The sequence below is a fragment of the Coenobita brevimanus genome, chromosome 57 (genome assembly GCF_032717465.1).
Source record: "Coenobita brevimanus isolate Jiangsu-jjx chromosome 57, ASM3271746v2, whole genome shotgun sequence".
Classification (NCBI taxonomy): domain Eukaryota; kingdom Metazoa; phylum Arthropoda; class Malacostraca; order Decapoda; family Coenobitidae; genus Coenobita; species Coenobita brevimanus.
Window position 1 is genome coordinate 58,722,279 of NC_137010.1, and position 144,179 is coordinate 58,866,457.

General features: G+C 43.4%; 1 protein-coding gene across 1 annotated transcript; it reads left to right on the plus strand.

Annotated features, from left to right (window-relative positions):
* Positions 1–10,629: 10,629 nt before the first annotated feature.
* Positions 10,630–95,861, plus strand: LOC145402049 (DBH-like monooxygenase protein 1 homolog). The gene is made up of 12 exons (XM_080274146.1): positions 10,630–10,751; positions 34,072–34,363; positions 35,071–35,159; positions 36,468–36,630; positions 41,234–41,384; positions 51,731–51,783; positions 54,862–55,016; positions 58,415–58,590; positions 59,473–59,616; positions 81,986–82,160; positions 92,571–92,745; positions 95,649–95,861. The coding sequence occupies exons 1-12, from the start codon at positions 10,630–10,632 to the stop codon at positions 95,859–95,861; spliced, it is 1,908 nt and encodes a 635-aa protein (XP_080130272.1).
* The last annotated feature ends 48,318 nt before the right edge of the window (positions 95,862–144,179 follow it).

The window sequence follows — 144,179 nt, forward strand, 5'->3', positions numbered from 1 at the left end:
TAATATATTTTGGATGTCTCCCAGTTGGTAACTGTTGCTTCTCCGAGTAAGCAGTAGATCATTCTAGTATATAGGAAGCTTATATAATGATGGGGAAGGGACTAGAGGAGTTTTAGTTCAGTTTGAGTTTAGTTCGGCGTCAGATCAATGTCAGTGCAGTTAGTGACAATTGTAGGCTATAGCTCCGGTACTTGTGAAAACAGTGAAATGTAACTGGCAAGCATTAAGTGTAATTATTTGGAAAATAAAGACAGCAAAGTTGAGAAGCCAGCATTTATTTACAAAGCCTGAGCTGATCTTGTTGTTGAACACCGAAAGGCTGACCATAAGAAGAACAACTCACTGGGCAACGTCCTTTCTACACTGAACTACTGTTGAAGCCTGTGGCAGTGTAGGACGGGGATGCAACAGTATTTTACATCTTGTATAGTACATTAACGAGGGAAACGATGACAATAGACATGTACAGATAAAGTAGGAGAATATCAAGGTGTAAAATTTATAATGATATAGTTTTTAAAATCAGTATACATCGGTTAAAAACGGAAAAATAGAAGAAAATCGGAAAATCAAATATCGGTAAAAAAAAAAGATTGGTAAAAAGTGTTACGAACACTGGCATGCCACATAAAATACGGCTGTCTGACCCTTATGTACGACAGGTGGCCAGATTCACAAATGTCTTACCACTATTTCCCTCTCGTAAATCAGAATTGTTTCTGTAGTAGAAAAAATAGACAGGAAGTATCTGAACTCTCTAGGTTTTTCCTGCAAAAAAACAAATAATTGTAAGCCAGTCATTCTTTATTAAGACTTATTTTGCAGACACGACGAAAAAAGGAGAGACCTGAAACTCCCATGCCTCTTCTTAATCCTGCAAATCAACATCCTAGTAACGAAATGTTTTTGACTGGAAGCTTCTTAGGGAGACCTACTTCTGACTTAAATAACATGCAATAGGTGTTATTTTGCTTTACACTCTCACTGGATTCTTAGGACAATAATAGTTGGAACTAGGAAGTGCTCAGAGAGCGCATGCAGATCTCCGCCAATCCCATTGCCATTTAAAAGGATCCAGATCAGGATCAGTGGATATAGGTTCTGGATCAGCCCCAAAATGTAATCAATTCTTTCTTGGTCCATGGCCCACTTTTCCACAAATTTCAATGAAAATCGTTAAGAACTTTTGGAGATATTGTGCGAGATACTCCGGATCCGGAGTATCCCTAAAGCCTGTCTTTCTTCTCGCCTTTGTTATTACAAGAAGCAAATACCATCTTCACGATTTTGAACTTAACATAGACACATCTCGTGTACATGTTTATAACCCTTTCATTACTCTCTCTCATTCGTGTTTCATCAATTGAGCAGCTCACTAACATCTTACCCGTGTACACACACTGACCTTACGTACTTCACACCTTAACACTCATCCACGTCACTCCCATCTTTGTTTCACACAGTACCACGCCGTATGCTTTGCATCCTTGAACACAGTCACTGCTTCCACTCATATTCATTTTTTACGCCTCCCATACCCCATACAGACATATGAACCTCCATGTTTACTGGGCCATGGGCAGGCACAGCACTCAGGTCCTAAGTTTCCTATAACTTTCCCAGAGGTAAAAATAGTTCGTGGGGAAACCCTAATCCCCACCACTCTCCCATTTTGCCTTCAGGTTCATAAGGATTACAGGGACAATATTTTCCTCCCTACCCCGGGGAAAGGGTGTAATGTTACCATCCAACGTAGTTAAAGAATTCCTGGATTAAGGAAAACAGTTAAGTCTGATACTCATGTAGAGTCACCTGATGGTTGCATTACAACAAATGACTGAATGAAAGACAGGCACTAAATATGCTTGTCTGAAGTTAACGTGAATGAAAACTTCGTTAATAGATTGAAGAATTTAATGATCCTCGTGTGGTCGATAGGTGTTGATCAGATTTCTTGTCCCTCCCCAGTGCGCAGGTATGGGTCTGACGGGGCTGTTGTGGTGGGTGGTGGCGGTGGCGACTGTTATGACTGGCATTAGTGAGGCGGACAGACTCGACAGACCCAAACTTGATGTGGCGGCCGAAGTGCAGCTGTCTGCCCTGCCCGCCCACCACCACGCCGCCCACACACACCAGGCCGTGCTGGATCCTGACGGCGTTTTCACAGTGTTCTGGACACCGGACCTTATCAAGCAGGTGTGTGGGCCATAAGGTCATTGTTTGAATTACATAGGAGGCTTAGTAGCATCTTTTTCTCAGTGATTTATTTTGGATATTATACCTCCCCCAGGCAGCTTTGTGGGACAAATTCGCTCAGTGATGCTGGCTGGATACGCAGCTTACCCTAAAAAAGTTAGATATAGTCCTGATATATAATGTCTGTTTCCCGACCCAATTTACTAGGTATGCAGTTAACAGTTCTTTCACTTTCCTACTTTCCCTTGCCTTCTCTTCTGCATCCTACCTCACCCCATCCTTAGGTGGAAAAAATAGGTCAGGATGACGACAGTGATGGCTGCGTCGTTTGTTACATATGTAATGCCTTTTTTTTTTTTTTAAATTCATTAGTATTACTGCAGTGAGACTTGCTTTCCTGTTACACTGCACCAGCACAACATGATGACAGTAACAATGACGTTGTGTCAAGATCATTAACACATATACCTGTCTCCAAATACACCCCCTAAGGGGCAGTCCCCGTCTGGTTTTCCTTAGGGATCTGTTCTCTCATTGACCAGTTTTCCCCATGGACTTATTTTTTGCCATGAACGTATTTTCCCTTATGACCCTGTTTTCCCTATTGACCTATTTATCTTCATAAACACATTATTTCCCCCATGGACCTAGTTTCACCATGGGCCTATTTTCCCTCTGAACCTATTTCCCCATGGACCTATTTTCCTTCTTAACCTATTTTCCCCATGGACCTGTTTTCACCATGGACCAATTTTCATCATGGACCTATTTTCCCTCTGAACCTACAGTACTTTCCCCATGGGCCTATTTACACCATGGACCTATTGTCTCCATGAACATATGTATTTTCTCCATGGACCAGTTTTCCACTGATGGACCTATTTCCTTCTTTGGGGCTATTTTCCCTCATCCGCCTATTTTTTTTAATCCATGGAAAAAAGCCAAATCTCCATATGGACCTATTTTTTTTAATCCATGGAAAAAAGCCAAATCTCCATATGGACCTATTTTTTTTAATCCATGGAAAAAAGCCAAATCTCCATATGGACCTATTTTTTTCCATGGACAAATGTCCTCCATAGATATACTTTTACCCTTTGGGCCTCTGTCTCCATTTGAGCCCATTTCCCTGAAGGACTGATTCACTCATGGACCTGTCTTCTCACATGGACCTATTCCAACCATGGACCTGTTTATCCCATGGACCTCAATGGACCTTTCCCCCTCTCCACCCACCAACCCACCTACCAACCCATCCACTCACCCAGTGCATTTTGTCTCAGTTGTAACATGATGACTCATCAAGTTCTCTCTCTCTCTCTCTCTCTCTCTCTCTCTCTCTCTCTCTCTCTCTCTCTCACACACACACACACACACACACACACACACACACACACACACACACACACACACTCAGACACACACAAGACTTCACAGTATGGCAGTATAGGTGACAAACATATTTTCACTATCAGTCAATATTAAAGAATAAAACAGTCACAGTAACCACCGTAAAGAAGAAGCGAGTTGCAGCATTGTTACTGTGAGCTAGTTATTGTCTTCCTAATTAGCGAATACATTTTATGCATGAAACATTTCTTTGATCATTTTGTGGATATTTATCCCACTTTCATTACTTTCTCTCTTGTTCCGGAATCCTTCCTACTCCGTTAGTTAGTGGGAATCATGGTTGGTATGGTCCTGGAGAGAGGCGGTTTCACGTAGTGGCACTGATATAACTGGGCGTTGAAGCTGTCCGGTTATACAAACAACCCCCAACTCCCTCCTTATCCCCTGAGAGTGTGATGGTGGTCTGCACTTGAGCCTGTAGTCCACTGGGTTCACATTCAGACGAACCTAATCTAAAACCAGTATTATTATTAGGGATAAGATAATGCTGGTGCTACTGTATCTGTGTTATGTGTTTCCTGTTACTTTGGAAATGATATGTTTTTCTTGGCACTGGTTAAGCCCACATTATGTTAATCCTTTCAACTAAACGACGTCATATATATTATACTATTGCTGTCTCCAGACGATTTCATTCAGCTTATGAAGGATCTCTAATAATGACGGGGATAATTTAAGACTACATGTAACCTCTACAGTTCGATAAGTCTCTGGTAAGTTGCATAGCCTGTTAAAAAATAATATAATATGAAAGAGGTCATCGGACTGAAAGAATTAAATGTTATCCTCATCTGTAGTAAAGACGGCTTCGGTTAATGCCAATCGACTACATGATGATCATTGAGTTAGACAATCCGTGTTTGCTAACTTTGGACTGACAACCATTTGCTTGGTAGACAAGTACATGTTAAATTGCATGACAAGTCATCACGAACTCGAAATTTCCCTAACAGAGTTCCACAGGGCTCTATTTTCACATCGACACTCTTCAACCCAGACATATAGTGCATGATATTCCTACACTCCAGTGTCCAACAAACATTGCCTCATGTGCAGGTGACATCACCATCACAACCTCACACCACACTGCAGGCAGCCTGCGCACTGCAACATTGTCACGAATCAATTCGCGACATTTCCTTTTTGTGAGAAGCCACGAACTATTAGTGGAAAACTCACTGTGTATCGCTCAGCTAACCGTTTCTCCCTCCATTACGGAGTATACTTTCAAATCATTCGTCACCGTTTTCAAAAAGGTGACCGATTTAATGCACGTCACTAAGTGCTGTACTGAGCGATACTATTGTTTTTATTGTTCGCCTCTGCTCATTCGACCGTTAAAAAAATGCGGCCGAGTGCTCCGCTTTCCCACGACTTACTCAGTCTTGTGTTTGTTGTGACGGAGGAAGGTCCTGTGCCGCAGTGTGAGAGGTCAGCTAGTACCCAAACTCCACTTCACAGTTAGTCCAGTCTTCCCACCCATCTGGTGATACGCAGCATTCATCGACTATAGTATTTCTTTTGTGTATTTACTAGTTATAAGAGTTTAATTAAGGTGTTTTTTTTTTCTAGACGTAAGTATTTAGCTCGTGTGAGAGTGAGTGCGTCTCATTGATTTGAAATGTAACGTTAAATTTATTTTTTGTAATTAATAAATTTAACTTCCTTTCTCGAGCTTAATGTAAAGTAAAAATCTTGTTTCATTTTTCCATAATTAAGCTTATTTTCCATATAGCTCCTAGCTTGCATAAACGTTTGCTTTCATAACTGGTACTTAGACCAGTCTTGTTGTTTTAACTTAATATCCGTTGTGCCATCTGGGAGTTAAGCATCGGCAAGAACCTGATGTTAGTATTAGTTATTTATTGTCAGGGGTGATGTAACTTTCTCCAGAGGCTAACAGTACAGTAATTCAGCAATTGTGAGTAATTAGTCTCTGCTGTGTACTGTTGAGAAAGTTTATAAATTCTCGTTCTTGAGAATCTTAGCAAGTCAGCGTAAAGTAATCGTTGCTTGATGTAGCAAGACAATCATTGTCTCTGCTCTTCAATATTATTGAATATTATTATCAAATTAAATAATATTTAACCATTTATTCCAAAATTACCGTGATATTATAAAAACCCCGTGACAATTGGCGACCTCGCCAGGATATTAACTCCTAGTTCTAAAGCTATTCACGAGATAGTGCTCACTCATTCATATTTAGGTATTTATCATTAAAGTTTATAGGCACAAGTTTACTGGTGTTTACCGTTAATTTAGCAAGTGAGTTTTTGCTTTATTAATCAATAGAGTACTTAACTCTAGTTTATTCTTGGTAACGCCAGACGATTTTATTCGCTTCTGGGAAGTCAGCGTACCCATTGTGTTTATTATTGAATCTTCCCAATCATTTGCATTTTTGCTTTAATTTTTGCCAGTTAACTAGATAAGACTGGTCACCACTAGCTTGTGTCTGTATTCTTTATTTGTTTATTAGCATTCGTTTTGCGAAGCAGCAATCAGTACTGAGTCGCTAGTTACTTAGTAAATTGAGCTAGCATCATGGCAGCCAGTGCTTATGTACAGGAAGCCAAAGATATTGGTCTCACAGACCCAGAGAAAATACAGAGTTACGTTCTCTCACGGTTCAATTACGAGCAAGAACGTGAGAAAGATGCTCGTGAAGAGCGTAGGATTCAGCGCGAGTACGAGCGAGAACAGCGCGAATACGAGCGAGAACAGCGTGAGGAACGCGAAAAACAGCGTGAACATGAACAAAAACAACGCGAGCTCGAGTTAGAAAAAGAGCGACAACAGCGCGAACACGAGCTAGTACAAGAGCGAGAACAGCGCGAATACGAGCGTGAACAACGAGACAAAGAACGAGAACATGAACTTGAAGTGCTGAAGCTCAAGCGAGATTCCTTGGGTTCAGACACATCTGGTGCAGTTGGTTCAAGCTCCACGAGCGCTCTCCCTGCACATGTTATGGCGACCCCACACATCAAGCTTCCCCCATACAAAGATGGCGAGCGAATCGAGCCATACATAGCTCGATTTGAAGACATGGCTCAGCTTTACCAGCTCGATGATGCAGCTAAGCGGCTTCAGTTTCTTAGCCTGTTTGAGGGCCCTGCCCTCGATATTCTCCACAGAATTCGTGGAGACAATCTCACGTATGAAGTGATGAAAGCTGCACTCATTAAGGCGTATGGTCTCACAGTAGACGACGCCAAAGCTCAGTTCATGCGAGCTCGTCTCCAAGACAAGGAGACAGCTGTTCAGTTCCTTGACCGTCTCACTGCTTACTTAGGTGAGTGGATGGAGAAAGATGAAACTCCTTCCACGCGTGAGGGGATAATTGACCTTATGCTGCGTACACAGCTAGAGAGGTCGTGGCCTGCTGAGCTCATAGCACAGCTTAAGATCTGCCAGGTGAAAGATGCCAGCCAAATGGTAGAGAAGGCTGATGCATTCTTTACTGCATACGGGTATCAAGCTCGTAAGCAAAATACCTGGAGCAGGAAAGATACTGCCAAGTCTGGGAAGCCGTCTCAGACTGAACCCCAGCAACAAGGCCATTCTCAGAATAATGGCCAAGGTCCAAAACCGCAGTGGAAGGACCAGGGGCAAAACACTCAGAAACCTGAGTGGAAGAGGTACAACAAGTACCCTAACCAACAGCAGTATCAGCCACGCAACCGACCTGTGGGACAAACTTTTTCACCACCAGCTCAAAAGAGGCAGGAAGCGAATGCAGCCTTCATTCCTCAGCAGCAGCCTGGTGGTCACGTCCCTACCAGTGTGGGTACTTCCCCACAGTTCACTAGTCCCACAGTGACAGTGAACCCCCCCTCACAGATGGCCAATGTTCCATCTTCCCAATATGACCCTCAAGGCACAGTGTTTGCCACATCAATTCAGCAGCCTCATGAGTGGCTAGCTGCATCCTCCACAGGCCCTCCCACAGGTGACAGTACCTTCCTTGTACAGCCAGGGTTTGTGGGAGGCATTCCTGTGAAGGTCCTGAGAGACAATGGTTCCTCAGGTTGCTCTGTTAAGCAGAGTTTAGTTCGGCCTGAGCAGTATACAGGTCGACAGATCCATGCAAAGCTTATTGATGGATCAGTGAGATTGTTCTCTGAGGCATGTATCCAGGTGGCATCTCCATTTTATACTGGTACGACACTTGCGGTTGTCATGCCAGAGCCTTTATTTGAACTCATCATTGGAAATATTCAAGGAGTCAAGGATAGTTGCTCCAATGATGATGCTACTCAGACTTCGGCTGCTGCGGTAACACGAGCCATGACTGAGGCTCTAGACTGTGTCACCCCAGTGATCATTGAATCGCCGCAAGATCTGATGTGCAGTCAACTTGTTGTGCAAGAACAACATTCTGACCCGACACTTGCTACCGTGCGGAACAAACAAAAGGGTCGAGTGATTAAGTATTCACGGGGAGGTCGAGCCAAGTTCCTTCGTAAACAAGGACGGCTCTACCGTGAGTCACGAACACCCGAGGGCGAGGTTCGACTGCAGTTTGTCGTTCCCGCCAAGTACCGCCTAGCAGTGTTACAATGGGGTCATTGTTCAGCCTCAGGAGGTCACATGGGCAAAAGGAAGACCCAGGGCCGTATCCGAGCTGACTTTTTCTGGCCAGGGATGGGACGAGACATAGATAGTTTTGTCCGTTCCTGCAGTGTGTGTCAAAGTAACACCACTAATCAGGGACATGCCCTTCCTGTGCCGTTTCTAACCACACCTGTAATCTCTGAGTCAGTTGAGAGACAGGATAGTGGTAATGTGGGTGTAGACCTGATGTCTCACCTACTAGCTGCTTACTAACTAGCAACTGTTGTATGTTGGGTTCCGTAATAGGCATCCTAAGCGATTTGAGTAATCCAAGGACCAGCCTGGTTCCCAGTTAAAAGTGTAGACCAGACGTCTCACTCGTTGGCCCTACAGGACACAGTATATCCAGGGCTTGTACATACATGTATACCATAAGTTAAGGGGGAAGTTTGAGAACCTTGCAGAGACAGTCCGAGGCTGTGTATGAATTACCTTGTGGAATGTCTCGAGCTGTGGGCCTCTCTGAGGATTCCCGGAGAATGCACATTACCCACATGAGTGTTCACACCCACGGTGGGTGTTAAAACGTGACCTGCCCGAGATTGCGTAGCGATTTTCAGCTTCCTGTATTACTCGTAAGTGTAGAGTTAGGTTAACCAGTAAACTGCCCGTTCTAAGCAATTTGTGAATTCAAGAACTGGCACGTTTCCTGGTTAATAATGAAAGCGTTAACCAGTAAGCTATAAGGGTTCTAAGCAATTTGTGAATTCAAGAATTACGTTTCCTGGTTAATAATGACAAGTACTGATTGCTAGGCAGAGAGAGAGAGAGAGAGAGAGAAATAACAGTTTTGATGCTCCACCTTAATTCTTTTCGCAGGTGTAGCTGGTGGGTGCAGCATTGCCGTGCAGATCAGCTGGCCGTTCCTGTTGCATGCTGCCGCCCCTTCTCTTCTGCCTCATCATCATTATTTTACTATAAATTTGTATTACTGTGTCATTTTACACGTAGGTACAGTTACACTACAACTGTCACACCTACACCGTGTATTACATACACTACACTACATAACAATTAGTTGTTAATGTAAATGTAGCGAACTTTCGCTCAGTTTGACCTGAGTACAGGATTTTCACAGTCGTCACGGAGTTTTTCCCTCAAGCTTGTTTCTATTAACGTAAATACGAGGTTTTTTCGCTCACTGGCGACTGCGACTTTCTCCTGTAGCAGGATAGCACACACACCACAGTGTGAATCTCGTGCGAATGACTTAGGATGTGTACACATATATATATATATCCACAAATTTTTTCCCATAAGGAAAAAATTTAACATTCTAAGGGCGTAATGTCACGAATCAATTCGCGACATTTCCTTTTTGTGAGAAGCCACGAACTATTAGTGGAAAACTCACTGTGTATCGCTCAGCTAACCGTTTCTCCCTCCATTACGGAGTATACTTTCAAATCATTCGTCACCGTTTTCAAAAAGGTGACCGATTTAATGCACGTCACTAAGTGCTGTACTGAGCGATACTATTGTTTTTATTGTTCGCCTCTGCTCATTCGACCGTTAAAAAAATGCGGCCGAGTGCTCCGCTTTCCCACGACTTACTCAGTCTTGTGTTTGTTGTGACGGAGGAAGGTCCTGTGCCGCAGTGTGAGAGGTCAGCTAGTACCCAAACTCCACTTCACAGTTAGTCCAGTCTTCCCACCCATCTGGTGATACGCAGCATTCATCGACTATAGTATTTCTTTTGTGTATTTACTAGTTATAAGAGTTTAATTAAGGTGTTTTTTTTTCTAGACGTAAGTATTTAGCTCGTGTGAGAGTGAGTGAGTGCGTCTCATTGATTTGAAATGTAACGTTAAATTTATTTTTTGTAATTAATAAATTTAACTTCCTTTCTCGAGCTTAATGTAAAGTAAAAATCTTGTTTCATTTTTCCATAATTAAGCTTATTTTCCATATAGCTCCTAGCTTGCATAAACGTTTGCTTTCATAACTGGTACTTAGACCAGTCTTGTTGTTTTAACTTAATATCCGTTGTGCCATCTGGGAGTTAAGCATCGGCAAGAACCTGATGTTAGTATTAGTTATTTATTGTCAGGGGTGATGTAACTTTCTCCAGAGGCTAACAGTACAGTAATTCAGCAATTGTGAGTAATTAGTCTCTGCTGTGTACTGTTGAGAAAGTTTATAAATTCTCGTTCTTGAGAATCTTAGCAAGTCAGCGTAAAGTAATCGTTGCTTGATGTAGCAAGACAATCATTGTCTCTGCTCTTCAATATTATTGAATATTATTATCAAATTAAATAATATTTAACCATTTATTCCAAAATTACCGTGATATTATAAAAACCCCGTGACAAACATCTCACACACGGCAGACTTGGGTCGATAATTGCAGGCTGACGATCACCCCAGCGAAATCCACCACCACACTCATCACAAGCAGTAAACATGAACATGAACAGTGTACGTGTGCCACACACCCACTTGAGTAAGATCCTTGTAGCGACATGTGACACCGGACTCTTCCAAGACATCAAGAAGCGATGCACCCCAAATTCAGTGCACCAAGGGTAATTACAGGATCAAACACTGAGCAACATAAGGAAACGCTCGCTTTACTCTGCAGGAGTAGACTAGTACCAGTCGAGCAGGTCAGTACTCTCAAGGTGGATGGAAAGCTGATGACAGGGAGAGCTGGAGCTCCCTTTTCATCAGCCCTTGGAACAAGTTCCTGACCATCCCCCTTTGCTGAACTTTTTCAGTGTCTCAGTAACACAGAGAGTAGGCCAGCATGCTCTCTAATACAAGTGTCTCTATCAACACCAAGCTACATGAACAGTACACACTACACTTCCTTTTCCAAAATTCAAAACAAATCATGGCAACTCTATACATAGCCTCGGAGTCCCCAGGGGGGGGAGGGCGGAACCATAAATGCCCCCACCATCCTCCTTTCTCCCAGTCACGACTCGAGCTGCTTGGAACCACTGTCTGACTCACTTCATTTCTGCAACATTCGCGGCCTTTCCTCTAACTTTCGCTCTGTTGAGCACCACCTCTCCTCCTCTAAATCTCACCTTCTTTTCCTAACTGAGAGCTGTCTGAGGCAACTGACAGCAAACCCTTTTCTGTATCCTCCTACTTTCTCTATATTCATTTCAAAGCCAAAGGTGGTTGTTTTGTATATATACAGAACGACTTATCTTGCTCTCGTGTTCCTGAACTCGATTTTTTTTTTAATTCGCTACACTCTAGCTTCGGCTTTCCCGTCATTCTCTGAAAAATATATCTGCACTGTTTACTTATCCCCTAGTTCTACTGACTATGAAAAATTCTTCGACTACCGTACTTCTACGATGGAACACATTCTATCCATTTCTCCTTTCTCTGAAATCTCCATTCTAGGGGATTTCAGTGTTCACCACCACCTTTGCTCTCCTCTCCTTTCACTGATCCGCCTGATGAACAAGCCTACATTTTTTCTATCCCTAATGACCTAGAGCAGCTTGTACACTACCCTACCCGTACCCCTGACCGCCTTGGAGAGCGCTCCCACATATTCCTTACAACTAATCGTTCTGCTTACACTGTTAATCTTTCCTCTCCGTTGGGCTCCTCTGATCACAACCGTATTACCTTAACCTGTCCAATCGCTCCGGTACGGCCTGTGAACCCTCCGAAGAAACGTTGTCTGTGGCACTTTGGAGCTGCAGACTGGGAGGCCCTCAGGCAGTAATTCTTTGATTTTCCATGGAATGATTATTGCTTCCATGGCCGGGAGCCATCTGAGTGTGCCTTGCGCATTACGAGGGTTATTTTCTCGGACATGGAAGCATACTGTACATTCCCTTCTCATTTCCTTTGACTAATGCTAGAAAGCCTTGGTTTAATCGCACTTGTTCTTATGCTGTCTGCAACAAAGAGAGGGCCTATAAAAGGTACCAGAGCCAATCCACCCCTGAATCACATCTTTTATATGTTTCTGGCCGGAATCGTGCTAAGTTCGTTCTACGCTCTGCTAAAAATAATTTCATCTGTACTAAATGCTCTCAACTCTCCAACTTGAATACTTCCCACTCCTTCTGGCACCTTGCCAAAAACCTTTCTAACAACTTTATCTCATCATCCTTCCCTCCTCTTTTCTACTCTGATGGTTCTGTTGCTATTTCTACTGCTGATCAAGCAGATCTTTCGCTCAGACTTTCTCCTCCAGTTCCACCTTAGACGATTCCAGTGCTGTTCCTCCATCACTTCCCTCCTCAGACTTCCTCATGGCTGACATTAAAATTTCTTTAGCTGATGTATTTTCTGCCATCACAGGCTTCAATACTAACAAGACATATGGGCCAGAGGAAGTCCCTCCTGTTGACCTCAAGAACTGTGCTTCTGTGCTTACACCCTGCCTAGGTTAACTCTTTCGCCTTTGTCTATCATCCTTCTTGCTGGAAGTTTGTTCTCATTCAGCCAGTCCCAAAGAAGGGTGACCATTCCCAACCCCCTAACTATCGTCCAATTGATTTAACATCCTGTGTCTCAAAAGTTTTCGAGTCAATTCTTAATAGAAAAATTTTAAAGCATGTTTCCTATGACAACATTCTTTCTGATCGTCAGTAGAGGTTCCGTCAGGGATGCTCCACTGGCGATCTTCATACCTACCTTTCAGACTCCTGGTCATCCTCCTTTCGGGACTTTGGCAAAAGCTTTGCCATTGCAGTTGACATCTCAAAGGCTTTCGATCGAGTCTAGCATAAATCTTTAATTTCCAAACTGCCCTTTTATAGCTTCCTTTCTGGTCGTTCTATAGCCGCTGTTGTAGACGGCCATCATTCTTCTCCAAGATCTATCAACAGTGGTGTTCCTCAGGGCTCTGTCCTATCACCAACTCTCTTCCTTTTATTCATCAATGACCTTCTAAGCTGTACATCTACCCTATCCACTCATATGCAGACATGGGCATCATCTGTTCTCTAAAAGTGGGGGGGACAGGAGATGCTAATTTTGGCAAGATAAGCGAGCCCATACAGCAATATTTGGTGCATATTAAGGCTATATTAAAATGAATACATGACATTAAGGAAAAAAATTCATCTCATATCATAAACAAGCTGTCTGGAGTATCCTCAAAGAGTAGTTCAATTTTGCTTCATTAATAAATTAGCTATAAACTAGACACTGCAGACCACATGGTGCAGTACATACAGACTTTTAACGAAAGGGAATCATTAAAACAAACAGCTTTCCTTGTTTTACTGACTAATCCAGGATTCTTAATTTATAATAGAACACCATGAGTCAAAATGCATTCCACAGCACTTCTTTATGACTAGCGTCATATTCTAGTATTAAGCTCAGTACATATATTTAAGATGGAGACGGGATTTCTGCACCTAGTTAAAGTGAACATAGTATATGTACAAATTTGTCTATTTTCTTTGCAATTTTCTACTAACTCAAAATTATGACTTTTTAAAATACTGTACTTGTATCAAGAATATTATCCCCTGTGATGTGTGGGGACCCAAGGCTTTCATAATCTAAAACAGACTGGCCTTGGGTTCCTTCTTCCTTGAATTAAAGCCTACATCCCTAACAGCATTACAATACAAAAACTTCCAGTTACCTCTTGGAGATTCAAACCTGCATGCAAGACATGACCATCATCCCAACTATAGTTCTTTTACACTAACTTGGTCTGGATTTCCATTCTTTTGCAATTTCTTTCACATAGCTAGATGATAGAAGACACTGCTATGACTGTGCATCCATTCCACAGCACTTCTTTGTGATTAGCATCATATTTTAGTGTTAATCCATTGTTACAACTCAGAATTCAAGATAGAGAGATGGCAAGCTTAGACTAAGTTAGAGCAAAACCAGTACAGCACCAACAGATCACTAAGACAACATACCATAGTACAGAACTTCCTTCAACATAGTACTTCCTTCAACATAGTACTTCCTTCAACATAGTACTTCCTTCAACATAGTACTTCCTTCAACATAGCACTTCCTTCAACATAGTGCTTCCTTCAACATAATAATTCCTTCAACATAGTACTTCCTTCAACACAGTACTTCCTTCAACATAGCACTTCCTTCAACATAGTACTTCCTTCAACATAGTAGTTCCTTTAACATAGTACTTCCTTCAACAGAGTAATGGTGCTTCCTTCACCACAGTCTGGTTACAAATACTCTCAATTTTCTCCTGTAATGCTCCCCTTCTTCACTGACCCTTCACAAAATCAGCAATGAAAAAGTAACGAAGATAAGTCAATGGAAACTAAGCCTGGGAAGTTAGTCTACTCCATAATATACTGTTTACTAAATGACTTGTTGGTCATTTTGCACTATGGCACAGAACTAAATTGCAGATGAATTATGAGATGCTATTCCTTCACCTTTATCATTCTCTTTCTGTGTCTGCCCCTTCTCTTCCCATTTCTCTCACCTTTCCTGTCACTTTTTATTACTCCTCTTTCCTTTCCAGGTGGCTTTACATTGAGTGACAAGCCTAATGGTTTCCCGTAAGCCAAGAAACCATTTACAATGCTGGATGGTAACCATATAACCAAACCATACGTATTCCCTACGTGTCAACAAGTAGGTTGGTGGAGGGTTAGTGCTCCTCCCCGTGAAACAACTATGGTCCTTTCGCAGCAAGAAGTCCGTTCAGGGTGTGGCAGAAGTTGGACTTTCTCCGAGTGCAACGTTGCCAATTTGACCACCAATTATCGGATTATCACTCTGTCTCCCTACCTACCCCCATCACACCTGTTTCTCTCTCTCTCTCTCTCTCTCTCTCTCTGTATATATATATATATATATATATATATATATATATATATATATATTGTATATATTTTTTATTTATTTTCAACTTTTTTCCACACCACCTATGAGGTAAAAGTCTAGGCGCGTTTTATTTTTAAGAGGTTTCCCCTGTAGGCCTAATCCTCTCTCTGACCCTGGGTCCCTCGCCGACCTCGGCGTGGCACCATGGGAAAAAAGCACTGCCACTTGTCATAGAATTCATTCAAATCGTTGTTATAATTCTAAAAAGTGATACTCAATGTACTATATAGCTTCCTTTACTATATACAGAATATAAAAAACAATTTCAAATAGCACATAAATGGGAAATAAGAGAGAGAGAGAGGCATGTACTACGGTTGATTTGGCAGCATCGCTAGAGGTGATTCACCAGGTGGGCCCCACCCTGAACGGACTTCTTGCGGTGAAAGGACTATAACTCAAACAGCCACCCCTTAGGGCAGTGATTATCAAACTATGGGTCGCGACCCAAAGGTGGGTCGCGAGAGGGATTTTGATGAGTCGCAGGGACATAGAAGAGGCCTAATGTTCTCGGTGTATTTTATTTACTTACTGAAATTGTAATTATCCTTATTACACTATTGGCATATTCATAATAATTATAATAGGCTATATACCGGTTACTCTCTCTCTCTCTCTCTCTCTCTCTCTCTCTCTCTCTGTAGAAAAAAGTTTAAATTCCACTGTGTATATTTGAATTTTTACCCTGTGGGTCGCGAAGTCTTGAAATATTCAAATAGGGTCACACACTGAAAAGTGTGAGAACCGTTGCCTTACGGGATTATGGCGTCTGGCTATAGATAGATACAAAGATGCTTACGAGGCTCCTAAACACTTCATTACCAGTGTACAGTATAATCCTGCATGTGGCACACTAGTTCTCACTTGTTTAATATTAACATGATTGCAACTTGTCAGTATTTAGCATTCATCTGTCCATCACCCAATCCCTTTCCGCCCTATCAGGAGCACAGCGGCCCAGGGATTATTAAATGTATGTGTATGATGAGATGGAGGAATGGAGTGGAGAGGTATATGAGAGAGAGATTTCCCATGTCATTATATTTCCCATAGTAGGGAGCACCTGTTATTTATTTTTAACTTTGTCTTTCGTTATTCAGAGTAGTGTAGCCCGTATCTTGTGCGCACACAAGAGCAACTTCTGTGCTGCCAGGAAAAAACGCTTATCCAGCATTCTTAATGTCTCATTCATGCTGAATAATGGATGTTACAAAACTCACTGTGTGGCTTGGCTGATGCCTAGTTTGTCATCAACCACACTCTATATATTTTTTTTCCATACATTTGATAATCATTTCACCATATTTTCGTATGCCTATCACAATCCACAGCTGTTCACTACAGATTTCTATATAGCATTACTAGACATTTATAATGATATAACTTACCTAAACTACATGTAACAATGAATAGTATAAAGAACTTAGGCTCATGCAGTGCTCTTTGTAGCTAAACACTGATTCAGCTGATGGGCCATCATGCTCTACAGAAAATTATAAATGTGAATGGTAGACTCTAAAGCCTTGTACACACCAAGATACAAAGTTGCGCAACATGGTCTCTGGACTGTCGCCCATCTATCTCAGAAAAATCTAAATGTGTCTCGCAACAGATGCTAGACACGGTCTCTGGGTCACGTACACACCAAGATACTTTATCCAGCAAAAGTCGCACGACAATGTCACTAGACTTGCGCAACTGTCTCAGGAAAACCTAAATCTGTCGCTGGACATCACGCGACAGTCCAGAGACAAGATTTCAGTTGTATCTTGTCTCCCACTAGATATGGGAGACAAGATACAAGTTGCTCGGTGCGAAGGGAATTGGTAACGGATGACGGAGTTTTTTTCCTTGTTTTTTTAACCCCTTAACCGTGGGCTTGTTTTGCTTTGACTTGCGGCTCCTGCGGGCATATTCGCGCTCCGACAGACTCTCTAAAAATATTTGCCAAAAATCAGTTATTAGACCTAGAATATTAAAATCACATATGCTTGTGGCACATACCTTCAGCTTTCTCCTGGGGTGTTTGTTGAGCCTTCGTCGAGTACCGTAGGACTTGTGGAGACCTCTGAAGTTGGGTCCACTTTACACTTCCCGACAACCCGTAATATGATTACCACCGCCTGATATTATCACTAGAAACACTATTCTATGATTCTCATATAGTTTGGAATCCATACTCCAAAAAAAAATCACTGTGAAAGCAATGAAAATTATGATCGCTTATATGACCTTCCCACTTGCAATCGTTCGCCGCTGGTGTTCTGTCATTTATTATTCATAAAAACACTCACAGTTTATATTTCTATTACTATATAACACTTATATATATCTACAGTCTTTATCCATGAGTTTCCTTCAGTAATAGTAGTTTATTGTCACTGTAGGCATTCAATTTCTCTTTCAGTAAAATACGTAGCATTCACTTTCTCGTCCTGTATACTAGCGTTGAGAGTCAGTGTCACTTTCACCTTCACTCTCATAACTCATAGTATTCATACATGCTAGAGTGAAACTTTCACTTTCATTACTCCTAGTATATATACTCATATTCTAATAACACTACTCATTTACATTTCTATTTACATTCTCTACTTTATTTACATTATTTACATTTCTATTTTATTTACACTGTGTTAGGCACTGTCACATGCCATAACTTATAAAACTATTTGCCACTGTTCACTTATATTTACATTCATTGCTTTCACTTGCTGTTTACACATTATTTAAACATTATTTACATTTCCACTTGCACTGTTTTACTCACCAGAAAGATCGTAGTCCTCTCTATCATTTGTCAGCCCTTTACCTCTTTCCCACACGAGGTTTAGTAGGGGATAGAGGTCACAAGGCCCTTTGCATGGGACTAAAAAGCAGGGGAATTTAGCAGGCGCGAATCTGACATACTTTCTCCTTGAAAGACGACAGTAAACTGATACTGATGGCCTGCCTGCCTAGTGCCTAGGAAGAGTGCAATACTGCCAACGTCAGCCATGTGAGAGCTGCTAATATATAGCTATGAAATGATTGGCAGGAAATCTAGACAATACATAATAAATTAGGTAGTTCCAGGTGAATGTAAATATCACTTAGACTTCTCCCTTCCCTCCTTATATATATTTTTGTTACGAGAATAGATTACACGGCATATTTCAAGGGGAAATAAACAGAGAATATTAGCGAACGAATGCACGTGAGTTGTTGTCAGGTAATAATTAGCCAATTCCAGGTGTATGGCACTATCACTTACCTTATTTCTTTTATGTATATATTATTTGGTATAAGAATAGGGCATAGGGCTTATTTCAATGGATGAAATCAGTAGATAATTCCAGGGAAGATTTACTTGGTGTAGAATACAGTGTGGTGGCCTGCAATAATTAGGTAGTTCCAGGTGAATGTAAATGCTTCTCTCTTCCTTTCTTATATATATTTTTATTACGAGAATAGATTATATGGCATATTTCAAGGGGAAATAAACAGCGAAAATTAGCGAACGAGTGCACGTGAGGTGTTGTCAGGTGATAATTAGCCAATTCCAGGTGTATGGCACTCTCACTTACCTTATTTCTTTTTTGTATATATTATTTGGTATAAGAATATGGCATAGGGCTTATTTCAATGGATGAAATCAGTGGAAAATTCCAGGGAAGATTTACTTAGCGTAGCACGGCTGGGCAGGCGAGAGGAGAGGGTAATGGAGGGGAGGTAGGGAGGGGAGTCAAGAACAGGGAGAAATGGCTAAATTGTCAACAATGGATGGGAGTACAGATGAGATTAGGAGTGCTGACTAGTGTTGGACATTGGCGGTACTGACAGATGATACAAGCCACCACTTGAAAGCCCGGGCAAATTCAAAATAACACAGAATCACAAAAGTGACCCCCCGCGGTATGATCTCTTGCTCCCAAGCGTCACAAAAGTGACGTCCCGCAATTAAGGGGTTAAAGTTCGTATTTACAGATGCATGCCCCCTGCTATAAGGCGTCAGAATTCACATATTTTTACATTATTTATACATAACAGTTGTACATACATTGAATAATTTTATGTATATGGTTCTATACTAAAAAATTTTAGAGTATATCTATACACTCTAATTTTGCATAAAATACATCGTCGTTGAAAGCTTATCCTGTATGTATATGGGTCTGTCCTAATGATAATTATGTTATATTTACATGTTTTACATACATTGTTGAAAAACTATGTGTATGTATATGGTTCACTCATGACATAATTATTAGCTTTAGTGCCACTGTTGGTTATGCAAATATTCAATTACAGTACATACATACAGATAGATGTGTATATATATAGATGGATAGATAGATAGAGAGAGAGATAGTTATATATATAGATACAGATATAGATATAAATATATATATATATATATATATATATATATATATATATATATATATATATATATAGACAGATAGATACAGACATAGATATATGTATACTTTGTCACTGGACTGTCTCTCAACTGTCTATCAACAGTCCAGCAAGAAAGTTGCAGAAATGTCTAGCGACCGTCTCTCAACAGTCTCTAGACAATCCAGAGACAAAGTTGCCTTGTCTCCAGTGTGTCTCTGGACTGTCGCCCGTCTGTATCTGGACTGTCTCGCAACAGTCGAGATACTTAGTCGCTCGACTGTCTCTAGACTTTGTATCTTTGTGTGTACAAGGCTTAAGTGGACTCTAAGTGGCTTTGAATATGTTTATGCAAAATATATCCCAAATACATTAATTAAGCTAGTCTAGTCATCCTTGATCTCTAGTACTGTAAATATCAGTTACTTCATTCCAGTGTCTAGTATATAAAACTTAATGAAAAAAGTGGGGGGGACAATCAATATGTTGTCCCCCCTGAATGAAAAGTAGGGGGGATATGTCCCATCCGTCCCCCCCGCGGATGACGCCCATGTACAGTTGAGAGCAGATGACTCGAGGCCACCTAGTCCACCAAGATGTTGGTGTTTTATCTGGCAATGGTGGTAGCTGTGTCCTTGACCGAGATTCAGTCTGCTGTCTGGGCGAAACAAACCCAGTGATAATTTGTCAGTGTGCAGTTCTAACTGGTCTCCAATCAATATCATGCAAGTAAACGTATAATACTGATAATGATTAACGTGTCAGACACGTGGTAGATATATTTATAACCATAGTATTACAACACAGGCATCCAAATTGTGGTGTGTTCATTCATGTGAGACACAAGGTTATCGGTAGTGATTTATTTTGTTCAACTATTGTCATGAACCAAACAACCTTTACCAGTTTTCAAGAGATATGCTGTAGGGTTATCGGTTTCCCCGCAACCTAGCATTATCACAAAAAACACCATCATGCCAGTCATCCCTCACCGTTAACCTCACTTTCGTCGACAGTTAAAGGTTCACATCACAGTAGGTGGAACAAGGGGAGGGGAGGGTGAGTTATATGGAGGGTGGTGGGTGAGGAAGGGCGGGACGAGGTGGGACGTGTGATAGGAGGGGGTGAAGGGGCAAGTGGTTGGCTGCAGTATTTAACGTATATGAGATTAAAGGTTATAATAGGTTTGTTTTGACAGAGAAAACCAATGTTTCTTTAATATTCAAGTGATAAAGTCAAACGATTACCCTCTATAAATGTTTATCAATGTTTCTTTAATATTTGAGTGATAAAGTCGAACAATTACTGTCTATAAATGTTTATCATCATGAACGGATCAACTAGCTTCACCCCCCCATACGTGACGTCATGTGGTGCCTACGTCACAAACCAAGGTGATGATGGAGCTGCACGCTCGGGATACCGTCTCACATGAATGAACGCACCACAATTTGGATGCCTGTGTTGTAATACTATGGTTATAAATATATCTACCACGTGTCTGACACGTTAATCATTATCAGTATTATACATTTACTTGCATGATATTGATTGGAGACCAGTTAGAACTGCACATTGACAAATTATCACTGGGTTTGTTTCGCCTGGACAGCAGACTGAATCTCGGTCAAGGACACAGCTACCACCGTTGCCAGATAAAACACCAACATCTTGGTGGACTAGGTGGCCTCGAGTCATCTGCTCGCAACTGTACGCTGATGACTCCACCCTTCACATTTCCATTCGGTTCCTGCAACGTCCATCTCAGTAGTTACTTCAACAAACAAGGGATGAAGCTAGCCACACCTAATATCTGACTTGGCTCGTATCTCTGACTAGGGTAAAAGTAATCTTCTTGTTCTTAATGCATCAAAGACTCAGTTCTTACACCTATCAACCCGACAAATCTTCCACTGGTGTACCCACTAATGTTTAATAATATTCAGCTTAATCATGCATCACCCTTGAACATGCTTGGGGTTTCATCCACTCGGGGCTTATCTTGGAAAGATCATATTACATCTCATGTAAAATCTGCTTTCAAGAGATTAGGTGTGCTAAACCGACTCCCTTCCTTCTTTACCCCTGCACTGTTGTTGACTTTATACATGGGTTTTATCCGCCCCTGTGTAGAGTACAACTCTCATGTGTGGGGAGGCTCCCCACATATAGCTCTTCTCAATCTGGTGGAGTCACAAGCTTTTCATCTCATTAACTCTCCTCCTCTTGTTTGCTTCCTTCAACCTCTGTCATTTGCCGCACTGTTGCATCTTTATCTCTTTTCTATCACTACTTCAATGGTCACTGCTCCTCTGAACTGTCTGCTTGCATCCCTCCACCTCTACGACTGGTGCATAGCACCTGTCTAGCAGCAAACTCTCATCCCTTTTCGGTCCAGCTCTTTGATACAAGAGTTAACCGTTACTCCCAGTCCTTCATTTATGCAACAGATCAACTCTGGATCTGTCTCTCTTTGTCTGTATTTCTTGCTGGCTATGATCTCCATCTTTCAAATGCAGTGTATCCAGACATCTTGAAATGATCGGACTTGAATTTGGCACTCTCTTGTATTTTGTTTTTCTCTTGGAGGGAACAGTTTGCAGTCTCGTGGCCTTTGGTTCCTTCTTCCTAGCATTAAAAAAAAATACGTTAGGTTCGCGATGCCATATATCCTCCTACGTATGGGCTCTCATCCTATCTAATGCTCATTGGAACTCATTGCAAACCATGCAGAACAACGTCCTACTCATCAGCAATGGATGCACCAAAACCACTGCCGCAGCTCACTTACACTCTGACACTAAAACCCTGCCTGTCAGAGATTACCTTGACATGAGAGTCACACAGTTCTAAGTAGTGGCTTGTACCAGTAAACAACATCACTGTCATCATATGACAGAGACACGCAACGCACCCGTGTACATAAGACAATCACCTCACAAATATTATCAAACCCTCTACAACAGTATCCTACCTTCAGATATTCCAACACTAGCATGCTCATTTCATGTGCAAGGTAATACAGCACCTTGATCAGACCGCCATATTACAAGCCCCTTCTCTCCTGACATCCATCTGTCGGACGTGTCCTTCAACAGATAAGACCAATTCCACATAGGTAGGCTTAGATCAGGACATCATCCAGCCTTCCTCAGCTACCAGATTAGATAATGGTTGGGTGGAATCACAGATGACACATGCCCTGTTTGTAGAATAGGCACAAACAACATGCTACACATAATGGAGCACTGTACAGCACATGCCACCCTAGGACGTAGACACAACATCAACTGTGTAGGAAACCTAAGGGACAGCCCCATAGGGACAAGTTGCATATCTTCGGTCAATGGGTCTGTTCAAACAGACGGGCCGGGACTGAGTAACAACAAAGACTAAGTCTCAAAACCACAATATCAGAACTATGAAGGTAAACCTGCCGAGAAGCTCTCATTTTTTTTTTTTTTTTTTAGTAATTTTTGCAGCATGTGATGAAAGAACATGTTTGAACTTTCTGTAACGTTACTGACTACACTCTGTAATGTGGGGTTCGTGCTAATCACATTAGCCTAAACAATTTGAAGTATTCCATAAGTGACCGTGAAGGGGCTTGCTTACAATTTAATGCTTTCCTTGTACAGTAGGTATGCACAGTACGCGAGTTTATGGGCGGTGGAGGAGATTGATTGCTAGGAATATGTGTACTGTGAATACATAAACTTATGGGAAAAATTACATATGGGCAGCACCCCCCTTCATCAGTAACCCTTGAGACTCCTTTCAGACCTAGGTATTTTACTGTACAGGGAACTAAAACATATAATCTAAGATAAAGTAAACCAACAAGATTATGGCATTACTTAATCAACAAGGATATGGCTTAACTAAACCAACAAGAATATGGCTGCTCACCTTAACCCAAGAGGATAACAGGCTTGATGGACGTAAGAAGGGGATCCGAGACAGGGTGAGGCACCTAGCGTGCACCTCCTGCACTGCCCACCACACCACCCATCACACCACCTTCCTCACCAGTCTCGTCACCAGCCCTTTCGACACTTTCACTAGCTAATGCACTCACTTCGTTCATGAACCCTTCAAAGTCTGTTTCTGACACCTCAGACATTGCATCATCCTCTTGATCCTCCCCAGGAAATGGCTCTTCTGATATTGAAAGGATTGATTCCTCACATTCTTGAGGCCGCAGGTAACAGGTGATGACGGTTTGCTGATCTCAACTATCGACGTCTCCACTCTCCATGACTGGTAGTGCCAGCTGTTCTGCTGCAGTCTCCTGCTCTCAGTCCTCCTGCTCTCATCCCCGGATTTGGGCCACTCTTCACTGCCATCTCTCTTACGAGTATTATGAGTTCAGTTCGTGTACTATTAAAAAATACACTAAAATTCGATAAAAAAAATAGGTCCTCACGTACAATGAGATTCGTGTACTGTGAGCTCGCGTACTGTGCATACCTACTGCAGCTGTGGCACTTACACTTCTTTTTTTCAGCCTAACAACAGAAGATTTTGCTCAACTGGGAGAGCCTAGCAAATGATTAAAAAACCATCTCGAATGACTCTTTCTCCACTCTTGGTACGCCAAGGAATCAAATTAGGACATGTTAAAGCTGTCAATGCCCCCCTTTACGACACTTGCAGGTGAAGGCAAAGTCTTGTAATAGTTTTCTGACAATATATTAAACACCGTCTTGAATCAATATACAGCGATACCAGACAAACTCCATGTCCATCCCCAGAACCGTACGGACAGCTACTGATCGCCGGCTCTCCTCCGGCTAGGGTGGTGGTCCCGATCACAGAGGCATGAATCACTCAAGGTAGACACAATAATCCACTCATCATAGACATAACACTGGGCGTTGACGCCCTACTTGGGTGCTACTTACAACTACTACTTACATACTTCTACAAAAAGGTTACAAACAATTTTCCCCCTCCTCAAAAAGTGTCTCCTGACATAGTGGTGAGACAGTAAATCATAATATGGCAAAATGCAAGTGGTCTGAGTATACAGTCAACCGGGACTACATGGGAGTATAATAATAAATGAGATATTACTACATAATTCACAAAGCTAGATGTAAGAAACGATTAATATATTTACATTACATGGCCATGTTGGAAAAATAGCATAACCATATAGGTTTGGTCAATTTACAAATATATATATGTAATCACAAAATGAGTTTTACTCAGGATTACCATTTTCCAGGTCTTTTGGTTGTCACACTAACCTTGTTGCTACACGGATCTCATGCAACCTGCAACCTTTTGTCCATTCGCTTGAGACAACAATACAGGATACAAACAATTGCAATAAAACCTAGAAAACATAAGACAACAGGAGGAAATAAAAAGACTGGATGTGACCAGGAGCGGTTAAAAGCTGAAGAGAACTGGTTCATAATAAAATCAGACTTGTTTAGATAGGTCAACATACATAGGTTCTCTGACGTGATAGAAAGATTGTCTGTTGGTAGATGAAAGGTAGTATTAATAGGTTTGAAGATGTCATACTTGTGGGAGCGAAGTGTGAAGTGATAATGTGTGGCATGGGCTATTATAGACTCAGACTTTACTGTACAGTAATCAGGGGCCTTATATAAGCCAATTGCGGATAGTGAACGGACAGGGGTCCCTGGACAAATAAGACTGACAGGAGTTGAGACACTAAAGAAGGAAGAGCGGATGTAATTTAGACGAGCATGGTGTACCTGGCCTTTGGGAGCCGGAACTAAGGTACAGACAGGTTGTACTGAGAAGTTACGAACTAAGGCAGATTCGCAAGGAGCAACGCTGCCAGGAAAAATTGTTAGGAGGTACGCAGCACAAACACTAGAGTTGGGTGTGAGAAGGGCACATCTACCGAGGTCACTTGAGGAGAGGAAGACAATATAGAGATGATCATGGGAGAGAAGAAAGTACTCTGAAGAGACAGAGGCTTGTACCAAGGAGTTATTGTACCAGAAGGGAAAAGGAGTGATGTGAAAGAGATCGAGTATGATGGAAGAACGAAGAGGAATATGAACAATTATGTCTTTAGTAAGGAATGTGGCCTCTAGGATTGGGTAATAGTGTTCTAAAGAGGAAAATGAAACCATAGGAGACAAGCCGAATGTTCAGTGAGCCAATTCCAGTGTAGAACGAAGGTCAGAGAGAGATACTAAATCTAGGGTCACACGACTATCAACAGCATTGACTAAAATACGAATTACGCTAGAAACTTGGGAGTTCAAAAGTCCCTTTTGAAACCAGAAAGTTCACGGTTAGTCGCTACACCAAATAATCCACTGAGGATTTCTCCTCCAAGGTCAAAAAGTCCACGTTTCACTCGTGAGCGACCCACAGGCGTTTCGTGAGGGAAGGAATCTTGAAGATGGTTGAACTGATAACGAATATAATCTAATTTCCAGCAGATGGGTAGGTAGAGTGTGTACAATAATGTGTCAATGGGATGTCGATTTTTAATTTCTGACAAGAGTCCCTGCAGGTCGTCTAGCTGACGTGCAAGGTCAGGCAGGGCGATGGCCACGGCGGCCAGCGGCTCTAGGTCGTAGCACAATGAGACTACTTAACCACCATTACCTCGCCTCCTGCGCCAACCAAGGCCCCAGGCCGTACGGCACCATCGTCCTCACCCGATCCAGACCCAACCAGAGTCAGTACTGTCAGCATGTAGACCCACAGCATCTTTCCTATAAAATGAGGTGATCTTAGAGGTGATGTTGAGACATATGTTAACGACAGTATGAGATGATAACGTTATGCATGAGACTTAGTGGCAGAACGCAACTTGGCACGATAGTCATTAACAGTAGGGGAAGGCTGAATAGTAGTGTCAGAAGGAAGGTTTAGAGAAGAGGAACAAGGCTGAGTAGGAGTTTGTTGTGGGGGTGTGGTCTCTCTTAGTGGTTCCTCCAAGACTTTGCGTTTTGATGCACGTTTGAGATGATCTGCATGCACCCACGTCGTCTCTGCCTTGTGCAGATCTCTTAATTCGAATTTATTACCTTTACGAGATATGACACGTAAGGGACCCAAGAATTTACTGTCTAGTTTTGATTCTCTGTCATGATCTAGGGCAAAAACTAAGTCACCTACTTGGATGGCAACATCTGTGGCAGCGGCATGTTGGTTACGTACCATCTCATTTGTAAGGGCCAGATTATCCTGAACATATTTATGAATTTTCTGGAAATTGGACAGGTTTACTCGCACATAGTTATCGTAGTCGTAGATCGGATCAGGTTTGGATTGCGACAGTGAATAAGGTAGTCTTTTGTCAAAACCATATATGATGAAGAATGGTGTTTCTCCAATTGACTTATTGATGGATGAATTAATTGAAGCAGCTACCTGTGGAATCCATTCATCCCAGATGGAAGTCTGATCTCCTACTATGTGACGCGGACTCTCCAATATCTTTCTATTCTGGCGTTCTACTAGACCATTCGAGGCTGGATGATGGGCCACTATATTGCATTTCTTAATTCCGTATCGAAGACAAATTTCTTCCAGTACTGAATTATTGAACTCTGACCCGTTATCAGTTAAAATTACTTCTGATGTTGTGAAAGGGCAAATTACTGATTTAATAAAGGCATGTGCTACTGCGTTAGCAGACTTTTCACGCAACGGAAATAAGATAACAAATCTAGAGAAATGATCGACTGCCACTAACAGATAAACGAAGCCAGATTCTGTACGAGGCTGCTTCAGAAGATCGAGAGAGACAGTTTGCCAAGGTTTTGACTGGGTACTGCAATATAGGAGCAGGTTGACAGGTTGTCCCCTTGTGACGGGCACATGATAAACATGCATCGCAGTGCGCTGCTATATCCTTTCGCATAGTGGGCCAATAATATGACAGACGTGCTTGCCGTAAGCTTCTGTCTTTGCCAGGGTGTGATGCATGAGGGGTGTCGTGGATTAAATGGAGGGCAGCAGGAATTAAGTCTGTTGGAATGACTAGTTGCTTAACTTCGCGATGAGGTACGTTATTACCTTTCAGTACTGAGTTTTTATAGAGCTATTCATTGTTGAGGAAGAAATCAGATACAGGGACTAGTAACTTTGGCAGAGAAGAATCATCGCCTGACTCTAGGAAATATATGACCTGTGACCATACAGGGTCCTCGCGCTGGAAACTATGTAGTGTATCATAATTGAACGGCAAGTTTATGTCGCAACCAGTTGAGACTGTGGCAACATGCCACGAGAGGGCATCGGCTATGACATTGGATTTTCCAGGAACGTATTCAAATGTCGGATTATAGTCAGTCACAGTGACTGCCCAACGTGCAAGTCAACCGGTAAGGTTACGTCCCCGAAACAAGTCACATAAGGGAAGATGGTCTGTTTGGATGTGAACAGGATATCCGTAGATGATGTCAAGGAAATGTTTTAGGGACCAGACCACGGCAAGGGCTTCCCAGTGAGTTACACTGTAATTCTTTTCTGCAGAGTTTAGCACAAGGCTAGCATAGGCAATGATGCGTTTCTTTCCTTCGGAGTCATACTGGATGAGAACGGCACCTAGGCCTACTCCGGAAGCATCAGTACAGAGAAGAAATGGTTTAGAATAATCAGGGAATCCCAAAACTGGTGATTGTGCTAGAGCAGTTTTCAGTGTTGTGAATGTGGTTGAATGTTCATCAGCCCACACAAAAGACGCATCCTTCTTTAGCAATTTTGTTAACGGTGCAGCTATCTGGGCATACCCTTTAATGAACCTTCTATAATACCCACTGAGACCAAGGAAACTGCATACAGCGTCAGTGTTGGTTGGAGTTGGGAAATTTGTCACGGCTCTAACCTTGTCATCTGATGTGTGAATTCCGTGAGCGTCAACAACATGTCCTAAGAACTGGAGTTCTTACGTAAAAAGTCACACTTTGATAGTTTGCTTTTAAGTCCAGCTTGTTTGAGTCTAGTGAACACTTCGGCCAATTTTTCAAAGTGTTCCTCCACCGAGTGACTAGCGATTATGACATCATCTAGATAAGCGAAAACTGAGTGACCTATCATGCCGGCAAAAACTGTATGAATTAGTTGCATGAACAATGAAGGTGCATTTCTCAAACCGAATGGAAGTCTACGGAATTGGTGATGACCGGATGGAGTACTGAAGGCAGTGATAGGACGAGATGATTCTTCCATTTCGACCTGCCAATATCCACTTAAAAGATCTAGGGAGGAAAAAAACACAATTGTTTTCGCCTAAGGATTCCAGTAAATTAGTGAGTACAGGAATTGGAAATCTGTCCGGGACAGTCAGTACATTCACGCGTCTGTAATCTATGACTGGTCGTAACTTCCCACCTTTCTTTGGAATCAGAAATAGTGGGCTGTTCCACGGGCTATCAGAGTGTTCAATGACCTCATTATCCAACATGTCCTGAATAAGACGATCGGCTTGTTGACGTTGGCTATGTGGTAAACGGTAGGCAGGTTTATATACTGGCTGAGCACCTGGCTGTAATGTAATATTATCTATCTATCTTTCTATATACCTAGGCTGCTTCCCCCAAGGAAAGGGAGGTAGCCGAGATAGGACGACACACTCTCCATTTACTCATCCATTCAAATACATTCGTTCGCATCTTAGCCCCAAAGGGGAGAACGGACAGATCCTCACCGCACCACACCACACAAGGGTCAACTGCGCAATGCAATCAGTGACATCCACAGCAGGGCCCGACAGCAGAACTGGTTTACCCCTGCCACATCATAACAGACCCATCCCCTTATCCGCACCTGACCTGACTAGCTGATCAGACCAAATGCGGGGGAATATCCCCTCAGGGCTGCGTCATCACTTATTCATTCACAATTTCTCTCCATTTATTTCTGTCATGCACAGCCACTCTTCCTTGCTCAACAGACATCCCTCTCGCATCCAGCGCTCTCTTCACACTGTCCATCCATCCTATTCGTGGTCTTCCTCTCAGCCTTACACCTCTCACATCAGATCTAGTTATCTTTTTCACCAGTTGCTCATTATCCATTCTCTCCATATGCCCAAACCATCGCAACACCCTCTGCTCAACTCTACCAGCCATCTCCCGAACAACTCCAGTTCTCCTTCACACTTCATCATTTCGCACCCGATCCATACGCGTCACTCCACACATACTCCTCAGACACCTCATCTCCATTACATTCAAACTTTTCCTCTCTGCTACACCCATATTCCATGTTTCCAAATTTGTCTTGCCCATATTCTAACCGGGGTAGAGCTACTACTTCGCAATAGTCTCACAAGAGATTAAATAATTGATGTCGGTGTTCTGGGAAATCACTTTGTTTCACATAAGATTCAAGATTAGATGGAATATTGGTGGACTGAGTAACTGGGCACACATCAGCAACAGGGTATGGGAAATCCTGGCACACACGTGTGGCCACTGGGTATACCAAGAAATCGCCAATCTGTGTTCCTGTTCATAAGGTGTAAGCGGCGTTTGTTGTGTTTGCAATGTACAAGTAGCATAAACCATCCTCCAGCACCGTACACAACGCCGACTCATAAGCTAAGTCATTCATACAACACGTCTCAGTTAAGGTTAGTACATCCACTCCTGCTTTCGCACCCACAACACGAACAGAGACTTTGGTAAACTTGTGCGGCAACAAAATTGTGCACTGATTTGTTACTGCACGTCTTATCTCTGCGTGTTATAAAACATCAATCACACTATCTGAGGTAGTTAAATGAGACGTGTCTGAGTCGGCGAGTGTGCCACTGTCAGAGGGGTTGATACGATCTATAATTGAATGCTCAGAGGATGTAGTACTAGATGGTAGTGTACCTGGCTGTTCAGGTAACGGAGTGTGTATTTGGTTACTCTTGACTACTGTTGGAATCATGTGAGACTTAATAACTGAGTCGGTTTGAGAATACCGGACGTGGATATTCCATACTAGATATTGGGAAACCATTGACATGTACACAACGAGAAGCAGGGAGGAGAGCAATGGCTTCTTGGGCCATTGTCGAAAGGCCAATGAGAGTGTCCGCTGGATACTTAAGATCATTAGTGACATGAAACTCTACGTCAAAAGGTCTTAAGGCTTTATCAAGTTGTACTTCTAGTGTGATCTTTCCTTTGATCTGAAATTCTGAGCCATCCACACCGCATAGGCAAATGTCAGGTGGTTCAAGGAGCCCAACTCTTTTAGTTATTTTCCTGATGTTGTTTAAAGAGGTATCTGAGATTGGATTTACCATAGATCCGCTGTCCATAAAGAAAGAGCTTTGTACCCCTTCGCTCCATCCTAAAATGACTAAGTCTGAAGATGTTATAGATCCTACCTGAAGAATGGGGAGTTGATTTTCAGACACTGGCGGATCTTCCGCTGTTTCATTACATTTCTCCAATCTGAGCGCTCGTCTTCCCCCGACTGACGGCTCTTAAGGTAACGACACTCGTCCGTGGAGTGAGTTGTGCTCTTCTTATGGTACTTGCAAGTTAGACGTTGGGACCGCTAAGGTGCGCGCAGGCGTTCCCGTGAGCGAAAACGTCTTTCTTTGCGTGCACAGCTAGACTCTCAATGACCTACATTACCGCAGTGCCAGCACACAATTGAGAAATGTATGCTTCGTCGCAGAGTTGAATTGTCACCACCACTAGAAGGTGAACAATAGTGTGTGTGAGACCGATTACTTGGTTTGGTTCTTATAGTTGGCCGTGAACGATAGGAATCAGATGAAGTGATGCTGGTGTGTAGTACTCTCGCAGTACCGCCTGCAGAGGGAGAGGGTGAACTGTAAGAATTGACCTGGCGAGTGAAGTCTGTTCCTGACCTTTCAACGATTGTCTTACTAATATCCATTATTTTGTCTCCTGGGTTAAAGCCAACTTGTAGTGCTATTTGTTTTTGGGAGTCTGAAACCCAGTTGAGAAATCTAAAGTAACCGAACAAGTCTGCAAAATTATTTAATGTAATCATGATCTCCCCGTGGTGTTGTGTTACCCATCGAGTACCACGGAATAATTGGCGCAACTCTGAACTCGTCACCTTCATAGTAGCGGCTGCCTCAATTACTTTTGCATGTTGGGGAGGTACCTTCATGTCCTCCTGCATTTGCTTGAGGAGATTAGTCAATCCTATAAGGGATGCAGAATTGGAAAATTGGCAACAATATTGAATAAGCCATTGGCGAAACGCGTCAAACGTTTGGCAATCTTCGAAGTGCCCCGCACGAATAGTGACTCCTATTAATGATCTGCCATGATGGAGTCGACTGAGAAGATATGAAACTTTGAAGGGTTCAGTTACGATCTGGCGATTATGAATGTCGTTTTCGACCTCTCTGAGGAAATCGTAAATCGAAACAGTACTATCCTATCCTGTAAATTTGGGTCTATTCACATCATCCAAATATATGGATTGGGGAGGTGGAGGGTTTTGAGTTGCCATCGTAAGCAGAGGGTGAGACCGCGAAGGTGAGGAAGAGGCACGGTAGTGAACTGAGACAGTGTGTGGGAAGGAAGTGTCATGGCGGTAGTGGTGTGTGTATGAGTAGTAGTAGGAAAGGATAAAGACTGTGGAGAAGACTGAGTGGTTTCAGGAGAATCAGTTGGAGAAGATGATAGAGTATCTGGAGTTAATATATCTGGATTTAGGGTAGGAGTAACATGTGTAGTAGAAACAGGTAGGGAACTTACGGTTGGTTTGGTACAAGATGTGCCACTTCGAAGATTTACATTATCACTACATACAGCGTTATCTGTGTTACCGTCAGGTTCAATAGGTGAGAGATCTACCCTTTTAAAAAAGGACATTAACAGAGTAGGAAGTAAGCAAATGAAACTAAATGAACAAATGGATGAATAAATGAGAATAATTAAACAGAAATATTTGTAATCTGTGAAGAAATGATTTATATACAATGAATATGAGTGAAAATGAATGCTTTATTTAGAGCTGAGTATGAGTGGGAGAAAATGGGATGAAGTAGGAGTGAGTGAACGAAAAATTCTAACTGAATGAAAAATGAGGGACGAAAATGCAATGAATGGATGAAAGTAAATGGTGAAAATATCACAGTCTATAGAGACAGCTTGGCTTCTCTGTAGAAAGGGATTAATCAATGTGATGGAATGAGGAATTGCATGAAAATGCAGGTAGGAAATACTTCAAGTGAGATGCGGTCAGTCCCAAGGCTGGAGAAAAAGTGAGGCTCTCGTCTCCTCGTGATTGGGTGGAAGTGTCCGTGACGTCACTGGATGGCGGCTCTCCACTGGGCGGAACGAGAAGTTGATAGGAGCAGGAGACTGTGACTTAGCTTGGTGTGACTGGCCACACTTTCTGGGTGACGTCGGTGTGTGTGGTGGGTGGGGAAAACGATGATGTAACGGCGTCGGGCGGCGGCTGGGGGCTGCTTCCTGGAGTGGGGTCTGGGGTGGAGTTTGTGGGGGATGAAACTAACCGTTACAGCAGGCCGGACAGGAACACAGGCAGGCAGGTTGTAGGTTGATAGGAACAGGAGCCTTACGTGGCTCACTGGCTGTAGTGGCATGGTGATAGGTGGGGTGTTGATGTGGAGGAAATTTCCAAAATTACATCAAAACTGTCAGAACGATTCCACACCAAGATTGCAAACAGGGCTGGAGGCTAGGGCGGAAATAGACTATGTGTCGTCGTGGGAAGAACAGCAATGACAGCAGGATGGGAAGACAGACACAGCTAAGCCAGCCCACAAAAGACGTGAATCAATATTATCCCACTCGCTTTCCACCAAATGTTAATGCTGTCAATGCCCCCCTTTACGCCACTTGCAGGTGAAGGCAAAGTCTTGTAGTAGTTTTCTGACAATATATTAAACACCGTCTTGAATCAATATATAGCGATACCAGACAAACTCCGTGTCCATCCCCAGACCAGTACAGACAGCTACTGATCACCGGCTCTCATCCGGCTAGGGCGGTGGTCCTGATCACAGAGGCTTGAATCACTCAAGGTAGACACAATAATCTGCTCATCATAGACATAACACTGGGCATTGATGCCCTACTTGGATCCTACTTACAACTACTTACATACTATATTTACATATTATAATATATACAAAAAGGTTACAAACAGACAACAGCAAACAATTTTGTTTATCCCAAGAGTCGAATGGTTAAGGTAGACAAACCAGTGTTTTCTGTGTCCATGTTTCTCTGCAGGAGGTATATGGTGGGGGATACATGCCCGCACCTGTGGCTGGCTGGGATTCATATTCCCGTGGAATGGCATAATGACTGGTGTGTTAGGTTTTCCCTGACAATGTTGCTGTCAATTTTTTTTTCTTTTTTTATTGCTAAGTGTCTGTCTCCGACGGGAGGTGGTGTGGGAGATCCATGCTCGCACCTTTGGCTAAGTAGAGTTTGTGTTTCCGGCATGTGTTAGGTGTAGGAATGGCTGGTGTGTGACATTTTCCCTGACAATGTTGCTGTTTCAGTATTCTACTTCTTTTGGTATTCCTAAGTACCAGTGTTCCAATGCAGAAGGTGATGTGGGAGATCCATGCTGATACCCATGGCTAGCTAGGGTTTGTGTTTGCGGCCTATGTCAGGATGGCTGGTGTGTTATTATTTCCCTGACAGTGTTGCTGTCTCAATGTCATGCTTCTTTGGTATTCCTAAGTACCAATGTTCTGATGCAGGAGGTGGTGTGGGAGATCCATGCTCGCACCACTGGCTGGCTGGGGTTCGGGTTCTCGTCTAATGGCGGGATGACTGGCGGGGACATGATCACAGCCTGGGTGAAGGATGGACGGCTGTTCCTGCAGGACCGCCACGGAGTGGGTGAACTCACACCGCCCATCGATGACCACGCTGACTGGCGGCCGCTGCACGCACGCGAGAACGACACGCACACTGTCCTTGTTGTGGCCAGGGACATCAACACCTGCGACCCGCACGACTACGTCCTTACGGTCAGTGTGTAATTGCAGTTGTAGGAAGAGATTGAGTAGCCTCATGGTAAGAAGATATCAGACCGATTTACCTTGGCGAACATCAGTATAGGTCGAGCACACTTGACATGTTGTGTTGCTGTCTGTGTTGTGTGAATGTTGGACAGTGTGAAATTATATTGTATAGTTGAGGTGTGGCGCTATATACTGAACGTGTGTTACCTATAGAGTTAAGAAGGCGCCACACCAGCAGTTTTGTGGCAGATTATATCAGGTAACTCGATGATGGTGCTAACTTTTCAGAGGTTGCTTGTGGCTGTGAAAGTTTGTTTTAAAATATTCTTTTAGAAGTTAACAAGAGATGATGCCAGGATAATGTTGCTAGAACAAAAAAATGCCAGAAAACCTGCTCGTGTGACGCTGTTTGACCTTTCTAGTTGTGTTTCTGAGTTGCCTATGGGTGAGGAATTTCACTCTGAGTAGGGGCATACAGTTTTATGTAAGTTGTTTAATGGTTCTTAATTTTGTTAATTCCTATCACCAGACGATTTTTTGTTGAGTTTAGAAGAGGCCACTTGTAGTGAAAGATTTAACGACGTCAATGTATAACACATCTACTTGGAAAAGTTCCTCCTAATCTGAATAAAATAATCCAGCAAGAATAAAAACCGAAAAAAAATATAACTGGACTGATGGAATTAAAAGCTGTGTGCTAAACTCTCTGACAGAATGAGACTGTGCGGCTGCTGTATGCATGGGGAGACAGCGACCCCAGTGACGAACACCCTTCCTACCACGGTCCTCGTCGGGGAAACAAGTACGTCACTGATGTCATGTGTTTGTCATTTGGCCAACAACTATGCTCAAGTTATACTATCTTGACCAAAACTTTCCGTATCTCCAAAATGAGTGCTGAACTGTAAGAATACATTAGCAATGGAATATGATGCCAGTCACAGAAATATGGTATGGAAGGAATCCTGAACCATATCATGGGATTTTTCTACCACTGAGCCATGTGAAATTAGCTGCAGAAGGACAAAAATTTGGGCCAAGTTAGAGTAAATAAAGTATAGCGCATTTTCACGACCAGTCCAGGCTGACTGGGCCAGTTTCATGAGAGTTCTGGCGAAGCAATTCAACCTGTCCAAACTGGACTACTCGTTCCGTCTCCTGGGCTGAACTGACAAGCTGTATTATTTTCGACTGCTGCTTGTACACAAAACTGCACATTAGCACCAAACAAAAAGTGCAGTTTTTGGTCGGGGGTAAAGAGCTGATAACACAAAGACTGCCAATGTACCCAAAAGTTAAATGTTTAAAAAAATGAATTTCACATAACTGGCAGCCAGTACTAATGTGGGAAGGTAATTAATGCAGATTCTTGATGAAATTAATAATCACTAAGACCTAAAATAAAGCCATTCATTTATGCCTAAACTAAAGGAAAAGTCTTATCTGGAGAAAAACAATTTTTTTTTTTAAATCTCAAAGGAATACAAAAAGTAAAAACGGCAGAAGCAAGTATTCTCCAGTGATAATTCCTCAAGGATGAGAACTGTAATATTGGTTTAAGGTAATTATATTTCTATCTTGCACTAACAGCGTGTGGTAAGAATCCCTGTATTATGAATGATGGTGAACGGACTACTGAGTTATCACATCTCTTATATGAAGCAGAAGCAATTGCGCATTAATTACTCTGACATTAAAAATTCACCTGACATATAATCTTTTATTAATCTATTTACCTAACTCAATTAACTGCTTCCTTGTTGCTCTCACTCGATTCTCTCATGCAAGAGGAGCAGCATTTAGGAGAGGACTGGTCTCAGTCCATTCTCACAAGCATCTAGAGAGGCCCCCATAGTTTAGATCCGCCTGGACTGGTCCAAAGAGGCCACATAATTTGCCTACCTATAATAGTATACAATTGATTGTCTTCCCGGTTTATATGCTTTGCTGCCATGAGTCTCCGACACTAATAATTGTTGCTTGGTGCACATATTTTTGTCAACTTTCTTCGTATTATGTTATAATGTATGTTTTGTAAATTTTACCTTGTCTTTAGGCCTGTGTACCCTGCCTGCCTCTGTTTACCCTCATAAGCCTTTATTTCGATCAGGTTCGCCTTTGTGTTGATGCCATTCTACCAGAAGAGGGTGCCAGAGGATGCGCAGGTGTGGCGGGTGAGCCAGAGTATCACTTTGCCACACAAGCAGGACACATTCTACTGGTGCCATGTTGAGAAGATACCAAAGTGGCAGAAGAAACATCATTACATTGGGGTGAATCCTGTCTCTGTATAGACATAAATGGAACATATGAGAACAGAGGCTCGTGTCTCAATCAGCAATAAAATCGGAGTGTACAGTACAGATATATTATTACATGCTGAAATAGGTACCCGAGAGCAATATATTCTTACTATCGTGTTCTTCCTGTTCTTTACCTTCTTCTGAGCGAACACTTTGATTTAAACTTTTACCTCACTAACGTTACCTCGTGTACAATGCCCACTTTCACAGGCTGTACTCTTTCATCCCATCCAGTTTTGTTTACCCAGCCCCACCTTTTCGTAACTTCTGCCTTTCAGTAAATACATGAACGAATGCATGAGTAAAAATTAAACAAAACAAAATGATGAGAAGAGAGGCAACATTTGCCAGAAAATTCATGATAATTCCCAAAGTTTGTTTCTTTTGTGCATATACGTGTATCTGTTTGTAACCTATATGGAAAGAATAACAGAGCAATCAGAGTAGGGGGTATATTCAGACTGCATTCACCTCTACCGTTATCGCTTTCAAAAATACAGTACTGGCTGCGCTTTGTCACGATAGGGTCGCGAGGACAGTCACGTTGCCGTGTACAGTGGATTCGTTGTTTTTTGCGTTGATCTCGGATTATGTAGCCATTCTATATGGTACTAAGGTGCAACTAATTCCTTCACCGAGTAAAGGATAACTTGCACTTCTTGTTGCTTTTCCCTAATTACCTACCTCCTTAACTACTTGCCTTTCTTCCTACCTTACCCCCTTGTCTGCCTCCCTTGCTACCTACTTTCATCCCTACCAACCTGTATTTCTACCTATCTCGCTGTCTGCTTCCCACTCTACCTTCCTGCCTACCTGTCTACCAACCTACTCCCCTACCCTGACTCCCACCTGCCTACTTGCCTCCCTCCCGACCTCTTAACCTCCCTGTCTACATGCCTACATGCCTTTCCACCTCAGACTTTCCTGCCTACCCACCGTTCAACTTCCCTACCTCTTTGCCTGACTGCTTCCACCACTTATTGCGTCAGCAAGTCAGCGACACAGGCCGGTATTTAAAGTTTTGCAGATTGCCAGTTTACAGTGGAGGATATAAATATTATTGTGATGAGGATATAAATACTTCATTTTTATATCCTTTATCGATGATAAAGACAGTTTTGGTCCCTGTGACTTGGGGCATGTCCACCACTGAGACAGGCGCGCACCGTCAGATGGAGAGATTCATTGGACACCTCAGTCTTCTAAATCGGTTTATAGCCGCGTCTACCTTGACTAGGCCTCCAGAGCGCTGACGAAAGAACGGGCGGAAAACTCTCATCCCGGCTCAGCGCACTAAGGACCTCAGACTTTATCTCTGGAAACCCGCCCTTTTATTGGGATGGGTGTTTTTCAAAGTCTACGAATAGACTTTGGGTGCTTTGGTGTCTGATGATTTCGCACTCGTCTTCTGCTGGTTCTGTACCAGTCTTTTTACACTTTGGGGGATATAAAATGTATTTAAGGGTATTGAAAAAATGGCGGGGGACAGGACGACTTGGAGGCGATTTGTTTGTGGCCACCCCAAACGGGATTGAGGCGTTTGGCAATAGATAGATAGAAAATATAAAAACTGTCTCGAGGTGTCAGGTCCAGATACAATATATGCATAGTAGTTTTCAGACTAATCAGACCAGAAATAAAGTTACGAGGCCGTGGCAACATGTGGTGCTAAGCACAACAAAAGTAACACCAAGAAGACACAGAAAAGAACATTACTTTGGGAAATGTAACAAAACACGTCCTCTCGGGATAGGCAACAAGAAAGCAAACACACACTGTGCTCATATAGGTTCACTTTGCGTATCACAATGCAAGTGAAGAAGACGACGATGACGAAGAAGAAAAATCTTGAAAACTTTAGTATGAAAAAGACAAATTTTTAGCTCATGACTTTAGACGGGTAAGGTTAGCCTGATCAGTGACTGGGTATGATGAACACTGAGTGACCTCAGCAGAACAAAAGTTAACTAAAAATAGCAGTCTTGAAGTAGGTCAAATTAATTATGATAAAAATGCATTCACTGAATATTTTTAACCTGAAGTGATTACGCACTTGACCTGAGGCAACCTTAAAATACATAAATTAATTTGATTGTGCCCAGGCTTATTTAAATTACATAAAATGACTACCTTAGGTCACGTGTTGGATGCAAGAGTGTGGAGAGGATGGGGGAATGGAATCTCGGACCATCACCTAGTGATGGCCAAGGTAAGGCTGCAAAGAAAATGGGTGAAGAGACGAAGGGGAAGACAGGAGGAAACAGCTCCTGTGTGTAGAGTGGAGAAGTTGCAAGATAGTGAGAGAATGGCAGAGTATACGAGCATAGTGGAAGAAAGATCGGGAAGGTATGAGTTAGAGCAGATGGAAGGGGTGGAAGGTGTATGTAAGATATTCACGGAAGAGATAGGCGCAGCGTGTGAGGTGGTTTGTGGAGTGAGGAGATGCAGGGGTGTGCAAGGGACAGCATGGTGGAATGATGAGGTGAAACGAGCTGTGGAACAAAAGAAGAAGGCATATAGTGAATGGTTAGCGAGTAGAGGTAGGGGAGAAGATGAGAGAGAGAAGAGAGAGGTATATGTGAGTAGGAGATGGGAGATGAAGAGATTGGTGATGGAGAGTAAGAAGAAAGTGGATGAAGAGTTTGGGAGGAATCTGAGTGTAAAATGGAGGAAGAGTAACAAATTGTTTTGGAAGGAGGTAAAGAAAGTAAGACAGTGTGAAAAGCGAAAAATTAGGGGAGTGAAAGGTAGGAATAATAGATTGTTAGTGGAGAAGAGAGAGAAATTGAGGAGATGGAAGGAGCACTTTGAGGATTCGTTAAATGTAGAGAGTGAGAGCAGTGCGAGTACAAGTGGTTGGGAAATGGCTGGGAGAAGAAGAGATGAGAGGAAGGAGGAAGAGATCAGTAGGGCGGAAGTAGTGGAAGCAATAAGAAGATCAAGATGGGAAAGGCCCCAGGAATTGATGGAGTGTGTGGTGAAATGCTGAAGTATAGGGGTTAAATTGTTGTGGAGTGGATATGGAAGTTGTGTAGATTGGCTTAGGAACAGGGAAGGGCTCCAGAGGACTGGAAATCAGGTATAATTGTTCCTTTATACAAAGGAAAATGGGAGAGAGAGAAGTATGTGGTAATCATAGGGATATTTACCTTCTTAGTGTGACTGGAAAAATATATGGTAGAATACTCATTGATAGGGTTAGGCATATAACAGAGGAGCTAGTTGGAGGAGGACAAGGGGGATTTAGGAAGGGAAAAGGGTGTGTAGATCAGATATTTGTTCTAAGATGTTTAGTGGAGAAGTATCTAGAGAAGGGAAAGAAAGTGTATGCTGCCTTCATGGACTTGGAGAAAGCTTATGACAGAATAGATGGGCAAGGTATGTGGAAGGTATTAAGAATATTATGGAGTGGAGGGGAAATTGCTGAGTGCTGTGAAGAGTATGTACGAAGGAGCTAGGGCTACGGTGAGAGTGGATGGTGAGCTGAGTGAATTCTTTGATCTAAATGTGGAACTGAAACAGGGACGTGTGATGTCTTCATGGCTGTTTAGTATATACATGGATGGGGTTGTAAAGGAGTTGCAAGGTAGGGCAGTGGATGTGGGGGTGGCTCTAATGAATGAGGGTGAGATGTGGAAGATTCCGGTGTTGCTGTTTGCTGATGATAAAGTATTGTTGAGTGAAGAAGAATGGGAGTTGCAAGGTTTGTTGAATGAATTTGGGACAGTGTGTAGGAGGAGGAATCTGAAATTTAATGTAAACAAGAGTAAATTTATGGTGTTTGAGAGAAATGAAGTCACAGAATGCACAGTGATGTTGGTTGATGAGGATATGGATAATGTGAGTCCATTCAAGCACTTGGGTAGTGGGTTAAATATGGATGGAACTTTTGGGGATGAAGTGCGTGAAAGGGTACAGCAGGGAAGGAAGGTTGTTGTTCACTGAAGCAGTGATGAGAAATAGGGAGGTGAGTATGGAAGTTAAGAAGTCATTGCATGATAGTATTGTGATCCCTACCCTGACGTATGGAAGCGAAGCATGGACCTTGCTAGAGGGGAACAAGCCAAGAGAGAGAGCAGTGGAAATGAGTTACTTGAGAGGAGCCGTGGAGTCACGAATGAAGAAGTGAAGGAACGTTGTGTGGTGGATGTGGTTGAGAAAATTAGAAGAAATACACTGAGGTGGTTTGGACATGTGGAGAGAATGGAGAATGAAAGACTGACTAAGAGGGTGTATGTAGGTGGAGTGGAGGGAGGTAGAGGGAGGGGAAGACCGAGGATGAGGTGGAGGGATGGAGTTGAGAGGTATATGAGGAAGTGAGTTGTGAGTTGGGGGAGGGCAGTCAAATGGTGGGTGACAAAGCAACTTAGAGGCGTTTTGTCTGCGGCCCACTGTTGCGGGATTAGGGCGTCGGGCTATAGATAGATAGATAGATAGATAGAAAATTACTAGAATGAAAGTAAAAAAATATGAATACTTCTGAGTGGATATTATTGGGTGCATATTTTATTTATGGGTGCATTTACTGTATGTTCATGCGTGTAGTTTGTTCATGGCTTTATTATTTCTACAGTTCAGCATGATATACGGGAAAAACGCTCGTAGAAATCTTCATCACATTGTGGGGTTCGAGTGCCACATGCAGGATGGAACTAATCCAAGCTGGATTTTGGAGCAGTACTTGGGACAACCTGGCTATGAGTGCTACACACCCAACATGCCAGGTATGTACTGCACCACTCTTGCTGATGAAGCAATGGTGCTGCCCTTTCCCCACAGTCGTATGCGCACATTTAGTTGTTTCTTGCCGACGGGTCATGAGGGAGAGGAGGGAGAAAGCAGACAACGGTAGCGAGGGGATGATGCTTGGATGAACTGAGGGCAGAATGGGGCAAAAGTGATTCCTTGTAGGGAGAGAGGAGGGAGCGAGAGTTGTTTTACCGCTATTTGTTTTTATGAAGTCTATTATGAAACAAACATTGAGTTGCTGTGATTTTCGCGAATCCATGATAGCCAGAGTATATAAATATTTTACAAACCACGTTTATCCAAAGCTGAAACATCCACACCACCATTCCACGACTCATGTTTGCTAAGGGTTGCATCAGGTAAAGGACTGGAAAACTAGACATTCCGAGTTTTGGAAAATTGCGCCAGACAAAAGCGTCACCTTCCGGCAACTTTTTCAGTAATTTTAAGCGTTGCATTTATTTCTTCTTTTGCATTTTTTCTTGGAGTGGGAGTAGCTTCTGTGATCGAGTTTGTTTTGTACTGTATATACCGTAAGTATGTTAACAAAATATCTCACGCATACCTGATCCTGTTTTGATCAGACTCGGGACATATACTGTAGTGTGTGGGTTTGGAAGAGAAATAAAGCGATTTTTGTGCTGAACAGTTAAACGTCAAGGTCTCAGGTCGAGATAAAAATTCATGGCACAGTATCGTGGCGCATCATTAGCTAGGCCATGAATGCATTTTCCGTTTATCAGATTTAGCGTATACACTGTGTAGTAGTCTAGGAACAAATTATTTGATTACCAGCCGCGATAGCGAAGCTGGTATTGTTTTCAGTAATGTGTGTGTGTGTGTGTGTGTGTGTGTGTGTGTGTTAACACGATAACTTCACAGCCGCTCAAGGTATCATCACGAAATTTTACAGGTGTGTAGTTGGGGAAAAAAGTGATCACGAGTTCGAAATTGGTGAAAGTAGGTCAAGGTCTGTCTGTTACCACGATAACTTCGCAACCGCTGAGGATATCATCACAAAATTTTACTGGTGTGCAGTAGAGATTAAATCTCCTACGAATTCGAATTTGATGAAAGTAGGTCAAGGTCATATTTTGAGCCGTGCTAGACGTGTATCGGCTAGCGGCTGGTGTGATTCTTCTGTTGAGGGGGGGGGCCCTCTAGTTTTGAATGAGATTGATCAGAAGGTAAGGTCATGGATATTTTTTTTATAGATAATGAATGAGGGAAGGAAAACTAAAGGAAAACAAAATAAGTCCATGCGCCTAAAGGCATCCTCCATTCATAAAATATTTATAACAACTGAATTTAAATTGAAGTAGATTTAATGTTTGTGGGAAACAGCTCCCAGGAAGTGAATTCCAGAGAGTAGTAGTTCTGGGGATAAATGAATTATGATAAGCAGAGGTTCTGCATTGTGGGAGAGAGAGTGTGAGTTCATGGGCGCTCCCACCTGCCCGAGTATTTCGGGAGAAAACGTGATGGGGAGGCACAATTGAAGCCAGTTACTCAGAGCACTTACGGTAAAAATATCGATAAAATAATGCTAAAGAAGCAACTTCTCTACGTACTGATAATGCAGGAAGGTCCTGAGTAATGGCAGGATTATTGATTAATCTAATGGCTTTATTTTGAATTTTGTCCAACTGCCTCAATGCAACCGCTCACATCCACTAAACAGTGGTGAACAGTATTCGATCTGAGAACGCACATGACTTTTGTATATATATTGTGGCCATAGGACGAAGTTCAAGGTGCAGTATCAGGGAGAGGGATTATCTCGTTAATGAATAATCCAATCTTAATCAAACTTGGCACATAAGTTCTCCGGCTCTGTGCAAGGAGGGCCAGTGTCTAAAAATACCATATCAGAGTTTCGCCAAAGAAGTACCATAGTAAGTGACGTATTGTTCAGAGGTAAAAACGCCAATCTCTTGACTCGTTTGGGGAGGGTTTCACATGTACAGTGGGTATAAAAAGTATTTGTGCACAATAATCGTGAAACATTTTGGATCACAGTACGAAGGTCACTGAAATATTTGTGTCTGACATACCGGAAGGGAAGAGGTTGTGTAGATCAGATATTCATTCTTAGATCTTTAGTGGAAAAGTTTCTAGAGAAGGGAAAGAAGTTGTATGCGGCTTTCATGCATTTGGAGAAAGCATATGACAGGGTGGATAGACAAGGATTGTGGAAAGTGTTAAGAATTTATTGAGTAGATGGGAAGTTGTTGAATGCTGTGAAGAGTATATACGATGGTGCGAAGGCTGCAGTGCGTGTGGATGGTGAACTGAGTGAATTTTTCTCTTTGAAAGTTGGGTTGAAACAGGGATGTGTCATGTCTCCATGGTTGTTCAATCTGTACATGGATGGGGTAATAAAAGAGGTACAAGGTAGGGTAGTGGATGTTGGAGTGGCCCTGGTGAGAGAGGATAGTGTTTGGAAACTCCCTGTACTGTTGTTTGCAGATGCTACTGTGTTGTTGAGGGAAGACGAAGGGGAGCTGCAGGGCTTGGTGGATGAGTTTGGGAGTTTGTGTAAGAAACGGAATCTGAAGGTGAATGTAGGGAAGAGTAAAGTGATGGTCTTTGAGAGAGGTGAAGTTAGTGAATGTACAGCGAGGTTGGATGGTGAGGAATTGGAAAATGTGAGTACGTTTAAGTACTTGGGTAGTGTGATGAGTAAGGATGGAGGTTTGGAGGGTGAAGTGCTTTAAAGGGTACAGCAGGGAAGAAAGGTTGCTGGTTCTTTGAAAGCAGTGATAAGAAACAGGGAAGTGAGCATGGAAGTGAAAAGGTTACTACATGACAGTATTGTGATACATACTTTAACGTACGGAAGTGAAGCTTGGACGTTGTTGGAAGGACACAAGTCAAGAGTGAGAGCAGTGGAAATGAGTTATTTAAGAGGAGCCTGTGGAGTCACATGGAGAGATAGGCTGACGAATGAGGATATAAAGGAACGTTGTGGTGTTGATGTGGATGTGATAGGGAGAGTTATGAGGAACACACTGAGGTGGTTTGGCCATGTGGAGAGGATGGAGGGTGAAAGACTGACGAAGAGAGTGTATGTGAGTGAGGTGGAGGGGGGAAGAGGGAGGGGGAGGCCGAGGATGAGATGGAGGGATGGGGTGGAGAGGTATATGAGAGAGGGGGGGGTGAGCTGGGAGCAGGGCAGTGAAATGGCGGGGGACAGGGCGACTTTGAGGCGATTTGTTTGTGGCCACCCCAAACGGGATTGAGGCGTCTGGCAATAGATAGAATAGATAGATAGACATACCGCATGTTGGTAGCCCTGGTGTTAGGAGGTGCCATATAACGCCAACTGCCGGTATCCCCTTGCAAACATATAGCCTACGTCCTATTTATATAAACATTGTTCCTACACAATATGAAGTTGGTAATTTATAATGGGAGACAGATACAGTGGGTAACGTGGTTCACATTATTGGTAACGTATACAGGGCTATCTTTGTGCGTTGATAATGCTAGCATGTGATCAACGGTGTCATGTGCTTATTACACTCGACGCTTGTCATGTGACAATCAACCAAACACTTCATGTGTCAGTTTAATTCACAGCACCTATGAAATGCAATGAGCAATAATTATTCATCGTTGCAGAAGTAATCTCTGACTGGCCATCATTACAATATGATTCATTAGGCAGTATCATATACTAAATCACGTTTTGGTATAAAATGACTATATTTACAAGATGTCATATGCATTGGGACTAAAAAAGTAACACATGCTTCACAACTTTATTAGTATATCAGTATCGAGTATCTCCTCCACCTGATGCCGACACTGCATTCAGCCGTCGAGGCATGGATACCACTAACTCGTTTGTGAAGAGTTGTCCTGGATCACGTCGGAGCTGTTCCCACGCTTGTAAAGCACCGGCGATGACAGCAGCACGGGTCTGGGGTCGTTGCACGCCTGGCATATGTCGCACCAGGGCAGCCCAGACGTGCTCTATTGGGTTGAGGTCTGGGGATCTGGGTGGATGTGGCAGCAATGTGATGTGAGGTTGCTGGCCAAACCACTCCCTAACAGCCCGGCATGTATGGACTGGGCTGTTATCCTGAAGAAGGTAGAAAGGCTCTTTTTCAGGGAACAGCCATGCCTGAACCGAAGGCAATAGAACCCCCTCCAGGATCTCAACATATTTCACTCCGGTAACCGTCCTGGGCCAACATCAACTAACCTAAACCACTGGCGTTCATCCAGTCAAAAAATCCAGCTGTGACATGCCCGCTCCTCCCACGTTCCACCACATGTTGCTCCTCGTATCTGAAACATAAACCCAATCATAGAGTAGCCATAGATCAGTAACCAGTTTATAGTCACAGGTCCAAGAGCTTGACTGTTTATGTAATGTGCCCTGGTAACCTTCCGGTTAACATTGCATCCGTTCTGGTGCAAGAGCACGTTAATTAAACCTTCAGACTCGTGTGCCACAATTGTGTAACTGATTTTAACAGCGTATGATGTCAAGTTACGTTGCATTAGTAATGCACTGCAGTTTGCAGCTTAAAGACAGTACAGATCTATGGATATGAATGCAGCTGCGGCATCTGTTTTCAGGAATAGTTGCTCAGGCAGCAACGCATGAGAGAGAGAGAGAGAGAGAGAGAGAGAGAGAGAGACTAACCTGGTGTTAAGCAAGCACCAAGCATATTGCGCTGTTGCATTACAATCTGAGCTGAAGGTCTTTTCGTAACAAAAGACGACACACTCCCAAAACTCAGCATGCTTATCGGCTTACTCGAGCGCATACTCCATCTTGTCCTCCATATTACGCTTGGACAGTTTCACCATTTCAGCTGGCCTGCGCCCTTTCAAACCTCTGCTGTGATGCACATTCCGGACTGTTGCATTGCAGCACTGTAGACATAGGGCAGTGCGTATGCTGACAGCAGGCGTTTTTGGAGCGTTGTCAATGAAATCGGCAATGGCCTAGTAAAAAGATAATAAACACACAATTATTAAAACAGATGGTTGATGGTTAGTAGTATTATACAACAATGTCTACATTGTTTCCACACCAGAATATTTTACCATCATAACTCATGTAACCATATGTATAAATCTATCACCAATCTATCATGTCAACCACATAATTTACCTGGTCCTCATCGGCTGTCGTGCAGCGTGGTCGGCCAGCCCGTGGCATGTCGTCTGTAGCACCGGTGTCTGCATGTCGCCATATCCACCTTGCTGCCGTGTTGCAGTGGATACCAAACGGCCGCGCGATATCACACATACTGTGACCTGCTTCGTGTAGAGCTACGATAGCTCGACGTGTTGAGTGAAAGGTTTCCATTATATCTAACAGAACCATGATACTGCTGCCTGACAAGGTCTCGGTTAGGGTTCCGTGAACGATGTTCTGAAACATTGTCCCAGTGGTTCAAGCCTTCCGAACCTGCTACAGCCAGGCATACCAACCCTCCCACACAATCAGCACTTGTGTAAATGTTTTTGGAAGACATCGAACCCTCTATGCACCGATATTTTATATATCCACTGTACACAGTATCTGTCTAGCAACACACTCACTGGGCTTTTCTCTCCAACCAGTAAAAGAAATATATATATATATATATATATATATATATATATATATATATATATATATATATATATATATATATATATATGATTATATTAGGGTGTTCAGCACTTATAGGGGAGAAAAAATAATTTTGGATAATTGGATGGGCAAAGTATGCAATCGATTCCACTTTACAAACAAGACATTCAAGCAAAACTTTATGGTTTTTTATCAATACAAAGTCGTGCCTCACTATCCCTGCATTCTGTAAATCTAACTGATCTGAGTACGTAAAGGGTATGGTGAAGAAAGGCAAAAATAAACAATATGGTACAAAAAGAAACAATATTTTTGAGCTATACAACAAACATAATCAGTTTCTTACACATGGGATTTTTTGGTCGAGTCGTAGAGGGCTCTGTGGTGCTGCACACCATGGAAGATCAATTGTCGTTCTTCTTTATTCTTCGTCAGACCACTGTTGTAGGCCATTGCCAGTTTGACTGCCCGCTGAGCAGCATCACTGACCTCTTTGAGATGGGCTGTGACATCAGAAATGGGGCAGAGGTCATTCATGCTTGTCGGAGTATCCAGCTTCAAGCACTGTAAGAGGTTTTTCGACTTCTGGGTGGCAAACTTAGAGATTCTTCGATCTGATGCCTTATCAATCGTCTTCATGTTCAAACTGTGCAGACCCTTCTTCCTCAACAATGCTGTGGTCATATTTTTCAGCATTTCCTGCTTTTCCTCAGCAGAGACTTTGTCCGCATACATGGCTAGTGGAGCCAGGTCCTCACTGTGGTACCAGATGTGGCTTTTGACTTTGTCCAGTGCCTTCTTTGCTACAGTGCGATTCATCTCTTTGAATTCTTCAATCTTCTTCAGGAGACTGAGGTCACTGATTGCAGCGTCGACAGCATTCGGGGCTTCAAACCACTGCATCACATAGATGGTGACAAGGAAGACACAGATGCGTTTGATGGCCTCGCCATGTGAAGTGGAAGGAGGCTGCATCCTTCAGTTGATTTCTGATAAGGAAAATCTTGAGGCAGTAAAGGCCTTTGGCCATCCAGAATGCTCTCTGATAGGCATCTAGGCGGTGAAAGGTCATCCGTGCTGGCTTCTTGCCGAGGAAAGCCGAAGACAGCTGGAGGAGCTCAAGGAAATCATCACGGAGTTGCATGTGGTCCATGTGGCTGAGTATGAAGTGTTCAATGTCCTCGGCTCTGTTGGCAATCCACAACTGAGATTTTCCATCTAGGTCATCATCGTAGGGATCGAAGGAATCTGTGTCAGTTTTGTTCCAGACCTCTTTTACTCAACGGAAGAGAGGAATTTCAGGACCAGAAGAAGAGAAAAAGAGGTCAAAGATCCCTGCCAGTATGAGTTCACACATGTGGTGCCTGCATGCCAAGAACAACAGCGGGACTTGGAGACCTCTTTCAGTGACAAAGCAAGCTCCACTGTGAACCCCGGTGTTAGACGCTGTAGTATCAAAACAGAGCCCTGCAGTCCATTGCTTCACTTCCGGCCATTCATCTAGAGTCATTAACATCGCCACTCCCATTGCTTCGCCCTTTCCAGCAGGGATCTTAGGGATTGCCAGGATCTTCTCCGTACCAATCCCTGTAACAATATTCGCCAGGTGACCACTGCGACCGCTACCATCGATGTTGGGCAAGAGCTTTCCATAAAAATGGAAATTCAAGGGTGTTTGTGACTAGAATTCTTTTTTTATCTTTTCAGCGATCTCAATCCTTGATTCCTTCCGAACAGAGTGGAGAGATCCGACAGACAACATGAGTTCCCCCATGTCAAGCCCAGCTGCGGTCAAGGCGGGAGTTACCACATGCATTGCAACTTGCACTGAGATGAAGCATGGGTTTGAGAAGGCCAAAGAAAAATTGCAAAGTAAGATGTAGTTCCCACAAGTAATGAAAATGAATAAGCACTTTGCCCTTCAAGTTCCTGAAGGTTTGATTTTTCTGAACACCCTAATATATAGCCAAGGGCAGGGTGAAGAGTAGCAATGTCTAGACAGCCCAAATTTGCCCAATCCAATGGGCCACGCTTCCATTCACTCTTCATTCAAGCCCCCGGAATCCTGGCTCTATCAGATATGCCAAAAACATTCACCACGTTCTGTAGCTTCACATAAACGTATCCGATTGAGTCAATCCGGATGCTGCCACGTTAAAAAAGGGTGCCAAAATACCTGATCATGCACTTCTCCTCACAACATTCATCCAGCCAGCTCGATCTCTTGTCAGTTCCCTAGCCTCACCGACTTCCAAATCTCTCTTCCTTACACTCTCATCCACCATATCTCTCCACCATCTCCTTGGCCTACCTCGCCTCCTCCCTCCTTCAAGTTCGCTCAGATAAACCTTTTTCACCACTTTTTTATTATCCATTCTTTCCACATGACCATATCATCTCAGTACACTCTCTTCAATTCTGGTGTCCACCGACTTCCTCACTCCGCATCTTTCACGGAACACATTATTTTGTATCCTATCCACCCTCTGTACTCCACATACATTCCTCAGCAGTCCCATCTCCACTGCTTTTACTCTTGACTTTTCATTTTCATGCCACATCATAGTCTCACATCCAAATGTTAAAGTAAGCCTCGTGCAGCTGCAACACTCAAGCCTCTGTTTCTAATCAAGGCCTTCATTGCACCAGCTACTTTCCTTTCTTGTGTCACTCTATTTTCCACTTCTTTTGCACATTTTCCTCTCTTTTCTGTCACTCTACCCAGGTATTTGAACTCTCTCACCAATTCCAGTCTCTCTCCTTTCACTGTAACATCACACTGGGAGTCACCTTCTCTATCAATAACCATCACTTTACCTTTTTCTACATTTACTCTCAAGGTATGACACTCACAGACATCAGCAAAACTCTGCACTAGCCTACCAAGTTCTTGTCTGGTACTTGCAAGTAGTACTGCATCATCAGCATACAACAAATTTGAGATATTCCATCCATCACCATTCATAACCAACGCCATCCCTCTCTCCATTACTCGTGTTTTTACTTCTCTCATCACGCCATCCATATATATATTGGACAACCATGGGGACATCACACAACCTTGTCGCACGCCCACACCGATTGTGAACCATTCACTTAGATGCCTATTAACCCTTCCACATGCTTCGCTACCACCATAAAAACTCTTGACAGCACCAGCAGCTTACCTCCTACATCATACATGCGCAAAACTTTCCACAATCCATCTCTGTCTACTTTGTTGTATGCTTTTCCCAGATCCATGAATGCCATAAACACCTTATGGTCCTTCTCACAAGCATTCTTAGCTATCTGTCTCACTGCAAATATTTGATCCACACATCCTTTGCCACTCCTGAAGCCTCCATTTTCTTCACTCACTAGGACTTCTGATATCTCTCCTACTTTATAATAATTCTTCCATATACCTTCCCTACCACACTCAGTAAACTTATGCCACGATAATTGTTGCACTCACTTCGCTCACCTTTATTTTTTTACAGGGGTACAATCACAGCCTTTTTCCACTCTGCAGGCACAGTTTCACTCATCCATGCCTTCTTACATGTCTCCAACAAGCACTTCTTTCCACTCTCTCCACTACATTTAAGCATCTCTGCATACACCTCATCAACCCCAGCTGCTTTCCCATTTTTCAGCCGCTTCACAGTACTCTTCACCTGCGTGAGTGTCACGTCTCCTGGCACTGCATTCTTTCTCTGCACACCCCCACAACCAGTCATGTTTACAGCCGCTCTTCACTCTCTATTCCCATTCATTAGGCTTTCAAAATATTCTTCCCATCTGATCCTTACTTCATCTTCCTCGGTTAATAATTTACCACGTACATCATTCACATCATCACATTTCTTTCCGCTTTCACTTCTACATTTCCGCACCTCTTTCCAGAATTACTTCCTATTTTCAGAGTAGTTTGCATTCATTTTTCTTCCTAGATCCTCATTTACCTCCTTCTTTTTCCTCCTCACTAGTCTCTTTATGTGCCCATATATATATATACGATACTTTCAGTCCTTCTTGTATCTAGAAGGTCACCTCAGGATCTATGTTAGTGTGCATTTCCCTTTGCCTATGACCTCCAATATTCTAAGCACAATGTATCCAGGCATTTCGAAATGAATGGCTTTGTAAAATTGATCTCTCTTTTATTATTATCATTATTTTTTTGAAAGAACAACTCTTCTGCAAACTTCCAGCCTTTGGTCTTCCTATTTCTCTCCAGGTCACTAACTGTAATGCTGGGTGAACTTTGAAAATGGGAAAACAAACGCAGTGCACCAGTCTGACCAGCTGGAATGTGTGTGACGTCTCCATATCGTTCGTGACTGTGCGCTGTAATATGGGATGCAGGCTAATCGTATCTGTCAAAGCCGTTCTATAGACCTCCGTCAAACATTCTTGGGTCTTGGGTCTAGCTTTCCCCTCTCCGATTAAAGCTTTAAGTACAAGTCATTAGTTATGTTTACAATTACTTTGTTATACTTTTATCTTCATTCACACAGCTACTAAACACTTAATGGCGACACTAAATGAAAATGAAAGAACACACACACACACACACACACACACACACACACACACTTATTCCTGATAATAAACAGCTACCAAGCACCTTCATAACCAAATTAGAATGAAAATGGAGAACAAAAATATTCCTGAGATTCCTCTGGTTTGAGAACTTTCATGAGAAAAAGTTAATATTTTTAATGAATTCTTCCTCAGAACACCTCTCCCAGTGCACCCACTTCCTCATCAACTGGGGCATCGGCAGTGAGGTAAATGACCTGAGACGAACAGAAGCGAAGCAGACAAGAGCTAAAATTATAAGTGGGAAACACTGGTTCTGTTTCTCTGTTTTCACGTTATAATATAGCTTTATGAATCTAGTCTGCCTTCGTTTCTGAGTGCCTTAGCTGACCAGTCCATGTACAGATAATTGAAAACTGCCATTGGTATATTCTAAACCCTGTGAGGAGGACAGAAATTTTGACTTATTATATTCTTCTGATGCTTATACTCAACCTAGGATGGCGTCTCGTTGTCTAAGGGTTCAGTAAATAACAATACTTTGGAAACTTTATAGTCTGTCTATAATCTTGCGCCTGTCTAGTATTGTTATCTGAATACTGTCACTTCAGAATAAGGAGTTTAAAGTTCTCTTAATCTTAATTTAGCCATTTAAATATGTTGGTGTAATTTTACCTTCTTGCTATAGTTGGTTAATATGTATTCAGTATAAGAGACTCCCTGGTGTTCAGTGTGTTAGCAACAATCCTCAATAACCACTTCAGCACTGTGACGTTCTGTTCCATTTTTGTTTCCTCCAGTCGATTTCATTAAGCTCTGGGAAAGAATGGATTAGTATAAGAGAATTAGTGTTAAAATTTCTATTACCTAAATAATTTTCGAGTAGATTACTTTAAAAATTTCATTCTTTGCTATATTCTTTGGTCATAAAGTGAGGCCAACAATTAAACAGTCGTTCTTAAGGGGCGTTTGTCACGGCACACATTACTCGTGTCAATAAAAATGCTGTTACTTCTTTATTTATGCTGCAGTGTTGTTCATTTGAAGGGTAATTTACTCGTAATTTAAAGAAAAAAAAGTAATTGTGTTTATTCATCTACACAACATGTTTAGGGCGAGAAATTATTTGTTCTTAAATTCTAAAAGTTCAAGATCTGTGTCGTACATATAAGAAGGAGAGTTTAAATGGTTAAAAAAGCATTTTTTCTCTTGTGCCCAGAAGTCTAAGTAAAATGGTTTTGGAATAAACAAAATTGATCAATAAATAGTCAATTTATGGAAGATTTTGTATTGAAACTTAGTTTTTCAGGACAGCCCACTGAAAGATGACAACACATTTTGTCTCATATTCTGATTTAATTCACCTATACACATGAAATTTGACTTGGAAATGGTATTATGAGGGTGAAATATTTTCAAATTATGGTCAATAAATGGCTGAGTTACACCAGATTTTTTTAAGGACGGCTCACTGAAAGAGGACAACTCATTTTGCCCTATCTCCTGGTCTAATTCTCCTAAACACATGAAATTTGACCCAGAAGTACTATTATGCTGAAGGAAAAGCATGTATGAATATGAAAAGTGGCACACTGAACACTATGCATGCTATATACCTTACTGGAAAATTTTGGTGGCTGCAGGTAAATGGAATACAGAATGTGGGATATGCAATTTGTGTCTTGACTAAGCTTTTACTAGTTATAAACATTACTTCACCACAGGTAATCATTAAAATAGTAGATTCAGTATAGATTTCTGTTAAGTTTTGTTTATAAGCTTCACATTCCACTGACTAGAGGCCTGTCCTGCACGACCCATGCATAGTATGAATGGCAAAATAACCTATTTATAAGCAAATAATTGGTCTTATTATACATCAAAACAATCTCAAGTCAATACTGTACGTAAGGCAGAGGCGAAAAAAACAGTTTAGATTTTTTGCATATTTCTCCACGATATATGCCCCATAACATGTAGATCTGCACTGATACAGCAGTCATGGTACTGTCATACGTTTTACTTGACCTAAGTTTCAAATGTACTGTACTGTTATTGCTGTATACTCATTGCTGTGAGAGTCTTCGTGCCACTTCTTTACTTTTATGACATAGTTTGTATCAATAACAAGCAAAAAGGACAAAATAAGAAGGGATAATAGGCAAGATAAATAATTCAGGAAGAGATCTTACGAAATCTCCCAGGCCTTCGTGCTTCATATGGAAGCGCGAGGGCCTGAGATCGAATTTCGGCCACGCCAGTGTGATTATTTTGTTAAGTTTCATTTCGGTTATTACATCGGTTTGGTTGGCAGGGGTGTGGGATGTGAGGCGAGGCTTGGAGGGCAATGATGTTGTCAGTTAGCTGACAGTGTCCTAGTCCTAACATCCCAGGGATGAGCTGTTCGGTGTGGTCCACAGCATCCCCAATGGTGGCCTCTGATGCCACGCTACCGTGTTCAAAAATCACCAAATTAATCACCAAGGGGAGAAAAGATGTAATGGGGTCTGTAAAAGCCTGCATTGCCTTGAGGCAAAACGGGAATCCTCTCTTTAGCTCAGTGGTAACGTGCGCACCTATGAAGCACGAGGGCCTGAGATTGAATCACGGCCAAGACCAGTGATTAATATGTTAAGTTGCAGTTCAGTTATTACATACAGAATTCTAAGTCACTTGTAAAACTTTTAGTAAAAGAGTCTTCATCAACATGGCTTAAGAATTTTTGTAAATATGACTCAGAAATCTGAATATGAGCCCTGAACCAAACAATGGGCTTTAAAAGGCACTTTCTGAATTTAACTTGTCATTCAAAAAGAATCTTACTGTTTATAAAAATTCCTAACTCAATGATCTTTCCTAATATGAATTTAGTTTCTACTGACCACGGGGGTGGGAGGGGCTGGGAAAGCCTCTGTGAGTGTCTTATAGGCTCTGGGGAATCTTCAAATAGTTAATTTCAAATTAGCCTGAAAGTAAATCAGTCAGTAAGTAACTCGGTAACAAAGGAGTTTCTTGGCCGAACCCTGGGAAAGTCTGGCAATAAATCGCTGAGGAAGAGGAATTACAAAATCTCCCAGGCCAAAAGAAATACAGCTCAGAGAAAATAAATAACTCTAGAAGAGATATTACGAATATCTGAACCCAACAAGTGGACGGTCCAAGAGGTTAAAGCTTATATACCATGACTACAGCAGTCCTGTTACAGATTTTTTATGAAGATAGGACACCTGAAATCTGGTGTATGGATTTTTTAAATTGTTCTTCCTTCCCCTGTTTTTCTTCTGAAAAAAGAAAATAATAATAACGCCTGTGACGTGTGTTCCTAGGGTGAGTTGCTGCCAGAGAGGGTTGGTGTTCCCATGGGTGACCTGCACGGGGGTGCCACCTACCTGCTGTTCGAGGCCCACTATGACAACTACATGCTCGAGCGGGGAATTACCGTGGACTGGGCATTGGACATCTACTACACGGAGAAACTGAGGTAATTAATTCAGGTATTCGGGAATCAGCTCATACGCCGCTGTGATTCAAGACAATCGATTTATATACTCTGCTTTTACCCACAGTCAAAATGAATATTGCTACACCTTTCTCTACAGATTATTGGTATATTACCACATCTTTCTCATGTTTTGCTTTGGTGGAATTTGAAAGTATGGTCAGAAACAAAGATTACCCTACATTTTTATCTCTTCTACTTCTTATTTTTTTCTGCTAGGCTAAAAAGACTTGGTATGCTTCTCTGCCCAGAAATTATTCTCGCTGAGGGAGGAAACTGATGGACATAGTACAAATATGTCGTATACACAGTGGAACAGTAGTCGAACTTTTGTCTTTCGTAAGAATGCGAAAAAAAGTTCATCTGATTATAGCACGAACTTCACCCCAACCCTCAGCACTTGATGGACATGTCTTACTGTTGGCTTGAGCAAAATTTTACACTGAAAATATGCATCGTTGGAAAACAAAGTGAGAGATTTTGGTAGCATTTCTCTGGGCAAATCATCCCGTGATACTGTCTTTCTCCTGCCAGCTACGTCTTGCTCGGGGCTGAACACTTTTATTTATTTATTTATTTATTTTTGAGGGGGTGAAACGAGGGCAGACCTTGTATTCTTTAGACCCTTTAGACCCCTTGCACTCTTGTTCCCTTTCCTGCTTGGCCTTCAGCGACGATGTTTTCCAGAGTATCAGGGTTGTACTGATGGGTAAATAATGAATATAAATTTACATCATCATTATCGTCCAATCCTATGTTGCCTCATGAGGAGCATAGGAGCCCGGGGCTAGGCAAGTTGGCCCTGACATTTAAGATGAGAGTGACCAGCCTCACTCATCCCTGAGTGCCATTACGTGAGCAATAAACCCCAACCAGCTCTTGGATATAAACCTTCACTGGCTCAATCCAATTGGAGCGCCGTAATTACCCACTAAACCACCAGACGCCAATATTTAGTTATATGGTTACCACCCAGCGTAGTAAATGGTTTCCTTGTGTACAGGAAACATTTGGCTTTACTCATTGTACAGTCACCCGTAGGCAGAAAAACGAGGCAAGAATGAAGGAAAGAAAAACAGGAGAGGATGGAAGGAAAGAAGGATGGAGGTGAGGAAAGGGCGACACCCGAAGGCAGCAGTACATCGAGTGAATGAATGGTGAGTGCCCCCACCTGCCACAATAAATTTACATAATAATAATAATAATAATAATAATCTATGTAGTACGTGGGGGCGCTCACCATCCACTCACTCGATGTAGTGCTGCTGTCAGGTGTCTGCCCTTTCCTCTCCTCCATCCTTCTTTCCTTCCATCCTCTTCTGTCTTACTTTCCTTCAGTCCTTCCTTGTCCGTCTGCCTACGGGTGACTTTACACTCCCTCTCTGTCTTTCTTTCCTTCATTCTTTCCTCTTCCTTCTGCCTGTGGGTGACTCTACACTGAGTGACAAGCCAAATGGTTTCCTGTACACCAGGAAACTATTTACTACGCTGGGTGGTAACCATATAACCAAATTTCGGCACCTGGTGGTTTAATGGGTAATTATTGCGCTCCAGTCGGATTGAGCCGGTGAAGGTTTATATCCAAGGTGTGGTTGGGGTTGATTGCTCATGTAATGCCACTCAGGGATGAGTGAGGCTGGTCACTCTCATCTTAAATGTCGGGACCAACTGCCTAGCCCCGGGCTCCTACGCTCCTCATGGCGCAACGTAGGACTGGATGATGGATGGATGGATGGAATAATAATAATTTTATGATAATAACAACGAGAGCAAAAATTTTATGTTGGTGAAGGGAAGGCGATATGATGTGAGACTGTGGCTAGTAGAAAAACGGAGGAAATGAGTGTTTTGAGACATCGAAAAGAACGAGTTTTTCACTAATGCAGGATGAAATTATATATATATATATATATATATATACACACACACACACACACACAGGGTAGGTGCCACATCTGCATCACGTGAGGTTTGTCATGAAAAATGGGTAGAAAAGTGGAGGGTGCAATGCCGACGTGTAATTCACCGGGTCGGTCAGGATCACTTGATGGTCGTGATCGTCAGCTTTTACCCTCCCGGAAGGGAGCTGAGAGCTCATATAGTCCGATCTAAGGGCAAGGCTGTGACCTTCACACACGCACACACCCGTCCCCTTGCTCAAGGGGGACAGTAACCACCCACTTCGTCAGTGAAACTTTTCGCAACCTGAGCGAGGCGCGAACACCCGTCCACCAGTTGGCAAGCGAGAGCGTCACCACTGCACCAGCGAGGTGTGTGTGTGTGTGTGTGTGTGTGTGTGTGTGTGTGTGTGTGTGTGTGTGTGTGTGTGTGTAAACATAATACTTAAAGCAGTATTGATCCGATTTTTTTCAAAATCGGTGAGAGGGTTATGGTTCAGCCAAAAGGTTGAGCCACATGGAATGGGCAACTTAAGCAGTCTCTATCCAGTTAAAACCAAACTTGATGAAAATGTTAAGGGTAAGGCAAAAACGAAGGGGGCGCAGACGAATACACATAAAGTACAGATGAAAGAAGGTCTGTCGGCTCATAACGAGGCTATTAATATATTTAAAAAAATATATATATATATTAAGATATATCTGAAACTTTGCCTAAATTTGCCATCTTTCCATCTTGAATGCTGAGCTATAAAATGAGATCACAAAAAGTGCCATGGAAAGGATGTAGAACCGCTAAAGGACGAAAATCTCCAACAGGTTAAGGTTAACACACTGTAGTTTTGTTACCTTCAGGCAGAGAGTATAGTGTTGTCTTCCTCTGAGAACAAACCACTTGCATGTATTGCTCAGAAATTTTTAGCGAAACAGTAACAGTGTAATATATTAATAACATCTCTGTGAACTTATTTTTGAAAAGAGACAAGTGGTGTTGTACTGCAGAGAAACAGCCATAGCAAACTAAGATGAGGATAGTAAAGTGGATGGGTATTGCCTCCTTAACGGAGAGGTTACACAGTGCAGCAGTGAAAGAACACTTTGGCATGATGTATTTATGATGCAATGCAAAAGAGACTACCGAGATGTTATGGGTATGTGGGGAGAAAGGAAGAGGTGTAGCGTACTGGGTGAGGAGGATTATAGATATTGATAATGAAGGAAAGGTGCCAGGGGACAGACCAAAGTAGAAATGGTGTGAGGTCTTACGTAAAAAACTTTGGGTAACGGGGCTAACCAGAGGTGCGGCTAAAGACTGAGCAGTTTGGAGCGCAGCCATCCGATGACCAAGGCTTCACATGTTAACATTAGCAACGTTTTTAAAAATATTTTGTAAATATATTGTAATATGCACTCGTTAATGTAGTTTCAGATTTTCTTTCAGTGTTATGGGCAGTGGAAACCAATAACTGTTTGTGTCACCAGAAAGGAAGAGGCTGGTAACCTCGCCTTGGGTCACTCCCTGGTGTTTTCACTGACGGTGCCGCCTCGCACCCCTTTCTGGCGAACAGTGGGTCACTGTGCCTCTGACTGCACCGCACTAGCCATCCCAAGCCAGGGTGTCAACGTATTCAACGTCGTCATCCATGGGCACTACCTCGGTCAGTTTTAACTTCACTCAGCTACAATATTCACCGCCTACGTGACTGTGCTTTGAAATACAGTGGCTGGTATTTCATGATATACATTCGTGGGAAGAATTTTCCTGCTCTTTTTTAAGCCATTGGTTTTTCATGTTAAGATTCTGTTATCAGGATAACTGGGCATGTGTCTGAACTTTTTAGCTTCACACCCATTAAATACCCTTGAAATAAACCAATTTTACTGTTATTGTTTATTATACTTTTTTTTTTTTTTTTACTTTCGGGACAAAATTTCTGGCCGACTGGAATGCCGGCATCAGCGTTCACAAGCGATATTGTCTTAGCTAATCAAGGAAATATGACAGGTCTATGCAACAAAATCAGTAACTTTCCATGTGTCGGAGAATCAGGTCAGTATTGCTGATGTCGAGTATCTATCAGTTTATAATATCTGACAGTAGACACTAACCTGCTGTAGTCCATAGCCAAACGTTTACAGGACAGGAGAGAGACTCAGAATCACCACACTCGGACGAAGCAGGAATCAGGTGCTGTAAATAAGTTCATATATAGATCGTTTCAAGACATCGTCATTCTCTCCTCTGCTATTTAAATCATCATTAAGAGAAATTACTAAAAATCCGATCTGCTGACATTATTTTCCACTTGCTTATGTCTATATCTGATAATCTGGCTGCGTTGTTGTTGGTGGTGGTGGAGATAGTAAAGCATTGTTCATCCCGTCTTAAAAAAAAAAAAAAAAAGCTAAGGAGGAATGCTATCCCTAATTCCAGCTCTAAATTTCCTTCCCTAAATGCATAGTTTGAAAACACTTCTCGGTATATATAACTTACTGTTTCCTGAGACATTACCTCTGTTACAACCATTGTGATACTGCAGCACGGGCCATCAGAGTGCGTCACTTCCGGGGCAACGTGGAGCTGCCGCCCCTCACGGAAGACCTTAACTATGCAACCGACTTCCAGCAGTCCCACGTACTCCCCAAGGAGGTTAAAGTCATGCCCGGGGATCACTTTGCAGTAGGTAAGTATACAGGTCGCAGTCTAAGTGGCTTTGGAGGTTATGTAACAACAACTAACAAATACGCTGTTACATCTACTCCCTCACTTACACTGATTTTATTCTACTCTTACTTCCTAGTCCTATGCCTCGAGATATTTTCCAGCAATATTAGTCAGGCGCATGAAGAGGTCTTCAGAAATTGTTATATTTAGGTAAACATTGTTCCACTCTAATTCATTATTTTATAATTCCACTAGGTGGATCATGCCTTCGTAAATGGTAGCCTTCTCAAGCACCTATTGATTACATTCTTTGTGGTGTTATAGCAAGCTGACGTTACATCCCCGAGCCTCAGATGGGATTAAGTGCCCACAACATGGCAACCGCCCTGATTCTCTTCCTTATTTCCTCAGCCAGAGAGGCAGTATCCCCAGCTAACAGAACCAGTTTAGTCTGTTCCTCGATTTTGTTTCTGCCGAGAACTGTTAGTCAAGTTAGGTCATTATGCCATGAACTCCTCCCAAACTGGCCCCGATCTTATGTCAGTCACTCACTCTCTTGGTGCCGCAAAAACTATGAGAACACATCACTGGTACAGTGGGGCATCTACGTAGAAATGTACCACATAACTGTGGCTGAGAATAGCCACTCGACAACTGGGGCATGGATGACGTTGGTGTTAAAAAGTTTTTACCTACACCTCTGCCTGAAGCACCAGTGGAATGAAGGGGAAAGGTAACAGGAAATATAAGGAAAATGGGAAACTGAAGAAAAGGAAAATGATGGTCACTGGTGTGTATCGCTAAACAACGTAGTCAGAAAGTAAACAAGTGTGGAGAGGGAATAGGTTTTAGCAAGATAAAAGAAACATAAAAGGTAAAGCAATGGACGTATGGTAAGGTATGAGGGGCCATAATCTGAATTCGAGAGGTACAGGGAAATTTAATCGAAACACAGAGGTGTAATTTTTTTTTGTTAATTACTGATAAGGTGATATATTGTGGAAATAATCTATCGAAACAACATCCTAAACAAACGAATTGGAGGCTTCACTAAATACTGAAGGTACCCATGTGGTAACGACTGGTGTTGGATGATTTTGTAGATAAGGATGGAAGTCTGAAGGTGGTCTGGACTCTGTGAAGATTGCGATGGTCTAGATTTTAAGGAAACAAGACCAAGGTTAAAGCGGCCGTAGGAGCAGAGGTGGACATATTCTCGTGCATGTGCATTTAACATGTAAGTTCAACAGAACCTCTCTGTCAGTCATTACATCAATCAATCAATCAATCATTTCCTGTGGCACCCCATGGGATGCATAGGGCCTCAATGAACTCTCTCCACCAATATTTGTCTCTTGCCATCTCCTTCAGGTCCCACCAACACTCCTCTCCTGCTTCTTTTTTCATTGTCCTCAACAAGGTTTCCCTCGGCCTACCTCTGCCTCTTCTTCCTCTAGCAGTCCACTCTGGCACATCCTGTATTAAACTACCTTTTTTCTGTATATGTGCCCCAGCCACTACCAGCGAGACAGTCTCACATATTCATTAACTGGCAGTCTCGTAATATCCCTTACTCTTGCATTTGTAACTCTGTCTTGCCACTTTACCCCAAGAATCCTTCTCAGTATTTTATTCTCAAATCCTACTACTTTCTGATCAGTTGCAATTGTACTGTACCATGACTCATGCCCGTAAATTAAAATTGGTCTAACCATGGACTTGTAAATTTTCACTTTAGTATGTACCGAAAGCATATTATTATTATTCCAAACAGATTTCAACAGTCCAACAGCTCGCCAAGCTTGTCTAATCCTCTCCTCAATTTCATTGTTTAATGATCCATTAGATGATACAATCGTTCCCAGATATTTAAAGTTTTCTACATTCTTCACCACATTTTTCCCAATTACACAATCGATTTGGTTCTCCACGTTCATATTAATAATTTCAGTCTTTCCACAATTTATTACCAATCCCACTTTTTCTCCTTCCTCCACCAGACGATCTAGCACCCTCTGCATCTCGTAAATACTTCCGCAAATCAGTACAATATCATCAACATAGTCCAAATCCATCAGCTTCTTATTTTCTTTCCAGTTAATTCCTGTACCTGTTCTCCTTACAACCTTTCTCATAACATAATCCATAACCAAAACAAACAACAATGGCGAAAGAACTCCTCCTTCAATCACTCCTGACCTACCTTGAAATGGATCACTCAAAGAACCACCCACCATTACCTTACAAAAAGTACCTTCATGCAGGCTTCTAATAATATTTACAAACTTTTCTGGTATACCATAGAATCTCATAATTTTCAACATAGCTCCACGTGAAACACTATCAAACGCCTTTTCAAAATCCACAAAACACATACTAAGTGGCATTTTCATCTCATTAGCTTGTTGCATTAGATGCCTTACAATAAAAATCTGATCATTACATCCTCGACCCTTTCTAAATCCCGCTTGTTCTTCTCTTAAAATTTTATCAATTACTGGCTCTATTCTGTTCAACAAGATTTTGGAAAAGACTTTTGCAACTACAGGTGTCAAAGTTATCCCCCTCCAATTGTCACACACACTTAAATCTCCCTTTTTTGGTATTTTTATAATCACTCCATTTTTCAACTCTTCTGGAATTCCACCATTATCCCAAGCCACATTAAAAAGTTTCAAAAGCGCATTCATCAACTCGTCATTTTCCACCTTAAGCATTTCAGGGAATATTCCATCCTCTCCTGGGGCCTTAAAATTCTTTAACAACTTTATAGATTTTGCTACCTCTTCCAAAGTTATATCCCCTGTTTCTATCTGCAAATCTCTCTCGGCTGGCAAAATGTCCTCTTCAGCTGGGATTGGTCTATTTAGAACAGATTCAAAGTGCTCTTTCCACCTTCCTTTTATATCCAAATCTTTAGTCATCAAATTACCATTTCTATCTCGTACAGGTATTTCCTTCCTTCTCTTTTCAGTCCCAGTTAACTCCTTTATGGCCTGATACGCTGCTCTTGTGCTCTGACCGTCATTTTTACTTAATTTAATTTCTGTCTCTGTCGCCTTTTCATCATATAGTCTCCTCTTATCACGTCTAACGAGTCTTTTTACTTCAGAATGTAAACTCCAGTACTTTGCTCTAAGTACTTAAACCTGGCCATCAACATGTTGTTCTTCACTTCTTAACTTAGCCTCTTTCCTTTTCTGAATTGCATTCCATGTTTCATCTGACATCCACTTTTTCCTTCTCGCTTTTCCCTTTTTCTTAATAGTAACTTTAGCACTCTCATGCAAAACCTCTTTTACCTCTCTCCACATTTGATAAATATCATTGTCTTCAGATTCCATCAAAGTCTGCAGGACTAGAAACCTGTTCCTACATTCCCACCGAAACTTTTCCTTCGTGCTCTCATCACTTCTCAGCTCATCAAAATCATAATTGTTACCTCCTGTACAATGACCATTAACGTTTCTCTTAAGTTTTATTTTAATCTTTGACACAACAAGTTGATGATCACTACCTATATCTGCCCCCCTCCTTACGCAAACATCTTGCAAATAACTCTATGCCATCTGCTAATTGCAATGTGGTCAATCTGGTTACAATATTTAACACATGGTGAAATCCAAGTAGTCTTATGTATTTTTCTATGCTCAAAGATAGTTCCACCAATTATAAGGTCATTTGCCAAACAAAAGCCTCCAAGTCGCACCCCATTTTCGTTTCTTATACCAACACCCTCCTTACCCATACAATCTTCAAAGCCATCCCTACTACTGCCAACAATCGCATTAAAATCACCAATGCAAACTAACACATCATGTCTTGCCACTCTATTCACTACATCCTGCAGCTTCTCATAAAAGTCATCCTTCATTTCATCAGCAGCCTCATTTGTCGGAGCGAACCCTACAACCATACTGATATTACCATGGTCAGATTTTAAACGAGCATAAAGCAAGCGCTCATTAATTGGTTCAAACTCACATACTGCCTTACAAGCATCTCTACTCAGCAGTAAGCCTACTCCTTAGTAATGATTTCCATCACTCCTACCAGAAACCAACATAGTAATACCATCTTCCAAATTCATTTTATCAGTTCCAAGCAACCTCGTTTCTATAAGAGCACAAATATACATCTTGTATTCCTTGAACACTGAAATAAGTTCTTCCATTTTACCAGCCTGATTGAGAGTTCGAACATTCCAGTTTCCTATTCTTAAGGTTCTTTTTGGATGTATAAACTTATTTTTACATCGTGGGATTCTTAGCACCCCCTGCCCACTTAAGGGCTGCACGGAACTGAGGGCCATTGCTTCGTCACCAGAGTTCATCAAGATTTCTTAGGCAGAAAAATATTTTACCCTGGAGCCAATGCCAGTGACTCGCAGGAACCAGACAGTGGAGAGAGGAAATTAACTAAAAGAAAGTAAAATGCAGAGGGTTTGGACAGACAAAGTACAAGGGAAAGAAAGAGAGCAAAAAGAATGTAGATAAAAGTGTCCCTTTTAGTCGTCTCTTACGACAAGCAGGGAATACTGGGGAAGTATTCTATCCCCCCTTCCCCGGGGGGAAGTCATTACATACATATAAAAAATAATAGGTATAAAAAAAACCTTCCATTGTATTAGTATTCAGTATCCTAGACGTTATAACCAGTGTTTATAAATTAACTATCGGGCTGGTCATGCAACATATGATACGAACGAATTCTGACATGTTCTGCACAACACTTTACACTTCATTATCTTTTTGTACGAGCCTCCAGTTGGTCGACAGTGCACTTACGTATCCTACTGAACGTGTGTGTGTGTGTGTGTGTGTGTGTTTATATATATATATATATATATATATATATATATATATATATATATACATCATCACCATCATCCGGACCTTTCCCACCCTAGGCAAGGTGAGGAGTAGCAATGTCCAGACAGCCCAAATTTGCCCAGTCCAATGGGCGACGCTTCCATTCAATCATCATTCAAGCCCCCGGAATCCTGGCTCTATCGGATACGCCAAAAACAGTCTGTAGTTTCACATGAACACATCCGACTGAGCCAATACATACATACATATAGACAGACAGATAGATATGTATATCTATATACATAATAGAGAGAGAGAGATGTGCATGTCTCTCTCTCTCTCTCTCTCTCTCTCTCTCTCTCTCTCTCTCTATGTATATATATATATATATATATATATATATATATATATATATATATGGGATGAAGTGCTTGTTGGAGATATGTAAGAAGACATGGATGAGTGAAACTGTGCCTGCAGAGTGGAAAAAAGCTGTGATTGTACCCCTGTACAAAAATAAAGGTGAGCGAAGTGAGTGAAAGAATTATCGTGGCATAAGCTTACAAAGTGTGGTTGGGAAGGTATATGGAAGAATTATTAAAGAGAAAGTATGAGAGATATCAGAAGTCCTAGTGAGTGAAGAAAAGGGAGGCATTAGGAGTGGCAGAGGATGTGTGGACCAAATATTTGAAGTAAGACACCATAAGGTGTTTATGGCATTCATGGATCTGGAAAAAGCATATGACAAAGTGGACAGAGAAGGATTGTGGAAAGTTTTGCGCATGTACGGTGTGGACGGTAAGCTGCTAGGTGCCGTCAAGGATTTTAATACTGGTAGTGAAGCATGTGTAAGGGTTAATGAGCATCTAAGTGAATGGTTCACGATCAGTGTGGGCGTGCGAAACGTTTGTGTGATGTCCCCATGGTTATTCAGTATATATATATATATATATATATATATATATATATATATATATATATATATATATATATATATATATATATATATATATATATGGATGGGGTAATGGGAGAAGTAAAAACACGAGTAATGGTAGAGAGGGATGGCATTGGTAATGAATGGTAATGGATGGAATATCTCAAAGTTTTTGTATGCTGATGATGCAGTACTGCTTGCAAGTACCGGACAAGAACTTGGTAGGCCAGTGCAGAGTTTTGCTGATGTCTGTAAGCGTCGTTCCTTGAGAGTAAATGTAGAAAAGTGTAAAGTGATGGTTATTGATAGAGAAGGTGACTCCCAGTGTGATGTAATAGTGAATGGAGAGAGACTGGAATTGGTGAGAGTTCAAATACCTGGGTACAGTGATAGAAGAGAGAGGAAAATGTGCAAAAGAAGTTGAAAGTATAGTGACACAAGGAAGAAAAGTAACTGGTGCAATGAAAGCCTTGATAAGAAACAGAGGCTTGAGTGTTGCAGCTGCACGAGGCTTACATGAAGGAGTGTTAGTGCCAACTTTAACATATGGATGTGAGACTATTGTGTGGCATGAAAATGAAAAGTCAAGAGTAAGAGCAATGGAGATGTGACTGCTGAGGAATGTATGTGGAGTACAGAGGGTGGATAGGATACAAAATAATGTGTTTCGTGAAAGATGCGGAGTGAGGAAGTCGGTGGACACCAGAATTGAAGAGAGTGTACTGAGATGGTATGGTCATGTGGAAAGAATGGATAACAATACAGTGGTGAAAAAGGTTTATCTGAGCGACTTCCAAGGAGGGAGGAGGCGAGGTAGGCCAAGGAGAAGGCGGAGAGATATGGTGGATGAGTATGTGAGGAAGAAAGGTTTGGAAGTCGGTGAGGCTAGGGAACTGACAGGAGATTGAGCTGGCTGGATGAATTTTGTGAGAAGTGCATGATCAGGGATTTTTGGCACCCCTTTTTAACGTGGCAGCGTCTAGATTGAATCTGTCAGATACGATTATGTGATGCTACAGAACGCTGCGAATGTTTTTGGCGTATCCGATAAAGCCAGGATTCCGGAGGCTTGAGTGATGAGTGAATGGAAGCGTGGCCCATTGGACTGGGCAATTTTGGGCTGTCTGGACATTGTTACTCTTCACCCTGCCCAAGGGTGGGAAAGGAGATCCCGATGATGATGATGATGATGATGATATATATATATATATATATATATATATATATATATATATATATATTTGTTACGTTGTCCGCCTTTCCGTTCCCACGGGTGCAGCCGTTACAGCTGGGCTAGGGGATTATGCAGTATGTATCCGTGTCATTCGCGGAGTTTAAATTAGCGAATGTTACAAGTTCTTTTGTTTCTTTCGTTTCCGCCACTGAGGGCAATTTTATTTCATACCATGCTGAGTATGCATTTGATTATTTTGATTGTCTTATGTGAGCTACCAGTATATTTAATGATGTTTTGCTTGCATTAGAAGTACCAATTCATTGTAGAGAGAGAGAGAGAGGGGCACGAATTTAAGTTCCTTGTTAATCTGATTCATGCGTTCGCGCTTGACTGCTCGAGCCTTGATCAGGCAGTGTCTTCCCAACCAGCTTTAGTATCGGGTGCTTGTACACTCTCTCTCTCTCCTCAGTCATTTTTATGCCGAGCTGGCGTGTTCATTTTAAGTTTATTTTCTTTTGTTGCTGACTGAGGGAAGTAGTTATTTTATTTGTTTTGTGACCTTGTTGTCTTTGGAGGGCCAGTCTGGCTCACCGGAGTCCTCTCGCTGCCTTGGTTAACGTTCCCCAACACACGTACATACACACACACCCCTAACCCCTACACAGTTTAATCCCATCTACTTGCACAAGGCTAGTGAGAACTATCGTGAGCCGTCAACTGCGTTCCCCCTTGGACACGGGTTAAGTAGAAAGTCGTCACCACCGGAAGTAAGTGGGAGGTGTTCCTGTAAACTGTCTTGGGTGGTATTACTTCCGGTAGTGACGATAGTAGGCTAGATCTATAGGTAGGCGGTTCCGTTTTACTATCAAAGTACAGTGTTGCGTTCTTAAGTAAGTACTCTTCCGTTGCGCAGTTTTTCTCTAGTTTGCGGAGTGTCAGTGCCGGGGTCTGCGTTATTTGTGCAACGCAGTGGAGGCCGATCATCTAAGGCTGACTTGTTGTCTTTTTGTAATAGCTCCGGGCTGGCGCCACCGTAACAGTGGCGACCTCGCATCAGGATGTCCTAACAGTGCCTTCTTCTTGCTAGGATATCGTTACCTTGGCGTTCTCTGTGCTTTGAGGTGAAGTTGATGTGTATGTAGTTTCTCAGTCAGCATTAGTATTTCATTATTCGATACTGCCATTATTGTCGCCATGGAGTCACGCGTGTCTACACCAGATCGCGTACGTGCTGAGTCACCTGTGGATATTGAAAATATGGAACAACGAGAGGCACATAGCAAAGGTACTCCTCGTGTGAGCCCTGAGTTTGACTATGGTGCTGAGCTGCCTCGTTTCGCTACCCCACTATTACCATCTATGATGCCGCCGAGCCAGTTTAGAGCAGTTCCCCCAGGTATGTCTAGTGCTTTCCCTGGAGTTGTTCATTCCACTCCCATATACCCTGGAGCCTTGTCACCGGAGGCTCAGTTGCAGTTGGAGTTGAAAAAGATGGAGATGCAGTGTGCAAAAGAAGAGAGGGAGATGGAAATGCAGCGTGCAAAAGAAGAGAGGGAGATGCAGCTGGAGATGCAGCGTGAAAAAATGCGATTTGAGCTGGAGAAGACTCGCTTGGAGGTGACTGCTAATAGACCAACTTCAGATACCCAAACCTCAGGCCGTGCAGACGATAGGGAGAGTTGGTTCTCAAGGAGTCTAAAATTAGTGCCAGCATTTGATGAGTTGAAGGTGACAGAATGGTTTGTCAGGTTTGAGAAGAAGGCTAGGGAGTTTGAGTGGCCCAGGCAGCGCTGGGTGGGCTTGGTATCTAATGTGCTGAAGGGAAAAGCTTTGGAAGTGTATAATAGGTTGAGCCCTGAGGATGTAGATGATTATGATGAATTTAAAACAGCTATCCTGAAGGCATATGAACTTAGACCAGAGGCTTATCGGTTGTTGTTCCGTGGTGCTCGGAAAAGGCCTGCTGACACCTATATGGCCTACGCCAGGTGTCTGGAGGAGAGGTTAGACGAGTGGTTGCTGAGTGAGAGCGCCACTTCGTATAACGAGGTGCGTGAGCTGCTTTTGATGGAACATTTTACCAACATGGCTGACAAAGAAATTGGTGTTAAAATTAGGGAGAAGAGATTTAAGACCGTGAAGGAAGCAGCGACGTGGGCTGATGACCGGGTGTTTGCCTTGCGGAGTATGGGAGTCAAGTATGCTAATTTTCAGTATTCCAGGGAGAGGCCTGTGAGTGGCCCTGCCTGGGATAAATCTCCCGTGAATCAGTCCAAGGGAAGTACAGAGGAGAAAAAGAATTTGGGAGAAAGAGCCCTGTATCCAGTTCGAAGCTACTTTGTTATTTTTGCAGAGTGGGCACATCAAGCCTAACTGCCCTAAGTGGAAGGCCTCCCAAAATGCCAAACCAGTGGCACTAGTTATAGGTTCGAGTCAGGTGAACGAGAGGAGTTAGGAGAGTGGTAACGGTGAGGGAGAAGTCTGTGGAAAGCTGGAGTGCAGCCGGCTGTGCTCGCTGCCAGCTCAGGCTGAAAAAGTTACCCAACATGCTACGCCACCTCCGGATGAATTGCCTCAGAAATCGTCTCTAGACTGGTGTAAACCTTTTATGTGTCACGGCACAGTAAAAATTCATGGGATCAGTTATCCAGTTACTGTGGGTCGTGATACCTGTGCACAACAGTCTGTGTGCAGAAATGTGACTGGAGGGCCTGTAAACTCAGGGAAGTATGTGCTGTGCAGAGGCATAAACGCAGATGAATACTATGATTATGTTCATGTGGAACTCGATTGCCCAATTGTTCAGGCTGCAGCTCAAGTAGCTGTTGCTGATGTAATGCCAGTAGAGGAGATTGATTTTCTGCTGGGGAACGACCTGGCTGGGGAGAAAGTATTTCCATCTCTTCCCCCACCAGTTGTTGTGGCAGAGAAGTGTTTTGACGCCCCAGAAATTGGTATTGAAGTTGATGCAGAAGTGGAAGCCATGTTCCCGGTCTGTGCAATTACACGATCTATGGCACAGGTTGCAGCCCGGGAGGAAGAACTGGTGAAGTCACTGGTTCTTGGGGTCGACTGTGATGAGGCAGGGCCACCAATGGAGGAACCTAGTGAGCAGAGTGTTGCTGTGGTGGGTGAGGAGAGTGGGAATGCGTGCATGGGCGCCGCCCCACTTCCCACTCAGGACACTAGAGGTGGTGCTGAGTGTGTTTGTGTGGAGACTGAACCCAGCCCACCGACTGAATTAGAAGAATTTCAGGACGCTGGGGTTGACTGCGGGGATGCAGGACAACCGTCAAACGCGCCTGAGGAACAGAGTGTCACTGTCGAGGGTAGAGGTGATGATGCCAGTGTGGAGTCTGACATTCCTCCCCCTGTCGAGTGTACTAGAGGTGACGCTGAGATTGATCGCCCTTCGCAATCCAGTGTCCTGACCAGTCCCTTATCTCAGTCCTCAGTAGAGCTGGCGGGTGTTGGGCCAGCAGAATTGAGGGTGAAGCAACAGGAGGATGTAACATTAAAGCCCTTGTTTGCTCGAGTAGGGGAAGAAAGAAGTATGGAGTGTGGTAAGGAGGAGTTCCTGATTAAAGACAATGTTTTACATCGCCGATGGACGCCCACTGGCGCCACGGTGGATGGAGGAGTGGGTGAGTTAGTGCAGGTGGTGGTGCCTGTGCAGTATAGGGTGCCGTTAATACAGTTAGCACATGAGGGACCTTTAGCAGGTCACTTGGGAAACAGAAAGACAGTGCAGCGCTTAAGATATAACTTTTGGTGGCCAAGTATGCCGGGACAAGTTGCTGCGTACATCAAGAGCTGTCACACGTGTCAGATAGTGGGCAAGCCTAATCAAGTTCTTCCTGTGGCCCCTTTGACTCCCATTCCTGCAGTTGAACCTCCGTTTACCCGGGTAATCATTGATATCGTGGGCCCTTTATCTTCTACTTCTGCTGGAAACAAGTATTTGTTAACTATAATGGATGTTACAACACGATACCCAGAGGCTATACCAATCAGAAGCATGCAGGCGAAGTCAGTAGTCAAGCAACTTATCCTGTTCTTTACTCATTTTGGCCTGCCCAAGGAGTTGCAGTCAGACCGTGGAGTAAATTTTACATCTAATTTGTTTAAGCAGACAATGACAGAGTTGGGCATCAAACACATTTTGTCCAGTGCCTACCATCCGCAGTCACAAGGTGCTCTGGAGAGGCATCATCAGACATTAAAGACAATGCTGCGCACCTTCTGCTATGATAGTGGAAAGGATTGGGACCTAGCGGTACCCTTTGTTATGTTTGCAGTGAGAGAGGTACCAACTGAGTCATTAGGGTTTTCACCCAATGAGTTAGTGTTTGGGCACAGAGTTCGTGGTCCCTTGGATGTGGTGCGAGAGGCCTGGAGTAACAACAAATCTGGCAACCAGGAATCCATGCTTGACTATGTCTGCCGCACTCGGGAGAGACTGCATTGCGCTTTAGAGCTTGCCCGTGACCATCTAATCGGGGCTCAAGCGAAAATGAAGGCTCATTACGATAAGGTCAGAAGTCGTGAGTTTAAGCAAGGAGATGAAGTTTTGGCACTGCTGCCCATGCAAGGAAAACCCCTGGCAGCTAGATTCAGTGGTCTTTATGTTGTGAAGAGAGTTGGGGAACTTGACTAATTGTTACCCCAGATAGGCGGAAGAGTACTCAGTTGTGCCACATTAATATGTTGAAGCCATACTACCGTCCAGTTGATTCTCATCGTGGGATGACTGCTGATGTCTCTCACCTGGGATGTGAAGGACGGGGAAAGGAGGACGTGGCATCAAAGGAACGTGCTGTGGAGGGAGCTGTTGGTGCCGGTGATGTGAGTAGTGGACCAGGGTTACAGCCACAGTCCCTAGGTGACTTTGGAGTGGACGTCGAGGGAACCAGGATTAAGAGCACTCCTGTAGTTTTGGCGGTTGGTAGTGAGTTGGAGGAGCAGGAGGAAGTGCTTAGTCGTGGTGAGATGTTACCAGCTGACCTATGGGAGGGCAATGGTTATGCAGCTCTGGTGGAGAAATTGCGACATCTTGATCCAGTAAAGCGAGAAGAGCTGTGCAACAGATTATGGAAACATCCGAAAGTTTTTGGAGATTCACCGGGATTGACAACTTGGGCTACTCGTGACATTGACGTTGGGGATAGTAAGCCTGTAAAATTAGCTCCCTACCGCATCAACCCTATTAGACAGAAAGCTCTCGATAATGAGATCAAATATATGTTGGACCATGGATTGACCAAGAGGAGTTTCAGTGAGTGGAGTTCACCAGTTACCTTGCAGCCGAAGCCAGATGGGAAGGTTAGGTTGTGTGTGGACTTCCGGAAAGTTAACTCACTGTCTAAGACCGATGGTTATCCCTTGCCTCGGGTTGATGACTCCGTGGACAAGGTGGGAAATGCCACTTATATCACCAAACTTGACTTAGTAAAAGGATACTGGCAGGTCCCGCTGACGGAACGGGCTAAACAAAGTGGCTAGCTTTGTTGTCAGTGGTGCAGTATATCAGTGCCAGGTGATGCCTTATGGACTGAAGAATGCTCCAGCCACTTTCCAGAGGCTTATGGAGAAAGTGGTGGATGGCATACCTAATTGTGTCGTTTACATCGATGATGTCATTGTGTATGACACCAAGTGGGAGGAGCACCTTGGTCATGTGGAGATGCTCATTAAGCGGTTGGGGGAAGCTGGCTTAGTAGTCAACTTGGACAAGTGCGAGTTCGTACGTGTTAAGGTCCAGTACTTTGGATTTGTTGTAGGACATGGGCAAGTGGCTCCACCTCGGGCTAAGGTGGATGCCATTTCCAACTTTGCAGCACCCCAGCGTCGCCGTGCCCTCCAGCGATTTTTGGGAATGATCGGCTATTACAGACGATTTATTGGAAATTACTCCACAGTGCTTGCCCCTCTTACTGACTTATTGCTCAAGGATAAGAAGTGGCAGTGGACAGCCGAGTGTGAGCAAGCTTTTACTACTGTTAAGTCTCTGCTGTGCCTCCACCCTATATTGCGTGCACCAGATTTTGACAAATCTTTTGTGCTGGCAGTTGATGCTAGCCTAGTAGGGGTAGGAGCAGTGTTGATGCAGCCGGATGAGGGCCAGGTTGAACATCCCATATCATACTTCTCAAAGAAGTTTAATAGAGCCCAGAAGAACTATTCTGTCATAGAGAAGGAGTTATTAGCGATTATCCTGGCCCTGCAACACTTTGCTGTCTACCTGCCCCCTTTTGGCCCTGTGATCAAGATTTATTCAGACCATCATCCCCTGCAGTTTTTGAACAAGTTTAAATTTAAGAACCAGCGTTTGACCCGCTGGAGTTTGCTTTTGCAAGAGTACAATTTAGAAGTTAGGCATATTAAAGGGACTGATAACGTAATTGCTGATTGTTTATCCAGGGAGGGGTCAGGGTCTTGATTCGAAAATTTTGATCCAGGGCTCAAAATTTTCCATTGGGGAAGGGCGTGTTACGTTGTCCGCCTTTCCGTTCCCACGGGTGCAGCCGTTACAGCTGGGCTAGGGGATTATGCAGTATGTATCCGTGTCATTCGCGGAGTTTAAATTAGCGAATGTTACAAGTTCTTTTGTTTCTTTCGTTTCCGCCACTGAGGGCAATTTTATTTCATACCATGCTGAGTATGCATTTGATTATTTTGATTGTCTTATGTGAGCTACCAGTATATTTAATGATGTTTTGCTTGCATTAGAAGTACCAATTCATTGTAGAGAGAGAGAGAGGGGCACGAATTTAATTTCCTTGTTAATCTGATTCATGCGTTCGCGCTTGACTGCTCGAGCCTTGATCAGGCAGTGTCTTCCCAACCAGCTTTAGTATCGGGTGTTTGTACACTCTCTCTCCCCAGTCATTTTTATGCCGAGCTGGCATGTTCATTTTAAGTTTATTTTTATTCTTTTGTTGCTGACTGAGGGAAGTAGTTATTTTATTTGTTTTGTGACCTTGTTGTCTTTGGAGGGCCAGTCTGGCTCACCGTAGTCCTCTCGCTGCCTTTGTTAACGTTCCCCAACACACGTACATACACACACACCCCTAACCCCTACACAGTTTAATCCCATCTACTTGCACAAGGCTAGTGAGAACTATCGTGAGCCGTCAACTGCGTTCCCCCTTGGACACGGGTTAAGTAGAAAGTCGTCACCACCGGAAGTAAGTGGGAGGTGTTCCTGTAAACTGTCTCGGGCGGTATTACTTCCGGTAGTGACGATAGTAGGCTAGATCTATAGGTAGGCGGTTCCGTTTTACTATCAAAGTACAGTGTTGCGTTCTTAAGTAAGTACTCTTCCGTTGCGCAGTTTTTCTCTAGTTTGCGGAGTGTCAGTGCCGGGGTCTGCGTTATTTGTGCAACGCAGTGGAGGCCGATCATCTAAGGCTGACTTGTCTTTTTGTAATAGCTCCAGGCTGGCGCCACCGTAACAATATATATATATATATATATATATATATATATATATATGCTATATAATATATATCAGAACTGGGCACCACAAACGAATATTCACGTCCACAAAAGCAAATCTGCAAACTTCTTGAAATTTGCCGTTCCACAAATCCAGACGCAAGCGCAAACCATTTGTATCGTTTTCAGTACCACAGCATCAGTTTCATTTTATTCTTGTTACCATCAGAGGATTATATTAAGTTTAGGACGATAGTTTTCGTAATAAAGGAGTTAAAAATCATCTCTAGTTACTCATCCACTACAGTTATATCTTTATTTACTCTATTCTAACAGTAGGTGACTTTATGAAGTTTGGAAACTGTCTGTAGTACTGAATGGGATATATATATATATATATATATATATTTATATATTTATATATATAGATAGATATAGGTATATATATATATATATATATATATTTATATATTTATATATATAGATAGATATAGGTATATATGTATATAAGGCAAATGTTTTCATTTGATATATAATGCATAAATAAATGAAAGAAAAGCATTTGGGAGCCGAATGCTAATCCCCTGCCAAGTTGTAAGCTACTTACAAACCATATGTGAAGAAAATTCGCAAATCCTGTACCCACGACGTACGATGCACGTTGCAACTTTTTTCACGCTCAGTATTTTGCAACTCCAAGGTCCACCATTTGCATAGTTTTCGTAATTTGCGCGTGATCTTTGGTGCGTTAGATGCGTGACACCTTCCTCTAGCCGCCGCCAGATGGGGACACTCCCTGACCCCACGTGACTCACGCTCACCTGTGACTCGTCAACTCACCTTGTAGCAGTGACCCAGGACAGACATGATGTGCTGAGGTCTTTCTGATAAGCAAATTCAAGCTGTCCTGGATGCCTACCTAGCTGAGGCATTCACTAGGGACAGTGATTCACCAGTTGACAATGACGTCCTCGATAAAGATTACGTTTTACTTGAGGAGACCAGCAGTAGTGATGAGGAGATACCGTCACCTAGGAAGCGCTGGTATGTAACTATAAGGCAGAGGATGGCCAGGCTAGACCACGTGGACGTGCACACACCTCTCTTCATCCTGTGCACGAAGAGACGGACGAGGACGAGGACGGAGCAGGTGAACGTGGTGTTCTCACGTGGTTGGGGTCAGAGCAGATCTCGCCACGTTCAACAGAAGGAGCGAGGAGGTGTGTGAGGTATGGGCCTTTTGTTTTGTCTGAGCAAGGCGGCAGTGTAGGGGTGGGAGTGAGAAGTGGTAGGGAAAGTGAAAGTGGTGTGGGTAGGGAGGGAGGAGCTCACGCACTCCCACGTGGTGCACCTGGGAGGCGGGGAGGTGAGGTAGAGCTGCTCCCATATACTTCCTTCGCCCCGCAGTATTCTTGCGCTCCCTCCCCACAGCCCCATGATGTGGGGAAAGGGACAAAAGGGAAGGGGAAGGGGAAAGGAAAAAGGGAAAGGTAAAAGGAGTGCATGTGCGGAAGGTCGTCGCTCTCCACCTCCCCAACCACTGCCACCATCCTCTCCACACCCCGACGATGGTGACGAGGCTGGAGACAGTGATGTGTCGTGGTTCTGGGAGGACGGGAGTAATTTTGAACCCATGATTCACCCCTTCACAGAGGAGTGGCGGTCTGACTGCACTGATCCACGCATCCATCAAGGCTCCAACAGGGTGGATTTCTTCCACCTTTACTTCTCTGAGCCTTTTTTTAAGTGTATAGTGGAGCAAACATTTTCGCCTGCAGGATGTGCAGTGAAAGTGAATATGAGGGGACTACGAGCAGGCACTCAGCGCTATGATTACCCAGTAACAGTAGGTGAGATATTCCTTTTTTTGTCATTGGTTCTGTTAATGGGTGTTGTACGGAGAGGACAAATTCCAGCTTACTGGTCTATTGACCTGAGTACTTACACACCTTTCTTTGGTAAAGTTATGAGTCAGAATAGGTTTCAATACATTCGGAACCGCCTCCACTTTTATGATGCAGATGACCCTGCAAATGCAAATAACACAGATTAAATGAGGAGAATTAGGCTTGTTTCTGATCAGCTAGGGGAAACGTTCCGCTCGTCATTTTATTCTTAATAGAGACCTCGTCATAGACGAGAGTCTTGTGTTGTGGAAAGGCAATATTTTCTTTTGCCAGTACATACTCAGCAAGAGACACTGCTTTGGGTTCAAGATCTTTGTTATGTGTGACTGTAAAACTGGTTATGTGCATGACATAGTCTTGTACACCGGTGCACAGACATAACAGAAGATCGGAGTATAGGACTCTTTGGGGCCGTCGTGAAAACCATGATAGAGGAGTACTTTCATCGTGGTCACGTGCTGTACCTAGACAACTGGTACACAAGCCCTCTTCTCGCTTGATACCTCCACCAACATGACACCGGAGTCTGTGACACTGTCAAAAGAAACCGCCGTCATATGGTGAAACTCGGGAGGAAACTCGACAGGAGTGAGGTGGTTTTCTTCAAGGCAAACAACATCCTCGCCACTGTATGGAACCACAAGAGAGAAGTTTCCCTCCTGTCGATGGTACACCGCCCCCTGATGCACCGCACAGATTCCGTGGAGTACACCAGCCAGAGGAGGGCCCACGTCTGGGAACCGGAGTCAGTAGTGGAGTACAATATGAACATGAGGCAGGTGGACCAGTCTGACTCCATGATTTCCAGTGTGGAATGTGCCAGGACCATGATGAAGTGGTAACATTCTTCCACCTGCTCAACATCACGGTCCTCAACTGCCACTACCTCCACGCCTTGACTACAGGAACCTCCGAGACCTTCGAGGGGTTTGTGAGGGAGCTGTCCCGCGAGATCATCAGGAAATATGCGGAGGAAAGGCCCCAACCCCGCACCCGCACCGCCACTGTCAGCCAGACGCCCCTACACCTCACAGGATGCCACTTCCTCAGCACCATCCCCCCTACACAAAACCGCCCCAGACCACAGCGCCGTTGTCATGTGTGCAGCAACTCCAGAATCAGAGTGAGCACAGGCAGACGAGAAACGAGATACGAGTGTGTCGACTGCAATGTCAGCTTGGGCCTTGAGTCCTGTTTCCAGGAGTTTCACACACTACTAATTTGCTGAAAACGTGTGTATATATTCTAGGTAAGGCCATTCAACATGTGATACTGTGTGCTTGCGAGAATATCACGCTCACTCTGATACTAAGTTATGTATATAGGTGAAAATAATTATAGAAGGTTGGAAAATGATAATCTTGATGGAAAAGTATAATGGAATTTGAAAAATAGAATGCAATACTGTGTGTTTGCGAGAATATCACGCTTACTCTAATACTAAGTCAGGTATATATATAAAAACAATTAGAGAAGGAAAATAGTTATAATCTCTGGAAAACTATACTTGAAGTTGAAAATAATCTTGTAATACTGTGTGCTTGCGAAAACATCATGCTCAATATAATAGTAAGATGTTAATATGCGATAATATTATTCTCACTATAATAATAAGGCCTGTCAATATGTGATAACAGTTTTAGAAGTTGAAAATTGGTATAATCTTTGTGGAAAACTAGACTCAAAAGTTGAAATGTAATACTGTGCACTTGCGAGAATATCATGGACAATATAATATTAAGGCATGTCAGTATGCGATAAAATTATTCTCACTATAAAAGTAAGGCCTGTCAGTATTTGATAGTGTTATAGAAAGTTGAAAATGGTATAGTGATTGTAGAAAAGTATATTGTAAGTTGAGAAATAGAATGTGAGTTGAAAAAACATTCTCAGGGAGTCAGTTGTGCCAGAAATCAGTGATTCTCAGGTGTTCCAATAATGATCCTATGCTTATATTGCATATATTTTTGAGAAACCAGTATATTCTTGTAGTACATGTAAAAATTTTGACTAAATAAGTGTATTATTTTGCATCATGGGTGGTTTGGAATAGTTACCCCACCACAGAAAACGCGGGAGCTGCACCACGCCTCCACAGAGTACGAGCCCCAGGTGCACGGAGGCTTACCTGTTCCGACCATGTTAAAGCCTAGGAAAGCACTTTCTTGGTGATTTGCCATTGTTTCCCACCAAAAGCGGAGGTTTGAGCAAAAAAAAAAAAAAAAAAGGTTTTGGGGGTGGGTTGGGTAATAAAGTGGTCAGTAAGTGGTGGGTTAAATTCAATTACTGCATTTTACAAAAAGCTAATCCATATTAAAGTAGTTGACCGTTGGCAATCATTTTGATGACCTTGACCTTAACCTCGAGTGACCATTTTCAAACTCGTCCAAGATTTTGGCAATATCTTGATACCCTAAAGGTTTCATGTTGATAGTTCAAGCCGTTCATGAGATATAATGGTGTTAATTTGGGTGATACAGCCTAGTTGACCTTTGGCAGCCATTTTCGTGACCTTGACTTGGACCCAGAGGATCTATTTTCAAACTCGTCCAAGATTTTGGCCATATCTTCATACCCTGAAGGTTTCATGTTGATAACTGAAGCTGTTCATGAGATATAATGGTAACGCTCACACACATACACACACACACACACACAGACGTGGTCCAAAACATTATCACTCTGCCTTGCTAAAGGCAGGCGTTAATAATAAAAATGAGAAGATTGAGGTTCATTATGGTTTATAAATGGCAAAGGCAGAGATTAAATGCATTGTATCGATACGTACATTCGTTAAACCCACTCACTTGCGGACTGGCAGGTAAAATGAGTACGGTACTTTTGGGGGAGGTGGTGGCCAAATCAGTAGGGAGTTGGCTTCCAGTCCTAATGGACCCAGGTCCAAATCCCTGCTGGAGTAGGGAACAGTTTAACCTGTCATGTCCCGAGCTATTTCACACCTCCGACACCCCCCAATCCCGAGGTATTTAAAAAAAAAAAAGTTTTGGCTAAAACCTCTGCTTTTGGTGAGAAACATCGAAATTTCATAGAGAAATCGCTCACCTGAGGTTTAAAATACTCGATCCAGATACCAGTACCTCCTTACCTGACAGGGTTTTCTAACTGGCTGCCACCAAAGAAAACGAGTTCTATGGGAGGGTAACTATTTCACACCACTCATAAACGGTATTTATTTATTTACTTGGTACGAATTTATATGTAGTATGAGAGTATATTGGTTTTCAAAAAGTAATGTAAGCATTATAAGCATCGTTTCACTCACTAACTCATCACCATACCTGACCTTCTTTTGCCACATTACCTGACCATCATTTCTGACTGTTTCTTCCTCTAATGCTATGTAAACTTTGTCCTCCACATTGTCATCGATTGGGGAATCACTCTGGCCCTGAAAGTCTTTATTGGCCAGGTCACTGGTAACAGGTGAATTGGCGAGACAATGGCGTGTGGGAGGGGTGGGGAGGTTATGCAGTGTAAGGCATTGTTCCTACTTGGCATCTTGTAAAGGAATAGAGGAAGATGTCCCGTGTATACGTACGGAAAATCACGCGCGAAAATTGAAAATTGTGCAAATTAGGGACCTTGCAATCGCACGACGTACCAGTACGTTGTCGGGACTGGTAAATGCAAAATGTTGCAATGTACCCATACGTCGACGGGACGGGGCGGGTTAAGGATTAAATTTCATTAAAGCAGACTTTACTGATCTTCCAGAAGACCCGCCGACATGTAAAAATACCTCAGCTAATACCAATACACCAGTCTTGTATGATACAGCCCCAACATGTATTCTACATGGACAGTGGGTGTTAGCATCAACGTGGTGACATGTGGAGGTGCATGGATGTAGTAGAACTACTGGGCCATTGTAATGGGCTAAGCCTATGGCCACAGTCGGAAACATACAGAATGAAAGAAAACCATTTGGGAGCCGAATGCTAATCGCCTGCCAGAATATACGGTTGACCAAGTCCAAGATTTTGGCCATATCTTGATACCGTGATGGTTTCATGTTGATAGCTCGAGCAGTTCATGAGGTATAATGGTGTTAAAGCTGAGTGATAAAAAGTAGTTGACCTTTGGCAGCCATTTTGCTGACCTTGGCTTTGACCCTGAGTGCTCATTTTCGAACCTGGTCAAGATTTTGGCCATATCTTGATACCTTGAAGGTTTCATGTTGATAGCTCGAATTGTTCATGAGATATAATGGTGCGAAAGGTGAGCGATAAAAACTGGTTGACCTTTGACAGCCATTTTGGTGACCTTGACGTTGACCCCGAGTGCCCATTTTCGAATTCGGCCAAGATTTTGCCATATCTTCATACCCTGAAGGTTTCATGTAGATAGCTCAAGCCATTCATGAGATATAATGGGAACACACACACACACACACACACACACACACACACACGCATGCACCAACAGACACACAGAGGCAGGTAAAAGCATGATCACTCTGCCTCGTACGGCGGGTGATTAAAAAAAAAAAAAAAAAAAAACTAGGTAACACTAGGGGAGGTAACTATGGTAACATGGGTGATGCAGTAGTTTTGTATCCCAGGATACTGAGTGAATAACGTGCTACAGGCTCAAAAGCCAATGTTACGAGATGAGCACCTCAGCTAAGCGCCTCGTGGCGTCTACTCCCACCATTACCATTTGATGGCTTCGTCCAGAGAACTTATTTACCATAAGTGGAGAATAGCTGTCATGTGTGTGGGGGGGAGAGGAGGGGTCTCACCACATACAACTCACAAAAGAGGGCGAATGTGCAGGCAGGGTGAGGGGCTCACATACATGTACAATACACTAAAAAGGTCGGACTCACAGGTTCTTAGTCGAATCTAAACAGAATGGACACAAAGGCTCTAAAGAGAGTGGAGTCAAAGGTTTTTTGTATCATCTGAACAGGGGACACAACGACTTTAAACAGGGTTGACTCAAAGTCACTTCGTCCTATCTAAACAGGGTTGCCTCAAAGCCTTTTCGTTTCATTTAAACAGGGTGGACTCATAGGCTCTTCATCTAGTCTAAATAGGATGGACTCATAGGTTGCTCGTTTCATCTAAACAAGGTGGAATCAAAGGCTCTTCGTCTCTTCTAAACAGGACGAATCTAGAAGCTCTTCATTTAATCTAAACAAGGTGGACTTAAGAGTTCTTCGTCTCAGAACTCTCCTCTTACAGACTTCCTTCAACTTTTCTCTCTTTGCCGCCATTTGCATCCCCTTTTCTATATCTCTCGCTACTCTTCTGGTCATTGTTTCTTCTGAAGTTTAGCATTCCTCCCCCATTATGGCAGGCAGGCAGCAACTGTCTAGTTACACACTCACCCCCTTTCAGAATGCAAGAGTTTACTGGTACTCCCAGTGTTTCATACCGCTCTGGAACTGTTTTTCATATTCTGATTTCCCATTGTCTATGACCTCCAGTCTTATAAACGCAGTGTATCAAGGAACCTGGAAATGAGCGCAAATTTGGATCTGACATTCTTTTTTGCTCAAATTTCTTTTGAAAGGACTAGTTTTGTAAGCATTCAGACTCGAGTTCTTTCTGTGGTCATAAAACAGGCGTGCCCTATGAAATGAGACAGAGGATAGTTCATACGTCACTGAAAACCCAGAATCCTGGCTTCACCTCACAAGCTTTTTTTTTTTTTTTCTTGTGTGTGTGTGTGTGTGTGTGTGTGTGTGTTTCGTACTACAAACACATAGTTTTTTCAGATTCTTTTGCTGACTGTTCTCTGACTTCCGTACTTTCTTCTTAGTTCTCGTGGTTGTACCTCATCCCATCATAGATAGGGAAGTGATGATGATGATGATGATGATTGTATCTTCTCCACTTCTTTTCAAGGTAAGTTATGTTTAATTATCATGGAGAAAGTCGGGTTGACGATGATTCTACATCTGTTCTCGCTAGGTTAGGTTATAGAACGATTTCTTAGACTTGGTTAAATTAGATGGGAAGAAAGGTGACGATGATGATGATGATGAGGAGGAGGAGGAGGAGGATTCTTTCCTGCTTTACGTTAAGTTGGTTTAGGTGAGTTGAGAAAAAAGGTCTGGGCGATAATGCTGATTCTACTTGTTTTCCGGTTAGAGTGCGACTATGACAGCAGGAACAGAGATAATGCCACGTTCACTGGATGGAAAACGCGGGACGAGATGTGTACCGCCTTCCTTAACTACTATCCTCGCTTTGAACTCTCCCTTTGCCGCTCATCACCACACCCGGAGATTCTCAAGGACGTTTTCCGCCTAAAAAGCTTCCCAGAGTGAGTGTATCACCTCATTTGTTTATTGTGTTTTGTATTATAGAGCTCTGAGTTGTTCTATTCAGTAAACAGTCTTAACTTACTAAGCGTGAATTAATGTGAGATCAGTTTTAGTTCAGCTTGGATCCTCTTCTGGGCTGGAGCTCTTGTGTCCCCTCAAGTCAACACAGTCTTAGTATGGGAGCATAATTCTTTCATATATATACACGTTTATTTAATATTCATAAAACCAAGAGGCATGTCTATTTCTTTTTCTCACAGGACAAGGCATCAGGAAACGAATAGGTAGGCAAATAATTATGAGGTGATGCTAAGCATAGATGTGCCTCGCCACACGCAATGATCCACACGACACATACATTGGCAGAAACCTGAACTTGGCCTACTATAAGTCGACCTTGAGTTGTGTGAACGGTGGTGATACCAGGGGATGGTGAGCGTGCTTCTCTGATACACCGCCATCAACTTGGGTACCACTTGTTTATGAATAAGTTAATGAAGCACATATCTCACACACCCAGTTCAAAACCACTGAGAATACAAACTAGAGCGCGTGTCCCATGCCTTGGAATGTACCCAGTTGTGATGCCAGCAAACCTCACCAGGCAGCCATTTGTGTATGCCCACTCTCCATCCCTCAAATCGAGCTACTTTCCCAATAGTGTGTTGTACTCACAGTTACCGAGATTTCACGAATTCTTAGAATATTAGCATGTTGTACAGTGATTTATCACTAATCAGATTAGTTAGATTAAAGAGAGTGTCCAGGTGCTTGAGGGTGTGAAAGTGGATGTATGTGGATTAACTTAAACTAAATGGAGGGGAGAGAGTGTGAGGGAATGGGAGTATGAATGGGGTATGTGTGCAGAAGTTGGTGAGGATGAGAGGGCAAAAGAAGGAGTGTGTATTGTTGTGAGTAACAGATGGAAGGAGAATATAAGAAAGTATAGATCAGTTGGCTCAAGGATTGTGTGGGTGAGATTGAAAATTGGACTTATAAATGAGGGCGATTGTGAGCGTGTATGTGCCAACGCAAGATCGTGCAAGCAGAGTGAGAGAAGAGTTCTGGACAAATGTGGAGGTGTGCATGGAAAAGTGTGAAGGGATCAGAGAGTGTTTTTTATTAGTGATATGAATGGTAAAGTAGGAAATGTGAAGGTGGAGTGGTTGGTGAGTGGGGTGTGCCTGTTGAGATAGATGAGAATGGCAGTGCTTTAGTTGACATTTGTGCCGGGAGGGGGCTGGTGATAACCAATACCCTCTTCAGGTACAAAGTGATCCACAGGTATACATGATGAGTGATGAGAAGAGTGGGTGGTGAACTGAATGGAAGGAAGGCATGACTGATTATGATGTGTGGATGAAAGGATGTGAAGGCGAGTTATGGATGCAAGAGCAAATTGAGGTTGGGGGAGTGGACTTTCTGACCACCACCAAGTGGTGGTCAGAATCAAGGTCCAAGTAATATGGAGAAATAGCTGAAGGGAATGACGGGAGGAAGGAGTAGATGCAAGAAGAGTGGAAACGGTACAACAGGATGAGAAAAAGGTAGAATATAAGAGAGAAGTGGAGGAACGATTGGGAAAATATGAATTGGAACAGATGGAGGATGTGGATGTTGTGTGCAAGATATTCACAGAGGAAATATATGCAGCTGTGACGTGGTGTGTGGGATGAAGAGAAGACAAAAGGGGGTGCAAGGAACAGCATGGTGGAATGGAGAGGTGAGACAGGCTGTGGCAGAAATGAAGTAAGCATATAATGAATGGATGACAAATAGGGGTGCGGCAGAAGTTGAGAGACGGAAGAGAGAGTGATATGTTGAAAGGAAGAGAGAGGTGAAAAGATTAGTAAGAGAGAGTAAGAAGAGAGTGGATGAGTTATTTGGGAGGAATTTGAATGTAAAATGGAGGCACTTAAAAAAAAAAATGTTCTGGAAAAAGGTAGAGTTAGACAGGGTGGCAATAAAGTTAATAGGGGAGTGAAAGATAAAAATGATAGATTACTAGTGGAGAAGGGAGAAAAAGTGAGCAGATGGAGAGAACACTTTAAGGAATTGTTGAACATTGAGTGAAAGTAATGCCAGTATATGTGGCTAAGGAATAGCAGGGAGAAGGAGGGAGGTGAGAAGACAGGAAGAAATCAGTAGGATGGAAATTGTGGAAGCAAAGAAGAAAGTCAAAATGAGGAAAGCCCAAGGAATTGATGGAGTGTGTGTTGAAATGCTGAAGCATGGGGGAAATATAGTAGTAGAATGGATGTGGAAGATGTGCAGGTTGGCCTTGGAGGAAGGTAGAGTCCCGGAGGATTGGAAGTCAGGTATAGTTATTCACTTTTACAGAGGAAAAGGGGAAAAAGAAGTGTATTGTAATCATAGGGGCATTTGTCTTCTCAGTGAATAGGAAAAGTATATTGTAGGATGCTTATTGATAGAGTTAGGGAAATAACAGAGGAATCAGTTGGAGAACAACAGGGAGGTTTTAGGAAGGAAAGAGGTTGTGTAGGTCAGATATTCTCTCTTAGATCTTCAGTGGAAAAGTTTCTATTGAAGGGAAAGAAATTGTGTGCGGCTTTCATGGATTTGGAGAAAGCATATGACAAGGTGGATAGACAAGGGTTGTGGAAAATATTAAGAATATATGCAGTAGATGGGAAGTTGTTGAATGCTGTGAAGAGTATATATGAGGGTGCTACGGCTGCAGTGCATATGGATAGTGAATTGAGTGAATTTTTCTATTTGAAGGTTGGGTTGAAACAGGGATGTGACATGTCTCCATGGTTGTTCAATCTGTACATGGATAGGGTTATAAAAAAGATACCAGGTAGTGCAGTGGATGTCGGAGTGGCCCTAATGAGAGAGGGCAGTGTTTGGAAACTCCCTATACTGTTGTTTGCTGATACTGTGTTGTTATGTGAAGACTAAGGGGAGCTGCAAGGCTTGGTGGATAAGTTTGAGAGAGTGTGTAAGAACTGAACTCTAAAGGTGAATGTAGGGAAGAGTAAAGTTATGGTTTTCGAGAGAAGTGAAGTTAGCGAATGTACAGTGAGGCTGGATGAGGAGGAAATGGAAAATGTGAATATGTTTAAGTAATTGGGTAGTGTGATGAGTAAGGATGGAAGTTTGGAGGGTGAAGTGCTTAAAAGGGTACAGCAAGGAAGAAAGGTTGCTGGTTCCTTGAAAGCAGTGATAAGAAACAAGGAAGTGAGGATGGAAGTAAAAAAGTTACTACATGACAGTATTGTAATACCAACTCTAACGTATGGAAGTGAAGCTTGGACGTTGTTGGAGGGACACAAGTCAAGAGTGAGAGCTGGGGAAATGAGTTATTTGAGAGGAGCATGTGGAGTCCAATGGAGAGACAGATTGACAAATAAGGATGTGAAGGAGCGTTGTGGTGTGGATGTGGATGTGATAAGAAGCTTTGGGAGAAACACACTGAGGTGGTTTGGCCATGTGCAGAGGATGGAGAGGGAGATACTGATGAGGAGTGTGTATGTGAGTGAGGTGGAGGGGGAGAGGGGCAGGGAGAGGCCAAGGATGAGATGGAGGGATGGAGTGGAGAGGTATATGAGAGAGGGGGTGTGAGTTGGGATCATGGCAGTGAAATGGCGGGGGACAGGGCGACGTAGAGGCGATTTGTTTGTGGCCACCCCGTGTGGGATTAATGTGTCTGGCAATAGATAGACAGATGTATAGTGATTTGTCACTAATCAGATTAGTTACAAAGGCTGTTTGTAGCCTATTAACCCCTGAGCGCCAGGTGACTGCTATATCCGACACGAAATTGGTGGATCGGGGCTTCTGGGTGACAGCTATAACAGCAAGTGTTTTCACGCCACAGTTTCAAGAGGCCGCCACTTGATAACGCCAAAGGATGGGGATAGCTTCCCTGCACCTGAGGCAAACATACCTCAGGTGTCTGTGTGACTCTGCCAGATGCAGGACAATGTTTTCTTACGTCTCTCATCCAATTCTGTTCCCACATTACTTGGACCCTGCCTCATCCACCCCTGCCAAGCCTCTTTCCAAGGATACAAGGAAAGAGCTAAGTGATAGTGCCATAGGGCATGTCTAGGATGCAACTGTGTCTAGTTAATCTAGCAATGGAGAACAAAGTGAAAGTCAGCACCATGCACACACACACAAATACAGCCTGCCTCACAGCCAAAAATTACATATAATCTTCATGTCCCTATTCATCAATGTGACTATCTAAAGACCTGGGGATGGTTATATTTACAAGAAGATGAGTTGGTGCGTAATATATTTTGTTAATTTGTTTCACTAACTGCTATACTTTCCAAGATATTAAGGTTTGAAAACAAGCAACTTTGGGAAAATTGCCCATTCTGGGAGGACAGTGGCATTATAAACAGCCCAGTGCGGAGGGGTTAATGCTGCTTGTGGTACAGGGTACATCTTTTTTGTCATTTGAAAAGTCTTTTAGCACTTTTATGTCATAGATAATCATGCACACACACACACACACACCCATACATTAGTTGTGGTAAGGTTTTTGGAACTTGAGATATAGTCTAAAACTGGTAACTTTTTGCATTTTTTGCATATGAAATTACAGTCATCATCATCATATTCTGGTGACGCATTCATCAATGTGTATATAGTCTCACCAAACACATATTATGACAATAAAACTATACTGCAGTATTGCAGTATAGAATTGTATTGATTATATTCACGTAGGCCACAGCCAATATGTCTCGGCTGCGGCATCTTTTGCTGCACTGTGAGAATAACAAATTTTCTATATGAGCAATTCTGAAGATATTACGACACGTTTGACATTACTTTGACCTAAAACTACTGTATTTGATTGTATAATCTGTAACTAACATGATCATGTAATTCATACGCTAAAGCAGACCTTCAGTAACCATCAGTAACCCCTTCCTATATCTCTTTTACGTAGTTCCAGCATTGAATCAATAAAATATTGCTCACTGAATCATCGTGACACTGCAATTGTTCTGTACTTTGGAATAAGTAGCAGACAAATGAAACCCATTTTACCTTGTATTTAACCTAAGGGTGGCTAAATTGGATGTAACAACATGGCGGATGGACGACTCCTGGTAACATCACTAGAGGGCCTTGGTGAAGCACTCCAGTTTGTATCTCATTTTTCAAAACCCTATCTCAGCGGTGTCAAATTGGTTGCCCACAGGCCACATGTGGCCCTTGAAGAGGAAAAGATTGGCCTGCGTTGACATAAAAAAAACTGATAAATAAATGGAAAATCCCATAAAATTTGTCACATGATCAAGTGAACAAATAATTACGTACAGCATTGTCAGGAAATATTTACTGATAATTTGATTGATAAAAATTCTATTTAAATACTTTATTGGTGAACAAATATGTCACAAAACTTTTATTTATATATTATCAATAACTTGAAGCAGAAGCCAGTGCCACTGTAAAGGTTAGAAGGCGTACCGAACTTCTCCAAACGTTTGAATAGGCTGTTTCTTTGCCGTATTATATATTATATTGGTATATTCATTCAACAAGTTTCCAGTTATATATAGCAGATTTAAAATTTGCATGCACTTTAAGGTAATAATGTACAGTACAGTGTGCAAATCTAGTTCACTAACCCATCACATCTGGACCGATTTTCAAGCACTGACTCCCCCCAGTCCCGACCAATTTTGGAAACAAATTTTGGGCTCAATCCTCCGCTTTTGGTGAGAAACATCGAAAATTCATAGAGAAATCACTCACCTGAGGTTTAAAATACTCAATCCAGGTAGCAGTACCTCCTTACCTTACTGGGTTTTCTATCAGGCTGGCTCCAAAGAAAACGAGCTCTATGGGAGGGTATTCCACACCATTCATAAGCGGTATTTATTTATTTGGTTCGAATTTATATGTAGTACGAGAGTATATTGGTTTTCAAACAGTAACATAGGCAATATATGCATTGTTTCACTCACTAACACATCAACATACCTGACCTTTTTTGGCAACATTACCTGATCATCATTTCTGACTGTTTCTTCCTCAAATGCTACGTAAACTCTCTCCTCCACATTTTCATCGATTGGGGAATCACTCTGGCCCTTAATGCCTTTATTGACCAGGTCACTGGTAACAAGTGAGTTGCCGAGAAAATGGCGTGTGGGGGGGGAAGGTCATGCAGGGTAAGGCATTGTCCCGGTTTGGCATCTTGTAGAGAAATAGAGGAAGGTGTCCCGTGTATACATACCAAAAATCACGCGCGAAAATTGAAAATTGTACAAGTTAGGGACCTTGCAATTCCGCGACGTACTGGTATGTCGACGGTTCTAGCTGTGACAAAATGTTGCAATGTACCCATATGTCGACAGGATGCCTCGGGCTAATCTGATGGAAATCTGGAAACGGTTTTTCCTATTTTGATAAATTCAAAGTGTAAAATGTAAACACGCTGCTCTAGCTCTCAGGGACACACGTACCACAATTTTGGGTGAGTTGATGCCTGCGTAACTGGTAATATCCTATTGTTTCTACATTTGTTTCTGGTCAGTGATTACTGTAGCTTATGGTGAATGGGAATCAAAGTTGTTGGAGAGAGTAGTCACCAGTTGAAACTGATAATAATGGGTGTTGGTAGTCTGTCACAAAATTCTATCTATCTATCTATATACCTAGGCTGCTTCCCCCAAGGAAAGGGAGGTAGCCGAGACAGGATGACTCACTCTCCATTTACTCATCCATTCAAACACATTCATTCGCATCTTAGCCCCAAAGGGGAGAACGGACAGATCCTCACCGCACCACACCGCACAAGGGTCAACTGGGCAATGCAATCAGTGACATCCGCAGCAGGGCCCGACAGCAGAACTGGTTTACCCCTGCCACATCATAACAGACCCATCCCCTTACCCGCACCTGACCTGACTAGCTGATCAGACCAAATGCGGGAGAATATCCCCTCAGGGCTGCGTCATCACTTATTCATTCACAATTTCTCTCCATTTATTTCTGTCACGCACAGTCACTCTTCCTTGCTCAACAGACATCCCTCTCGCATCCAGCGCTCTCTTCACACTGTCCATCCATCCTATTCGTGGTCTTCCTCTCAGCCTTACACCTCTCACATCAGATCTAGTTATCTTTTTCACCAATCGCTCATTATCCATTCTCTCCATATGCCCAAACCATTGCAACACCCTCTGCTCAACTCTGCCAGCCATCTCCCGAACAACTCCAGTTCTCCTTCGCACTTCATCATTTCGCACCCGATCCATACGCGTCACTCCACACATACTCCTCAGACATCTCATCTCCATTACATTCAAACTTTTCCTCTCTGCTACACCCATATTCCATGTTTCAGCCCCATATAATGCAGTCGGTACCACAACACCCTCATACAGCCTTCTCTTTACATCCATTCTAAGCGAACGACATTTAAACACTTTTTTCATTCCTCCCAGCACCTTTCCTACTTCATTTATTCTAAACTTCACTTCTGCATCTATTCTTCCATCCACAGCAACATGTGACCCTAGATATTTAAAACAATCTACCTCCTCAAGCAACTCACCATTCAAAACTATATTCATCCCCCTACCATCTATCAACCTCGTACACTTCATCACTTTACTCTTATTCTCATTTACTTTCAATTTCCTCCTTTCACACACCCTTCCAAACTCCTCTACCAACTGTCTCAATCTCTCCTCTGAATCAGTCACCAGTGCAGTATCATCTGCAAACAGCAGCTGCTTCAGATTCCACTCTCCTCCATCAACATTTACCAGACTCAGACCACCTAAAACTCTTGCATTCACCTCCCTTACAACACCATCCATGTAAATATTAAACAACCAAGGCGACATCACACATCCCTGTCGCAGCCCCACTCTCACGGGAAACCAATCACTCACAGCATTTCCCACTCTTACACACGCTCTACTATTTACATAAAAACTTTTCACCCCTTTTAGTAACCTACCATCAAGTCCATACAATCTTAAAACAGTCCACAAAGCCTCCCTATCAATTCTATCATACGCTTTCTCTAAATCCATAAATGCCCAAAACACATCCTTGCCTTTCGCTAAATACTTTTCACACACTTGTCTCACAGCAAACACCTGATCAACGCATCCCCTCCCTCTCCTAAAGCCACACTGCTCATCACTAATCACTCCCTCTGTACCCTCTCTAACTCTCATAATTAACACTCTACCATACACCTTACCTACAACACTCAACAGACTTATACCCCTAAAGCTAGTACATTCATACTTATCACCCTTGCCTTTATACAACGGGACCACACAAGCACTTGCCCAGTCAATTGGCACCATACCTTTCTCAAAGCACACATTCAACAATCTTACTAACCAGTCAGCAATAGTCACTCCACCACCCTTCAGGCATTCCACAGCACACCCATCCATACCTGCAGCTTTCCCTGTTTTCATCTCCTTTACTGCCTTCTCCACTTCCTCCTTCGTGATCAAGGAATCATTCAACTCTCCCAACACATTTATACCTTGCACCCTTCCATCCGTCACAACCACTTCCTCCTTCGTGATCAAGGAATCATTCAACTCTCCCAACACATTTATACCTTGCACCCTTCCATCCGCCACAATCTCAGCCACCCTTTCCTCCTCTACATTTAACAATCTTTCAAAATACTCTGCCCATCTCTTCCTTACTGCATCCATCTCAATTAACATCCTTCCATCCTCTGATTTTACTCGTTCTTCCTTCCCAGACTCTCCCTTTCGCACCCTTTTCACCTCCTTCCAAAACATTTTCTTATTCTGCTGAAAATTCTCTGTCAGCCGCCTACCCCACCTCTCATCTGCTGCCACTTTAGCATCACGCACAGCCCTTCTCGCTCTATTCCTCTTCTCCTTATACCTTTCATATGACATCTCATCCTTCCTCTGCAGCCACACTTCATATGCACGTCTCTTCTCAGCCACAGCCATACTTACTTCCTCGCACCACCATTCACTTCCTTTTCTTACACCACCACCCACACGTCTCACACCACACACCTCTTCTGCATGCCCCACCACAGCACTCTTAAACAACTTCCATTCCTCCTCCACGCTGCCATTTTCCTGATCTTTCACTGCGTTCCACTCATCTTTCAATTTCTCCTGATACTCTATCTTTTTCTCTCTTTTATCCAACTCACTCACTTTCAAAACCTCCCTGCCACACCTAACCCTCCTAGCTCTCATCCATCTCTTTCCTACTCTTAACTTTCCCTCCACCAGGTAGTGGTCAGACATACCTCCACCCTCCCCTCTCAGAACTCTCACATCCAACAATCTTCCTATTACATTCCTAGACACAACCACATAGTCCATCAAGGCTCTATCAACAACCCTTCCACCCTCCTGTCTCACCCATGTATACTTATAAATATCTTTCTTCTCAAACAGCGTATTCCCAATCACCATCTCTCGCTCAACACACATCGCTATCATTCGTTCCCCATTTTCATTTCTTCCAGGCACACCATGCATACCAACTACACCTTCAACTGCTACATTTCCCACTCTAGCATTCAGATCTCCCATCATTACCACATTCACATTCGCTTCAAAACTCTGCAGACACTCATCAACATCATTCCAGAAAGACTCCCTCTCTTGTTCATCCCTTTCACTACCAGGCCCATATGCACTCACAAACACCCACAACTCACGTTCAAATTTCGCTTTCACCCACATCAGTCTCGATGACACCTTCCATTCAATCACACATTGCTGAACTTCCGGACTCACTAACAAGGCCACACCTTCTCTTGCCCTTCCTCTATCAACACCTGACAATCTTCCATTCACACTTCCAAACATAGATTCCCCCTTCCCTTTCATCTTCGTTTCACTCAAAGCTAACACATCCAACTTTCTTCTCACAAACATTCTCCCAATCTCCTCCCTTTTAGCCTCAATCGTACTACATCCACGCACATTCATAGACCCAATCTTCAGGGTACGAGGATAACTCCATCCCCCATCCCTTTCTCTGGCCTGTCTCTTTTTAGGAACTACAAAACAGAGGAGGGGGTCCCTAGTCCCCTCACCCCGCCCCTTTTAGTCGCCTTTTACGACACGCAGGGAATACGGTGGCAGTATTCTTCCTAACACAACCTGGCCGCAGAGTAGTAGTACCACCCCATAGTGCGGCCAGGTTGTGTCCCCCCCGCCACAGGGGGGGACATGTAATAAAACCGTTAGGTCTACTTGGCCCTCAGATGATAGGCAGAATTGAAGTGTGGCCCATGGGAAAGATTTTGACACCACTGCCCTATCCTAACTTGAACAATATTGCATGAGAGCAAAAATAAAAATCGAAATACAGTTCCGGGTTCAAGATGTTAATGACCAATGTACAATTGTCAGATCTAACCCTTTATCTTCTTTCAGAGACCTGAACTTGGCCGCCTTTATATTCGACCCCGAAGTGGGTGATGGACGGCGGTACCAGGAGGCGGTGAACATGTTGCCCTGGGACACCCTCGACCGTCAGCTTATCAACAGCAGGATCGCATATGGCGACCACGTCATCAAGTGCCAGTACAAATCTGGCGTTTTCATGAAAGTAAGTCTTGACCTGTGACTAGCCAGATCCTCTGATGTAGCTTAATAATAATCTCTTTGACCAGAGGTAATGCTAGTCCAAGAAGGAAAGCCTTTGCTAATTACCTTTAACTGGCTACTCTGTCCAGTTATAATTGTAATCTCTTTGGCTTAACCCTCTCGTGCACCGTAAGTTTTCAATAAGTTTTGATTCCATTCACAGAACCAAAACCTCACTCAGGCTAACTCCGCTCGTGCAGCAAGGGAAAAATTTCTATGGCCCAATTTACCCTCAGAAGGTGCATATATTGTTATAAATATCTTCCGATCATCTTCGTTGATGTTTATACTATCATAAAAGAAAAAAATAAAACATAAAACGGATGAATAAACGTACAGAAATGAAGCCTGAATAAACCCAATTTATGTGAAAACTAGCTTCTCATAACTTCCCAACATCATCGTGAAATATTTTTCCCGTGACGCGATCTTTCATCTATGAAAGTTTCATGTTGATACGTCCAATAGTTTTCGAGTAAATCGAAAAAAAAACTACGAAAATCGCCTAAAAACTCCTTATTTGTATATTGTTTCGTATGTTGTTAGTGACACTGTAACAAACATATATGTAAATTCTATCCATTATTGTAGCCCAAAGATTAAGGAAGCCCATGATATAATTCACAGTGTTATATCCCTTATTGTTATGGTGAAAATGACTTTTGAAAAGTTACGATGGGTTGCACACAGTGACAGCTCCTACATCCAGCCTGTAGGCTGAGTATGTTCATCTTTCGTAACTTTTCCCAAATTATTTTCACACATAGGTTACTTTACTTTACAAAAGGATTCATAAGAAATCATCAGCTTGGTCAAGCTTTCTTCAAATTTTGATGCAACCTGTACTTTACGAATATAATGACTGAGAGAATAGCAATGAAATCCACCACATTTTCCCTATTAAAAATATATAGTAAACACACATTTTATACCTTACAAGACAATAGCATAAAAACTAGACAAATAAGCTGGTTACTCACATCCTCTAGCAGTGTTGTAGTGTTTCTTGAGAGGAGATGGAGTTGCAGAGAGGAAGACAGGTACGATCAGACACACAGTGTGTGTGTGTGTGTGTGTGTGTGTCTGTCTGTCTGTGCGTGTGTGTGTGTGTGTGTGTGTGTGGAGTGATGGCAGTGGTGTCAGTTGCCATAGGAGTGATGGCAATGGTGTCAGCTGTCACAGGAGTGATGGCTGTGGTGTCAGTTGTCAAAGGAGTGATGGCAGTGGTGTCACTTGTCATAGGAGTGATGGCAGTGGTGTCAGTTGTCAAAGGAGTGATGGCAGTGGTGTCAGTTGTCATAGGAGTGGTGGCTGTGGTGTCACTTATTATAGGAGTGATGGCAGTGGTGTCAGTTGTCATAAGAGTGATGGCAGTGGTGTCAGTCGTCATGGGAGTGATGGCAGTGGTGTCATTTGTCATAGGAGTAATGTCAATGGTGTCATTTGTCATAGGAGTGATGACAGTGGTGTCAGTTGTCATAGGAGTGATGGCAGTGGTGTAACTTGTCATAGGAGTAATGTCAGTGGTGTCACTTGTCATAGGAGTGATGACAGAGGTGTCACTTGTCATAGGAGTGATGGTAGTGGTGTCAGTTGTCATGTACTCTTTCTCTGATCAATCCTTGCGAGACATTGTAGGTTTAGTGTAAAAATCGGAGGGGAACGGTAAAAATCGGTTAGGAATGTTCAAATCTGGCTTCCTCTGAAAATATATAAGAAACACCTATCCACTTTCTTCACAAGCACACTGCACTATATGTAACACAGTATCACTATACACACATAAGGTATGGATGGTGCGATAGTAGCCAAACATGGGTTTAAATGCTCTGCCGGGCACTCACACACCCTCCCAGCCTGACTGATGGGATAATACTGAGCTAAATATGGGCTGCTTACCCTTCCAATAAGATCCTGGCTGTTGCCATACATTTCTCCTGGACCTGGCAACCCTAAGCTTTGACTCAACCAAATTTGACACAAATCTATGCACAGGAAAAGTTTCTACAACCATTTATAGAGAAGTTGCATCATGTTGCATCATCGGTTACTCTTCAGATTACAAGGATTATGACTCGCATTGCGTCATCTTGCGTGAGGGGGTTAACATATTGCTAATTCTTGAAACTCTTTGTCTTTAATTGGCTAATCCCATTGATTTGCTATAATACTAATTGCTCTGACTTAACACTAATTCTTTTGATCCAACATAATAGTAATTCTTTGACCTAACATAATGCTACTTCCTTTCACCTAACATAATACTAATTCCTTTGACCCAGCATAATGCTAATACCTTTAATATGACATATTGCTGACTTTTTTTTTTTTTAACCTGTCGTAATGCTAACTTCTTTTAATTGATGTAAGACTAATACTCCTGACCTGACACAATAATAATCTCTTCGACCTACCTTGCTGCTAATCTCTTCGACCTACCTTGCTGCTAATCTCTTCGACCTACCTTGCTGCTAATCTCTTCGACCTACCTTGCTGCCAATATCTTTGCCCTAACATACTGCTAATCTCTTTGCCTTGGCATGATGTTTATTTCTTTGACCTAACATAATGGTATAACTACATTAGCTTCATTATGATGCCGCACTTTTTTCACCTTAACCATGCCCAGATTTTCGTCCCTTTTCAGCTTATTTCGTGTAGATCAGTGGCAGAATCAGATATTGCCATGGCTCTGCATACTTTCATAGTACCTCTTCACGACTGGCATCATAATTTGGTGTTAATCTATTTTTACAACTCAGCACTGAAGATGCAGATGGCAATTTTAAGCTAGATTAGAGTACAAGGAGTACAGTTGATGGTATTTCTCATAGTTTCTATCCTTAATGATGTTCTCTCTGGCAGCTGTCCACGAATCTGACCTGGTACCCAAGAGCGGCGCCTTACGTCCCCCCTGAAGACAAGGCCTGTGCCCATGTCCACATGTCTGCCACGCACCTTTTGCCCTCCAGTGGTCATACTTCTACCCCCATGGCTGGCCTGGTCTCCACCCTCTTCCTCACAGTGATGCTGGCCTCTCTCGCAGTGTGGGGAGCCTTGTCCCCAACACGCTGGTAGGGGTGGCTTCCTCACACTAGGGGCTTTATTTATAGATTCTCTGATACTCTTTACTTCAATAACATCTTTTGTATTTTATTTTTGGTTGTTTCAGATGCATTTAAGTAGCTTACGAGACTTCTTGAACTGGAGGGGTTACATGTAGCTTAAAACAATTCCATCATTGCTAAGCTTACTTCATAAAATTGAGCAAAGTCATTTGGATATAGGAAGAGTAATTATTATTTTTATATTAATGTGTCAGTGGTTAGGATTTAGGTGTGTAGAACACGCTTCTATTATTAGTTTATTGAGACATTTTCTTCACTGATGAGCAGTTAGCTATAAATTTCAAGCCATGTGCACTCTCATCTCAAATATTGCTCATGCAATTGGTAAAGCAACCAACCAGAATACCAGAAAATCCTGACCATAACACCTATCTCTTGGATCCATTCCTGACAAATAATCCAGATGAATACAAGACAGAAGTACTGTCACCACTTGGATTCTCTGACCACAATCTCATCAAAGCCTCATTAGTCAGCTCCCCAAACCTCCCCATTCTGAACTTGTCAGGGTGACCAGATGGTACTTTAATAGGGCAGAATGGAATGGATTCAGAAATTATCTTGCTGATATTCTATGGCAGTCTTACTTCTTCATTGACATCAATTCTACCCAGTCCCACATTAATGACTTAGTACAGGCTGGTATGGAATTGTTCATACCAAGTCAACAAATCACAAAAAGATCGGACTCCCCAAAATGGTTTGATAGCAACTGTGCCAGAGCAACGACCCAAAAGTCATTAGCATATAACTCTTACTTAAAAAAAAAAAGAAAAAAAAAAGCATCTGATTCACTTAGTCTAAAATTGCTAGAGTCCATTCAAAAGCAGTAATAAATCTCTCCAAATCAAACTTTCTTCACAGCCAAGCATTAAATTTATTAAACAGTCATATTGACAAATGAATATTCTGGTCAACTCTCAGTTTTGTCAGTAATAATTTTAACATGTCATCACCCATTCCCCCACTAAAATCTGATGGTAACATTACAAATGACCTGCGTGATAAAGTTAGTATCCTTGCTAGTACACATGCCTGTAATTCTACTTCAGAGGACGTCAGCCAGAACGTCGCTGTACTAGAATTTGACTCTCCCGAAATTGCTCGATACAGACTAGATACGTAAAATCCACCCAAAACAATTTACCAACCAACAAAGCTCCAGGTCCAGATGGAATTCCTCCACTTGTTTTAAAAAAGGGTTCCCCAGTACTTGCTCCTGTTCCAGCTAAATTATTCAGACTATGTATACATACTTCTTCATTCCTTGGTTCTTGGAAAGAAGCCAATATCCGCCCAATTCAGAAGACAGGAAGTTCCTCTGACCCCTCTGATAACAGACCAATATCAATCACGCCTTCTCTTGTAAAGTGTCTGAGATTGGAATCGATAAGTACATAGTTAAACATCTTGAATCCAGCAACTTAATTAGTGATAGACAGTTTTGTTTTCGCCACGAAAGAGTGTTGATATACTAGTCTCCTGGCTCATACCATTCAACAGTCTACTGACCAACATGAAGAAACTCATGCAATACCCTTTGATATTTCTAAAGCTTTTGATAGTGTGGCACTGTTGTAATCCATTTTCCACTCGATTAATGCCAGCGTGCCACAAGGTTCTGTTCTGGCTCCAACCTTATTTCTAATTCATATGCATGATCTCTTATCCATCACCCATGATCCCATCCATTCATATGCAGATGACTCAACACTTCACAGTTCAATTACACTTAAACACCCACTCACAAAGTTCAACGTTGTCTCATATGATGCTAGTAAAACCGAATAAATAGTTTACTAATAGACAGATATTGTTTGATTCCCATATTACCTTCAGTCCTACTAATATTCCTATATTAGTATTGAAATTCTCGGTGTTTCACTTAAGAATGCCCTCAGCTGGACTTCTCACATTATATCACTTGTTAAAACTGCTTCAAAGAAACTTGGACTATCGTACAGAGTCCGTAACTTCTTCACTGATGATCAGCTAACTATAATTTATAAGTCATGTGCACTTTTAGCTGGAATACTGCTCATCCTCGTAGAATGGATGTGGAAAGGCTGACTAGACAAGCTTCAGAATAAAGCTGTTTGACTTATTAATAACTCATCTGTTACAAATGAACTGCCTCCCCTACAAGTAAGGAGGAATATTTCTCTCTTACATTATTTTACAAAATATACTTTTATGGCAAATGCTCAGACGAAGTTGCACCCATTGTGCCACCTCTCCATGCCTTCCCCTGCACTACACGGGCATCTGGTAGCGCTCATGACTGGACTGTCAAACTGCTATACTGCAGACCTTCTGCCTATCAGAATTCTTTTATTCCCTGAACTGCATCTATTTGGAACTCACTTCCCCAGAGTTGTTTTCCCAAAACTTCAACCTACGGTTGTTCAGGTTCAAGTGTTGTATATATATATTTTTTTTTTGATGGAGGACACCTGTCATCTGGTGTATGGATTATTATTATTTTTTAATTCAGTTGTTTTTCCATCCTCTGCTCAGTGATATATACACACACACACATATATATATATATATATATATATATATATATATATATATATATATATAATATATATATATATATATATATATATATATATAATATATATATATATATATATATATATATATATATATATATATATATATATATATATATATATATATATATATATATATATATATATATATATATATATATATATATATATATATATATATATATATATATATATATATATATATATATATATATATATATATATATATATCATCTCATCAACCGTTTGAGTGTCCACTGCAGGACCGGCCTATCCCAACCGAAGCGGGGATGATACAGCCAATGAATCTCTACCCAGTGGCTTATGCTGTCTGGCAGATATTGTATGTAGGATGAGAAGTGCTTGTAGTGTTGGAGTGGCTTTGGATGTGTGTGTAGTCTGTGAACCAAGTGTAATCGGCCTACGCAAGCTGACTGGGTGCAAGCATACTTTATAGTATGCGACACTGGTTCAACCACAGCACCCCTGATGTCCGCCAATGTAGTACGTGGCCAGAAGAACGATCCCAAAGTTTATTACCCTGGCAGGGCGCGAACCCTCGTTCTTCAGTGTACGAAAATGCACACTTTACCACTGTACCACAGAGGCTGCATATATATATTACTAAACTAATGTCAACGGTGCACAATACATAAAAAGCAATGCAAACAAACACACCTTGCACAATACATATGAACCAGTGCAAACAAACATACTTTGCACAACACAGGATCCAATGAAACAAACACTTGGCACACATTGCTCAATACATGAGAACCAATGCAAACAAATGTACTTGCAGCTGCTGCACAATACATGGAATATGACAACACCCAGATGGTGCACGTTACAGAGTACTGAACACCGATCTCCTATGCTCAGACCTTCCTACAAAGTCTTTCGCAAGTTGCAGTGTTAACATATCCAGTTCATGCTTGTGAACATGAGATATGGCGAAGTGGTTCACTCGCTTCTGAGTGAGTGTGGATCTCAGCCATGTATTTAGGCGACGTAAGGCGGAGAAACTGCGTTCACACTAGCAGCTGGATATGGGACATGAGAAGTTTCAGTAGCACACACAACTCTGAAAATATCCTTCGACAAGCTGTGTCCATGCTATGGTATGCCTCTTTCGCCGCACTGAGGGAGGTTGCACCAGTTGTACCCTTAAACATAGGTAGTTAAAACTTCAGTTTCTCAGTTTTAAATCTGAATACTGGGTTGTGACTGTTTCATTTACCTCTCCCTTTATGAGCATCTCTTCCAACGCCATGTAGCGATTCAGGTCAGAGTTGTCAGAATCAAACCTCGTGGTCAGTTGTTCAATGATGGTGTCTAGATACTCGAAATACTGTAGTGGTCGTTCGCCGTGACTGGATGGTGTGGCTGTCCTTTACCTGTCAACTTGTTTGGAGGTTTTCGCTGGTGGGACAGCTCCATTTTGTCGATGTCGAGCGAGTGAGCCTCTTCTCCCGTGGTGCTGAACAGATGGTTGAACACTTCTTCTGACTGCCACACTTTCAGCTGCTTGATGGTGATTTCAACAGCCTTCAGCATTCCTATAAAAGCAGAGTTCAATAATCTCATTACATAATTCTACATTATGACTTTATAAACACTGTCACCTGTAACTGATAACTTTTTTTCATTCATTTATTCGTCATCTAATCTAGTGTTGCCCCATGATGAGCGTAGGAGCACGGGGCTAGGCAAGTTGGTCCTGACACTTAAGATGAGTGTGACCAGACTCACTCATCCCTGATTGGCATTACGTGAGCAATAAACCCCAATCATTCCTTGGAAATAAACCTGCACCGGCTCAATCCGATTGGGGCGCCATAATTACCCACTTAACCACAAGGCACCAAAGTTTGGGAATATGGTTACCACCCAGCGTAGTACATGGTTTCCTGGTGTACAGGAAACCATTTGGCATGTCACTCAGTGTAGAGTCACCGTAGACAGAAGGAAGAGGAAAGAATGAAAGAAAGGTAGAGAGAAGAGGGAGGAAGGAAAGAAGGAAGGAAGAGAGGAAAGGGCAGGCACCCGAGAGCAGCACTACATCGAGTGAGTGGATGGTGAGAGCCCCCACCCACCACATGTGGAGGTGTATGGATGGAGGAGGACTACTGAGCCTTGGTAATGGGCTGTGAAGCCTTTGCCTAGAGCTGGACACATAAAATCTCTCTCTCTCTCTCTCTCTCTCTCTCTCTCTCTCTCTCTCTCTATATATATATATATATGCTGTGAAAAAACGTATTATATAACCCCTGCCCCTGTGCATCCCTTGGCCTTCACACAGTACGATTAATACCTACAACTGCCACATTAAAGACAAGAGAACAGCCTTAGCACCAGCACTGCTCTGGCATTGGAGGCTGAGTTGTGGGATGACTTCTAAGAGTCTTGTTCTAGGAGGCTTCGGAGCATCTCTTCACCAGCAGTTGTTTTGCATATTCTGCCCTACATATTCTTTTGTACGTTATTTATATTTCCATAGTTTGTATCTATAGCATACAAGAGGATACTGAGGAGCAATGTGCTGAATAAATTGCTAAAGAAAAGATGTTAAGAACTCCAAAGCCACTCAGAATATGATCATAAAACCTAAGTTACTAGCCTGATAATGATTCATGTATATAAATAATCATTGTAATATCTCAATGCTACTATCCACAATGGTAAAATCTCTTATATATTCAACTGAATCAACTTTTACTAACATTAAAACTATGACAGAGAGATATAAACAACGGCAGTATGGCTATAAGGGACATACTGTATTTAATTAGTTACAGATGCTCAGTGCTTTACATTACATTACATGTTAGTGGGGATCCAATTGATAATTATATTTGTAAACTGCTGCGTGAAAATCTGCCTAGTACCGTACGAGTTGTGAAATTTGCTAGTGTGGTTAACTGAAATCCGTTCGATGCGAGACAGGTAAATCAGCGTTCAGGAAATTACAACGTTTCAAGTAAATATATAATCAAATGCTATGACTCACCACAAACGTTGACAGATTTCACCTATAGTGCACTGTTGCTCCAGTGCAGCTAGAAGCTCCCTTGCTATGTGTAGACCCAGGCTGACAACGTTAAATCATCACTGTGAGGAAGATCCCGCTAAGAAAACTCCAATTTCAAGGTGTATATCTGTTATGAAATTAAAATTACACCTTTTTAAACTTTATTTCAATAAGTGTTTATAGGATATGAATATTTGAGACTGGTCAAAGTTTTCTGGTGCAACCCTGCATTTAATTTATATATTGACTGAATATTGACTTATTACATTTGGTTTGATAAAGATGAAATAGCTGAATAGAACTGACCTGATAAGTCGCCCAATTCGCCGAATCGGGTCAAACAGGAGAGGGCACGTGCACTTCCTTCGACTGCAGCTGGAATAAGAAGGAAGGATTGAACCGTGCACGTCCCTTTCGCTGCTTGGCCCCATCGGGAGATAGATGACGTTGCCGCAAAATAATAAAGCCATTGCCGCCAACAGGTAGAAAGGGGACGGGACGCTACTGCAAACCAAGAACGGACGGGTTCACAAACCAGTTGAAAGGACACCGCGTGTCGTCACCGTGCAGTCACAGAGGATTCACCAAGCACGCCACAAATAACCATACAAACGTTCTAATACACACGAAACACTACCAAATTTAGCTGAAAAATCATCATATACAAAAAACACAGAAATTAAAATCTCTTAATGAAATTTTCCAGCATATGCTTTTGAAAGTCTCTGTGTTACTACGTTAGTATGGATTTCTGTTAGGGGGGACAGGAGGGGGCCCCGGCTTTAAGTGGGGGAATGATTACATAGGTTACATTTTTCAGGGGGGGAGGGATGATTACATAGACCGAAATCCGAGGGGGGAAATGGATCCCCTCCATCCCCTCTAGGATTTATGCCCAAGGACAGTGTAGTAAATAAAAACAACGGGAATGATTGACGTTAAATAGCTACTGATAAGAACTAAAGGCATTCAGATATGGAGTTAAAGGCGAGTGCATCAACTCTAAAACTGGTTAACCAACGAACGCTTAAATGAACGCTGGGTTCCAGTCATTTATAGAAGATTTAATTGCTTCCAGGGTCTGTACTTACCCACACGATGAACAGGGGATGTTGCAGAGTCCTTGGGTGACACCCAGTTCCTCAAAAGATTCTAAAATTCACAACACACAAACATAACACACTACCGACAACACCTGCCATTTTGAACGGCGTTCATCTTTGCACCCGCCATATTGATAGCGCTAGACTGAAGCTTAAAACACGTTAAGTTATACATGAACGGTTCAAACTTTCATGTTAAACTGGACTTCAAAACGTGATAGACGCAGAGTAAAATCGAAGATTTTTTCGAGCGAAATATGTATGAATAATGCTAGATCTAGCGCAAAATTGGTAACACTGATTTGTAGATTTGTTTTACCTTCAGGTGTATCATACACGCTTATATTTAGGTCAGTGAATGAGTATGTAAGCAACAATAACGTTTAAAAACACGGAAAAAAAAAAGAAAAAAAAAAGATAAGCATTGTAAATGCAATGGAGACTGTTTTATCCGAAAATCTTTTAACCGTAATATGCCATTAACCGTAAGTTTTAATCAAACGTTCTCATTTCGATTAACCGCAAAAATCTTAAATCTATCCGAAAATTCAAACACGGCGGGCTTGTTTCGCGCCTCTAGCGTTAGTTTACGGTTGCTCCGCTAGTCACTGGAGCGAGCGTTGGTTGCGCCAGTGAAGGTTTATTTATTTGAGTGAAGATTTATTTAAGTTGACAGTTTCTATTACAGTAACAAAAGCGCAGTTACACACGTAGTTACTACAGTGTATTAAGTATTTTGGTGATGGTTGAGTGGCTTTTCGGGTGCTGGTGGTAGTGGTCGGCTAGACAGCCTAGACGTCGCCAGAAATGGGTGATGGGTGAGTACAATACTGTTCCCTTGTATCCTACATATTATTATAGTATCTTTTATCCAAAAAAAATGATTAAATGAAACTTTGAAAGTCCCATGATTTTCGGATAACAGACTCCACTGTGTTAGGAGAGAACTCTGACGCTAAGCTTCTCACCCCTGTACGTAATATACAGTTACCCCCATTTCTAGCGAGTACAGTGGGTGGTGTGTGTGGTGAAATGTGGCACCACTGTGTTTGTTTACATCGTAGTAATGGTAATTGAATGGGCAGACCCGGCAGAGCTTCCCCTCCGCTATAGTATCTAGTACCCACAGAAACAATGTTCTATCATGTCATACTCTGTCTGCAAATCCAAGTGTTTGCCACGTATGTCTAGTGGAAAGTAGAGAGAAAAACAAAGAGTAATGCCATTGGATCCGATTGCTTCTCTTGACAGGAGATGAATGTGAAGAGAGGTGGAACAGAGGGGAGGGGGGACCAGGTGGTGGGGGCGCATGTATCGAAACTTCGTCGTGTTTCGTTTAGAAAGATGAAGGGTGTGATTATACAGATGTTCTGAGGTGATCTGTAACTCCGTATGCAATAACGTGTATTGGATGAAAGTTGGAGTTATAATGTTCGTCATACAATGTGGTGAACAAATGTAGTTGAGCATAAATGTTAGAAGGTGTGATGTCCGGTGTCTCGAAACGTGGTTCACCTGAGTCTAGTGAGTGTGCGACTCAGCTGCTGTAATATATATGTGGCTGAACCAGGGTGGCCACAAATGATTCATGATTATGCATGTGACACAACGGTCATGCCATGTTGTGCATTATCCAGTCAGTGCTATTGTGAGGAAAGACAATCGTTATATTCGCAAACCATGGTATACGTAGATGTCCTGTTGCATAGGATTATAGCTACGTTGAGTGTTGGACAGCTATTGGTTTGTTGTGCGAGAATGTTGTGCAGTCATCATACTGATAGATCACCCAGAAGTAATGAGATACTGTGTTTGCATAATGAATGGATATCTTGTAGAATAAAGATGTTTCGAGTGTCCAGTCCACAAATGATGTCGCTTTCTTCGAGGTGCTATTTCATTACTCTGGATAAATGTGACACAACATCGACAAACATTGATCATCGTTTATTAAATTCTCTTTAAAACACCCATACATTAGTTTTCATACAAGTATTACATATTCAGGCTCTCCTTAGCTCCAGACGCATTATACTATTTAATCGCGTGTCTACACTCACACTGTTCATCCAGAGGGAGCAATGTTTCCTTTACTCTGCATGTCTGTCCGTTGTCTGCCATTAAAACACAAGGTTTTAGTATTTGGCCACGGCTACACAAAATATGTCGGTGGCGTGGTGCTGCTTGGAGAGTGTAAAATTGGGTATAGTCTCCGTGTGTTCATGCAGGATTCTGATAATACACTTCACCGACTTACACTTCTGCCAGGATAGCAGGCAAAGTCGCTGTTTTAGTGACTGTACTGACTGACCATTGAACACACTTTCACCTCTCAGCAGTCTGACTGAGGTCCTGTTTTCAGCCAATAGAGACATTAAGTAATCCAGTGAACAATGGAATTTTATATAAGAGTAAAGATTGTTTTATGCGCCATGTCATCATACAGGCTTAAACAATATTACATAGCCAAGGATAAGCTGGACCAAAGGTTGGATAAAGGTTAAGAGCTGCTGGAACGTCCAAGTAAACGTAAGCACCATTAGTGGACCAGCACCTGAATGGTAAAACCCAACCACCGCTCTTTAGTCAAATTACCCTCTGGTTCTGGAGCTACCCCACGTCATGCAATAGGTTTACACAAGATCATTGATAAGGCTGCAATCTCGTTGTAGTGATGCGATATGATACGAAAGTCAGTATCAGGTTATCGGAACGTGGAATGTAAGGGGAGCGAATGATGAGGTGAAAGAGAGAGAGAGATTGTCCAGGTGCTTGAGGGTGCGAAAGTGGATGTATGTGGAATAACTGAAACAAAATGGAGAGGAGAAAGTGTGAGAGAATGGGAGTATGGATGGGGTATATGTGCAGGAGTAGGTGAGAATGAGAGGGCAAAGGAAGGAGTATGTATAGTTGTGAGTAAAAGATGGAAGAAGAGCATAAGACAGTATGGATCAGTTGGGTCAAGGATTGTGTGGGTAAAGTTGAAAGTTGGAATACAAATGTGGGCGATTGTGTGTGTGTATGCACCAACGCAAGATCGTGCTAGAAGAGTGAGAGAAGAGTTCTGGACAAATGTAGAAGTGTGCATGGAAAAGTTTGGAAGGAATGAGACAGTGTTTTTGATCGGTGATATGAATGGTAAAGTTGGGAATGTGAAGGTGGATGGAATAGTTGGTGAGTGGGGTGTGCCTGCTGAGATAGATGAGAATGGCAGTGCGTTAGTGGACATTTGTGCTGGGAGGGGGTTGGTGATAGCCAATACCCTCTTCAGGCATAAAATGATCCACAGGTATACATGATGATGATAATGATACATGAGGAAGGTAGGTAAGAAGGGGAGAAAGATGATGAAGGAAGGAATTAATGATAATAACAGGAATAATAATCATAAATAATAATACCAGTAATGGTAATACAAATAATAATAATCATCATCAACCTCATCCTCATCATCCAATCCTACGTTGCCCCATGGAGCGTTGGAGCCCGGGGCTAGGCAAGTTAGTCTTGACACCTAAGATGAGAGTGATCAGTCTCACTCATCCCTGAATAGCATTACGTGAGCAATAAACCCCAACCATCCCTTGGATATAAACATTCACCGGCTCAATCCGGTTGGAGGGCCGTAATTACCCACTAAACCACCAGGAGCCAAAATTTGGTTATATGGGTACCATCCAGCGTAGTAAATGGTTTCCTGGTGTACAGGAAACCATTTGGCTTATCACTCAGTGCTGAGTCACCCACAGACAGGAGGAGGAGGAAAGAATGAATTAAGACAGAAGAGGGAGTGTTAAGTCACCCGTAGGCAGAAGAACGAGGAAAGAATGAAGGAAAGACAGACAGGAGGATGGAAGGAAAGGATGGAGGAGAGGAAAGGGCAGAGCAGCACTGCACTGAGTGAGTGGATGGTGAGCGCCCCCACCTACCACATTAATAATAATAAATAAAAATAATAATAACTAATAGCAACAGCAATAATAACAATGGTGGTAAGAGGTAGAAGGGGGTGCTCACCATCCACTCACTCGATGCAGTGCTGCTCTGGATATCTGCCCTTTCCTCTCTCCATTCCTTCCTCTTCTCTCTTTCTTTCCTTCATTCTTTCCTCTTCCTTCTGCTTATGGGTGACTTTACACTCCTTCTTGTCTTTTTTTTTTTTCCACTCTTTCCTCTTCCTTCTGCCTATAGGTGACAACACTTTGTGACAAGCCAAATGGTTTCCTGTACTCCAGGAAACCATTTACTACGCTGGGTGGTAATCATATAACCACATTATGGCGCCTGGTGGTTTAGTGGGTAATTAAGGTGCTCCAGTTAGATTAAGCCTGTGTAGGTTTATATCCAAAGGGTGGTTGGGGGTTTACTGTTCACGTAATGTCACTCATGGATGAGTGAGGCTGGTCACTCTCACCTTAAATGTCCAACTGGATTGAGCCTGTGTAATTTTATATCCAAAGGGTGGTTGGGGTTTACTGCTTACGTAATGCCACTCAGGGATGAGTGAAGCTGGTCACTCTCACCTTAAATGTCAGGACCAACTTGCCTAGCTCCGGGCTCCTACGCTCAGGGCAACACAGGATTTGATGATGGATGGAACAATAAGAAGAAAAAAAAAAAAAAAAAATCACCCAGGGCAGGAAACAGGGGCGAGATCCAACAGCCGCTGATGAACTCGTTGGGCACCAAGTTGGAAGTGTGGACAACGAGCCTCAGTCCTTTGTAGTGAAACATCATTTTCGAGTGGTGGGTCGCATATGTGTTACTTAGATGGACCTGGGACAAAACACAAGCACCACTGGTCATATTTAAAGATACTAAGTGTAACAAACTATGGCATTTCACCTTAACATGGCCCAAACTTATGTCCTTTTACACTTTGTTCGATATAGCCCATTGGCAGAATAAGACAACATTGTAGCTCTATACTTTTCTCCGTTCAACTTTTTCATGAATAGCAGTATATTCTAGTGTTAATCTCTTGCTACAACTCCATAATCAAGAGATGGTAATTTTAGTCTGAGTTAAAGGGTATGAGTAAATATGTACTGAATAACTGTTAACAGATACTGTCACTAGGACGTGTAAACAGAGATGCTAATATATAATTAAATGGGGTAAGTGTTAATTATGTATAAAACAAGCAAAAAAGGTACTGAAAATAGGTCTAAATGGGTAAGCTGATGTAAACAGATGCCAAATAACACACCATTTCTGTGATCTGTGGATGATCAGCCGGCTCGTAGGTCTCGCTCCTCAACAGTTTGGAATACAGGACCATCAGTGGGAGGTGGAGGACTCCTGCAGCAAGGTATTCCTCAGTCAGGTGTCGACGGTACACGTGATCTGTCAATGAGGGAAAGATAGTTACAGTTTGTCTGTGTTCATATGATGGAACTAATAGTCATGGCTACATGAAATTCCATGAACTTTAGTTGTGAGGTGGGAATGACTCTCCTTGTTTATCAGCCAATATAAAATTTATCATTCAGTCTCAATACACTTGTCCTCCAACAAAGGTGAAAGCAGCAGTCTCCCATAAACTGAATTTTAAAAAATACATAAAAACAGCACTTGGGTTAAAGAGACTTAGGAAAATGGTACGTAATAGCGTTAATGAAGGTTATCATAAACTGAATAACTTTGTCAATGAATAGTTAGAGAAGGACACCTTCAAGTGGTGACAGAGATATAACCACCTGGCTCCACTGCCTAAGCTCCTTCCCTATCCTCCAAATAGAGGAATGTGGAATGCAGGGGAAAGACACCTTTGGTTTACAGCACTACGATCACAGGATAGGGCAGAAGGGCAACATAACCAGGCAGTGGAAATGTCTAGTTATTTCAATGCTACCATGTGATGCGCCTCTCTCCATCACTAAAAATTATTAAAAGACACACACACACGACCAGACAGAGCGGACGGACGTGTCTCGACTACTTCTGCAAACCTTGGGTAGTTTTCAGGAATTATGTTTGTCCTGTCTCCTGTAGCCTTCTCTAAAGTTTAAAGTATTGTCTGTTAATACAGTCGGCCAAAAATGTAAAGAGCCACTGTCAGTAAATATTTGAGAATACAAGTTGATAGGAATCTCAGCAACAGCTGTTAATACTGTAACCAACCATCAATCACGGCCGACAATGTAAATACAGTATTGAGGGACCCGAACTTTCAGGATCTGACAGTGAAACAAGTGTAATGGATTTAGTTAAAACGTTAATTGTGAGAATTAGTGAATCAGAAAAAAAAGTGGAGGATCTAGTATCAAGAAACATGCCTGAAAATACTGATACAGGCCAATGAGACAGCAGATACAGGCCAATGAGACAGCAGATCAGGAGATCCGAGAACTTGAAACGAAAAAATATCGAATTAAAGAGAAAACTAGATGACAGCAGTGACAAAACGGAGAAGGTGAGTACTGTGTTAGAAGAGCAAATGGGCAAAGTCGGCACATGTGGAGGAAGAACAGAAAGATGTGGTCAGCTTAAGGGAAATCATTCAGGAACAACGAAAACAAAAATAGTGAAAATATGGAAGAAAAAGGAGAAAATAGTAAGCGATACAGTAGACACAATAGATGTGTGGCAATATTTGAGAACACGGAAGAGGAGGAAAAGGTTAGATCTGTGAGACTCGAGAGAGACTTTAATCAAGTGAGAAAAATATTGAGGAAGATCGATCCCGAAGGAAACAAGTGGGGAAAAAGAAATTCAGGAAGTAAGGAGGATAGGGATGTATAAGAAAGGGGAAGCAAGACCAATGAGAGTTATCAGAAAGTGTAGTAAACAATATACAGTACTTAAAGTGACCTGGAAACTAACGTCAAGGGGGTTTAAAGAATTATTGGTAAAATGCTAACAAATAGTCGACTGACACAAAGGTACCGTATCGATCTGTGAAATAAAGTAGTAAAGTTTTTACTTACATTCTGGCTTACTTCGCCGTTTCTTTAAAGACGAGAATTTCATAAACTTTCTCAACAGTACTCAGCGGAGACTAATCACGAATGCTGTATTGTTAGTACTGTTGGCCTCTGCGAAAGTGTCATTACCCCCTGACAATCGATAACTAATACTAATTTTGAAGACAGGTTCTTGCTGGTGCTAACTCATAGTTGGCAGAAGCAGATTTATTATGAACAAATACGAAAGAACTGGCTTAACTACCGGTATTAATTAATGTAAGAAGTTTGTGCGAACTGGGAGTAGCAAACTAATCTCACTGTGGAGAAATCAAACAAGACTGTTACATTTAACTGAGCGCAAAGAGGTCTGTAAATTTGCATTCCACTCTGCTTGGCCTGGCCAGTCGCCACTATGCCCGAGCCTACTGAGACACCTGCTTCACCTGCTCACGCCTTCGACCCGTTGAGGGGGGCACCCAGTAGCAGATCCGCGCCGTCAGGAGCCTCTACCATCCGGGGAACCGTGAAGTGGTACAACGTGAGAGCGTGTTATGGGTTCATCAGGCGCCAGGACACTGGCTCTGATGTATTCGTCCACGTCTCTGGGATCGCTGTACCTAATCCACGGTTTTTCCAGCGCTCTCTTGGCGATGGGGAGACAGTGGAGTTTCGTATCGTTCAGGCTGCCAAGGGTCCCGAGGCTACGGATGTCACTGGACCGGGTGGTGTTGCCGTGCAGGGCTCTGCTCGTGCACGGCGCCGCCCCCCGGCCCCGAGACGCCAGCCTAGGGGTCCTGGGAGTTCTGGCGATACTAACACACTCGTTGCGATGTGTATCGCGACGGCTGAAGCTTTTAGTGGGGGTAGTAAGGCGGTTCTGGCTGTTCTCCTTCCTCAAATCTTTAAGGAGAACGGCCTTCCACGCCTTACTATTCCCCGGAGCTTCACCCGCGATCCTCGTCACCCCCCTCGTCAGGAGCGTCAGGCCCGGCGGCCGCAGCCTCCACCTCCCCGCACAACACCGCGGAAACGGCTGAGGCTGGATGCCCCTCTCAACAGGGCGACTGGCACCACCACTACCGAACCACTCCTTACCGACCCGGAACCGATACAGGCCATGGAACTAGAGCATGGAGAGACAGTCGTGGAGGTTCACCTCCCTTCGTCAGGAGCTGAGGGGGAGCGTGTCTCTTCTCCCGTCCCTTCCGTCCATCTGGACGAAGCAGAGCCGCCCTCCTTGCCTTCTCCATCTGCTCCTGACGAAGAGGAGGTGCCCCTTCCTCTTCCTCCTCCACCACCGCCTGCTGCCATTGCTCGCCCTTCTTCTCAATATCGAAGAAGAAAGGGGGGAAGGACAAGGCTGACCCCTCCACTGTCGCACGCCGCCTCGAGGCTCTTCTACCGCCCCTTTCTGACATCGCTACACTCGACGCCCGCACGGATACGGACTTAGAAGAACTTTTATACGACCTCACGGATCCTATTAACGACCAGGACACATTGCCACATGTCTATCGGCATTTGTACAAGGATTTCCGTGAGGCGTATCTTTCCAACTCCCTTTCTCCATCTCAGGAAGCCGTGATCCGTGAGGGCGTCGAGTTTGATCCACCTAGAGCTGCATTGGTCCACTACATCGCAGTCAGACTGCTTTCGTAATCCTGCTGCCTTCCATCAGTCACTGCCCACTTCCATCCTCTGCAGTTGCCCCTTGCCTGTTTGCCGCCCTTGCCTCGTCTTTATTCTGGCTGCCGTCTCTGCTTTACTTTTTTTTTTTTTCGTCGTTTTGTCTGCTTTTTTATTTGCTTTCTCCCGTGACGGGCTCTTTGTTTGCCCGTTCCCCACCATGTTGTGGGGAGAATATTACACAACACAACAACAACTGTAAATTTATTAATTACAAGAAAATAAATTTACATTACAGAAATCTCAAAGCAAAGTATATTTACTCATCAGTCATGCTAGCTAATAATCTTAAGCCTAGGAAACAGAAAAAAGATACTGTTAATTGGAGATGTGGATTCACGGGGCTGCAGACTTGAGTCGTCGCTAAGACACCGCAAGACGATCTTCCTGTCTGCTCCTCCGTAGCTATGACCACATTCCCTGGACTGCCGACGTAGAGATGGGTGATCTCCGGGAATCCTCGGAAAGGCCCACAGCTCGAGACACACGCTATCCATCTCACCCTTGGCCGTCCGTAAGTAACTACTAACTATAGTGAGTGGAGGGGAATGGCGTCGCCAAGCTAAGACCCACAGCTCGGTAGGCGAATCCCCGGGAATCCTCGCTGCGGCACACACCTATCCTTAATAAAGGTCCCTCTCCAACTGGTCTGAAACAATGTTCTCAACTTCTCATGCCTGGACAAAGAGGCGTGAGAAATGGGCATGTTCACCGGAAGTGGGCGTGGCCTAACTTCAACAGCTAACAGAGGCAGGACGAACGATGTACACGCGTAATGACAGTGAAGCACTAATGTCGTGCATAAGAACAGTCACTTTTGAAGCAGTGACGAAAGTTCTGAAAAAACATCCCGATCAGAGTGCATACAAGGATGATTAAACTGAATGATACACAGTGGGTCTTCCACCAGAGTTCGTGGCTTCCCACAAAAGTACAATGTCACAAATTTGTATAATAACATAATCTCGCGAATTCGTGACAACTAAGAGGCAAGGATGGAAAGAATTGCAGTATGAAAAGATTTGAAAGATGACGAAAGAGAAGTTCCTTTGCAGGAACAAGTAAAGGAAAAAAGGATAGGACAAAGATTTTTTTTTTTTTTTTTTTGGGGGGGAGGGAAGTGATGGATATGAAAGTAAGGAAGTGGTATGTGAGGAACTAGAAGTGAAGGAAACAAGGGGGATGGCTGTGAATACGAAAAAAAAGGAAAACCGGGGCAGTAAATCTAAGAATCATGTAATGTAGATGGGTTAATATCTAAGAAATGGGAAACTGGAGACTATATAAATGAAAAGAAACCTGAAATTGGTTAGTGGAGACTATATTGCCCCGAGATGTTGATACAAAATTATTTGGATGTAACAGTTATAACATTTGGAGGAAGGATAGAGAAAGCAAGTTTGGGGGGATAAGTATATGAATTTTTATTCTGCTAAGACCCATGGCAAATGCCATATCTGAGGCAGAAAGTGACATTAGTAAAATGTCAGCAGTAATGAAAATATTTCAAGACCTAGAGAAAGGATTAGATGAAAACATACCAAAGAGTCCTCTGGTGAAGAATGAAGAAAAGGAAGTGAAGGCAATATTCATGAAAAGAAGTGTTCTGCATCACAAAAATTCACTATGCAGCAAACCTCCATGATCCCAATTACAAAAGTAGGCATCCCAATGAATATGAAACCATGGATGCTTTTGAAATAATTCATGATGTAGCTGAAAATAAGCTAGATGTTGATGCGTCTGCAGTCTTGGACGAATTAGCAGAATATCAATCCAACCAAAAGACGTCAGCAAATTCTACATTTGGAGTTGAAGTTAACAGAAGCATCCCAAGAAATGTACTCCAACTGCATCTCAGTTGCTTACAACCAGTGGTAGACAGGAAAGCATTCTTTCAGCATGTAAAGAATCCGGCAAACGTTCAACTGCTGCTGTAAGTGAAAGCAGTTATGAAGACAACTGTGAAAGCGATTGCAGTGAAAGGGGAGAGAGTGACGGTACCGGTTATGAGAAGGAGAATGAGTAGATGATATGGAAGAAATTTAGAATTATGAATACTCCTAGCAGACTAAAAAAGAATGAATCATCACCATCATCTGGATCTCCTTTCCCACCCTAGGGTAGGGTGAGGAGTAGCAATGTCCAATCAGCCCAGATCTGCCCACTCCAATGGGCCACGCTTCCATTCACTTATCACTCAAGCCCCCGGAATCCTGGCTCTATCGGATATGCCAAAACATTCACCACGTTCTGTAGCTTCACACAAATGTATCCGACAGTCAATCCAGACCAGTCACGTTATAAAGGGGTGCCAAATTCCTGAGCATGCACTTCTCACAATATTCATCCAGCCAGCTCGATCTCTTGTCAGTTCGTTAGTCTCACTGATTTCCAAACCTCTCTTCCTCACACACTCATCCACCTTATCTCTTCACCTTCCCCTTGACCTACCTTACCTCCTCCCTCTTTCAAATTCGCTCAGATATACCCTTTTGACCACTACTGTTATCCATTCTCTCCACGACCATACCATCTCAGTACATTCTCTTCCACTCTGGTGTCCACCGACTTCCTCACTCCACATCTTTCACGAAACACATTATTTTGTATCCTATCCGCTCTCTGTACTCCACATACATTCCTCAGCAGTCCCATCACCACTGCTCTCACTCCTGACTTTTCATTTTCTTGCCACACCATAGTCTCGCATCCATATGTTAGTGTTGGCACTAACACTCCTTCATGTACGCCTCGTGCAGCTGCAACACTCAAGCCTCTGTTTCTTATCAAGGCCTTCATAGCACTAGCTACTTTCTTTCCTTGTGTCACTCTACTTTCCACTTCTTTTGCACATTTTCCTCTCTTTTCTATCACTGTACCCAGGAATTTGAACTCACTCACCAATACTAGTCTCCATTCACTGTACCATCGCACTGGAAGTCAACTTCTCTCTCAATAACCATCACTTTACTCTTTTCTACATTTACTCTCAAGGCACGATGCTCACAGACATCAGCAAAACTCTGCACTAGTCTACCGAGTTCTTGACCGGTATTTGCAAGTAGTACTGCATCAGCATACAACAAATGTAAGATATTCCATCCATCACCATTCATTACCAACGCCATCCCCCCTCTCCATTATTCGTGTTTTTCCTTCTCTCATCACCCCATCCATATATATATATATTGTTACATAGCCTATGATTTCATCATCCTTTGTGTAATTTTAACGCACAGTATGCTGCATGTTTGATCACGAGCGTATTCTGCCTCAGTCCCCCCCTTCTACCGTTATAGGAAAGTCGTTCTTTCTGTTGTTCAGAGCGGGATTGTCAACTCTTTGTCCCCATGGCTTCATTTGCGCGTCCTTCTTACAAGTTTTATCAAGCTCTGCTGGCCCCTATATAATGAGCTCAGTCTCTGCATCATGGCCACTTAGATCTACTCCTCATTTTGTTCACATCTCTGTCCTCCCCTGTACCGTTATTATTATTGTGAGTACTCCGGAAGTCTCCAACCATCTAGCAGCTGTGTAATTTGAGTATAACTGTTATTGCATTTTTTCTTTGTACTGTATAGCATAAGGTGTTGATTTGTAGGCCTAGTGAGGTTTTTTGTAATTTATGTAGGATTCATTTTGTCAGCCAGTTTTAATATTATTTTATATCTGTAATAATTTATCTTGCATTAACTGAGCATTACCCAGTGTATTTTCATTTTATCAGGGCTGACTTAGGTAAATTTACTCTTGCTAATTTCATGTTAATAGAGGCTATTGCAGTTAACCATATATTTAACCTGTTTTTTGCCATTACATTATCCTTATGAGTCCTGAATGTTTTGTTGTTAGTTTGAGCATTAAACTTTAACTTGTAATTTTACCTAACTCTTTTGTTTTGAACCTGGAACTTTACGGGACAGTAGTGATTTTTAGTATTCTCACTTAAAGTGTACATTATCTTTCTCTGCTCCGTAACATAAATTTGGCGACCTCATATTAGGATATTCAGGATATTTTCATAAGGATATTGCTTGATATTTTGTGACTGTTACTTATTCATGATGTCTACTATTACTACACTTGATGAAGCCAAAGATTTTTTGTCAAATGTGCAAACAGTGTGTGATGTAGAAAACAGAACAAAGAATGAACTTAAGCTTGTTGCTCAACAATTGGGAATTGCTGTTCGCTCTCATCATTCTAAAGATCAAATTGTTGACATGATTAATGAAAGCTTGTTTAATGTAACACCTCCAAATGAGCAAACGCAGATTGAATTAGCTAAGTTACAGCTAGCCCTGCAGGAGGCTCGTGTGAAGGAAGCTGAATTTCAAGCACGTGCTAAGGAGGCTGAGTCTCAGGCTAAGGAGGCTTGTGTTAAGGAGGCTGAGTTTCACGCACAAGTTGAACTTGCTAGGATTCAGGCAGACCATGAGTATCGCATGAAACAAGGTGGAACTGGATCATCTAGCTCTGATGATTTTGATGTGGCTAAAAATATTAAACTTGTCCCTCCTTTTAATGAATCTGTTTTAACAAAGTATTTTCAGTTGTTTGAGAGGGTAGCTACAGGTTTTAATTGGCCCAAGGAGTATTGGCCAGTACTCCTTCAAACTGTTCTCACAGGTAAAGCTCAAGTAACTTATGCATCTTTGCCTCAGGATCAATCTGATAATTATGATGTAGTTAAGAGCTTGATTCTTAAGGCCTATGAGCTTGTTCCTGAAGCTTATAGAGTAAAATTTAGGACAACTTACAAGCAAGATAAGCAATCCCATGTTGAGTATGCAAAAATCAAAGAAGATCTGTTAGAACAGTGGTTAAATTCTAAGAATGTGGATTCTGATTTTGGTAAATTTAAGCAGATGATTTTGCTGGAGGACTTCAAGAGGTGTATTTATAAAGATGTAAGCCTATATCTTGATGAGAAAAGAATAGATAATTTGTCTGATACTGCAGTTTTAGCTGATGAATATGTTCTCACTCACAAGAGATATTCTAAAGAAAAAAGGAAAGCTGAGAGTAAGTACGTTGCCTCTACTCAGAGTACAGGTAACAGGAAAGAGAATAAAGATGATGTTTCTCAGGAAGTAAATACCAGCTTCACCTCTAGATTTCAGAAAAGTAAATGTACTTATTGTAGTAAGCTTGGTCATACTACGGAGAAATGTTTCAAGAGACAGCGTGATGTGAATAAAAGGAGTCTTTAAATATTCAGTCAATTGGTCTAGTGTCCACCCTTGAGAGTTCTCAGAATTCTTTAACTGAGTTAACTGAACCTGCTTTGAGGGGTAACTTAAATTCTCATGATGGAGCTCCTCTTTTGAGCAGTAACGTGGGTGACACTCTCAAGAGTTCATGTGCTAATTTCCTGTCTGATGGTTTTGTCAGTCCTCTGGACAGTAATGACAGGAAATCAGTTAAAATATATCGTGATACAGGTGCTTGCCAATCCCTTATGCTGACCAGTGTTCTAGGCTCTAATGTTAATTCCTCTGATGAAACTGTAATCTTACAAGGTGTAGGGAATAATTACTTCTCTGTCCCTCTGTGCAGAGTGAAGTTAGAGTCTGGTTTTGTTAATGGTTCCGTTATGGTTGGGTTGGTTGAGACACTCCCAATGTCAGGTGTAACTTTCTTACTTGGAAATGATATTGATGGAAGTCAAGTGTGTCCAGCTCCTCAGTTGTCTAGTGAGCCAGTGGCTGCGGCCCAGGATTGTGATGTCCCTGATGTGTTCCCTGCATGTGCTGTCACTAGGGCTAAGTCTAAAGTTACTGGTGATTTAGAGGATAATGATGATGATGATGTTATCCTAGCTGACACTTTTCTTGCTAATTTGGACCACGCACCAGATGAGGCAGTACCCCGTAGTGTTGATAATTTGTCTCGTCAAGAGTTGGTTGAGTTGCAGGTTGCTGACCCTGAGTTGAAAGGTCTAGCTAACTCTGCTTACAGTGAAGAAGAGTCAGCTGGTGCTTCTACTTGTTATTATGTAAAGTCAGGAGTACTCATGAGGAAGTGGAGACCCCCAATAGTATCAGCCGACTGTGAATGGGAGGTTGTACATCAAGTTGACATCCCTCGTGTTTGTAGGCAGGATATCATTAGAGTGGCTCATGATTCCAGTTTGGCAGGACACCTTGGAGTGAGGAAGACTGTGGCACGCATTTTGAAACACTTCTACTGGCCAGGTATCTTCAGGGATGTTTCCTGGTATTGTAAGTCTTGTCACACCTGTCAAGTTGTGGGGAAGTGTAATCAGACCGAAAAGGTTGCACCTCTAGTTCCCATTCTTCCTTTTGAGGCGCCTTTCACCCGTGTGTTGGTGGATATTGTGGGCCCTCTTCCTAAGACTTCTTCAGGATTTTCTTATGTGTTGACCCTGATTGATATGGCTACTCGTTATCCTGAAGCCATTCCACTTAGAAATATCTCAGCAAAGAACGTGGTTAAGGAAATCCTAGGGTTCTTCACAAAGTTTGGTCTGCCCAAGGAGGTACAGTCAGACCGGGGAAGTAATTTCATGTCAAATGTTTTCAAGCAGTCTCTGAAAGAGTTGGGCATCACCCAGATCACGTCTTCGGCTTACCATCCCCAGACTCAAGGAGCGTTGGAAAGATATCATCAGACACTCAAATCGATGCTCAAGAAATACTGTTTGGAACATCAGAAAGACTGGGATAAAGGTTTTCCATTCGTTGTATTTGCCGCAAGAGAATCTCCAAATGAATCACTGGGCTTCTCACCTTTTGAACTGCTGTTTGGCCATGAAATAAGAGGACCCCTTAAGTTACTCAAGGAATGCTGGCTGTCGGAGGAAGATGACGTCAACCTGCTGGAGTATGTGATGAAGTTCAAAGAACGGCTGTCCACTGCTTTACAGCTGGCGAGAGAGAATTTAGGAGCTGCTCAGGAGAAGATGAAGACTTGGTATGATAAGAAGTCCAGGTTACGCCACTTTCAGCCAGGAGATCAGGTTTAGATTCTGCTACCAGTTCATGGGCAACCTCTTCAAGCCAAGTTTAGTGGTCCTTATTTCGTGGAGAAGAAACTCAGTGATGTCAACTATGTCATCGCCACACCAGATCGTAGAAAGAACAAGCAACTATGTCACATCAACATGCTAAAGTTATATCACAGGCAGGACGAAAATAATCCAGTCTGCACTGTAGCTGTTCCACCCGAGTCTGCAAGTGAAGCTCTCCCATGCAGCATGAGTCTGAGTGATAGTTTGGGGAAGAATCCTGATATCATGAATGATCTCCAGACTAAGCTTTCTCATCTAGCTCCCGAGGAAAGGCAGGAGTTTTCGGCATTACTGCAGGAGTACCCGCAAGTGTTCCGTGCCACTCCAGGAAGAACCACTGTGTTGATGCATGATGTCGATGTTGGAGACGCAAAGCCAATTAAACTGCCTCCTTACCGTGTGAACCTAGTGAAAGTTCCTCTCATCGAGAAGGAGCTTGGCTACCTGTTGGACCACAAGATGATTGAGCCCTGTCAGAGCGAGTGGAGTTCTCCTGTCACTCTAGTCCCTAAGCCAGGTGGGTCACAGCGGCTTTGCATCGACTATAGACGTGTTAATCAGATCACCAAAACAGACACTTACCCTCTCCCTCGCGTGGAAGATTGCATAGACAAGATCGGAAAGGCTAGGTACATAAGTAAGTTTGATTTGTTAAAGGGATACTGGCAAGTACCTATGACTGAACGTGCTAGGGAGATCTTATGTTTTGTAACACTAGGAAAGGCTTTTGCATGTTCTGTAATGCCGTATGGTATGAAGAATGCACCAGCCACATTTCAGAAGCTCATGAATGTTGTAACAGAGGGTTTGGCAGGGTGTGTTGTTTATATTGATGATGTATTAATCTTCAGTGACAACTGGAAAGATCACCTATGCCATGTCAGTAAATTTCTTGAGCGTTTGGTTCATGCTAATCTTGTAGCTAATATATCAAAGTGTGAGTTTGGTCAAGCTAAAGTTCAGTATCTTGGGTATGTAATTTGTGATGGACATGTTGCACCACCAGGAGCTAAGGTTCAGTTTATAAGTGATCTTCCCAGACCTAAAAGTAGGAAGAAGCTACAAAGATTTTTGGGAATGGTAGGTTATTACAGGAGATTTGTTCTTAACTTTTCAATTCTTGTATCACCACTTACAGACCTAATGAAAAAGGGAGTTGAATTTGTCTGGACCGATAACTGTGAATCCTCTTTCAACAAACTTAAAGCTATCCTATTGAGCCAGCCAGTGCTCGCTACTCCAAATTTTTCTAAGCCTTTTAAGATGGCTGTTGATGCAAGTGATACAGGAGCTGGGGCTGTTTTGCTGCAAGAGGATGAGCAGGGTATTGAACATCCTGTATCTTATTACAGTAAGAAGTTCACTCCACCTCAAAAGAACTACTCAACTATTGAGAAAGAGCTTTTGGCCTTGATTTTGGGTTTACAGCATTTTTTATTTTATTTGTGTTCTGGTTTTGACCCCATAGTCATTTATACCGATCATAACCCACTGAAATTCCTTAGTAAGTTTAAAGATAAAAATCAGAGATTGACAAGATGGAGTCTACTTCTTCAGGAGTATTCATTAGACATACGACATGTCAAGGGGAAAGAAAATGTTATTGCAGATTGCTTATCTAGACTTTAGACAGATTGTTTTAGAGTAATAAGAAATTTCCTTTGTAAATTTCTTTTTCTTTGTGGGGAGGTGTTGCATAGCCTATAATTTCATCATCCTTTGTGTAATTTTAACGCACAGTATGCTGCATGTTTGATCAGGAGCGTGTTCTGCCTCAGCCCCCCCCTTCTACCGTTATAGTAGAGTAAGTCGTTTTTTGTGTTGTTCAGAGCGGGATTGTCAACTCTTTGTCCCCATTGCTTCATTTGCGCGTCCTTCTTACAAGTTGTATCAAGCTCTGCTGGCCCCTATATAATGAGCTCAGTCTCTGCATCATGGCCACTTAGATCTACTCCTCATTTTGTTCACATCTCTGTCCTCCCCTGTACCGTTATTATTATTGTGAGTACTCAGGAAGTCTCCAACCATCTAGCAGGTGTGTAATTTAAGTATAACTGTTATTGCATTTTTTCTTTGTACTGTATAGCATAAGGTGTTGATTTGTAGGCCTAGTGAGATTTTTTTGTAATTTATGTAGGATTCATTTTGTCAGCCAGTTTTAATATTATTTTGTATCTGTAATAATTTATCTTGCATTAACTGAGCATTACCCAGTGTATTTTCATTTTATCAGGGCTGACTTAGGTAAATTTACTCTTGCTAATTTCATGTTAATAGAGGCTATTGCAGTTAACCATATATTTAACCTGTTTTTTGCCATTACATTATCCTTATGAGTCCTGAATGTTTTGTTGTTAGTTTGAGCATTAAACTTTAACTTGTAATTTTACCTAACTCTTTTGTTTTGAACCTGGAACTTTACGGGACAGTAGTGATTTTTAGTATTCTCACTTAAAGTGTACATTATCTTTCTCTGTTCCGTAACAATATATATATATATATATATATATATATATATATATATATATATATATATATATATATACACACCAACCATGGGGACATCACACAACGTTGTCGCACGCCCACCCCGATCGTAAACCATTCACTTAGATGCTCAGTAACTCTTACCCACGTTTCACTAACATCATTAACCATCATCTAATCCTGAGTTGTCCCATGAGGCGCATAGGCAAGTTGGTCCTGACATTTAAGATGAGAGTGACAAGCCTCACTCATTCCTGAGTGGCATTACGTGAGCAATAAACCCCAACTACCCCTTGGATATAAACCTTCACCGGCTCAATCCGATTGGAGCACCTTAATTACCCACTAAACCACCAGGCGCCATAATACCATCATAAAAACTCGACGGCACCTATCAGTTTACCATCTACACTGCACATGCCCAATACTTTCCACAATCGTTCTCTGTCCACTTTGTCGTATGCTTTTTCCTGATCCATGAATGCAATAAACACCTTAAGGTCCTCCTCACAAGCCTTCTTCACTATCTGTCTAACTGCAAATATTTGATCCACACATCCCTTGCCACTCCTAAAGCCACCCTGTTCATCACTCACTAGGACTTCTGATCTCTCTCTCTCTCTCTCTCTCTCTCTCTCTCTCTATAATACCTGTAAATCTTCCATATACTGAACCTTCCCTACCACACTCAGTAAACTTATACCACGATAATTCTTGCACTCACTTCACTCACCTTTATTTTTGTTATAATCCCAGCCTTTTTCAACTCTGCTGGCAGTGTTTCACTCATCCATGCCTTCTTACATATCTCCAACAAGCACTTCATTCCGCTCTCTCCATTACACTTAATCATCTCTGCATACACCTCATCAACCCCAGCTTTCCCATTTTTCAGCTAAAGGTGTGATTATACTTTTTTCTTCCAAGAACATACTAATTACTGATTAAAGTAAGAAAGCTCACTGAGATCACATTTTTCTAGTCTTTATATAAGTTAAAGCCCCATGTCATTTATGAAAGAGGTAGCTATTATCAACACACGTTTCCTTATGGAGGAGTGAAACTAAAAAGAACCATTTTTTTTTTTTCTACTTTGCAAAAGTTGTTTCAGCAAAATATAGAATAATTTCATTTTATATTTTTTGGTCAGCAAGCAGTGCATCACTGTATTTATGGTATGTTTATTATGTGCAAGGCAAGGTTAAAAGTAAGAAAATCCAAAGACAGTTACTTTCTTTTCAGTTTTTGCAGGTACAGTGTAGTTTTCTCTATTGGCTGCTGTTTTATTCATTTTTCCCGAGGAGGTCTACATGAAAATGTCAAGAGGTATATAAGATATCTGGTATCTGAGTACTTAAGAATATGTATATTTTCTTTTTCCAAAGTAAATTGTCAATTTGATTCTTAAAGCATTTATTGTGAATATTAGCCCACCCCATGCCAGTGCCATTTTAAAACTGCATTACGCAACTGCGCTCAATGCTAGTGCCGTTTTAAAATGCCATTTTTTTCAAAAAAAAATCATGGAGAGCGCAATTTTCAAATTAGGCACGCAAAAACTGGTGGTGAGGATGTACGTCTACTCTTCCACCACCTTGCCTCAGGCGCTCAGGCCAATACACCCACGCGCTGAGTCATTGCCCTCGCTCAGCCTCACTCTGCTTGTACCACTCATACAGTACAGTCATGTCTCACCGCAGTCTCTCTGATGAGGAGATTCAGGAGCTCTTGAAGGTGCCCTATGCTGGCGAAAGCGACGTTGACGATGACGTGCAAGATAAAGATTATGTGCAACCGGAAAATGAAAGTACTAGTGAGGAGGAAATACCCACACCAAGAAAATCCAGGTAACCGAGGGATGAGGCCATCAGCACGTCGTTGCCTAGCCCCACATGACAAGGAGGATTCTGAGGAGGAAGGTGAGGCTTCTAGTATTCCTGGGTGGCTGGAGAACCGGAGGATTTCCCCACGTGGGGTTGGAAGTGTTAGGAGGAAGAGAGGGAGATTGGGGAATATTCCACTGACGGGGGACACGAGTGAGTCATCTCACCCGTGCTATCCCTCAGACCCATGTAACCCAGCACGCCCTAGCACCTCAGGACAAAGTGTTCCCCCATTCCCTGCACCCAGCACACCCACAGAAAGTGTTCCCAATTCCCCACACCCAGCACATCTTGTGAAAGTGTTCCTTCTTTTGCTACATTTACCAGCACATCGAGGGAAAGTGTTCCCCTATCCCCCACAATTCCCAGCACCTCCAGTGAGACTTTTCCCTCCTTCCCTACGTAGACTTCCCCATGGCTCGGGGATGAGAGAGGTGGTGATGGTGATGAGGAGGAACTGACGTGGGAGTGGGAGGACGGGAGTGACTGTTCCAGAAATACACCCATTCACATACAAGCATGTTGCTGGGTGTACTGTACCTGAACTAACCCCCACTTCAAGTAGGCTGTATTTCTTCATAAATTTCATTACTGTGGACTTTGTAATGAGAATTGTTGCCCTAACTAATGCCTTTCCTACCTTTGAGTGTGCAGGGGCAACACAGACGCCACATAGCCAGTTGTTTGAGGTGGACATGAGCCTAAATGAGATGTATGTGTTCCTAGGCCTGGTACTTTTGATGGGGATTTTTAAAAAGAACCAGCACCCCTCCTACTGGACCGTAGATCCACTAATGGAAACACCCAACTTTGGGAAACTAATGGGAAGGAATCGGTTCCAATACATCCTGAGCCGATTGCATTTCTTTGACCAACTTGACCCTGCAAATGCAAACAACACGGGCAGAATGAGGATACGTGTGGTTTTAGAGCACGTACGTGAGAAATTTCGTACCTCTTTTCCTCCATACAGAGACCTCGTCATAGACGAGAGTCTTGTGCTATGGAGAGGTAATATTGCCTTCAGGCAATGTATCCCCAGCAAAAGGCACAGGTTTGATTTCAAAATCTTCGTGATGTGCGACTTTAAGACTGGGTATATGCAGGACACAGTCCTGTACACAGGTGTTCAGACGGACATCGTCGAAGATCGATCCTTGGGACTGTCTGGGGCTGTGGTGAAGATGATCGATGAGTACCTTCATCTTGGGTACATTCTGTACCTGAACAACTGGTACACAAGCCCCCTTCTGGCCAAGTACCTTCACCTTCAGGAGACAGGTCTGTGTGGCACTGTGAAAGAGCCACAGGCACATGGTGAAGGTGGGGAGGAAGCTGCAAAAGCACGAAGTTGTATTTTGCAAGCCCAATAACATCCTTGCAAGAGCCTGGCATCACAACGGAGAAGTCTACCTCCTCTCGTCTATACACAAGCCACTCGTACACCACACCGACAGCATTGACTACAGGACAGAAGGGCGGTGCTACATCTGGAAACCAGAGCCTGTCCTGGCCTACAATGTGAATATGCCACAGGTAGATCAGTCGTATGCAATGATTTCCAGCGTGGATTGTGCCAGGCCTACGATGAAGTGGTACAAGAAACTATTCTTCCACCTCCTCGACATCACAGTCCTAAATGCTCACCTACTCCACGCTCAGGTAACCAGCATAAAGGAGACCTTTGAGGGCTATATTCATGAGCTGGTGCAGGAAATACTGGGGGAATACTCAGAGGAAAGGACTGCCGCTCACCACCGCCACACTGCTGCAACACCTATCCGCCTCACCGGTCGCCACTTCCCCAAGATCATCCCTCCTACTGAAACTCTTCAGAATCTGCAGCAAAGGTGTCATGTGTGCGCAAATAGCACCACAAGGCCGCGTACTCAATAAAAGGACTCTAGGTATATGTGTGCGCAGTGCAACCTTGCTCTGCATCTATCCTTGCTTTGAGAAGTACCACACTCTTCAAAACTATTGAGTAAGACAGTGAAAGACCCTTATAAATATTTTCTCGTAAGTGTAAGGACTGTACGTAGTGAAATAATGTTGTTATCGTAAGTGTAAGACGATGTATTCACAGTGAAACACTCAGAAATACTCTTACAGTGTCTGTGTATACTGAAGGCATGCTGTAAGTAATTTACCGTAAGTGTAAGTGCAGTACATAGTGAAGTAAAGTTGTATTTAAGTTACTGTAAATGTAAGACGAAGGCTGCACAGTGAAAGAGATACGTGACAGTTGACAGGTGTTGCAGTACTAAGTGATTTATAGGTGAAAAAAGATGTTTTCTGTATGAAATCCAGTGGAAAAAAAAATTATGCGTATGAAGTGAATTGAAGTGTAAAAAATATTTCTAGACCTTCCCTGCGTAATGTTAGCCAGAATACCTGAGTTCACCATCATAGAAAACGAGGTTCTCTCTCACCGCTGCGGTTCTTCTGGGAAACCACACCTGAGGGGAAGACCAGAGTCTTCCAGAAAACGCACTTCTAGCCTCCGGTGAGTCTTTTAATGGTCATACTCGTTTTTTTCACATCGAAATCTATCATTTTAACACCCCCCCCAAAAAAAAAAAAACGAAAATTGGCTGGCACTGGCGTGCCATTTTCTGTCTGGGGTTTCTGGCACGTGGTGGGTTAAATGATACACTGTCTTGTTTTTTTATTAGGTGAAAAGTGGCAGTACTTTACTAGATACTGATACCTACCACTATATGCTGAAATGCAATAAAAATAACACAGTATAACAGTATTTTACTATATTGACATTGTTATATCTACTTAACCTGTAATCTGCAATGACTAGCCAAAGAGCATAACATTAAAACAACTAAAAAGGGAACATTAGACCTTACATAACTGAATAAAAGCAGATTAGAATAAAAATAAAAAACAAAACAAAAATAAAATGTTTAGTTTTTAACATGCAAAAAGAAAAAAAAAAAGGATTTTTTGCATCATAAATTGTGACACAGGATTACTCCAGCCAGCAAGGATTACTGAGGACACAGTTGATGCTAAAAGGCATACTGATTGTGAATTTTCATTGTTGTGTACTCCTACACTGGGACTAGTGGCTTCAGTGTGTGATGATACCTGAAAGGTGTGTCACAACCACAACTATAAAGGAAACAAACCCCTGATGAAGCAAGAACCAAAGATCAGGAATATGAATAGAAGACAAGAAAAAGACAGTTCAAAAAGGGAAATGTTCCCCTGAGCTAGACCTTATTAGATCATATAGCTCCGCTAGGTGACTGGAGGGCACAACCCCTCCTAGCATGGCAGCTACTGGACGTGGCTCAAACTCACGACACCCTGGTCCCGAGTCTGATGCTCTACCACTGAGCTACCCAGTCCCCAAGAAGAATGGAAAAAGGATCACCCCTGGCCCAAAATGTGTCAAGATAAAAATGGAGAGGGAAAGATGCACTGTGATGTGTGCAAGAAGATTTGATCCAGAAGTGACAAAAATGCTTTTGTCCAAGAATGCTCAAATTTTCAGTTGGAGACCATCAAGTACCATGAATCCAGCAACGAACACTTGCACTGAAAGCAACCCTACAAAGGTACCAGCACACAAAGCCAAACTGAGCTGACTATGAGTCAGATTACAACGCTGATGTACAGGACTGTGAAAATGTTTTGATAGGATTGCTAATCACTAAGATGTATCATTGTGTAAAAGTGAACATTTGTGATTGTTCAGATAAAATGTAACCCAATGCTGAGCTTTCCTGTGAGAATAATATATCAACACTGCAATACATTGTAACAGTTTTTTAGTTCACTATTATTGGTACATGACTGAAATTGGTTGGACTAGTACAATCTGGCCCAAACTGACAAATTTGAGGGGTTACTAGTCCAATTAGACTACAAGCATACCCCAGTTTAACCCGCCCCGTCCCGTCGACGTATGGGTACATTGCAACGATTTGCATTTGCCAGTCCCGGCGACGTACCGGTACGTCGTGCAATTGCAATGTGCATAATTTCGACAATTTTCGAATTTCTCACTTGATTTGTGGTACGTATCCTCGCATGACCTTCCCCTACCTGCCACCAGGCGGGGACACTCAGCGACCCCGCGCGACCCGCGCTAACCCGCCACTCGTCCACTCACCTGGTAGCAACGGTCCTGCTCAGACATGGCTAACAGACATCTTTCAGACAGCGAAATTCAAGCCACCCTGGACACCTTTACAGGTGACAGTGATTCCCCACTGGATGACGAGGTTGTGGATAAGGATTATGTGCAGCCAGAGGAGGAAGAAACCACCAGCAGTGACAAGGAAGTTCCGTCTCCCAGAAAGCGGCAGTACGTGACTTACCATGCTGCTAGAGAGGGGCAGCAGGCAAAGAAGGCATGTGCAACATCCTATCCCTATCCGCAACGTGATTTGGAACCAGAATTCGAGGACGAGGACGAGGACAATGACGATGACGGAGCCGTGGGACGTGCTGCCACGTGGTATGGACGTGAGGTCATCACTCATCGTGGCCCAGAGCGCACACCACGTCGGACAAGCAGGTATGGGCCTAGCATTTTGTTTGGGGAGTTAGGAAGTGAAGTGGAGGGAGTGGAGAGTGAAAGGGAAAGTACAGGGAGGATTAGGGAAAGTGAGAGTGACGCAAGTGAGTCATTGCTCTCCCTACGTAGTGTGAGGCGGCGTAGTGTATCACGTGGGCGAGTGCGGGTGCGTTCATTATCACGTGGGGTTGTGAGGGAGGGGGAAGGTGGGGAGGAACCACTCCCAAGCATGTCTTATGCTCCCCAATATCCCCTAACACGTGGTCGAGCTAGGGTGCGTGAGAAAGCACGTGGTGTTGTCATGGAGGGGGAAGGTGGGGAGGAACCACTCTCCAGCACGTCTTCTGCTCCCCAATATTCCACTACTTCATCCCCACAGCCCCCTAATGTTCCTCAAGGCCATAAGGGTAAGGGAAAGGGAAAGGGTAAAGGCAAAGGGAAGAGGAGTGACAGTGGGGAAGCCCTCCGCACTCCTTCTCCCCCACCTCCCCAACCAGGATCTCCTCCCTATCAGAGGAGTAGACTGTAGCACCAGTCGAGCAGGGCAGTACTCCCGAGGTGGATGGAAAGCTAATGACAGGGAATGCTGGAGCTCCCGTTTCATCAGCCCTCAGGACTAGTTCCTGACCATCCCCCTTTGCTGAACTTTTTCAGTGTCTCAGTTACATAGAGAGTAGGCCAGCATGCTCTCCAGTACAAATTTCTCTATCTACACCAAACTACATGCACAGTACACACTACACTTCCTATTCAAAATTTTAAAAAAATGGCGTCTCTTCACAGAGCCTTGGAGTCCCCAGGGGGGGGACCATAAATGCCCCCACCATCCGCCCCTCTCCCGGTGACGACTCGATGTGCCTGGAACCACTGTCTGACTCTCTTCTTCTTCATTTCTGCAACATTCGCGGCCTTTCCTCTAACTTTCGCTCTGTTGAGCACCACCTCTCCTCCTCTAAGCCTCACCTTCTTTTCCTAACAGAGACTCAGCTGTCTGAGCCAAATGACAGCAAACCCTTTTCTGTATCCTCCTACTTTCTCTATACTCATTTCAAAGCCAAAGGTGGCTGTTGTGTATATATACGCACCGACTTATCTTGCTCTCGTGTTCCTGAACTTGATTCTTCTGAATTTTCCGCACTCTGGCTTCGGCTTTCCTGTCGTTCTCTGACTAAATATATCTGTGCTCTTTACTTATCCCCTAATTCTACTGACTATCAAAAATTCTTCGACTATCTTACTTCTACGATGGAACACATTCTATCCATTTCTCCTTTCTCTGAAATCTCCATTCTAGGAGATTTCAATGTTCACCACCACCTTTGGCTCTCCTCTCCTTTCACAGATCCACCTGGTGAACAAGCCTACATCTTTTCTATCCTTAATGACCTAGAGCAGCTTGTACAGCACCCTACCTGTATCCCTGACCGTCTTGGAGAGAGCTCCAACATACTTGACCTCTTCCTCACAACTAATCCTTCTGCTTACTCTGTTAATCTTTTCTCTCCATTGGGCTCCTCCAATCACAACCTTATTACCTTAACCTGTCCTATCACTCCGGTATGGCCTGTGGACCCTCCAGGGAAATGTTGTCTGTGGCATTTTGGAGCCGCGGACTGGGAGGCCCTCAGGCAGTACTTCTTTGATTTTCCCTGGAATGATTATTGCTTCCATGGCCGGGAGCTATCTGAGTGTGCCTTGCGCATTACGGAGGTTATTCTCTCAGGCATGGAAGCATACATTCCTTTCTCATATCCTTTGACTAACGCAAAAAAGCCTTGGTTTAATCACACTTGTTCTAATGCTGTCCGCAACAAGGAGAAGGCCTACAAAAGGTACTGGAGCCAACCCACCCCTGAATCACATCATCTTTACGTTTCTGCCCGGAATCGTGCTAAGTCTGTTCTTCACTCTACTAAAAATAATTTCATCCATACTAAATGCTCTCAACTCTCCAACTCGAATTCTTCCCGCTCCTTCTGGCACCTTGCCAAAAATCTTTCTAACAACTTTTCCTCATCATCCTTCCCTCCTCTTTTCTACTCTGATGGTTCTGTAGCTATTTTTTCTACTGATAAAGCAGATCTCTTCGCACAAACTTTCTCCTCCAATTCCACCTTAGACGATTCCGGTGCTGTTCCTCCATCACTTCCCCCCTCTGACTTTCTCATGGCTGACATTAAAATTTCTTCAGTTGATGTATTTTCTGCCATCACTGGCCTCAGTACTAACAAGGCATATGGGCCTGATGGGGTCCCTCCTGTTGTTCTCGAGAACTGTGCTTCTGTGCTTACACCCAGCCTAGGCAAACTCTTTCGCCTTTGTCTGTCAACTTGTACCTTTCCTTCTTGCTGAAAGTTTGCTCTCATTCAGCCAGTCCCAAAGAAGGGTGACCACTCCCAACCCTCCAACTATCGTCCAATTGCTTTAACGTCCTGTATTTCAAAAATTTTCGAGTCAATTCTCAATAGAATAATTTTAAGGCATCTTTCCTATCACAACCTTCTTTCCGATCGTCAGTACGGGTTCCGTCAGAGACGCTCCACTGGCGATCTTCTCACCTACCTTTCAGACTCCTGGTCATCCTCCTTTCGGGACTTTGGCGAAAGCTTTGCCATTGCACTTGACATCTCAAAGGCTTTCGATCGAGTCTGGCATAAATCTTTAATTTCCAAACTGCCCTCCTACGGTTTCTATCCTTCTATCTGTACCTTCATCGCTAGCTTCCTTTCTGGTCGTTCTATAGCCGCTGTTGTGGATGGCCATCGTTCTTCTCCTAGATCTATCAACAGTGGTGTTCCTCAGGGCTCTGTCCTATCACCAACTCTCTTTTCATCAATGATCTTCTAAGCTGTACATCTAACCCTATTCACTCATACGCTGATGACTCCACCCTTCACCTTTCCATTCGGTTCCCACAACGCCCATCTCAACAGTTACTTCAACAAACAAGGGATGAGGCTATGGCACACCTAATGTCTGACTTGGCTCGTATCTCTGACTGGGGTAAAAATAATATGGTTGTTTTTAATGCATCTAAGACTCAGTTCTTACACCTATCAACCCGACAAAATCTTCCACAGGTATACCCACTAATGTTTAATAATATTCAGCTTAATCCTGCATCATCCTTGAACATGCTTGGGGTTTCATTTACTCGGGACTTATCTTGGAAAGATCATATTACATCTCTTGTAAAATCTGCCTCCAAGAGATTGGGTGTGCTAAGTCGACTCCGCTCTTTCTTTACCCCTGCACAATTGTTGACTCTATACAGGGGTTTTATCCGCCCCTGTGTGGAGTACAACTCTCATGTGTGGGGAGGCTCCCCACATACAGCTCTTCTCAATAGGGTGGAGCCAAAGGCTTTTCGTCTCATTAACTCTCCTCCTCTTACTGACTCCCTTCAACCTCTGTCTCTTCGCCGCAGTGTTGCATCTTTAACTCTTTTCTATCGCTACTTTAATGGTCACTGCTCCTCTGAGCTGTCTGCTTGCATTCCTCCACCTCTACGACGGGCGCGTAGCACCCGTCTGGCAGCAAACTCTCATCCCTTTTCTGTCCAACTCTCAATGCAAGAGTTAACCGTTACTCCCAGTCTTTCATTTATGCAACAGGTCAGCTCTGGAACTGTCTCCCTCTGTCTGTATCTCCTGCTGCCTATGATCTCCAGTCTTTCAAACGCAGTGTGTCCAGGCATCTCAAAATGATCGGATCTTGAATTTGGCTCTCTATTGTATTTTGTTTTTCTCTTGGAGGGAACTGTTACTGCGGGCTCATGGAATTTGGTTCCTTCTTCCTTGCATAAAAAAAAATGTATATATATATATATATATATATATATATATATATATATATATGTATGTATTGTAATGCTAGGTGAAAAAGGCCCGACTCCTCGGTCCTAGAACACCTAACGTGTAGCGGGGTCCTCTTTCGAGACCGGGGCTTATTGCAATATATAGAGGTAGGACACAAACTCCAGGCAATAACCTTTACACGTATATTACCACAGTCAGACACAGGACAAATACAGCAGATATTACAACACAGTATATGGCAAAGAAATAAAACCTTAACTAGGATACTAGTCTCTCACAGGATACTGGCTTAACTGATACTGATGCCAATACAGTAATTCCAGTGCACAGGTGTACAAGGAATGCAGGCGCGCGTTGGAGCGCGGGGAGTGAGTCTCACACGGGGGGGGGGGAGGGGAGTGACTCGCCGCTGGTCAGAACAATGTTATATTAATATTGGGAGAAAGTAAGTATTATTAATTCAAACTTAGTATTTTCTAATAGCAAAGGGGTTTTGACAATTGATTCTATTCCTCGTTTACGTTCACGCTAGTCGCTGGGAGGAGATTCTTAAAGAGAGTGGAGGACACTGGGAATACACTGTGTTTACGGTAATACAAGCGGGAGAATATTATTGACACTTTCTCTACTGTTTTCTTGTAACAAAGGACATGGGTGTATTTTACTACAGAGAATTTCTCGGGGGAGTAGTCTTACTGGTTTTCTGCAAGGGCGTCAATTGTGAGTCTGATTCACCAGAACTTATAGTTTCTGCCTCGTCCTTACTAAACCCACCCGTGATTTCACTTGCCCCGATATTCAACATACATTAAATCACTGTATCGCGTTACACTAATTCTGGGGCAATGTCACATAGCATAAGTCACTTCACTAGTTCTGGGGCAACACAACACTTAACATGATTCACTCATATAGTGGGGGAGCAGGGAGACACGCCGGCGACAACTCTGCCGGGATAGGGGCACCGCCAAGGGAAGGCGTGCCGAGAGGGCACGGAACGGCTCGCAGGGGCGTCCTCTCGCGTCCAGGGCTGCAGGTGGCAAAGGAGCCCACAGTCTCCGGGCTAGGTTCAGGAGTGTGGCCCACAGGACTGGGGCCGAACAGGTCCAAGAATCTCTGGCGCAGGTCTCAGCTGGAGGTGGAGGTCTTACGCCACCTTGTGGGCGTGGAGAGATCACGCCCGGGCGTCCTGGGGAGGGTCTGGAGTGACTGAGAGCTGCGGTCTGCAGAGTCGAGGGGCGTCATCAGGGAGGGGCTGTGGCACCGACCTGAACTAGGGTCCATCAGGTAGGTCTTCCCCAGGGCCAGGCATAGGGAGCGGAGGCCAGGGGAAGCCATAAGGCCTCGCTGGGGTTCTCCGATACTGGAGGTTCGGGCTCTTGTCTAACGCTGGGGCGATGACTCTATTGACACTTCTCTTTGGCCGTGGGGCCCGGCAATTGGCTGTGGCTGCCCATGGGCACAACTATGAGGCACCAAGGCCCGGCAATTGGCGGTGGCCTGAGTGGGTGAATCAGTGCGCCTCTGGACACCTTCACCGCAGCAATCAGCTGTCTGACGTAGGCGGGAGCAGTAGTAGGCCGTCTTGGGGGCAACACCTTCGCAGCAGCAATCGGCAGTCTGAAGAAGGCAGGAGTGGCAGTAGGCCATCTTCTGCCGGAGGGAGGAGCGGCAATAGGCCGACTCTGGGGCATCACCTTCAGAGCGGCAATCGCCCATCTGACGAAGGCGGGACCTGCAGTAGGGCATCTCCTTCTGCTGGAGGGAGGAGCGGCAATAGGCCGACTCGGGGGCAGCACCTTCGGAGCGGCAATCAGCCACCTGACGAAGGCGGGAGCGGCAGTAGGCAGTCTCCTTCTGGTGGAGGGAGGAGCGGCAATAGGCTGACTTGGGAGAAACACCTTCGGAGCAGCAATTGGCCATCTGGCGAAGGCGGGAGTGGCAGTAGGCTGTCTCCTGAGGGGCGCTGTCTGGAGCTGAATGAGTAGCTCCACCCCTAGCTGATCCGGCAGTCCCACTCCCCAAAGGTAGTGTCCTCTTCCTGCTAGGGTGATGGTGGGACAGCTGGGTGTTATAGGGGTGCACGGCCTGGGCCGACTTATGCCAGTGTCGCACGGCATCCCGTGGTTCGGCTGCAGCTACTCCATGGGGTCTGGGGGGGGGTGTCGGTGTGTTTCTGGGGGCACTATGCTGTACACCACGCATCTCGTTTCTGGGGCCACTATGCTGTACGCCACGCATTTCACCACTCTCCCCATGGGAAAAGTCAGGACCCTGTGCCTGGAGGTGGTATACGTGAGTGTCGTGTGTGGCGTACGTAGGCTGGAGGTGTTGTAGTAGGGCCTGCCAGGCGGCGGTGTAGGGGTTTTCTTTCTGCTCTGCATCGCAGGTGAGGAAGAGAGTGGAGGTGGTGAGGGTCAAATGGAGGAGGGTTAGCAGGTGGTGTGGTCCGCGGAGCCAGCGGTTCTTGCCGAGGGTAGGCACCCATATGGCCCGTCTCACCTTCATCTTGTTCGGTGTTGCTGCTGGTGTGGTAGGGAGCTGTATGCTGGACACCGAGGGTCGGGATTGGGTTTTGTGCCAGGGTAATGCGGCGTCGAGTCTCTGGGGAGTGTAGGTGGAGGGGATTTGGGCTTGGTGTATCATGACAGTGTGAAGTCATGGGGAGGCAGGTGGTGTAGGAGTATGGGTGTATTGGGCAGGTGGGCGTGAGAGACGGCCTGAGTGGGTGGTGGTGGTTTTGAGGGTGGGGTGGGTGGGGAAGTGGGCGTGCGGGGTGGGCGGGGTTGGGTAGTACAGGGCTGCTGTGTGTGTTGGGGGCACGGTGAGGGGTGAGGCCATCGGTGTGGGCGTACCCAAGGGCGGTGGGCGGAGGACAGTGGTAGTGGGTTGTGGTGAGAGTGTGGCGGCATGGGTGGGACACATGGGTTTGGGTGGTGAGGGTGGGGCAGCGGAGAGAAGGGGTGAGGGAGAGCAAGGGAAGGTTGGTGTGGTGGGAAAGATGTTAGGTGAGGTGCAGCGGGTGGTGGCAGCTGAGGAGGCTGAAGCAGTATGGGGGTGGAGGGGGAGGGCGAGGAGGAAATGTAGCACTCGTATGTGGAAGTGGAGGGCTGCATGGGAGCAAGGGGAGGTTGGGAGTGTGGGATCGGGGTGGCAGAGACGGGCGTGCGGAAAGGACGCATGTGGCGGTTTCGGAGGGTGCGCAGGGTGCCGTGATAATCTACGACAACCTGGTAAGGGTTGGGGATGTGGGTGATTGTGTGGGTCCCCATGAAGCGGGGTGTGAGTTTGTAGGGGTTGGGAAGTCGGGCGATGACGACGGTGTCGCCCGAGCTGAAGGGGTTGGAGGCTGTGTCAGGGCCGAGGTCTAGAGCTTTTTGTAGGTGGTGCAGTCAGTCTTTCAGAAGGTGCAATGGGTCTGTACTGGGAGCAGAGATGGGTGGTTGCAGGTGTTGGCACAGTGGTAGTAGTAGGGGGGCTTCGCCGAATATCCTTTCATGTTGGGAAACCCCGTCCTCTCGGGGGCAGGAATTCATGCCCCACTGAACTATCTTCCCATGAGCCGGCCAGTCATTGTATTTTGTAGCCTCGATGCGTGTGCGTAATTGATTCATGAGAGTACAATGGCTACTTTCACATACTGCGTTCCACTGTGGCCAGTAAGGAGAGGAGTGGGAGATTTTATACCCAAAGATTCTGGCAAGTTCCTCTCAGATTTTTCCAGAGAATTCAGAGGCATTATCAGAATGAATGGCTTGAGGGATGCCAAAATAAGGAAACACATGTTGGAGAAGGGCATCAGTGACGGTGACGGCATGATGCTCTTTCACCGGACAGGCTACTACAAATTTCGAATGTGTCCACAAAGGTGATCACATATTTATATCCAGATCTGGGAGGGAGGGGGCCTACTACATCTATCGCCAGGAGTTGCCAGGGCTTGCGGGCGGTGATGTGGCCCGAGGGTCCAGCGGTCCAGGTGACATCTTTTCCCAGTGCAAAGGTGCAGCAAGTTTGAATGATTTCCTTGGCAAGGGCAGAGGGGTTTGGCACCCAGTAAGTGTCGTTAAACACTTGTAATAATTTCTTAGTGCCCAGGTGGATGCCATTATGGGCATGAAGGTGTCACAGGGTGTCACACCACATTGGGGGTCAGGAGGATATGCCCGGATGGGATTAGGAGGTGGTCACCCTGTCGGCATAGTTTGGTGAACAGGTGGGCGGGAATCCAGAGGGGCCGTTCCTTGCGGTGCCATAGTTGTAGGGGGTCCAGATCTGGCTGTACCGCATGGATCGGGAGGTGGGAGAGAGCATCTGCGTTGGTGTGGAGCTTTCTGGGACTGCAGGAAATTTCATACTGAAATTCCTCCAGGGTTTCGCGCCACCTGACGAGTTGGGCGTTATGTGAGTCAGACTGGCATAACCACTGGAGTGACTGGTGGTCAGTGATGATCGTGACCTGGGTCCCGGAAAGGTAAGCCCTAAAGTGTTGGAGGGCTCAAATTATGCCGAGGCACTCTTGCTTGGTCGTGGCATAATTCTTCTCGGCTGGATTCAAGGTGTGACTGGCGCAGGCAATGATATGCTCCCGGCTGGCTTGTACCTGGGCTAGTACGGTGCCTATGGCGGTGAGGGAAACATCGGTGTAGAGGCAAAAAGGGAGGGCATAATCGGGAAAGGTCACGATGGGGGCAGAGACGAGCTTGTCTTTTAGCTGTTGGAAGGCAACTCGCCTTTCTTCAGTCCAGATGAACGGCTCCCCTTTCCTGGTCAGATCGTGAAGAGGCTTTGCATTTTGCGTGAACCCCTTCACAAAGCGACGGTAGTAGGACGTGAGTCCTAGGATGGCGTGGACACCATGGACGTCCTGTGGTGGTGGCATGTCCACTATGGCGTGGAGCTTGTCGGGATCCAGGGAGATTCCTGCCTGAAAGATAACATGTCCCAGGAACAAGACGGTCCTGGCTGCCAGGACACACTTAGAGGGATGAAGCTTGAGGCCTGCCTGGCGAATCTTAGTGAAGACTCAGCAAAGGCACTGCACGTGGTCAGCCCAGGTCTGGGTAAAAATGATGATGTCATCCAAATAGGCCAGACATATCTCCCAAGTGAGGCTGCTCAGAACAGGTTCCATTAGCCTGGAGAAAGTGGTAGGGGCACTGCAGAGGCCAAACGGCAGGACATTGAATTCGTAATGTTTGCCATTGCTCGTGGAAAAAGCCATCTTGCCTCGGTGTTCTGGATGTACAGGGACCTGCCAGTACCCGGAATGGAGGTCGAGGGTGGAAAACCAAGATGCCCCATAAAGGGAATCTAAGGAATCGTCAATTCGTGAGAGAGGAGTGGCATCTTTGATGGTGACGTCGTTCAGGCGGCGGTAATCAATACAAAATCGCATCCTGCCATCTTTCTTCTTTACTAGAACAACGGGGGAAGACCAAGGGCTGGTGGAGGGGGAAATGACGCTAGCCTCTATCATTTCACGTACCTGGTGGTCCTCTTCCTCCTTTTGTCGGGGGTTCTTCCATCGGGAAGGCTGTCTAATGGGTGGGCCTGTCGTGTGAATTTCATGACACAGGTACATGGTGTGCCCTATGTCTGCTGGTTCTGTCGCAAACAAGTCCTGGAAATCCAGGAGGAGGCAACATAAGGTGTCTGACTGCTGGGCGGAGAGATGGTCAGGAATGGGGAGTAGGGGGGCAGGGAAGTGGGAGGAGGATGGGGTACAGGGCTTGGCTTCCTCCATCTCTCCGATAACGAGCCCTTTGGGGAGGGTAAGGGGGAAAGGGGTGGGGTTGGCTAAGTGGACGGCAGTGTGGTGTGGAGGGAGAAAAGTGGGAGATAAAAGGGAGGCAGAAAGGGGTTCCCAGCGGGAGGAGGGGGGAAAACAAAACAGAGGGACCGGAGGGCCGGTTAAGGGGCACCCAAGCCTTGTTGTGGGAGGGAATGGTAACAGCGGTGGAGATGGTGGCGGGGAAGGAAGAAGGGGTGGTGGGGGGGGCACTAGAGGAGGAGGAGAGGGGGCAGAAGGAGGGGAGGAGGAGGGGGGCACGGGAGGGGACGAATCTTTCGGCCGGGGCCGGGGCATACAGGTGCTAATGGCCTGGGTGGGGCGGGGTGGGGGACAGAACTGGAGCTGTCGGTAGCGGCAGTCAATTGTAGCTCTGAGTTTTTGGAGCAAGTCCAGTCCTAAATAACCGTCGTAGCTCCAGCAGGAGGAGTCGAAATTAATGAATTGATGTTGGGTGGACACCGGCTGGTGGGTGTCGACCTGTAGGGTCCGAGTCTCTGCACGGATGGGCAGGGGGCCATCCCCCGCATCCACAAGGTGAGTGGCAGTAGGGCGGAGTGGGCCAAAGGTCAATCTGTGGTGGGAGAAATAGTGGCTGTAAAGGCAGGACCTGGGTGCTCCCATATCAACTAGCAGACTGGCCTTCACGTCATTTAATTTCATCTTGTGGTACACTGGGGGGTGATACTTAGGGGTAATGGCCCCCGCCACCATGGGTTGGTGCAGGGGCGAGCCTAAAAATCAAGCTGTCTGGGGCTTTCATTCTCCTGTTCCTGCTCCTGTTCTCCCAGATGGGGCTCGTCCATGGGTGCCAGTTCGTCTTCTGGGGTCTCACCTTCTAAAGTGGACACCTTACATGAACCCGGGGCTGTGGTTCTGCAGGAAGCAGCTTTAAGCTGGTCCCGTATGTCATGTAGGGGACAGCGGGAGCTGCTGGCTGTGAATTCCCACGGATTCACTAGGATCAGATTTGGTTTTTCCCACGGGGCGGGACGCCGGCGGGAGGGGTGTGCCCTAGGTGGACTGGGTGCCGAGGCAGGGCTGGTGTGAGGCAAGGGCGGTCGTGGCATGGTTGGAGGAGCTTGGGGTTGAGTGGCAATTTTCTGCTGGTCATTATCAAAGGCAATATCCAGTAAGGGTTTGATTATTGTCATATACGTGTGTATATTGTACTGGTAAGTCAGCCCGGGCCGTGAGCCCCTATAACACCCAGCCGTCGCACCATCACCCTAGCAGGAAGAGGACACTACCTTCGGGGAATGGGACTGCCGGATCAGCTAGGCGTGGAGCTGCTCATTCAGCTCCAGACAGCGCCCCTAAGGAGACGGCCTACTGCCGCTCCTACCTTCGAAAGATGGCCGATTGCCGATCCGAATGCGTTTTCCCTGAGTCGGCCTATTGCCGCTCCTCCCTTCGGCAGAAGGAGGCGGCCTACTGCCACTCCCTTCTTTGTCAGATGGCCGCTTGCCACTCCAAAGGTGTTGCCCCCAAGTCGGCCTATTGCCACTCCTCCCTCCAGCAGAAGGAGACAGCCTACTGCCACTCCCACCTTCATCAGACAGCCGATTGCCACTCCGAAGGTGTTGCCCCCGAGCCGGCCTATTGCCACTCCTCCCTCCGGCAGAAGGAGACGGCCTACTGCCACTCCTGCCTTCATCAGATGGCCGATTGCCGTTCCGAAGGTGTTTCCTCCGAGACGACCTACTGCCGCTCCTCCCTCCGCCAGAAGGAGATGGTCTACTGCCACTCCTGCCTTCGTCAGACGGCCGATTGCCGCTGCGAAGGTGCCCAGAGGCATGTTGATTCCCCCACCCAGGCCACCGCCAATTGCCGGGCCTTGGCACCTCATAGTTGGGCCCTTGGGCAGCCACGGCCAATTGCCGGGCCCCACGGCCAAAGAGAGGTGTCGATAATGTCATTGCCCCAGCGTGAAACGAGCGTCCGGACCTCTAGTATCGGAGAACCCCAGCAAGGCCTTACGGCTTCCCCTGGCCTCCGCTCCCTATGCCTGGCCCTCGAGAAGACCCACCTGATGGACCCTAGTTCAGGTAGGTGCCACAGCCCCTCCCTGACGGCGCCCCTCAACTCTGGGGGCCACAGTCCTCAGTCACTCCAGACCTTCCCCAGGACGCCCGGGCGTGATCTCTCCACACCCACGAGGCAGCGTAAGACCACCTCCAGCCGAGACCTGCGCCAGAGATTTCTGGAGCTGCTTAGCCCCAGCCCTGAGGGCCACACCCCTGAACCTAGCCCGGAGACTGCGGGCTCCTTCGCCACCTGCAGCCCTGGACGCGAGAGGACGCCCCTGCGAGTCGTCCCGTGCCCTCTCGGCAGGCCCTCCCTTGGCGGTTCCCCTATCCCGGCAGAGTTGTCGCCGGCGTGTCTCCCCGCCGCCCGCACTATATGAATGAATCATGTTAAGTGTGGTGTTGCCCCAAAACTAGAGAACTGACTTATGTTAAAGTGTGACAATTGCCCCAGAATTAGTGTAACAGTGATACAGTGACTTAATATATGTTGAATATCGGGGCTAGGGAAATCACGGGTGGATGAGTAAGGACGAGCGCAGAAACTAAGTTATGGTGAATCAGACTCACGAGTGACGCCCTTGAAGAAAACCAGTAAGACTACTCTCCTAAGAAATCCTCTGTAGTAAGATACTCCAATGTCCTTTGTTACAAGAAAACAGTAGAGAAAATGTTAATATTCTCCCGCTTGTATTGCCGTAAACAGCGAATTCCCAGTATCATCCTCTCTCTACAAATCTCCTCCCAGCAGCTAGCGTGAACGTAAACGAGAAATAGAATCAATTGCCAAAACCCCTTTGCCATTAGAAAATACCAAGTTTGAATTAATAATACTTACTTTCTCCCAGTATTACTATAACTCTGTCCTGATCCGACGCGAGTAACTCCCCTCTCCCCCCCCCCACTGTGATACTTCCAGCGCTCCCATGCGCGCCTGTATTCCCTGTACACCTGTGCACTAGATTTACTGTATTGGCATCAGTATCAGTTAAGCCAGTATCCTGAGAGATACTAATATCCTAGTTAAGGTTTCATTGTTTTGCCATATACTGTGTTGTAATATCTGCTGTTTTTGTCTTGTGTCTGACTGTGGTAATATACGTGTAAAGGTTATTGCCTGAAGTTTTCGTGTCCACCCTCTCTTTATTGTACTAAACCCCGGTCTCGAAAAAGGACCCCGCTACACGTTAGGTGCTTTAGGACCGAGAAGTTGGGCCTTTTCCACCTAGCATTACAATATAATATATATATATATATATATATATATATATATATATATATATATATATGCGTGTGTGTGTGTGTGTGTGTATATATATATATATATATATATATATATATATATATATATATATATATATATATGCGTGTGTGTGTGTGTGTATATATATATATATATATATATATATATGCGTGTGTGTGTGTGTGTGTATATATATATATATATATATTTAAACCAAGTATAACGCACCGAATAATATAAATTCCAAAAATAAAGGCAAAGTTTAGTAACAAGTGGTATTTGACACTGTGACAATTGAATTTAATTTCACCCAGCAACACAACATTACTGATAACTTCAACATGCAGTTAAACTTCAAGCAAATATATTGTACAAGTTTTTATCCGTATGATTGATTTTCAGTTGAAAGTCCAGATTATTATTATTATTATTATTATTATTTTTTTTTTTTTTTTTTTTTTTTAAAGACGTGGCTGAGGACCATTTCAGCAGAATAAGATTGTTATGCGGGATGTTTTTAGTCCGACTCCTAGTCCTAAAAACGCACGCGACCGAGCGGGGTCCTCTTTCCGGACCGGAAATAAGCACCCACAAAGGAACTGGGCATGAAAACTAGGCAGTGCATAACACATCTATTGTCTTAATTCAATACACTGCTACAATAAAAACAGAGGTACAGGATATGATGGAGACAGGTTTACAGAGTTAGCTTCTCAATATAATGTACCACACACAGCACAGGCAGAGCAGAGTTCTGCAATTATACATCGACGGTGAGTTGTAATTTCCATATACCCGTATTATGTCCCTAAGCAGAATTAGCATTTAATAGTCTAAACCAGATGCACTAGGGATAAAGAGGGCCAGGGGTCGTGAGAGTGAATATTATTATAACTTGTCAGAGCGCGAGTCGCGACACTCGGGATAGTTACTTAGTCGCGGAGACACTTCTCAAGTTTTTGGTTTTTCCTCGCGCTCTTATTGTTTCTTTATATACCTGTACCCGTGTTTACTAGTCTTCTGTTCTGCCTGGGTATTTGTCTCACTGCGTGTCACTTATATTATTCTGACCTTACTCTTTCACTGTCACTGTTGTTATATAGCCTATGATTTCATCATCCTTTGTATAATTCTAACGTACAGTATGCTGCATGTTTGATCACAAGCGTGTTCTACCTCACTCCCCCTTTCTCCCCTTATAGTAGAATAAGTCGTTCTTTCTGTTGTTCAGAGCAGGATTGTCAACTCTTTGTACCCTATGGCTTCATTTGCGCGTCCTTCTTACAAGTTGTATCAAGCTCTGCCGGCCCCTATATAATGAGCTCAGTCTCTGCATTAATTGCCACTTAGATCTCCTCATTTTGTTCACATCTCTGTCCTCCCCTGTACAGTTGTTATTATTTTTGTGAGTGCTCAGGAAGTCTCCAACCATCTAGCTGCTGTGTAATTTGAGTATAAGTGTTATTGCATTTTTTCTTGTACTGTGTAGCATAAGGTGTTGATTCGTGGGCCTGGTGAGGTTTTTGTGATTAATGTGGGGTTTTGCTGTCAGCCAGTAGTAGTAACATTTTGTATCTGTAATAATATATCTTGCATTAACTGAGCATTATCCGGTTTTCTCATTTTATCAGGGCTGACTTAGATAAATTTACTCTTGCTAATTTCGTGTTAATAGAGGCTATTGCAGTTAACCATATATTTAACCTGTTTTTTGCCATTACATTATCCTTATGAGTCCTGAATGTTTAGTTGTTAGTTTGAGCATTAAACTTTAACTGGTAATTTTACCTAACTCTTTTGTTTTGAACCTGGAACTTTGCGGGACAGTTTTCTCTGTTCCGTAACATAAATTTGGCGACCTCTTATCAGGATATTCAAGATATTATCATAAGGATATTGCTTGATATTTTGTGACTGTGATTTATTCATGATGTCTGCTATTATTACGCTTGATGAAGCCAAAGATTTTTTGTCAAATGTGCAAACAGTGTATGATGTAGAAAACAGAACAAAGAATGAACTTAAGCTTGTTGCTCAACAATTGGGAATTGCTGTTCGCTCTCATCATTCTAAAGATCAAATTGTTGACATAATTAATAAAAGCTTGTTTAATGTAACTCCTCCAGATGAGCAACCGCAGATTGAAATAGCTAAGTTACAGCTAGCCCTGCAGCAGGCTCGTGCTAAGGAGGCTGATTTTCACGCACAAGTTGAACTTGCTAAGATTCAGGCAGACCATGAGTATCGCATGAAACTAGGTGGAACTGGATCATCTAGCTCTGATGACTCTGATGCGGCTAAAAATGTTAAACTTGTCCCTCCTTTTCATGAATCTGATTTAACAAAGTATTTTCAGTTGTTTGAGAGGGTAGCTATAGGTTTTAATTGGCCCAAAAAGTATTGGCCAGTACTCCTTCAAACTGTTCTCACCGGTAAAGCTCAAGTAACTTATGCATCTTTGCTTCAGGATTAATCTGATAATTATGATGTAGTTAAGAGCTTGATTCTTAAGGCCTATGAGCTTGTTCCTGAAGCCTATAGAGTAAAATTTAGGACAACTTATAAGCAAGATAAGCAATCCCATGTTGAGTATGCAAAAATCAAAGAAGATCTGTTAGAGCAGTGGTTAAATTCTAAGAATGTAAATTCTGATTTTGATAAATTTAAGCAGATGATTTTGCTGGAGGACTTCAAAAGGTGTATTAATAAAGATGTAAGCCTACAGGATGTAAGCCTATATCTTGATGAGAAAAGAACAGATACTTTGATGCTGCAGTTTTAGCTGATGAATATGTTCTCACTCACAAGAGATATTCTAAAGAAAAAAGGAAAGCTGAGAGTAAGTACGTTGCCTCTACTCAGAGTACAGGTAACAGGAAAGAGAATAAAGATGATGTTTCTCAGGAAGTAAATACCAGCTTCACCTCTAGATTTCAGAAAAGTAAATGTACTTATTGTAGTAAGCTTGGTCATACTACGGAGAAATGTTTCAGGAGACAGCGTGATGTGAACAAAAAGGAGTCTTTAAATATTCAGTCAATTGGTCTAGTGTCCACCCTTGAGAGTTCCCAGAATTCTTTAACTGAGTTAACTGAACCAGCTTTGAGGGGTAAATTAAATTCTCATGATGAAGCTCCTCTTTTGAGCAGTAACGTGGGTGACACTCTCAAGAGTTCATGTGCTAATTTCCTGTCTGATGGTTTTGTCAGTCCTCTGGACAGTAATGACAGGAAATCAGTTAAAATATATCGTGATACAGGTGCTTGCCATTCCCTTATGCTGACCAGTGTTCTAGGCTCTAATGTTAATTCCTCTGATGAAACTGTAATCTTACAAGGTGTAGGGAATAATTACTTCTCTGTCCCTCTGTGCAGAGTGAATTTAGAGTCTGGTTTTGTTAATGGTTCCGTTATGGTTGGGTTGGTTGAGACACTCCCAATGTCAGGTGCAACTTTCTTACTTGGAAATGATATTGGTGGAAGTCAAGTGTGTCCAGCTCCTCAGTTGTCTAGTGAACCAGTGGCTGCGGCCCAGGATTGTGATATCCCTGATGTGTTCTCTGCATGTGCTGTCACTAGGGCTAAGTCTAAAATTACTGGTGATTTAGAGGATAATGATGATGGGAGACCCCCAACAGCATCAGCCGACTGTGAATGGGAGGTTGTACATCAAGTTGTCATCCCTCGTGTTTGTAGGCAGGATATCATTAGAGTGGCTCATGATTCCAGTTTGGCAGGACACCTTGGAGTGAGAAAGACTGTGGCACGCATTTTGAAACACTTCTACTGGCCAGGGATGTTTCCGAGTATTGTAAGTCTTGTCACACCTGTCAAGTTGTGGGAAAGTGTAATCAGACCGAAAAGGTTGCACCTTTAGTTCCCATTCCTCCTTTTGAGGCGCCATTCACCCGTGTGTTGGTGGATATTGTGGGCCCTCTTCCTAAGACTTCTTCAGAATTTTCTTATGTGTTGACCCTGATTGATATGGCTACCCGTTATCCTGAAGCCATTCCACTTAGAAATATCTCAGCAAAGAACGTGGTTAAGGAAATGCTAGAGTTCTTCACAATGTTTGGTCTGCCCAAGGAGGTACAGTCAGACCGGGAAGTAATTTCATGTCAAATGTTTTCAAGCAGTCTCTGAAAGAGTTGGGCATCA

Excerpts from the sequence above, each read along its gene's own strand:
- LOC145402049 (XM_080274146.1), top strand. The coding sequence starts at position 10,630 with ATGAACATGAACAGTGTACGTGTGCCACACACCCACTTGAGTAAGATC. Across the intron at positions 58,591-59,472 it reads CATCCATGGGCACTACCTCG|CACGGGCCATCAGAGTGCGT; the intron begins GTCAGTTTTAAC and ends GTGATACTGCAG. Across the intron at positions 82,161-92,570 it reads CGCCTAAAAAGCTTCCCAGA|AGACCTGAACTTGGCCGCCT; the intron begins GTGAGTGTATCA and ends ATCTTCTTTCAG.